This window comes from Nicotiana tabacum, chromosome 20 (assembly GCF_000715075.1).
Source record: "Nicotiana tabacum cultivar K326 chromosome 20, ASM71507v2, whole genome shotgun sequence".
Classification (NCBI taxonomy): Eukaryota; Viridiplantae; Streptophyta; class Magnoliopsida; order Solanales; family Solanaceae; genus Nicotiana; species Nicotiana tabacum.
In genome coordinates, this window is record NC_134099.1 from 165974876 (window position 1) to 166101609 (window position 126734).

Consider the following 126734-nt stretch of genomic DNA (forward strand, 5'->3'; position numbering starts at 1 on the left):
ATCTTGGTTCTTTTTCATCATTTGCTCGAACATGCTTTCAATTCTCCCCATATCACTTGCGGACGAACTCAGACCTTGAGAAGGAAAGGGGGGTGGGGTTTTTTGGTTGTTGGTACATGGGGGGCCTTTGAAAACCTTGCCCCCGGTTGCCTTGGTTCCCGCTATTGTTCCACCCTTCTTGATTGTTGTTGTTGCCCCAATTATTGTTACTACCATTCTAATTTCCTTGGTTACCTTGATTACCCTAATTGTTGTTTTGGTTGTTATTGTTCCAATTACCTCTGCCTTGTTGTTGATTGCCCCAATTTCCTTGAGGATGCCATTGTTGATTTGAAGAGTTACCTCTATTCTTTTGATAGTTGTTGACATATTGGACCTCTTCGCTTTGTTCATCATAGCACTCATTTGAATAACCACCACCATCATTGTTGTTGTCATATTGTTCACAATTACCTTGGGTTGTTGTCCTTTTTGCCTCCTTTTCAACATAGAAACACCTTCCATTGCATTGACTTGGCGCGGGTTTTGGACTTGTTGCAATTGCTCCTTTGCCAATTGATTCATAGTTGTTGTAAGCTCGGCGATAGCTTGGCCATGATCGTGCAATTTCTTGTGCAAATGGATGACCGTGGGGTCACCTTGGGGCACGTTTGCTCGGCTTTTCCATGCCGAAGATGTGTCGGCCATTTCATCAAGTACATCACATACCTCTTGGTAAGAAAGTTACATAATGTTCCCTCTGGCCAATTGGTTCACAATGCATTGATTTGTGGTGATGATGCCCCGATAAAAGGTTTATTGAATCATAGCCTCGGTCATCGTTATTAGGGCACTCTTTCACCATTGTTCTATATCTTTCCCATATCTCATGCAAAGGTTCCGCTGGCTCTTGCTTGAAAGCTAGAATTTCATCCCGAAGAGCTGCCATATGACTTGGAGAGAAGAATTTGGCAATAAATTTGTCCGCCGATTGGGGAGCCTTTCTAACCAATCCAATGCTTTACCCCGAAGAGAAAACGGTAAAAGCCCCAATCTCAACGCATCCTCGGACACGTTTGTCTGCTTGCTACCCCAACATGTATCCATGAACCCTTTCAAGTGCTTGTAGGCATTTTGATCGAAGGCACCCATTAAATACCCTCTTTGCTAGAGCAAGGTCAGCATAACATTTGTGATTTAAAAGTTCCCCGCCCGGATTCGGGGAGGAACAATAGCACTGGCGTATCCTTGATTTGGTAGAACTCTGGGAGCCACTCTCGGTGGTGCTGGAGAAGGGTCCAAAATATTGTTGTTCTCATTTACATTTACATTGACATGTCGGCCTCTCCGTGGAAGTTGAGGTAAGACCTCATCTTGTTCTAGATCCTCTACCTCCTCCCCCACTATCACATTGCCGAGAGGGTCATTTGCATTAAGAGCCATTGTACCTGATTGATCGACACAAATAAAATTAGTAAACACGAAGGAAAGAGAAGCAAAACACAAAACTAACTAAACTGATAGTCAACACTATAAGCTCCCCGACAACGACGCCAAAAAGTTAATTGCTGCCGACTCGACACTACACTATGGTAGGAAGAGTGGGTCGCAATAGCTTTTACCCGAATGGAGGCCTGGGATCGAATTTCCATAGGGAGCTAGTAGTGGAGTTGTATTTTCTGTCTAGCCTAGAGTTGCGTTTGTGATTCTAATGTCACTTCAAACATATTTTGAGTTGTTTTTGTATTTATAACAACTATTATAAAACTACAGATTAAAGCTAGATTATGGTAGGAGAATATTGCTAATTTGTAATTAATGCGAAGAAGAGCACTAGGGTTGTAGTGTCACCTAGGTGGCTAACGGACAGGTAGATGTTGCTAAGGATAGATTGACATATTTGGGAAATTATTCTATAACCATTGCACAATTGCACCCACTCTCACACCTCTCGGTAGAGAGTAGAGAGAGTGATTTTGCCCAATTGACTCTCTCGAGACCAAATGGGTAGGCCTATGAGACCAAGCAACTAGGGTTCAAGTAGGGTGATTACTCTTTCGAGGTTTAACCCGTTAATTGGGACTACCATTTCTCATGGGTCCATCTTAATTCCTTGTTGGGTCAATTTCTGGGGTCTTAGACTCTCTTTCTTAAGAAGAGTTAAACCCACTAAGCTTGAATAGTGTTTGCAACCACTAATTCTTGAATGAAAACATAAAATCAACCCAAATAGCAAATACCCAATATCAATCTAACCCTAGATGGCAACACTCATCAATTACCCACACTAGGGTTGAGCCACAACCCTAGCTAGTGAGTTTAGCTACACATAATTAAAGAAGAAACTAAAGAAATAGATGAAGAACTACACATATTAATTAATTACTAAGAAGAAACTACAATAATCTATTGTTAATGAAAAGCAATATATGCCAAAAATGGCTATAACACCAAGCGCAGCTGTTCTTTCGTTCTCAGATCTGACCCTCCTTCAAAGAATAGTAAAATGTTATATTTATACTAAGCTAGAAAAATTGGACAAAAATACCCCTGTGGGGTCAGTGTGGGCCGCACAAAATGGACCGCGGCCGCACTGGTAACTGGCGCGGTCCGCGCAGATATGACCGCGGACTGCGTGATCAAATGAGCCCTCCTCTGAATTTTGTGAACGTGGATCGCATAAAGAATGAGTGCGGCCGTGGAGCTTTACCGCAGACCGCGTTTGTGTGACCGCGGCCGCGTGACCTCAAGTGTGCCCTCCTCTGAATCTTATGAGCGCGGACCGCACAAAGCAGGAGCGCGGCCGCGGAGCTTTTACCGCGGACCGCATTTGTGTACCGCGGCTGTGCAAACTTAAGCCTGAAAATGTTGTGTCTCTGAACCTCCTAGTGCGGCCGCGGTCAATGTTACGTGGTCCACACTAGGCCCTTTTTTCTTCACTTCTCTTGGTCTTTGACACTTGAGCAGGTTTCACTCCTTTTTGAGCCGATCTTTGACATTTCGTCACTTTGTTGATCAAACCTGCAATCAAGTACAACTTCTGAGCATTTTAGGCTTATTTTGTATCAATTTATACTCAAAGCATAGGCAAGTAGGGGCATAAACACGTTAAAATCCTAACTTATTAGTTACTTAGGCAGTCAGGGTTAGTTTTAAGGTCAGCAGTCTCAGCAGCCGAGGTCTTGCTATACTTGTGGCGATCTGAGGCACATTGCTAGAATTTGCCCTCGAGCATCGAGCAGTTCTCAACATTAGTTTTCTCGTGCCATGGTTCCGGCACTGGGTGTTCCACCGCCCGCTCAGCCAGGTAGAGGTAGAGGTCGAGGTATTAGAGGTGGAGGTCAGGCCTCTAGAGGTAGAGGCCAGCCAGCAGGAGGTCATCCCCGAGATGTAGTTCAGAGTGGTGGGGCCTAGCCTCGATGTTATGCTTTCCTAGCTAGGCCTGAGGCTGAGTTATTCAATGCCGTTATCATAGGTACTGTTTCAGTTTGTAGTAGAGATGCTTCAGTTCAATTTGATCCAAGGTCTACATACTCCTATGTGTCATCTTACTTTTCTTCATATTTGGTTGTGCCTCGTGATTCTTTGAGTGCTAATGTATATGTGTCCACACCGGTGGGTGATTCTATTGTTGTAAATTGTGTTTATCGCTTGTGTATGGTTATTATCGAGGGTTTTGAGACTAGTATAGATCTCCTACTTCTTGATATGGTCGATTTCGATGTTATTTTGGGGATGGATTAGTTGTCACCTTATCATGCTATACTGGATGGTCACGCCAAGACCATGACCTTAGCCTTTTTGAGGTTGCCTTGATTGGAGTAGATAGGGACTCCTAGTCATTCTACAAGCAGGGTTATTTCTTATATGAAGGCTCGGCGTATGATCGAAAAGGGGTGTTTGGCTTATTTGGCTTATGTTTCTAATTCCAGTGCGGAGGTTCCTTCCATGGATTCCGTACCAGTTGTTCGTGAGTTTCCAAAGGTGTTTCCCAAAGACCTGCCGGGGATGCCACCCGACAGGGATATTGACTTTTGCATTGATTTGGCTCTGGGCAATCAAGCCCATTTCCATTCCTCCATACCGCATGGCCCCGCCAGAGTTGAAAGAATTGAAGGAACAGTTGCAAGATTTGCTTGATAAGAGCTTTACTAGGCCTAGTGTCTCGCCTTGGGGTGCACCGGTGTTATTTGTGAAGAAAAATGTTGGATCGATGAGGATGTGAATAGATTATTGGTAGTTCAACAAAGTCACCATCAAGAACAAATATCCATTACTGAGGATTGATGACTTATTTGATCAGCTGCATGGTGCCAATGTGTTTTCGAAGATTGATTTGAGGTCTGGCTACCATCGGTTTAGTATTAGGGCATCTGATGTCCCTAAGACAACTTTTCGCACTCAGTACGGGCATTACGAGTTTCTAGTAATGTCATTTGGGTTGAAAAATGTCATTTGGGTTGAGTGTTCAAGACCTATTTGGATTCCTTCGTGATTGTTTTTATTGATGATATCTTGATCTACTCCCGTAGCCGAGAGGAGCATGAGCAGCATCTTCGAGTCATTCTTCAAACTCTGATTGACAGCCAGTTATATGCTAAGTTTTCTAAATGTGAGTTTTGGTTGAGTTCAGTTGCATCCTTGGGTCACGTTGTATCAGTAGAAGGTATTCATGTGGATCCGAAGAAGATTGAGGCAATCAAGGACTGGCCTAGGCCCATTTCAGCTATAGAGATCCCCAGTTTCTTGGGTTTGGCAAGTTATTACCGTCAATTTGTGGAGGGGTTTTCATCCATAGCAACCCCCGATAACCAGGTTGACCCAGAAAGGTGCCTTGTTTAGGTGGTCGGACGAGTGTGAGGAGAGATTTTAGAAGCTTAAGACTGTTGTGACTACGTCACTAGTGTTGGTATTGCCAACGGGTTCAGGGCCCTATACAGTATATGGTGACGTATCTCATATTGGGCTTGGTGCAGTATTGATGCAGGATGGCAGGGTTATTGCATATGCTTCACAATAGTTGAAGATTCACGAGAAGAATTATCCAGTTTATAACTTGGAGCTAACAGCCATTGTTCACGCGCTGAAGATTTGGAGGCACTATCTATATGGTGTGTCTTGTGAGGTGTTTACGGATCACAAGAGTTTGCAGTATTTGTTCAAGCAAAAGGAGTTGAATTTAAGGCAAAGAAGGTGGTTGGAGTTGTTGAAAGACTATGATATCACCATCTTATACCATCCGGGAAAGGCCAATATGGTGGCCGATGCTTTGAGCAGGAAGTCAGCCAGTATGGGCAGTCTTCTTATATTCTGGTTGGTGAGAGACCGCTTGCTTTGGATGTTCAGGCTTTGGCCAATCAGTTCGTGAGGTTGGATATTTCTAAGCCCAGCCGTGTGTTAGCTTGCATAGTTGCTCGGTCTTCCTTGTTTGAGCGTATCAGGGAGCAGTAGTATGATGATCCTCATTTACTTGTCCTTAGGGACACGGTGCGGCACGAAGATGCCAAGAAGGTTACAGTTGGAGATGATGGAGTTTTTAGGATGCAAGGTCGTATTTGTGTGCCTAATATGGATGAAATTCATGAGTCGATTCTAGAGAAGGCCAACAGTTCCCGCTATTCTATTTATTCGGATGCCGCTAAGATGCATTAGGACTTGCGGCAACATTATTGGTGGAGGAGGATGCAGAAGAATATTGTTGCATATGTGGCTCGCTGTTTGAATTTTAGCAAGTAAAGTACGAGCATCAGAGACCATGTGGTTTGCTTTATAAGATTGAGATTCCTGAGTGGAAGTGAGAGCGTATCACTACGGGCTTCGTTGTTGGACTCCTACGGACTTAGAGGAAGTCCTACGCAGTATGGGTTATTGTGGATAGGCTGACTAAGTCAGGGCATTTCATTCCTACAGCAGTTTCCTATTCTTCGGAGCGATTGGCAGAGATCTATATCCGTGAGATTGTTCATCTTCATGGTATGCCCGTGTCTATCTTTTCTGATCGAGATACGCAGTTTACCTCACATTTCTGGAGGGAAGCACAGAGTGAGTTTGGTACGTGGGTCAAGTTGAGCCCAACATTTTATCCTCAGACGGACGGACAGTCCCAATATACTATTCGGATTTCTGTGGATATGCTTCGCGCTTGTGTTACTAAATTTGGAGGTTCTTGGGATCAGTTCTTGCCATTAGCAGAGTTTGCCTACAACAATAGTTATCAGTCGAGCATCCAGATGGCTTGCTATGAGGCATTATATTGTAGGCAGTGTCGGTCACCGGTTAGATTGTTTTAGCCGGTGGAGGCTCAGTTATTGGGTACGAATTTGGTAAAGGATGCCTTGGATAAGGTTAAGATCATTCAGGATAGACTTCGTACTGCTCAGTCCAGGCAAAAGCATTATGCCGACCATAAGGTTCGTGATGTGGCATTCATGGTCGAAGAGAGAGTGTTGCTCCAGGTGTCACTATGAAGGGTGTAATGAGATTTGGGAAGAAGGGCAAGTTAAGCCCTAGGTTCATCGGCCCTTTTGAGATTCTTGATCGAGTGAGAGAGGTGGCTTACAGACTTGCGTTGCCACCAGGCTTTACTGCAATACACCCAGTGTTTCATATGTCCATGCTTCAGAAGTATCGTGGCGATCCATCCCACGTGTTAGATTTCAGTACTGTCTAGATGGACAAGGATTTGACCTACGAGAAGAAGCCGGTAGCCATTTTAGACAGACAGGTTCGTAAGTTGAGATCGATGCGTTATCATTCGATTCCTATGTAGTGGAGATGTCACCCTGTTGAGGCAGCTACCCGTGAGTCCGAGTCCGATATGCGGAGCAGATATCCCTATCTTTTCACTAGCTCAGGTACTTTTCCATGCCCGTTCAAGGACGAACGGTGGTTTTAGAGGTGCAGAATATGATGACCTAAAATGTCATCTCGTGTTTTAAAACCCAATTCGGGGTTCTGATGCCTTCAATCCTCATTTTCTTTCTTCTCGATTTGCATGCGTAATTCGGGCGCATTTTCAAAAAACCATTATGTGAAAATTTGACAAACTATTTGCCTTTAAAAATTGATTTAAGCTGACTTCGGTCAACATTTTGAGTAAACGGACTCAGACTCATGTTTTGAAGGTCCCAGAGGGTCCGTAGGAAAATATGGGACTTGGGCGTATACCCAGAATTGAATTTCGAGGTCCCTAACTCGAGAAATTAATTTTTGCAGGAAATATTTAAACTGGAAATATAATGGTTTTAAGAATTTGTTTAATAATTAATTTTGTTGATATCGGGTCCGTATTGTGGTTCTGTATCCCGATACATGTCTGTTATGATATTTATACCTTATCTATGAAATTTGTTGAGAAACAAGACTAATTTGACGTGATTTGGACGTCCGGTTGTGAAAATAGGAATTTCAAGTGTTCTTAAGGATTTCATGTGTTTTGGTGTTAATTCCGTAGTAATAGATGTTATTTTAGCGATTTGATCACACGACCAAGTCCGTATGATATTTTTAGACTTGTGTGCATGTTTGGTTTAAATCCTCTAGGGCTCGGGTGAGTTTTGGATAGGCTACGGGTTGTTTTGGACTTAAGAAATTTTTTGTGTTACTGTTTCTGGTATGACTGATAATTTGTGCTTCGCGTTTGCAAAGCAACTCTCGCAAGCGCGAAGTGCAAGCTGGGCTGGGGAAGGGTTTCTTCTACGCGAAAGCGAGGCCTTGGTCGCGAACACGGAGCACTGGGGTATTGCTCTTCGCGAACGCGACAGACCATATGCGAACGCGTAGTGTAATGGAGGTGGCTAGGGAATCTCTGAATTGTTTTCGCGAACTCTATCCAAGGCCCACGAACGCGATGATAGATAAGTTGGTATTTTACCAACTTATCTTGTCTTTAAACCTATACTTTTCCTATGTTTGAGTGATAAAATCATGTATTTAATGTCATTTACTTCTATTTTACAGGGCGTATGTGATTTAGATGTAATGGTGAAGAAACGAAGTGAAAACAAGTCAAAAAGAAGCTAAAAGAGGAAAAATCTGGGCAATGCCCTTAGTGGTCGCATTTGCGACAGAAGCTAGGGAAATGTGAATCCATCAGTGATGATAATTGCGAGAATGTCATGGGAATTGTGAAGGAAGGCAAATTAGGCAGTTTTCACAAATGCGAAGAAGACTTCACAAATGCGAAGTCAACCAGGACAGTCAACTATCACGACCCGGATTTCCCACCATCGGGTGTCGTGATGGCGCCTACTATCGGAGCTAGGCAAGCCAAATATTTAAAATACTTTTCCTGCTTTTTTTCAAACAATATAATAAACGAGACAAAATTTAAGCGGAAGACTTTAAATCTAAAGCCACTGAAAACCAAAAGTGCGGAAGTTTAATACACATCACTACCCAGGGTCTGGTGTCACTAGCTCACGGACTACTACAGAATACTATAAACAATGTGTAAAACAAAATACATCATGTTTGTTTGATACAAGATAAACAAACGAAAAACATGGAAAGGGACTTCGGCCTGCGAACGCCAGCTAGGCTACCTCGAGAGTCCCTGGACTGAAGATAGCTCCCAGAAGTCCTACTGCTACGGTCCGTAAGTTGCTCCCTAATCTATGCACAAAAATGCACAGAGTGTAGCATCAGCACAACCGACCCCATGTTCTGGTAAGTGCCTGGCCTAACCCCGGCGAAGTAGTGACAAGGCTAGATAGGACCTACCACAATTAACCTGTACAGATATATATAACAAGTGCAAGAAAACAATAACAAGATAATACAAAGTAAAGCTGGGAGGGGACATGCTATCGGGGAGTAACAGATAAAAATGAAATATCGGAAATAAATAGAAGAAACTCCGATTTCCATGATATATATATATATAGTGGACGGCGTGCCACACGATCCCATAATATCATATATAAGTGGACGGCATGTCACACGATCCCATAATATCTTATATATAAGTGGACGGCGTGCCACACGATCCCATAATAACATATATAAGTGGACGGCGTGCCACACGATCCCATAGTATAGTATATAAGTGGACAGCGCGCCACACGATCCCAATTCATATCATATATAAGTGGACAACGTGCCACACGATCCCATAATATAATTCGAAACATCTGATTTTGTAAGGAAAGCCCCATTAGGGAAAATCAAAATATCCCGACAAGGGAGAGTATATATCAGTCTACACATCCCGGCAAAGGAGTAATCACAACACATTCTCTTTTTAAATCACTTCTTCCTCAACTAACACATTCATGTTCGAGCTAATGCTCCAAAAATACACCAATCACAATTCTACCTCAACCGTTCACATTATATGAAACTCATCAAATAAGCAAGGAGATTGTGTCACATTATTTGAATTAAAAGCAATTAAGACTCACAGTCATGCTAGACTCCGGTGCATGGATAACCGTCACCATGCCTATACACCGTACTCCACATTAGCAAGTAGCAAATAATATCCTAATCATATTCCCTCAAGCCAAAGTTAGAACAAACACTTACCTTGAATGCTCCAAACTCAACTCAAGCCTCTAGTATGGCTTTACCCCTTGAACTCGGCTCCAACTCAGTCAAATCTATACAATAATGACTTCATAATATTAATATATGCTAAACAAATCAAACCCAATGCCGAATTACAGATTTTCAAGCTTTCTTCACAAAATTTCAAAAATCGACCCCGGGCCCGCTTGGTCAAAATACGAGGTTCGAACCAATTCCATATTACCCTTTCCCCCACGAGCTCGGATATACAATCTATTTTCAAATTCGACCCCAAAATGAGGTCTAAATCAAAGAAAATCGAGAAGCCCTAACTCTACCCTTTCCCCCCAATTTCAACCCTAGATTACATGATTTAGGTTTTAGAAACTCATTAATTAATGAGGGAAGATGAAGGAAATGAGTGGGAATTTACTTACCCAAGAAGCTTTGGTGAAGAAGTGCTCAAAAATGCGCTCAAGATCTGTGGGGAAGAAGAACTCGTATGAAATATGGACTAAATTCCGTCACTGTTCTGTTTTGGGTATTTAAAATCGCTGGGCAAAAATGCCCTATGCGATCGCATAGGGTAAAGGGAAAGCTGGTCATTGCGATCGCAGAAGGGCTGTTGCGAACGCATAGAAGAAAAGGCTGCAAATCCCAAGTTAAGCTTAATGAACTGCGATCGCGTAGAGTGGATGTGATCGCATTGAAGGAAATGGGGCTAAGATACGCGATCGCGGACGAATTCTTGTGATCGCATAGAGCAAATTTTGGGGCACCTGAGAGTTACACTATGCGATCGCGGAAGCTCCTATGCGATCGCATAAAACAACATATTAGACACTAGCAACCAGCAAAACACCAGATTTTTCTAAGTCCAATAACACTCTGATGCCTATCCGAAACTCACCCGAGCCCTCGGGGCTCCAGACCAAACATACATACTAACTCAAAAATATCATACAAACTTATCCGTGCAATCAAATTGCCAAAATAACATCCTAAAACAACGAATTAAGCTTTAAAATCCATGATTTCTTCCAAATTTCATAAAACTTCAAATTTCCATTTTTAAGTCTGAAACACGTCAAACGACGTCCGATTTCGACCAAATTTCACAGAAAGCGCTTAACACATATTTAAGACCTGTACCGGGTATTGGAACCAAAATACGAGCCCGATACCTATATTTTCTAACTTATTTTCTTTTTAAGATTCCATATCTTTTTCAGAAAAATAATTTCTTTCAAAAATTCACAACTAGGGCTCGGGACCTCGGATTTCGATTTCGGGAATACGCCCGAGTCCCATATTTTTCTACGAACCCTCCGGGACCGTCACATCATAGGTTCGGGTCCGTTTACCCAAAATGTTGACCGAAGTCAACTTTAGCAATATTAATATCAAAATTCTCCAAAATTTTCACATAATTCACATATTTTAACCTAAAAACTTTCCAGCTTCACGCCCGGACTGCGCACGCAAATCGAGACAACTAAAAGCAAGGTTTTCAAGGCCTCGGAAGCACGGAACAAGGAAGAATTACGGTGATGACCCTTTGGGTCGTCACATCAACCTTCGCAAATGCGAAGCATTCATCGCATATGCGAATAAAAGCAGTATAGGCGAGGTTGAGAATTGCGAACCTTTGTTCGCAAATGCGAAAATCGTGCATCAAACCTGGGCAATTCTGGAGTTTCACATTTTCTGGCCCCAAACCATTTAATACCTGACTAGGCTCATCTTTGGCATATCATTGGCTTATTTTCAGTTCTTAGGGCTCGAGAGAACAAGTTTTGGAAGCTAGGGCTTTGCACATACACTTTGGTCTTGAAGATTTGAAGCTTTTGGTTAAGATTTTCTTACCCATTTATGTTTATTTCTTCATTTTTTTCTTTGTATTGTATATCTAAGTGTGTAGTATTTATTTCCTACACTTGAATCTTGTTTATGGAAATATTCATGTTTAAAGTGTGGATCAAATACCTCGTTGTGCTTATGTATTGAATGATTTTTATCCTTTTATGAAGTGAGTTATTATTACTTTAATTATTCTTGTTCTTTAATGTTTCCAAAGGGATTAGCTAACCCTAGGACTCACCCATTAACTCTGAATTAATTTTGAAAAAGATAATTTAGGGTTGGAAAAGATTAATTAACAAGAACTTGAGGTTTTAACCCTCATTTTAAAGATTCTACCTAGGAATAGGATTGTACTACTTGTAGCCATTCCAGGTGTGCTTATTCTCTTAATTAGGTTAGGAATAATTCAATTAGGAAGTGTTTTTAGTCTTCGGAAGAAGCTAATTAAGAATTATTATCCGTGGTTAATTAACATAAACTAGCTCATATTTGTAAAATCGTGAAATACATTGGATCGTTACTTGAGTGTAATTCCCGATGCATTCATACTTGTATCCATTGATCATTTTACTTGCTTTCTAGGTTAGTTTACATTCCGCAATTAGATATAAAACATTTTCCAAACCAAATTCTTAGTGTTTGGCATTGTGCGATAAGCGATAATTCTCTTACGTTCCTAATCTCCTACATATTGTTCTCTATGGGATTCGACCCCGACTCATAGTTGGGTATATTATATTGCATGCGACCGTGTCCATTTACTTTTAGTAGTGGATTTGGACGTCATCAAAATTGGCATCGTTGTCGGGGAACAATTTGGCTTAATTTAGGTTGTTTGAGAAATAAGCGTAAGTGCTTTGGTCCAAACTTGTGAATACTTGTGTAATTATTTTTCTTACCTTGGTCTATTTTTCTTGTTTGTTTCTTGTTTATTTTCTTATTTTTGAAAAATGGCATCATATAATGAAAATTGGTCGGATGGTAGTTGTTCATACTTTGATGACTCTTGTCCTTATTGTGGAGGACCACACTCGTGGAAAAATTGTTTAAATTCTCCCGGCGGTGGATTGTGTGCACAATCTCAAACCCATGAGTGGAGTATTTGTGATAAGTGTGGTTTTCAAAATGGTCATTGGGATGATTGTGCTCATTGGTCCTTCCCTTCCCCAAGCCCCCGCTATGATAATTCTATTGTTTTTGATGAAAATGATAGGGCTATGGAAATAGAAGAAGTTGAGCATGGTCGAAATGGAGAGTTCAAGCTCATGTTAGAGTGTCTACTTAAAGGAGGAAACAAAGAACAAAGCGCCTTGGAGGAGCTTTTGGAGAATAGTCTCCAAAATAACTTGGCACTTGAAAGGTTGCACTCACAAATGGGAGAAATGCTTGAAGCTTTTGAGGTCTAAAAAGCCTTGGAAGTTAATGAGAGTGTCATGCCCCGAACCTGAGCCTGGACGTAACACAGCACTCTGTGTCTGACTACATGTGACCGAGCAAACCAACTGGCTGGCTGAATCAACATGTGGTGTGACTATGAGCTAGAGGTAAATATAAAACATGATAATCTACTAAAGAGTCTGACTGAAATATCATAGATGCAGAAAATACTGAAAGTTCTGCAAGTATAAATAAGTAGCCGACTAGGCTAACACATGAAAGCCTGCTAATATCTGACTGGCTCAGTTATAGTCTGCGAAGCCTCTAAAGAATACTGCAAATGCTAACTGTCTACCGGGACAAGGTCCCCGTTATACCTTATTAACTGAAATACTATAATGACTAAAACAAAAGAGAGACAAGGCCCCAGAAGACTGGGGATCACCAATAATTGATACGAGATGTCCTAGAAAGCGGAATCGTCAACCTGAAAATCTTTACCTGCATCGCGAGATGCAAGCCCCGGGCAAAAGGGACGTCAGTACATTTGAATTGTACTGGTATGTAAAATAGCTGAACAAAAGAACTGTCAATACTAAAACTGAAACTGAACTGCTAGCTGATAAACTGATAACTGAACAAGGAAGTAAGGATGTGAATACTCTCTCTTCTGAATGATGAACGAACTGTTTAACTGAATATTAAACTGCATATATATATATATATATATATATATATATATATATATATATATATATATATATATATATATATATATATGTGTGTGTGTGTGTGTGTGTGTGTGTGTGTGTGTGTGTGTGTGTGTGTGTGTGTGTGTGTGTGTGTGTGTGTGTGTGTGTGTGTGTGTGTGTGTGTGTGGCCTCAGGCCCAAAGATGCATAAAGCATGAGCTACATCCTCAGGCTCAAATACAGGTGTTCAACATTCAAGAATATAAAATCAGGAACTGAGAATCATATTACAATACATGATACTGAAATAATGAGCCATACCAAGTTACATGATACTAGAATAGTGAATAGGATTAGACTGAGATGAGTATTCATAATAAGTTGATTTATCATAACTGAAACTCATAGAATATCGAATGATTATGAGACTATGCCATCTAGAGAATAGAAGTTCTACTACTATTCAAGGAACTGAGGCATAGTTACTTTCTGAGGAAACTAGTAATTGTCATAATGAACGGGATGTAGGGAGAATCATAGACATTCCCAAACGTAAAGAGTTAGCCTTACATACCTTAACATCCTACCCTTGAGTGTAATACAATGTTTGTTGACCCTTTCAACTTTAATCTATAGCAAGACAAGTCAAAGGGATTCCATATTAGCTATGATGCTCATGTTTTGGTCACTTAAGCATTTTGTCAAACACTTGGTCAAAATAAAGCTTCATAGTCCTTATTAATGGTGTCTTTATACCCAACAACCCATTATCTTGTTCCTAGATAAATTTTAAAGTCTCAAATGATTATACCAACATTATTCTTCATCACTCATAATGTAAACAACACCCTTAACCAGTAATCAACACTCAACACCCCAACCCTATAATCGTTCATGCTTTTCTTTTAAACCCATCAACTCATCTCTCATGAAGTAGGTTTATAATCATTAAACCAATGCTAGAATCAATTAGAGGGTGAAGACATTACCTTTTTGAAGTTCAAACCCTTTGAATTCGAGTTCTAGGCTTCCTTCTCTCAACAATAATGTCCCAATCGAATATCTAATGATATGAAGGGTTTACCCATGTTAATAAGATGTTGGAAAATTGAAATTAAGTTAGAATCACTATTAGAACTTACCTTGGGTGGTGGAGGGACCCTTAAGGAGTTAGGTTTTTGAGAGCTTTACTTTCTAGAGCAAGTTTTCATGTTTTGGGGCTGTGGGGGATGAAATAGGGATAAAAAAAATGACTTCCTAAGTCGTCCACCGCGTTTCAGTTGGCGCGACCGTGGTCCCGACTGCTGTAAATCGCTGAGACACTGCCTCGTCACCGCGGCCACGGTAAAACGCGGCAGGACCGCGGTGGTTGCACACCTCTCTGTAAAACGGGCATAACCTTTTGTACAAAGCTCCGTTTGGGCTCCAAAATATATCATTGGAAAGATATTTCAAAGTCCTACAACTTTCTTGCTTTGAGTTTGCCCAAATTCCTTACATATGTTCACTAAAACCTGCTAGAATATGAACCTTTTGCAAACTTAGTCGATTTTGTCAAATCTTATGCACCTCACTTTCCATCTTGATTTTGAAATAACTATTTTCACCCATAATCATCCCGATGGGACTTCACATGTTCAAAATATATCCTTACTATTCCTTTAACTCATTCATACCTAAGCCGAATTTTTTTTACGGGGTGTTACATTATCTCCCCCTTGGAATCATTCGTCCTCGAATGATGGTCCTGGATGCAACCATGGCTATCTATGGACATTAAACGGGTGTGATAGAGATATGAGAATACTGAAATATCATGAATACATGTCTATCAAACTGAACGAGCATGTGATCACTAAATACTAAGCTGAGTAAATACTGAAGGGCATGGGGATTATAATATAAGACCTGAATGGAAAGGTTAATTACCTTGCACATTTTCCTTTTGCTCTTCAAAGATATGGGGATATCTGGACTTCATGTCCTCCTCGGCTTCCCATGTAGCCTCTTTAACCTTTTGATTCCTCCAAAGCACTTTTACTGAAGCAATTTCCTTAGTTTTGAGCTTGCGAATTTGACGATCAAGAATAACCACTGGAATTTCTTCATAAGACAGGCTATTAACCCCTATAACCTCTGTAGGAACCACAAGTGACGGGTCTCCCATGAATTTTTTCAACATGGACACATGAAACACTAGGTGTACAGCAGCTAGTTCTTGTGGCAATTCTAACTCATAAGCCACATGTCCGATTCTTCGCATAATTCTATATGGACCAATATAGCAGGGACTAAGTTTCCCCTTCTTCCCAAATCTTATAACACCTTTCATGGGCGATACTTTCAGAAACACCCAATCATCAACTTGGAACTCTAAGTCTCTACGCCGTACGTCCGAATAGGACTTTTGGCGACTTTAGGCCGTCTTCAAATGCCTTTGTATCAAATTGACTTCTCCATGGCCTGATAGACCAAATCGGGTCCTAACAACTCCGCTTCTCCCACTTCGAACCAACCAATTGGTGATCTACACCTTCGCCCATACAGAGCTTCGTACGGTGCCATCTTGATACTAGAGTGATAGGTGTTATTATAAGTAAACTCAATGAGAGGTAGATGATTGTCCCAATTACCTTTAAAATCAATAACACATGCCCTCAACATATCCTCAACAGTCTGAATGGTGCGTTCCGCTTGGCCATCTATCTGAGGATGAAAAGCGGTGTTGAGGTTCACCCTTGTGTCCAATCCCTTCTGAAAGGATTTCCAAAAGTTTGCTGTGAACTAAGCACCATAATCTGAGATAATAGACAAAGGAGTCCCATGCAATCGGACAATTTCTTTGATATATAACTTGGCATAATCCTCGGTTGAATCTGTAGTCTTCACTGGCAAGAAGTTAGCTGACTTGGTAAGTCGGTCTACAATCACCCAAATCGAATCATGCTTCCGGAACGAGCGAGGTAGACCTGTTATGAAGTCCATGTTTATCATCTCCCATTTCCAAATGGGAATTTCTATATTTTGAGTTAAACCTCCAGGCCTCTGGTGTTCGACTTTCACCTGCTGGCAATTTGGACACTTAGCCACGAAATCTGCTATATTCTTTTTCATATCATTCCACCAATAAACCTCCTTAAAATCATGATACATCTTTGTGGAATCTGGGTGAATAGAATACCTGGAATTGTGGGCTTTTAACATAATCCGCTCTCTGAGCCCATTTACGTCTGGAACACATAGTCTGCCTCTATATTTCAAGGTGCCATCATCTCCCCCTTGTTCAAAAGCCATAGTTTTGTGTTTGTGAATTCCTTCCTTCAGTTGCAATAAGTAAGGATCACTGAACTATTTTTCTTTTACTTCGGCTACTAAGGAGGATTCAGCCTTGTTCTGGAGAACAACGCCACCATCTTCGGAGTCCAAAAGTCGAACTCCTAGATTTGCTAAGAAGTGGACTTCCTTCATCATAGTTCGCTTGTCTGCCTCAACATGAGCTAAGCTCCCCATAGAACGCCGACTAAGAGCATCGACTATAATATTTGCTTTCCCCGAATGATAGAGGATATCAACATCGTAATCCTTAAGTAATTCGAGCCACCTTCTCTGACGTATATTTAATTCTCTTTGCTTGAAGTTGTACTGGAGTCTCTTGTGATCTGTAAAAATGTCAACATGTACTCCATACAAATAATGGCGCCAAATCTTAAGCGCGAACACCACAGCTGCTAATTCAAGGTCATGAATCGGATAATTCTTCTCGTGAGCCTTGAGCTATCTCGACGCGTAGGCTATGACTTTACCGTGCTACATTAATACACACCCAAGACCAACTCCTGAAGCATCACAATAAACAACGAACCCTTCGGTTCCTTCTGGTAGTGTCAGAACTGGAGCTAAAGTCAATCTCTTCTTTAACTCCTCAAAACATTTCTCGCATGTGTCCGACCATTGAAACTTGACTTTCTTCTGAGTTAATCTAGTCAACGGGGACGAGATAGAAGAAAATCCCTCTACGAAATGCCAATAATAGCCTGCTAGACCCAAGAAACTTCTCATATCGGATACTGAGGTGGGTCTAGGCCAATTCTTCACTACCTCTATTTTCTTAGAGTCCACCTTCACGCCTTCCCCTGAGATGACATGGCCCAAAAATGCTACTGATTTCAACCAAAATTCACACTTAGAAAATTTTGCATATAGCTTGTGATCTTGCAGTGTCTGCAACACAATTCTGAGATGTTCGGCATGGTCAGTCTCGCTACGGGAATAAATCAAGATGTCATCAATAAACACGATAACAAACAAATCAAGATAAGGCTTGAAGACCCTATTCATAAGGTCCATGAAAGCTGCTGGTGCATTCATTAAACCGAATGACATTACCAAAAATTCAAAATGCCCATATCGAGTCCTAAAAGCTGTTTTGGAATATCGACTTCCTTAACCTTCAACTGATGGTATCCCGATCTGAGGTCAATCTTGGAATAACACTGGGCACCCTGAAGTTGATCAAATAAATCATCTATTCTGGGAAGAGGGTACTTGTTCTTGATGGTGACTTTATTCAACTGACGATAGTCAATGCACATACGCAAAGACCCATCCTTCTTTCGGACAAACAAGACCGGTGCGCCCCAAGGTGAGACACTTGGCCTTATAAATCCCTTATCTAGAAGGTCTTTCAACTGGACTTTTAACTCTTTCAACTCTACTGGAGCCATTCTGTAAGGCGGAATAGATATTGGCTTAGTGCCTGGAAGTAGATCAATTCCAAAGTCAATCTCTCTATCGGGAGGAATTCCAGGGAGATCTTCGGGAAACACTTCTGGAAACTCATTTACAATTGGTACCAACTGGAGAGTGGGGATCTGAGCATCTGCATCCTTAACTCAAACCAGGTGATAGATATATCCCTTGGAGATCATCTTTCTGGCTTTAAGATAGGAAATAGACCTACCCCTAGGCGCTACTGCATCACCCTTCCATTCTAAGACTAGTTCATCAGGAAATTCAAAACTTACTATTTTGGTTCTACAACCCACTTTGGCATAACATGACTCTAACCAATCCATGCCCATGATCACATCGAAGTCTAATATCTCCAATTCTACTAAGTCTGCTACAGTAAGACGATGATGCACTTTGACTGGACATCCCTGATAGATACACCTTGCTATAACTGATTCTCCAACTGGAGTGGACACTTCAAAGGGTTCACACAGCTTTTCTGGTTCTATCCCAAATTTCTTTGCAATAAATGGGGTTACATAAGATAGGGTGGATCCCGGATTTATAAGAGCATAGACATCAAAAGTGAATATTGTTAGCATACCTGTGACAACATCTCCACAAGCCTCTGTATCCTGACGGTCTTCTAGTGCATACAAGCGGTTTCGACAACCGCCTGCATTATAAGACTTTGTTTCATCGTGCCCTTGTTGGGCCTGAGAGTTATGATGGACTGCTGATTTAGTGGACTGAGCTGCATTGCCTCCATTATTTTGCTTTGCCGATGGACAATCCCTCAAGAAGTGGCCCTGTTGACCGTACCCAAAGCAACTATTTGTGCCCAAACGACACAACCCTGGGTGCCTCTTACCACACGTGTTGCAAATAGGGTAACCAGGGACTCTGTAGCCCACACTAGCTTGTGATTGCGAGTCTGCTGTTCTGAAATTCTGGTTTTTCTTATTAAACTTCGACCTCGAAACCGGTGCACTAGCTAGAGATGGAGCAAGTCCTAATTTTGATTTCTTGAAAAACTGGCGATTGCCTCCTGCTTAAGATCCCCCATGGTTGAAATTTCCTGCAGACTTAGCTCTCTTGCTGAATTCCCTCTCCTTCTCTCTTCGTAGCCGTTCTTCTTCCTTCAACCTGTCTTTGTTCCCTTGAACAAAGGCAACCATCTTAGTGATGCTCATGTTTTTATTCTGAGCAGCTATATTAGCATCAGCAAACAAATCATCTGAAAGCCCCAACACAAACCGCCTAACTCTGGCCCTCATATCACGTACCATTTCCGGAGCATACTTGGCCAGAGAGATAAACTTGAGGTAGTACTCATTCACACTCATATCATTCTATCCGAGTCTCTCAAAATCCAAAGCCTTAGCTTCCAAGACCTCAATGGGTAGAAAGTGCTCAAGGAACGCATCTGCAAACTCCTTCCAAGTCGCAAGATCCGCATCCTCCCCTCGGGACTCTTCCCATGTTTCATACCAAGTGTTGGCAGCATCCTTCAGCTGGTACGCAGCAAGCTCTACTGCCTCAGTGTCTGTAGCATGCATCACTCGAAATATCTTCTGAACCTCATCAATGAAGTTTTGCAAATCCTCATCCTTTTTGGACCCTGTGAAGACGGGAGGTTTCATGTTGAGGAATTTCCTAGACCTGGAACTACCCGTCTCATGAACATCACTTGTTCCCTGCCTTTGAGCCTGAGTAGCAACAATCTGGGTGAGCAACTGGATAGCTCCCCTGACATCCATGTCTGAAGCACTGGGCACTGAGCCTGGTGCAACCCTCTAGGCCGGAGTTCCCTCATCTTGAGCAGCATTAGTTGTGGCCCTCCTACTGTACTTTCTTTTTGCAGGCATTTTTTCTGAAATACGAGATTCACACGGGTTAGAAAGATTCCTGAAATCATAGCTCTAATTACACGATCTAGAGTATGAAAGAAACGGAACAATCCTAGATGTCTTGGTGGTCAACTATTTACATGTGTGGCACAGACACACACATAAAAGAGACCCCACTGGACACGACTTCATAGACTCCCTAGGACTCCTGAACCTGGGGCTATGATACCAAGCTTTGTCACGCCCCGAACCTAGGCCTGGATGTAACACGGCACTCGGTGCCTGACTACATGTGACCGAGCAAACTAACTGGCTAGATGAATCAACATGTGGTGTAACTATGAGCTAGAGGTAAATATAAAACATGATAATCTACTAAAGAGTCTGACTGAAATATCATAGATGTGGAAAATACTGAAAGGTCTGCAAGTATAAATAAGTATCTGACAAGGCTAACACATGAAAGCCTACTAATATCTGACTGACTCGGTTATAGTCTGCGAAGCCTCTAAAGAATACTGCAAATGCTAACTGTTTACCGGGACAAGATCCCCGGTATACCTTATTAACTAAAATACTATAATGACTAAAACAAAAGAGAGACAAGGCCCTAGAAGACTGGGGCTCACCAATAACTGATACGAGATGTCCTAGCAAGCAGAATCGTCAACCTGAAAATCTTTACCTGCATCGCGAGATGCAAGCCCCGGGCAAAAGGGACGTCAGTACATTTGAATTGTACTGACATGTAAAATAGCTGAACAAAAGAACTGTCAATACTGAAACTGAAACTGAACTGCTAGCTGATAAACTGATAACTAAACAATGAAGTAAGGATGTGAATACTCCCTCTTCTGAATGATGAACGAACTATTTAACTGAATATTAAACTGCGGCCTCAGGCCCAATATGTATGTATGTATGTATGTATATATATATATATATATATATATATATATATATATATATATATGTGTGTGTGTGTGTGTGTGTGTGTGTGTGTGTGTGCGCGCACGCGCACACACAACTGCGGCCTCGGGCCTAAGTATACGTATACATAACTGCGGTCTCAGGCCCAAAGATGCATAAAGCATGAGCTGCGGCCTCAGGCCCAAATACAGGTGTTCAACATTCAAGAATATAAAATCTGGAAATAAGAATCATATTACAATACATGATATTGAAATAATGAGCCATACCAAGTTACATGATACTGGAATAGTGAATAGGATTAAACTGATATGAGTATTCATAATAAGTTGATTTATCATAACTGAAACTCATAGAATATAGAATGATTATGAGACTATGCCATCTAGAGAATAGAAGTTCTACTACTATTCAGGGAACTGAGTCATAGTTACTTTCTGAGGAAACTGGTAATTGTCATAATGAACGGGACGTAGGGAGAATCATAGACATTCCCAAATGTAAAGAGTTAGCCTTACATACCTTAACTTCCTGCCCTTGAGCGTAATACAATGTTTGTCGACCCTTTCAACTTTAATCTATAGCAATACAAGTCAAAGGGATTCCATATTAGCTATGATGCTCATGTTTTGGTCACTTAAGCATTTTGTCAAACACTTGGTCGAAATAAATCTTCATAGTCCTTATTAATGGTGTCTCTACACCCAACAACACATTCTCTTGTTCCTAGATAAATTTTAAAGTCTCAAATGATTATACCAACATTATTCTTCATCACTTATAATGTAAACAACACCCTTAATCAATAATCAACCCTCAACACCCCAACCCTATAATCGTTCATGCTTTTCTGTCAAACCCATCAACTCATCTCTTATGAACTAAGTTTATAATCATTAAACCAATGCTAGAATCAATTAGAGGGTGAAGACATTACCTTTTTGAAGTTCAAACCCTTTGAATTCGAGTTCTAGGCTTCCTTCTCTCAACAATGATGTCTCAATCGAATATCTAATGATATGGAGGGTTTACCCATATTAATAAGATGTTGGAAAATTGAAATTAAGTTAGAATCACCATTATTACCTTGGGTGGTGGAGAGACCCTTAAGGAGTTAGGTTTTTGAGAGCTTTACTTTCTAGAGCAAGTTTTCATGTTTTGGGGCTGTGGGGGATGAAATAGGGCTAAAAATGACTTCCCAAGTCATCCACCACGTCCCGGTTGGCGCGACCGCAGTCCCGACCGTCGTAAATCGCTGAGACACTACCTCGCCACCGCGGCCGCGGTAAAATGCGGCAGGACCGCGGTGGTTGCATACCTTTCTGTAAAACGGACATAACATTTTCCACAGAGCTTCTTTTAGACTTCACAATATATCGTTAGAAAGATATTTCAAAGGTAGACAACTTTCATGCTTTGAGTTTTCCCAAATTCCCTACATATTTTCACTAAAACCTACTAGAATATGAACCTTTTGCAAACTTAGTCGATTTTGTCAAATCTTATGCACCTCACTTTCCATCTTGATTTTGAAATAACTATTTTCACTCATAATTATCCCGATGAGACTTCACATGTTCAAAATATATCCTTACTACTCCTTTAGCTCATTTATACCTAAGCCGAATTTTTTTTACGGGTTGTTACAGAGAGGCAAGAATTTTCCTTGGATGTGGAAGCCGAAAATTCTTTATTGGCGCTTGATCAAAACCAAGAAGAACTCTCAAATGCTCAAAATGAGAAGATAATGCTCATATTGGAGACCATTCTTGAAAATGCGGAGAAGAATAACTTTGCAATCGAGGACTTGATACAAGGCTTGGCTCACAATGATGAACATATCCACACTTTGGAAGAGCTAATGAAAATATTGGTTGAGGCTCACTATGCCCACCAACTTGAGAGTGTGGAAGGAAGCCAAGAAGAGTCCAATTCCGAGGAAGAAAGTGAGCTTTACTTCGAGGAATCAAGAATTGAACCTCCGCCAACCAATTCCATGTGTGTTAATGATGCGAAGAAAAATATGGAATTAGAGTCAACCGGTGTAAACGAAAATGTGGTTGAAATTGACTCTAGTTCGGGGGAAGAAGAGGATGTCAAAATCCGAGAAACATTGCGAGTTGGAGGTTTGAAGTCACATTCCAAGCATCTTTCAACATTGGAATTCTGTGGTGATATGGGAATTGAACTACACGAGTCAATGAGGGATTGCGAGAAGGAAAGGCAACAACCATACATCTTACAATTTGAGGGAACAAGAAGGCAAAATGACATTCCTCACATGAAAGCCAAGAAGTGCAAAATGAAGAAATTAAGTCTTGGCTTGATCATCGACTTACCACCCCTCATCGCTCGTGGTCACAAGATTGATTCCAAGCTAGGTGCCCAGTTCATATCATCCAAGTGGCGAGAAAAGTGGTAAAGTTGACTTGTGTCGTGCTACGATATTAAATGCGGCGCTTGGTGGGAGGCAACCCATCGGTTTTTCAAAAATTTTAATCATTTTTAAAATTTTCTTTTTTTTAGAATAGCTGAGAATATTATTTGTAACTAATCTGCCAAGTTTTATATTTTTTGGAGTTGATTTGAGCAGGTCAGAGTGACCCGGAGAGCCAAAACCAGTAGCTGATGAAAATTGCAGGGGCAATTTTTGCATTTGCGAAACTCATTTCGCATTTGCTAAATTTTCCAGTCGCAATTCCCAACTTTTTGTCGCAATTGCGGCAGAAGCAGATTTCATTGACCTTCACAATTGCGAAGGCTCTGTCGCAATTGCGACTTCTGAGAGGTAAAAATAGACTTTAGCTCATTTTGAACAAAAATGAAGAAAAACGCCTAAGGATCTCAAACTCTTGGCTCCCTCACTCTCATCAATGTAAACTCCATCAACTCTCACTCCTAATTGCAAGGATCCAGGTATGAAAGCTTAATCACTCTTTCTTCTTCTTCGTCTTCATCTTCTCCTTTATTCTTCTTGATTCTCTGCAACCCTAGAGTCCAAATGGGCATCATTCTTTGCCCGGAATTGTTCAAAAAAAATTCAAAACCTACATCGATTTTTGGGTGAGGTTGGTTGAGAGTGTGTGATTATGTTCATTGCTAAAAATTTGGAGAAGTCTGAGTACCCAAAGCTTGTCAAATAGAGGTGAAAGTTTTATGCTTTTTATGTGATTGATGAAAGGTCCGAATGAAATTCTTGGCCGAAACATCGAGATTGTTTTTGATTCATGGTTGTTTGTGAGGTCTAGTGCATGATTTGTTTTTGAATAATGATTGGGTTCATAAAAATTTCTTGGATTGCAAAATTTTAGGTCTTGGTACTGTTGTCTGGAGAAAAGCTTGACTTGGTATGAAGGCTCGCAGTTGCGATGGCCTCTTCGCATTTGCGACTTCGCATTTGCGAAGATTCCATTGCAATTGCGAAAAAAATGCTTTCCTAAGACCTTCACAATTCCCAAACCTGGACATCTCTGAGTCCTTCGCAATTGCAAAGATATCTTCACAATTCCATAACTGGGGTCTTCTGGTATCTTCGTAATTGTGAAGATTCTTTGGGAATTGCGATATCAGAGAGCTAACATTTGAAAATCTAAAAATCCTGAAATTTTTTCTAAGTCTAAGTTTCAACTGTCCGATCATTCCTTTGGCATATTTGAGTCATTTTGCACTATTCTTCATAGCCATACCATGTTTTCACTCTTATCATTTGTTGACAGGTACTATACTTGGAAAATGTGCTCGAACTCTGAAGAATCTGCAAGTTACAACTCCTTGAAAGCTGAACAGAACTTTGACCAAGACCGGTTCTTGTCATTGGAGTGTCAAGAATGGTACTTTGAAAACCTGATCTCGAAGAAGGTGCTCCCAGAAAGAGGTATACTGATGGACTATGTCTAGGAACGTCTTCCCGAGTTCTATCAAAGGCTAATGGCCATGGGTTGGAACTGCTTTGCCCCTCAACCTTGCTGAGGAAATGAGCAATGGGTGAGGGAGTTCTATGCCAACCTCCAAGCTATCTGGCTAAAAAAGTCCAAGATGAGAATTCGAGGCAAAATGGTGCACTTTGGGGCTGAAACTGTGAATCACTTCTATCATTTGCCAAACCACGACATGGCCCCATTCAGGGAAAAAGACTGTGCTTCAGGAGAGTGGTTGGTGTCCAAATTATGTCCGGGTGTAGATGTTCCATGGGTAGCTGAGAAGAGAGGGATCACATCAAAAGAGTTCACTACCGAAACAAAGATATGGCTGGCCATCATATGCAGTCATATCTCCCCCGTGTCAAACATATGGAACGTCCCGGTTATAAGAGCTCAGATGATAGCCTGCATCCTTGACGGTATTCAGCTGAATGTTGGTGAAATCTTCATCAATGAACTGAGGGAGTATCAGATGCAGAATAGTCCTTCATTGATATTCCTATCGCTTATCACTGAGTTGTGCCAATTTGCTGGGGTGGAAGAGGCTCCAGGGGACAATTGGATAGAATCGGGGAAGCCTCTGCATTCGTTGAAGAAGAGAGGAGAGGGCGGCGCAGTGAAGAGCAAAAAGAGAAATATGGGTTCTTCTTCTCAGGTTGATCTGAGTAGTCAGCCATCATCCTCTGCAGAAGGACCATTTGCTATACTTAGTGATGAGATGCGAGTGATTCGCTAGTTAGTAGTTGGCCTTCCATAGGGACCTGGGGAGACATCTGAGGGACCTGCTTACATTTCAAAGAAAGAGTTCCAAAAATACATTGAAGATCGGAGGAAGCAGGGGGATCACCTCAAGGCACTGAGAAGGCATACACTGAGCTGGCCAAGAAGCATGGTGAGTTGAGCAGTTCACATGGCAATCTAGAAAAGGCACACACCCAGATGGTGAAAAGGGAGAAGAAAAGAGACAAATTCTTTACTCGCATGTGGAAGGGTGTGAAGGGGCTATGGAAGGTTCTAAAGCCTCAAGACTGGATACCATTGACCAGGGCTGTAGATGATGATGATGTTCCTGTTGCTTGGCCCGAGGAAGAAGGAGAGGAGGATGATTCTGCCTCAGACAACGAGGAAAGCACTTGATGCAGTATTCAGGGAGCACTTTCCACCATTTTTACTCTATCGTGTTTTGTTTCATTGGGGACATTGAGACATCTTTAGTTGGGGGTGGCTTCTTGCATAATTGTTGTTCTAATATAACTGTGGATATGCCGCAGATTAGTACTGTGATTGTTTTCATTTTGTTGTTAGTATATTTTCATGTGATGTGTTATATTAGTATGTTTATTAGCTTCCTCATTCTTGCTTGTTAATTTTTTTCATTTATTATTATCTTCTTAATTTTTTTTATAATATGTTTTATATTAGTGGCGATATCCTTGGTTTTCTTTATACCACGGTTCTTTTTTCAAGGATGGCAATTTTCTTCTTGAACCGGGTAATTGTAGAAAATTTTTGTCGACTTTTCCCGATGATGGATAGATAGACAACTTTCTTAAGGGAATTAGTCTTGTAGTTTAGATATAGCTATGTTAATATTAGGAAGAATAAATGGTTTGGGTTGGAGTTTGTGCCCATTGACCAAGTTGTGGCTTGCTTGGTACAAATATTATTTGAACTTCAGCATATGAATTTTTGATTGTTGAAAAAGGAAAAATAATTGAAGTAAAGATGTCATAACTTTTAGACTCAAATTTTGGCACTTTGATTCACTAAGTAGCTTTATGTGCTATATGTGACCTCTTTGAGTCATTGGTTTCAATTGGATTTTGGATTTATATTCCACTTGAGTGTTCATGTGCCACATGTAGTGAGAGTATTTGTGAGTTCTTTTGCATTACTTGTAGTTTAGAACTTTCTCGGAATGTGCTTCAAGGCGAAATCATAGACTAACTTGGTTTGAAAATTGATACTAGGCCTTCCTTGGACCGCTATTGTGCCTTAAATTTCCTACCCTTGAATATTTTCCCTAGTCAACCCATTTTGAGCCTTTAACCTTGTTCTTTGGAAATCATGTTACAAGCTTAAATCCTTTGTTCTTAATTGATCTAACTTTTGGCACCTTACCTCCCTAAGTACTTTGAAAGTGTAAACATAGGCTAAAAGCCTAAGTTTGGTGGTGAAGGTTGGGAAAGTTGTGATATGGAAGTTGTTTGAAAAGGTGGAAGGTAGGAAAAAAAATGAAATATAAGTTGTTTGAAAAGGTGGAAGGTAAAAAAAATGAACCCTTCCTTGAGTTTGAAAAGGAAAGAAAACGAAAAAAGTATATATGTAGAATAAAGGGATGTTAAGAAGTTGTGAATAAAGGGAAGACTAGGTGTGGAATGAAAAGTGAAGAAAGGATGGAAAATGTCTTTGAAGGAAGTGGACTTTAATTGTAAATTTTGTAGTGCTTGGGGAGGTTTTGAGTCACTCTAACCAAAATTGTGCCCTACCTTAACCAAAAGCCTAAACTACAACCCTTTAAGTCCTAATTGATTTTGAACCAAGTTGTCTACATTAGTGGAGGAATACATGAAGGGCAAGCCTATGGTACTACTTGTATGCATTTGAACATCTTTTTGAGAGAGAGCTAATTCTTTCCATTTCATATCCCATTTGTGTTTTGAATTAAGATTTATGAGTGTGGGATCCTCTCTTAAATGTGAGGGCACATGAAACTTGAGTTGTGAATTTAACCCCATTTTCAATTGGAAGAAATGACCAAAGAATGAAAAATGTGATAGAGAGGCAAATCTTGAAGCTTTAGTATCATGACTTGATGCTCGACTTTGATTTGCATAGTGCTTGGGCACTTGAAATGTAATGAGGTGCATGAAAAGTGTTCAGCAATTCATATGCATTGGTTTAATTGTTGGTACCAATCGAAGTCATGTATTTGTGCTTAAGGTAGACCTTTTTGGCTTGGCATGATAAGGATATAATGTTGAGTTAAATACTTGGGAAGAGATTTTGTCGTTTTCATTGCTTGAGGACAAGCAATATTTTAAGTTTGGGGGTGTGATAAGTTGGTATTTTACCAACTTATCTTGTCTTTAAACCTATACTTTTGCTATGTTTGAGTGATTAAATCATGTATTTAATGTCATTTACTTCTATTTTACAGGGCGTATGTGATTTAGAAGTAATGGTGAAGAAACCAAGTGAAAACAAGTCAAAAAGAAGCTAAAAAGAGGAAAAATCTGGGCAATGCCCTCAGTGGTCGCATTTGCGACAGAAGCTTGGGAAATGCGAATCCAGCAGTGATGGTAATTGCGAGAATGTCATGGGAATTGCAAAGGAAGGCAAATCAGGCAGTTTTCGCAAATGCAAAGTCAACCAGGACAGTCAACCTTCGCAAATACGAAGCATTCATCGCAAATGCGAATAAAAGCAGTATAGGCGAGGTTGGGAATTGCGAACCTTTGTTCGCAAATGCAAAAATCGTGGATCAGACCTGGGTAATTCTGGAATTTCACATTTTCTGGCCCCAAACCATTTAATACCCGACTAGGCTCATCTTTGGCTTATTTTCAGTTCTTAGGGCTAGAGAGAACAGGTTTTGGAAGCTAGGGCTTTGCACATACACTTTGGTCTTAAAGATTTGAAGCTTTTGGTTAAGATTTTCTTACCCATTTATGTTATTTCTTCATTTCTTTGCTTTATATTGTATATCTAAGTGTGTAGTATTTATTTTCTACACTTGAATCTTGTTTATGGAAATATTCATGTTTAAAGTGTGGATCAAATACCTTGTTGTGCTTATGTATTGAATAATTTTTATCTTTTTATGAAGTGAGTTATTGTTACTTTAATTATACTTGTTCTTTAATGTTTCCAAAGGGATTAGCTAACCCTAGGACTTGCCCATTAACTCTGAATTAATTTTGGAAAAGATAATTTGGAGTTGGGAAAGATTAATTAACAAGAACTTGAGGTTTTAACCCTCATTTTATAGATTCTACCTAGGAATAGGATTGAACTACTTGTAGCCATTCCGGGTGTACTTATTCTCTTAATTGGGTTAGGAATAATTCAATTAGGAAGTCTTGTTAGTCTTCGGAAGAAGCTAATTAAGAATTATTCTTCGTGGCTAATTAACATAAACTCGCTCATATTTGTAAAATCGTGAAATACATTGGATCGTTACTTGAGTGTAATTCCCTATGCATTCATACTTGTAGCCATTGATCATTTTACTGGCTTTCTAGGCGAGTTTACATTTCCGCAATTAGATATAAAACATTTTTCAAACCAAATTCTTAGTGTTTGGCATTGCGCGATAAGCGATTCCTAATCGCCTACACACTGTTCTCTGTGGGATTCGACCCCGACTCATAGTTGGGTATATTATATTGCATGCGACCGTGTCCATTTACTGTTAGTAGCGGCTTTGGCCGTCATCAATGGTCAGGAGGGAAAGACCATCATGAACGTGAGCAGCTCTTCACGAATGCGAAGGCCTACTGGCCGCAATGCATCGCGACCACTACAGGCCCTTCGCGAACGCAAAAAAAGTCGTCCAATGTTTTAAAAACAGAATAAAAAACGGGAATCTTCCATAATTTCATATTTTCAAAAAACACAAGAAGTCTTAGAGGCGATTTTCAAGAGACGAGTTCTTCCCCAAAGTGTTGGTGAATGATTCTAAACCACTTTCTTTCAATTACCTATTGTTTTTCATCAATTTTCAACCTGAAAATCTAGGGTTTTCATGGTAGAAATTGGGATTTTTGTATAATTGAAATTAAGACCTCGATTTGCGGTCAGATCCAGAAACTAATTACATATTTGGGCTCGTGGGTGAATGGGTGAATGAGTTTTGGTCCGAACCTCGAGTTTTGACCAAGCAGGCCCGGGGTCGGTTTTCGACTTTTGGGAAAAAGTTTGGGAAAACTAAATTTATACATCGTAGTTGATTCTTTTAGCAATGATTGATGATATTGAGTTAACTGTGGCTAGATACGATTGGATTGGAGGTGGAAGCTAGAGGAAAAGCGGTATTTGAGGCTTGAGTTTGGTCGTGGAATCGAGGTAAGTGTTGTGGCTAACCTTAGCTTGAGGGATTAGGTATTGTTGCCTTATTTGCTACATGTTTAGTTGTTAAGTACGACGTATAGGTGAGGTGACGAGTATTTATACATTGTTGTCGGGTCATAGCATGCGAGTGAGTCTTATACTTGTGACTGTGATATTCTTTATTCGTATTGTTCCTGCTTAAATTGGTTATTCTTCATGTTAAATAAATTTTATCATGCTTTTCCAGATATTGGATATTGGTTGAGTATTGACTCAAGTTGTGATTTATAATGTAAAGTTAAATGTGGAAACGAGGTTGGTTGTTGATAATTCCCTTGTTGTGTTATTATTGTTATGTTTTGTTTGGGTGAGGAAGAGTATAAAGCACGAAGGGTTATGTCGTGCAAGATATTATCAGTGAGTGTTAATGCACGAAGGGTGATGTCGTACCACATTCTGTAAGTGTTAATGCGTGAACGGTGATATCGTGTCGTTTTTTGATATTGATAATGCACGAAGGGTGATGTCGTGCCATGATTATGAGAGAGTTAATGCACAAAGGGTGATGTCGTGTCATTTCTATTATTTCTTATGGTAAGGACGAGAGTAAAAGCACAAAGGTGATGTCGTGCACGTGTATGCTATGCTATTACTTTCATTGGTTCAAAGCATGATATTTACTATATTTCTGTACTTTACTATTTTCAGAATATTCATAGTTCCCTCAGCATGGTTTTTCGCTTCCTGTTATTATCTGTTAAATTTTTGTTATTGTTATTTTCTCGTATATAATTTAACTGCATATGTTTATGTTATTTGTCATGTCCTATCCTCGTCACTACTTCCCCGAGGTTAGGCTCGACACTTACCAGTACATGGGGTCGGTTATACTGATACTGCACTCTGCACTTTCTGTGCAGATCCCGGTACTCGACTGCACTTATCAGAGTTTGGGTTGCTGCCTTCAGTCCACAGGAGATCCAAGGTAGATCTGTCGGAGTTCACAGACCCTGAAGTCCCCTCCCTCTATCTTATTTCCTTGTTTTCTTTCAGTTCGATAATAGATATAATTTCTTTTGTAGAAACTCTTAGACGTGTGTGGATTGTGACACCGGTCTTTGGGTAGTCATATATTACTATTTTAAACTATTATAAAAAATTTCGCACTTCTTATTTGTTTAGTTTAAGATATTGTTAATTACTTTTTGGGTTAGTGATTAGCGTGTTATATCTGTATCTGTTGTCTTGCCTAGAATTCTAAGAGTTAGGCGTCATCACGATCCCGACAGTGAAAAATCAGGGTCGTGACAAAACTAGTTTCTAGGTTAGCATTCATGTTTAGGTTAAGGGAAAGCTGGTGAATTATGTGTTTAATGAAAGCTCTCTTAACATAAGTGTATGGTATGACAAGGTATACCGTATAAATGAAAAAATAATATTATGTATACATACTAGACTTTTGATCTTCCCATCCGTATAAATTGTATTTAAAAATAAAATACGTAATAGTATAGGTATACATATACGAAGGCCTTTTATCTTCCCACGCATGAGAGAATGATGATTTATGGTATCAATATTTTGGGATAATCAATGTTCATTAACTAATTTGGAGGGAAATATTTTGGAGGGAAAATGGTCATTAAGCCAAATGTGAAATGAAGGGCTTTACTAGTATTTCACCAGTGTGGTCATTGTTGGGCCACGCTGAGTTTGGCCGAATAGCAGCTCTCATTTTATTCCCTTCTATTAGCCTGACACGCTTCCCAACATCCTCAGCTTCCAAAAGATCAGCCCTTCTTTCAACCGTAGCTGAAGAAACTATTCTAGGAAACCTCTCAGAATTGATCCAAGACAGGATTCTGAGAAGATAAGTTGTTGTCAAAGACATCTAGCTCCAAGAAAGAAGTAGTAGAAGATAAGTTACTCTTCCATTTGACAAGGTATAGTGTTTTGTTTTTGTTGGGATAAAAAATAATCTCGCTCAGGAATAATATTCACGACAAATAATAATAACACAAGAGAGTAACAATGACACTAAATATTTTAGCGGGATAAAATACAATACCCGAGTGGAGCAATATTACCACTATAATATTACAACTCAGTAGTGTCAAGAACCTACTACAACTTTGAAAGAAATAATACTCTTTATTTAAAATACCTCACTACAATATTACTACCACTCACTAGTTATCTCACAGACCACAATCTGTGGATTACTCTCACTGCTTTATGCTTCTCTCGTTATTTTGGTGTACTTAAACTGAACGAATGAAGCTCATATTTATAGGCACATTTTCGCCAACCTTTTAGCCAAACAAATTTGACTTTTGCATTGCTTAGTCGCTCATATGCAATTTTCCTAGCAGCCTGTCTTCTCCAACTTTTTCATCTTCTTCTTTATTTCCTTTGGTAGGTGAAGTATGAGCCCCACAAATCTCTCCCTTAATTTTGATTTTTCTTCTTCATTCCAAGTCTTGTTCTCAATCTTTGAAAATCTTCAAACTTGAGAGCCTTTGTGAAGATATCTGCAACTTGATCATGAGACTTCACATATTTGAGCTCGACTTCCTTCTTGGAAATGCATTCTCTGATGAAGTGATATCTTGTATCTATATGCTTGCTTCGATCATGATACACTGGAGTCTTGTGCTGATTTGTTATCAATACAAATCTCTGTAGCTTCCATTTGTGGTAAATTGATCTCCTTTAATAATCTTCTTAGCCAAATAACATGACAGGTACATGATGTTGCTGCTATATATTCGGCTTCACAAGTCGAGAGAGTAACTATGGATTGTTTCTTTGAACTCCAAGAAATAACAGATTTACCCAAGAAAAATATAAAACCAGTTGTACTTTTTCTATTATCAATATCTCCCGCATAATCACTATCACAAAATCCCACAAGGTTGAAATCATTAGAAGAAGAATAAAATAACCCAAAATCGATCATACCTTTTAGGTAACGAAGAATTCTTCTAGTAACCTTCAAGTGAGTAGAGGTAGGAGCCTCCATGAATCGACTTACTACTCCAACTGCAAAAAGTATATCTGGCCTGGTACAAGTCAAGTACCTCAAACTTCCCACAAGTCTTTTGAAGAATGTGGGATCCACTTTTTTTCCTTCATCAAACTTGGACAATTTTGTCCCACTTTCCATCGGTGTATTCACGGGGTTGCAATAGAGCATGTTGAACTTCTTCAATATCTCTTTTGTATAGCTTTCTTGAGAGATAAAATTTCCATCCTCCATCTGCTTCACTTCTAGGCCCAGGTAATATGACATGGGCCCTACGTTTGTCATCTCGAATTCACGGGACATATCTTTCTTGAAAGCTTCAAACAAACTTGGGTTATTACCTGTAAAAATAAGATCATCAACATAAAGACAAACAAGTAAGATATCTCCATTAGTATGAACTTTAAGGTAAATAGCATATTCATAGAGACAACGAGTTAACCCATTGTCTTGAAAATACTTGTCAATGCAACTATTCCATGCTCGTGGGGCTTGCTTTAATCCATATAAAGCTTTCTTCAACCGCAACACTTTATCTTCATGATTTTTAACCACGAAGCCCAATGGATGTTCAACATAGACTTCTTCAAGATAGCCATTCAAGAAGGCTAACTTGACATCTAGTTGATGAATCTTCCATTTCATTTGCGCCGCCAAAGAGATCAGCAAATGAATCGTCTCCATGCGGGCAACAGGTGCATAGACTTCTTCATAGTCGATGCCTTGCCTTTGCTTGTAGCCTTTAGCCACAAATCGTGCCTTATATCTCTCCACATCTCCATTAACATTCTTCTTTGTCTTGTATACCCATTTCACTCCAATTGCTTGATGACCCTTGGGAAGAGTTGTTAACTCCCAAGTGTTGTTCTTCTCTATTGACTCGATCTCCTCCTCCATGGCTTGTCTCCACTTGTTATCTGTAACAGCTTCATGAAAGTTCATTGGTTCACTGTCAGCAAAGAGACAATATAAAGAATCAAAATTAGTAACTTCTTCTGTGTCCTCATAGAGCTCTTGAATACTCCTTGTCCTTTGCGGCTGTTCATTTGAATTTCTTGAGAAGAGGGAGATGCAACATTGGTTGGAGAAAGAGGTGGAGTTGTATCTTGCACAGGTTCCACGATTTCTGGTTCTTCTTCATCACCAAAGTATGGAAGAAAATCATATGAAGTTTCTTCATGAGCTTCCCAGTTCCATGCCAATTCTTCATTAAATTCAACATCGCGACTTACCACCACCTTGCCGCTATTTGGGTTGTATAGTTTGTAGCCTTTTGAACTCGTGTCATAGCCAATAAATACATGCTTGACACTTCGATCGTCAAGCTTCTCTCTCCCTTGATGTGTCACATGAGCATAGGCTATGCTCCTAAAGATTCTCAAGTGCTTGACACTTGGCTTTATTCCACTCCATGCTTCTTGAGGGGTTTGATCTCTAACATTTCTTGTTGGAGACCTGTTATTCAAATAAACTGCACAAGAAACAGCTTCGACCCAAAATTCCTTGGGCATACTTTTAGCTTTCAACATACATCTAGCCATATTAAGAGTAGTTCGATTCTTTCTCTCTGCAACACCATTTTGTTGAGGTGAATAAGGTACCGTTATAGGTCGACAAATTCCATGAAGTTGACAGAAGTCATTAAATTCGTTTGAGGTAAATTCGCCTCCTCTATCGGACCTTAGAGCTTTAATTTCATACCCACTTTCTTTCTCCACAAGTACTTTGAAATTTTTAAAAGCAGCAAAAGCTTCAGATTTTTTGTTCAAGAAATAAACCCAAGTCTTTTTACTAAAGTCATCAATGAAAAGCAGAAAGTATTTTCTTTTACCAAAAGAAGGTGGATTGATTGGTCCACACACATTAGTGTGGACAAGGTGGAGCGGCTTGGTTGATCTTGACATGGCCTCCTTTGGAAAACTCCTTCTTGCATGCTTTCCAAGAAGACAAGCTTCACACAATTGATTGGGATGGTTGATTGATGGTATCCCATGCACCATGTTCTTTTCTCCCATTGATTTGAGCGCTTCAAAATTTAAGTGCCCAAATCGCATGTGCCAACACCATGATTCATCTTGCACATTAGCCTTCAAATACTTTGCATCAATTGTTTTAAGATTCAGAGAAAATAATCTATTCTTTGCCATATGCACTTTAGCAATTAGAATTCCACCTGAATCTCTAAGCCAAAGATGCATATTTTTCATATGGATATCATACCTCTTTTCAAGAAGTTGTCCCAAACTCAAAATATTTATATTTAAATTTTGGCACATAATAAACATCTTGAATTAACTTGTGACTACCATCTTTACAGGAGATCAGAATCGTACTTATCCCTTCGATTTGAACCTTTGAGGTATCTCCAAAGGACACATTACCTCTCACCGTTTTATTGATCTCCACAAACTTCTCTTTGCATCCACACATATGATTGCTTGCTCCATTGTCCAAATACCATGAGTTGCAATCATCTCTGTCTTCTTCCTTGAGTGCCATCAACAAAGTTGACTCATTTTCTTCTTTCTTATTGTCAATAAGGTTAGCTTTTTCTTCAATATTGCTACGACATTCCCAAGAGTAATGACCAAATTTATGACAATTATAACACTCAATTTTTGATTTGTCATACCTTTGTCCATTATTTCCTTGGTAGTAGCCATGTCCTCTTCCTCCTCTATGTCCACGACCACGACCTCTGAATGTTTGGTGGATTTTAACTTCATTGTTGAAGTTGTTACCGTTACTTCTTCCTCTTCCATGACCGCCACAGCCTCGTCCTCGTCCATTTCCTCGATAGCTTGTTTCACCTCCACAATCTTTGAAGGATGCCTGAGTTTTAAGAAGTTGCTCCAATGGCACTTCTTTTCTCCTTTTGATCTTTTCTTCGTGGGCTTGTAAAGAACCTTCTCATTGCTCCACCATCATAGAGTCTAAATCTTTAGACTCCTCAATAGCACATACCACAAAATCAAATTTAGGTGTTAAAGTGTGAAGGATCTTTTCTACCAGACGGACATCTTCTATGTCCTCCCCGTATCTTCTTAGTTGATTTACAACAGCCTTCACTTTTGAAAAATAATCCGAGATGCATTCGGATTCTTTCATTTTTAAAGCTTCAAAATCAACCCTTAGAGTTTGAAGTTTTACCTTTTTCACCTTGTCAACTTCTGGAAGAGAATTTTGTAAAATCTCCCAAGCATCCTTTGAGGTGGTAGCATCTGCCACCTTCTCAAACATGGCATCATCCAAATATTGGTGGATGAGCGTGAGGGCTTGTTGATCCTTCTTCCTTGTCTTTGCCAAGACCTCTTTTTCATTTTGAGGCAGAACTTCCTCATTATCAGGTTTTGCATACCCTCTGTCTACGATTTTCCATACATCCTGAGAGCCAAGGATGGCTTTCATACGTAGACACCATTTCTCATAATTATCTTTTGTCAGACGGGGGTACTGAAAAGATAATGGACCATTATTTGCCATGGCTCTGATACCACGTTGTTGGGATAAAAAATAATCTCGCTCAAGAATAATATCCACAGCAAATAATAATAACACAAGAGAGTAACAATGACACAAAATATTTTAGCGAAATAAAATACAATACCCGAGTGGAGCAATATTACCACTATAATATTACAACTCAGTAGTGTCAAGAGACTACTACAACTTTGAAAGAAATAACACTCTTTATTTAAAAATACCTCACTATAATATTACTACCACTCACTGGTTATCGCACAGACCACAATTTGTGAATTACTCTCACTGCTTTATACTTTTCTCGTTATTTTGGTGTACTTAAACTAAATGAATGAAGCTCATATTTATAGGCACATTTTCACCAACCCAACCAATCTGATTGGTTCATCAATTTGTAAAGTCCAGATTTCAGCCGCCCTTATTGAAAAAATTTCAGCCACCCTAATCTGACTTCACCAACTTTTTTAATTTCTTCTTTATTTCCTTTGGTAGGTGAAGTATGGGCCCCACAGTTTTTGCCTTTTTTATTTTTATTTTTTCTTGTCCAAACACATTTAAACTATTATTTTTTGAACAAAACAAAACAATAAACACAAAATAGATTACCTCAAGCCACTGTATCCAAGCCATTAGTTCACTTGTAATTAATACTCCTCACTCCTCAAAGGCTCAAACTAGCTATGCTTTCAAACCTCAAATTGTCCATGTAAAATAAATACTTATTTAGTGAGATGGGTTTAAATAAAGCAATATAATTATTATTATTATTATATACTCTCTAATAAAGCAACTATATTACAAACTTTGATAACACAAATGTAAACGCAGACACAAAATAAAGCTTAAAAGTGAACATAGGAATAGCCAAATCCATTACGCCAACGTCTTCTTATCCTTGACATCTGAAATTTGGATAAAATAAGATAGTGAGTCAAACACTTTTCAATTACTAGCCAGTAAGTAAGTTGTTATAACAAAAAGTATGAAAACTAAGATATTAGTAGTTACAATAACACTAAAGCTTGACTTGAGTACCTGAAGTTCTGAAATCAAATCATCCTTGGTGCTTCTTTCGCCTTTGCATAATAATTCTGTGCTCAAGTTCTTCAATAATTCTTGCAAGCCATTTCAGATTTCCAGATGAAATCATGAAATATATTATGGACAATCCGATACACAGTACACTACCATATCCCATAAGAAAAGCGTTCCAAAAATCATTGAGAAATTCAGAAGTGCTTTCTTGATCATCTAAGGAAGATACAGTATTATTTGTCTCTGATACCCGATCTTTGCCACAACCTTTCGAAAGTGGGAATCCACGTAATCCATTATTACCTTCATATGAGTTATTCTCAAAGGTTTGAAATTGAGGTCCTTGAGGTATGCATCCTTGGAGATGATTGTTGGATAGATTTAAGAATGCAAGAGACGTAAGAAAAGCAAGTTGTTGTGGTATCGCTCCTGAAAGCTGATTAAATGAAAGGTCCAGTGACTCGACTACAGATAAATTTCCGAGTGAATTCGGTATATGACCTTGCAACCGATTGTGAGATAAGTTCAAAAACCGAAGTGCAATGAGATCTCCCATAATACTTGGAATATGTCCTTCAAATCTGTTACTTGAAAGATCAATAGCGGTGTAAACTGTCAAAATTTGAACAAGTTCAAGATTTCGTCCCTTGGTTGCAAGTGTTACAGAATCTTGGTAATACCTATCTCCAATATATGTTGGTTCCTTCAATGTTTGATCAATTGTCCTCATGGATTTCAATTGTTGAAACAAGCTCGTTGGTAAGTTTTCCGTGAAGGCATTGTAAGAGAGATCTATGATTCGAAGCTCAGGAAAATTTTTGATCCTTGAAGTTCTAATGGCCCCATGCAATTGATTTGATCTCAAGCTTAAAACTTTCAGGTTTGGAAGAGTTCCCAACCACATCGGGAATGTGTCATTGAGGTAATTATCTCCTAAATCAAGAACTTGCAACTGTTTGCAATTAGCCAAAGATCGGGAAATTCTCCCCTCCAGTTCATTGCCACGCAAGTTGAAACTTTTGAGTACACTGCCAGCGCTAAAGGTTGTTGGAAGAGTCCCGAAAAGACTGTTGTGGTGCATATCCAAAATGCGGAGGCTGTTGATATTACCCAAACATTGTGGAATTGCTCCCCTCAAATTGTTTCTTGCTAAAACTAGAGTTTGCAGTGATGTCACATTGCAAATAGACAAAGGGATGACACCGGTAATTTTGTTTCCATCCATTCTTAGTACTGTGAGATTTTCACTTTTCCACCAGTCAGGTGAAAGTTCACCTGAAAAGTGGTTGTCACTAAGAGAAAGGACAACAAGATTCGGGTGCACTCCAAATGCCTCTACAAGATTACCCCATAATTTGTTGTCGTCAAGCCTTATTCCTTTTAGCTTTGTGCAATTTTTCAAGCAATCTGGTAATTTCCCATTGAATTTGTTCCTATTTATTATCAACTCCTCAAGAGCAAAATGTCTGCATAATCCAGGAGGTACTTCACCAGTGAAGCTGTTATTTGACAAGCTGACAGTGGACAATTGAGAACTGTTCTTTCCAAAGTCCTTTGGGACATTGCCTGAGATATTATTGCTATATACAGAAAAAAACATCAGACAACTGAGGTCAGAAATGCTGTCCGGCAGCTCACCACTAAGCCGATTGCTGTTGATGTCGAGGGTTTGCAGTGATGTCAAGTTGCCAATCTCAGGAGGAATGGTTCCACTAAGATTGTTCGGGAAAAGATGCAGCGTTGTTAGATTGGTCAGGTTTCCAATGGTTGGAGGTATTGTGCCTGAAAGATGGTTTTCAGAGACATCTAGCTCTAACAAGTTTTGCAAGTTTCCAATCAGATAGGGAATAGAACCAGTGAAATTGTTAAGATAGAGGTAAAGATATTTGAGGCTTTTCAACTGACTGATTTCAGGTGGAATTTTTCCAGTAAAGGAATTGTTATGAAGCATCAAAGCTATCAACTCAGTCCAATTGCTGATGAGATACGATGAGATTTCACCAGAAAGATTATTACCGTTCAAACCCAATTGAGATAACTTGGTCAGAGAAGACAAGGATATAGGCAATGGTCCTTCCAACACATTCTCTGACAAAAACAAGACGGTGAGGTTAGTACACATGAGGCCAAGCTCAGAAGGAATGGTTGAATTCAAACGATTCTTTCGAAGATCTAGGTGATGAAGACTTCTGAGTCTGCCTATAAAAGATGGAATCTTTCCTTGAAATGAATTGTTGAAAAGTACAAAAACTTCAAGACTGGTGATCGAACCAATTTCATCAGGAATTAAGCCAGAAAACATGTTGCTGCCAAGCTGAAGTTCTTTTAATTTGGACTGTTGCGGAAGCCAAATGTATATAGTGTGAATAAGTCACAATTACTATACCAAAAATTATGAGAGCCACCAAATAATAAATAAGATAATAAAGCAACAATAAAGGGAACACCAGAATTTATGAGGTTCGGCTAATTTTGCCTACTCCTTAGACACAACCAATATTTTATTTCACTCCAAAAATACAAGTGAAATAATACTAAAGAGAGAAGATACAAATGTCTTAAACAGATGAGAAGGCAAATGAGAGGTATGTTTAAATCCCAAACATTAAGTCTTCTTTTATAGGGGAAAACCCCTCAACCCTTCTTTTCCCACAGATGTGGGACAAAAGGTTTTGCCAAATTCAACAAATCTCCACCTTGGCAAAATTCCACATCTTCAATTTTCTCTCGATAACAAATTTTGATTGTGTCTTCATCTTCAATCTTCAGTTTTCAACAATGATGATCAAATCCAAACAATGTTGAAACTTGACTGCAGTCACCACCTTTGTCAGCATATCAGCAGGATTCTCCGTAGTATGAATTTTCTTCACTGTGACTCCACCTTCTTCTATGATTTTTCGTACGAAATGATACCGAACATCAATGTGCTTCGTCCTTGCATGATAAACTTGGGTCTTCGCTAATTGAATAGCACTTTGACTATCACAAAAAATTGTGATACCCTTTTGTTCAACACCAAGCTCATTTAGCAATCCTTGAAGCCAAATTGCCTCTTTCACAGCCTCTGTAATAGGCATGTACTCTGCCTCTGTTGTAGACAAAGCAACTGTTGACTGCAAAGTAGACTTCCAACTAACTGGTGCCTTTGCAAAAGTAAACACATAACCAGTAGTTGATCTTCGTTTGTCCAGATCACCCGTAAAATCTGAGTCACAATATCCAACTACAGATTGATTGTCTTTCTGCTCAAAAACTAACCCGACATCTACAGTATTATGAATATACCGTAGAATCCACTTCACAGCTTGCCAATGCTCCTTCCCTGGATTGTGCATATATCTGCTAATAACTCCAACAGCTTGTGAAATGTCAGGCCTTGTGCAAACCATTGCATACATCAAGCTACCAACAGCATTTGCGTATGGTACCTTTAACATATACTCTCGTTCAGCTTAATCCATTGGCGACATAATAGTACTTAGCTTAAAATGGGAAGCAAGTGGAGTACTAACTGGCTTAGTCTTGTCATCTATGCCAAAACGTTGAAGTACTCTCTTCAAATATTCCTTTTGAGATAAACAGAGTTTCTTTGAACGTCTATCTCTAATTATCTACATGCCAAGAATTTTCTTTGCCTCACCCAAATCCTTCATCTCGAACTCCTTCTTCAGTTGAATCTTCAACTTATCAATTTCTTCCGAATTCTTGGAAGCTATCAACATATCATCAACATATAGGAGAAGATATACAAAGGAACCATCTTTAAGCTTGCGCAAATACACACAACGATCGTATTTGCTTCTCTTGTACCCTTGCCGCAACATAAACTCGTCAAATCGCTTGTACCATTGTCTAGAAGATTGTTTCAATCCGTACAACGATTTTTCAAGTTTGCATACCATATTTTCTTTTCCAGCAACTTTGAATCCTTCTGGCTGAGTCATGTAGATTTCCTCCTCCAAGTTTCTATGTAAAAACGCAGTTTTTACATCCATCTGAACTAGTTCCAAATCTAATTGTGCTACCAAAGCCAACATAATTCTAATGGAGGAATGTTTTACAACTGGAGAAAACACTTCATTGTAATCAATTCCCTCCTTTTGAGCATATCTTTTGGCCACCAATCTTGCTTTGTAGCGAACATCTAATTGGTTAGGAAATCCTTCTTTCTTTGCAAATACCCATTTGCACCCAATTGCTTTCTTTCCCTTCGGGAGATTGGCCAATCTCCACATATAATTCTGATGAAGGGACTGTATTTCATCATTCATGGCAATCCTCCACTTATCTTCTTCTGAACTTTGGACAGCGTCTTTATAAGTGGTAGGAACATCATCAGCTACAATTGAGGTTGCACAAGCAACCGTCTCTTTGAGACGAACAGGTTTCGTTATTGTTCTTTTTGGCCTGCTGGTTGCTATTGATTCAAGTTGTTGTTGAGGTTCCTGAGTTGGAATCTCCTCTAGTGGCTCTCCTTCCAGAGGGTAATCTTCATTTGTTTCCTCCTCTGCTTCTTGTGTAGGAAAAATAAATTTTCCCTCAAACTCCACCTGCTTAGAAGCACCTTTATTTTGTTTGGTATCTTCTGTTACCTTATTTACCATAGCAGATTCATCAAAGGTAACATCCCTGCTGAATATTACTTTATTTGTCATAGGACACCATAAGCGATATCCTTTGACTCCAGAAGTAATTCCCATAAAAATAGCCTTCTTTGCCCTTGGATCCAATTTTGACTTTGTCACATGATAATATGCAGTTGAGCCAAACACGTGCAAAGAGTCATAATCTACAGCAGACTTTCCATACCATTTTTCAAATGGTGTCTTGCCATCAATAGCAGCAGATGGTAAGCAATTAATGAGGTGGCATGCATATGTAACTGCCTCAGCCCAAAATTCTTTGCCCAAGCCAGCATTGGACAACATACACCGTACCTTCTCCAGCAAGGTCCGGTTCATACGTTCTGCCACTCCATTCTGTTGTGGTGTATGTCTAACAGTGAAGTGTCGGACGATGCCATCATTTTCACAGACCTTATTGAAATGATCATTTTTGTATTCACCTCCATTGTCTATGCGAATACACTTGATCCTCTTTCCTGTTTGATTCTCCACCATCGTCTTCCATTTGGGAAATATTCCCAACACTTCATCTTTGCTCTTCATTGTATACACCCATACTCTTCGGGAAAAATCATCAACAAAGGTTACAAAATAGTGCTTCCCACCCAATGAAGGTGTTTTGGAAGGACCCCAAACATCAGAGTGTACATAATCCAAAATGCCTTTAGTATTATGGATCGTTGTACCAAATTTAACCCTTGTCTGTTTCCCTTTAACACAATGCTCACAAAACTCCAAGTTGCAAGCCTTGACTCCTTTTAACAATCCTTGATCTGATAGAGTTTTCAAGGATTTTCCTCCAGCATGTCCCAAGCGCATGTGTCATAGCTTGGTTGTTTCTGCCTCTTTGTCGTCACTGGATGTCACTGTCGCTGTCCCAATAACTGTACTGCCACGATAGCGGTACATATTATTATTCTTCCGATTAGCCTTCATTACCACTAGTGCACCGGAGCATACTCTCATCACTCCATTTTCTGCAATGATTTTGAACCCTTTTGATTCTAGGGCTCCTACAGAGATGAGATTCTTCTTCAAATCTGGTACATATCGAACATCTGTTAATGTTCTGATCATTCCATCATGGTTCCTTAATCGTATTGAACCAATGTCATATGAGGTAAGAGGGTTGTTATCCGCTGTGTGGATGACTCCATATTCTCCTTCTTGAAATTCCACAAACCAGTCCCTGTTGGGACACATATGATGGCTACAAGCCGAGTCCATCAACCATATGTCTGATGATGTTAATGACTCTGTTGTAACTAATGAGAAGTTTGAATCATCACAATCAGCTACATTTGAATCAATAATGGACTTTCCATTGTTATGTTTGGCCTTATTCTTCAGCTTCGGACAGTCTTTCTTCCAGTGCTCTTTTTCTCGACAAAAGGCACATTCATCTTTGCTGGGTCTGGATCTTGACTTGGATCTTCCCTTCTTTTTCCTCGTTTGATTTTGAGTACGACCCCTCACAAATAGTGCTTCTCCTTCTCCGCCCTTCTGTTTTTCTCGCTTTCTTTGTTCATAGCTGTACAAAGCCGAACAAACTTCTCTAAGAGAAACTTCGTCATTTCCATGGAGTAGTAGTTTCAAGGTGCTCGTACTCATCAGGAAGTGACGCCAACAACATCAAGGCCAAGTCACCATCATCATAAGTTGTATCTATATTTTGCAAATCTGTGACCAACTTATTGAAACTGGTAATATGTTCATTCATCGTGGTACCAGGAACATACGTGAAGTGAAACAGTCTCTTCTTCATGTACAATTTATTTTGACTGTTTTTCTTCAAAAATTTATCCTCCAGTGCTTTCCATAATTTACTTGCAGAAGTTTCCTTTTGTGTATGGATATTTCTGCTCTCTAGCAAGGTAGGATCGAATGGTACCGCAAGCAACACGGTTGAGAATCTTCCAATCTTCTTCTCCAATAACATCTGGTTTCTTTTCTTCAATGGCTAGATCTAGCCCTTGTTGAAAAAGGACATCTAGAACCTCGCCTTTCCACATTCCAAAATGTCCGGACCCATCAAAAATTTCTACCGCAAATTTCGCATTTGACACAATTCTTGTCATAAGTGAAGATGCCAATGATGACGTATTGTTGACACTTGATGTAGATTCTTCTTGTTTATTGTCTCTCATATTTGACACAAATATTATTTAATAGCTGACGACACAAATCAAGATTATTTCCTTTCTGGTGTGGAAGATCAGACTAAGCTGCAACCACAGAGCATACTCAGACAGAACCTTGACTCAGTTACCAAGATAAATCTTTTCTGATGTGGAAGATCAGACTATGCTGCAACCACAGAGCATACTTAGACAGTACCTTGGTTCTGATACCAATTGTTGCGGAAGCCAAATGTATATAGTGTGAATAAGTCACAACTACTATACCAAAAAATTATGAGCGCCACCAAATAATAAATAAGACAATAAAGCAACAATAAAGGTAACACCAGAATTTACGAGGTTCGGCTAATTTTGCCTACTCCTCGGACACAACCAATATTTTATTTCACTCCAAAAATACAAGTGAAATAATACTAAAGAGAGAAGATACAAATGTCTTAAACATATGAGAAGGCAAATGAGAGGTGTGTTTAAATCCTAAACATTAATCCTTCTTTTATAGGGAGAAAATCCCCCCAACCCTTCTTTTCCCACCATGTGGGACAAAAGGTTTTGCCAAATTCAACATGGACAACTTGGAAAAATCTGGTGATGGTGAACCTTGAAAGGAATTAGACGAGAGATTGAGGTACTCAAGCTTGTCCAAGTTGGTGAATATTGTTTCTGGGATTGAACCGTTCAAATGGTTTAGTGATAAATCGAGGTAAGTCAGATTATGGCAACGGAGTACAAATTCAGGGAATTCTAATCTTAGTTCATTGTAACCAAAGCTCAAATATGTTAACAGAGGCATATGCTCCATTTTAGACCAATCAGGAGTTTCTAAGTAATTTGATCCAAGATCCAAGTGCCATACCTTCTGAAGATGGCTAATTTGATACGGAATAACACCAACGATATTGTTGTTATAAAAACTGAGATATTCAAGTTGTGTTAACTTCCCAATCTCTTCTGGTATGACACCCTCCAAGAAATTGTTGCTCAGGTCCAAGAAAGTGAGCATAGTAGCATTGCCAATAGTCGATGGTATCGATCCACTGAAGTTGTTGCTATTGAGATTAAAACTCGTGAGACTGGGAAATGAAGTGAAGTCAAGCTGATAAAGAGAGCCTGAGAGACCCGCACTAGAAAGATTGATCTCCGAAATGGTTCCACCGGCGTTGCAGACAATAGATGTCCAATTGCAGAAGTTTCCGAGATTGGAAATGGACCATGAATGATGATGTCCATCTCATTGAAGAAGTATTAGGCATGTGCCTAATAAGAGTTTTCTTTGGTTTGGTAGCCAACTTTGTTGACTTGGTTTGGTTGGTAGCCAACCTTGTTGAATTTCTTTGGTTTGGTTGCCAACTTTGTTGAATTGTGAAAAGTGTGTGTAAATTGTCAAATATTGTAGGCTTTAGAGGGTGAAACTTTGGCTATAAAAGGAGAGCTTCAACTCTCATTTCTTCACACCAACAAAGAGAGAAAGAAAGAGTGAGGTTTCACAGACAAGGTATAAGAAAATAGTCTGTGAGGAAAATAGAGAGAGAGCGATATTGTAGTGAGGTGGGAATATCAAAAGAGGGTTATTTCTTTTGAGTGTTGTAGTGGTCTTTGGAGTATTTACCTCCGACCTACAAAGTTGTAAAATTCCTTACTATAGTGATATCAGTTGCTCCTCTCGGGGTCGTGGTTTTTTCCCTTATTCAGAAGGGTTTTCCACGTAAAAATTTTGGTGTCATTGTTACTCTTTTATTCTTGTTAATTACCGTATCTCGGTGCTACATTATTATTCCGCTTTATTACCGTGAATATTATTTTGGTAAGGGGTTTATTCCCAACAACTGGTATCAGAGCACGGGTTCTGCTCGTTCACTGAAATACTATTCACTGTCGGTAGTACTATACTTGGTGAAAAAATAAAAATGTCCGGAGTAAAGTACGAGGTAGCAAAATTCAACGGAGATAACGGTTTCTCAACATGGCAAAGAAGGATGAGAGATCTGCTCATCCAACAAGGATTACACAAGGTTCTAGATGTTGATTCCAAAAAGCCTGATACCATGAAAGCTGAGGATTGGGCTGACTTGGATGAAAGAGCTGCTAGTGCAATTAGGTTGCACTTATCAGATGATGTGGTAAATAACATCATTGATGAAGACACTGCACGAGGAATTTGGACAAGGTTGGAAAGCCTATACATGTCCAAAACGCTGACAAATAAATTGTACCTGAAGAAGCAGTTATACGCCCTACACATGAGTGAAGGTACGAATTTTTTGTCACATTTAAATGTGTTTAACGGACTAATCACACAGCTTGCCAACCTCGGAGTGAAAATCGAGGAAGAAGATAAAGCCATCTTGCTATTGAACTCGTTGCCATCTTCGTACGATAACTTGGCAACAACCATCCTGCACGGTAAGACTACTATTGAGTTGAAAGATGTCACATCGGCTCTTCTACTCAATGAGAAGATGAGAAAGAAGCCTGAAAATCAAGGACAGGCTCTCATCACAGAAGGTAGAGGCAGGAGTTATCAAAGGAGTTCGAACAACTATGGTAGATCCGGAGCTCGTGGGAAGTCAAAGAACCGATCCAAATCAAGAGTCAGAAATTGCTACAACTGTAATCAACCAGGTCACTTCAAAAGAGATTGCCCAAATCCAAGGAAGGGCAAAGGTGAAACCAGTGGCCAGAAGAATGACGACAACACAGCCGCCATGGTGCAAAATAATGATAATGTTGTCCTCTTTATAAATGAGGAAGAGGAATGCATGCACCTGTCAGGTTCAGAGTCGGAATGGGTGGTTGACACAGCGGCATCTCACCATGCCACACCGGTAAGAGATCTTTTTTGCAGATATGTAGCAGGTGATTTCGGCACAGTGAAAATGGGTAACACAAGTTACTCAAAGATTGCGGGGATTGGTGACATTTGTATCAAGACAAATGTCGGATGCACATTGGTTCTAAAGGATGTGCGGCATGTACCTGATTTATGGATGAACTTGATCTCGGGAATTGCTTTAGACCGAGATGGATACGAGAGCTATTTTGCAAATCAAAAGTGGAGACTCACTAAGGGATCATTGGTGATTGCAAAGGGAGTTGCTCGTGGCACGTTGTACAGGACAAATGCAGAAATATGCCAAGGTGAATTGAACGCGGCACAAGATGAGATTTCTGTAGATTTGTGGCACAAAAGAATGGGTCATATGAGCGAGAAGGGATTGCAGATTCTTGCCAAGAAATCACTCATTTCTTATGCCAAAGGTACAACGGTAAAACCTTGTGACTACTGTTTATTTGGTAAGCAGCATAGAGTCTCATTTCAGACATCGTCTGAAAGAAAATTGAATATACTTGATTTAGTATATTCTGATGTTTGCGGCCCAATGGAAATTGAATCAATGGGCGGTAACAAATATTTTGTTACTTTTATTGATGATGCTTCACGAAAATTATGGGTTTATATTTTGAAAACCAAAGATCAGGTGTTTCAAGTTTTCCAGAAGTTTCATGCTCTAGTAGAAAGGGAGACGGGTCGAAAGCTAAAGCGTCTCCGAAGTGACAATGGAGGTGAGTACACTTCAAGGGAATTTGAAGAGTATTGTTCAAGTCATGGGATCAGACATGAAAAGACAGTTCCTGGAACCCCACAGCACAATGGCGTAGCCGAGAGGATGAACCGCACCATTGTGGAGAAGGTGAGAAGCATGCTCAGAATGGCTAAACTGCCTAAGTCATTCTGGGGTGAAGCAGTTCAGACAGCCTGTTACCTGATCAATAGGAGTCCATCAGTTCCGTTGGCGTTTGAAATCCCAGAGAGAGTCTGGACCAACAAGGAGGTGTCCTACTCGCATCTGAAGGTGTTCGGTTGCAGAGCTTTTGCACATGTACCAAAAGAGCAGAGAACAAAGCTGGATGATAAATCTGTTCCCTGCATATTTATCGGATATGGAGATGAAGAGTTCGGGTACAGACTGTGGGATCCTGTAAAGAAGAAGGTCATCAGAAGCAGAGATGTAGTCTTCCGAGAAAGTGAAGTTGGAACTGCTGCTGATATGTCAGAAAAGGCGAAGAATGGTATAATTCCTAACTTTGTTACTATTCCTTCTACTTCTAACAATCCCACAAGTGCAGAAAGTACGACCGACGAGGTTGCCGAGCAGGGGGAGCAACCTGGTGAGGTTATTGAGCAGGGGGAGCAACTTGATGAAGGTGTCGAGGAAGTGGAGCACCCCACTCAGGGAGAAGAACAACCTCAACCTGTGAGGAGATCAGAGAGGCCAAGGGTAGAGTCACGCAGGTACCCTTCCACAGAGTATGTCCTCATCAGTGATGAGGGGGAGCCAGAAAGTCTTAAGGAGGTGTTGTCCCATCCAGAAAAGAACCAGTGGATGAAAGCTATGCAAGAAGAGATGGAATCTCTACAGAAAAATGGCACATACAAGCTGGTTGAACTTCCAAAGGGTAAAAGACCACTCAAATGCAAATGGGTCTTTAAACTCAAGAAAGATGGAGATGGCAAGCTGGTCAGATACAAAGCTCGATTGGTGGTTAAAGGCTTCGAACAGAAGAAAGGTATTGATTTTGACGAAATTTTCTCCCCCGTTGTTAAAATGACTTCTATTCGAACAATTTTGAGCTTAGCAGCTAGCCTAGATCTTGAAGTGGAGCAGTTGGATGTGAAAACTGCATTTCTTCATGGAGATTTGGAAGAGGAGATTTATATGGAGCAACCAGAAGGATTTGAAGTAGCTGGAAAGAAACACATGGTGTGCAAATTGAATAAGAGTCTTTATGGATTGAAGCAGGCACCAAGGCAGTGGTACATGAAGTTTGATTCATTCATGAAAAGTCAAACATACCTAAAGACCTATTCTGATCCATGTGTATACTTCAAAAGATTTTCTGAGAATAACTTTATTATATTGTTGTTGTATGTGGATGACATGTTAATTGTAGGAAAAGACAAGGGGTTGATAGCAAAGTTGAAAGGAGATCTGTCCAAGTCATTTGATATGAAGGACTTGGGCCCAGCACAACAAATTCTAGGGATGAAGATAGTTCGAGAGAGAACAAGTAGAAAGTTGTGGCTATCTCAGGAGAAGTACATTGAACGTGTACTAGAACGCTTCAACATGAAGAATGCTAAGCCAGTCAGCACACCTCTTGCTGGTCATCTAAAGTTGAGTAAGAAGATGTGTCCTACAACAGTGGAGGAGAAAGGGAACATGGCTAAAGTTCCTTATGCTTCAGCAGTCGGAAGCTTGATGTATGCAATGGTATGTACTAGACCTGATATTGCTCACGCAGTTGGTGTTGTCAGTAGGTTTCTTGAAAATCCTGGAAAGGAACATTGGGAAGCAGTCAAGTGGATACTCAGGTACCTGAGAGGTACCACGGGAGATTGTTTGTGCTTTGGAGGATCTGATCCAATCTTGAAGGGCTATACAGATGCTGATATGGCGGGTGACATTGACAACAGAAAATCCACTACTGGATATTTGTTTACATTTTCAGGGGGAGCTATATCATGGCAGTCTAAGTTGCAGAAGTGCGTTGCACTTTCAACAACTGAAGCAGAGTACATTGCCGCTACAGAAACTGGCAAGGAGATGGTATGGCTCAAGCGATTCCTTCAAGAGCTTGGATTGCATCAGAAGGAGTATGTCGTCTATTGTGACAGTCAAAGTGCAATAGACCTTAGCAAGAACTCTATGTACCATGCAAGGACCAAACACATTGATGTGAGATATCATTGGATTCGAGAAATGGTAGATGATGAATCTCTAAAAGTCTTGAAGATTTCTACAAGTGAGAATCCCGCAGATATGCTGACCAAGGTGGTACCAAGGAACAAGTTCGAGCTATGCAAAGAACTTGTCGGCATGCACTCAAACTAGAAGACAGTGCTACCTCCTCTAGATGAATGAGACTGGAGGGGGAGATTGATGATGTCCATCTCATTGAAGAAGTATTAGGCATGTGCCTAATAAGAGTTTTCTTTGGTTTGGTAGCCAACTTTGTTGACTTGGTTTGGTTGGTAGCCAACCTTGTTGAATTTCTTTGGTTTGGTTGCCAACTTTGTTGAATTGTGAAAAGTGTGTGTAAATTGTCAAATATTGTAGGCTTTAGAGGGTGAAACTTTGGCTATAAAAGGAGAGCTTCAACTCTCATTTCTTCACACCAACAAAGAGAGAAAGAAAGAGTGAGGTTTCACAGACAAGGTATAAGAAAATAGTCTGTGAGGAAAATAGAGAGAGAGCGATATTGTAGTGAGGTGGGAATATCAAAAGAGGGTTATTTCTTTTGAGTGTTGTAGTGGTCTTTGGAGTATTTACCTCCGACCTACAAAGTTGTAAAATTCCTTACTATAGTGATATCAGTTGCTCCTCTCGGGGTCGTGGTTTTTTCCCTTATTCAGAAGGGTTTTCCACGTAAAAATTTTGGTGTCATTGTTACTCTTTTATTCTTGTTAATTACCGTATCTCGGTGCTACATTATTATTCCGCTTTATTACCGTGAATATTATTTTGGTAAGGGGTTTATTCCCAACAATGAATTCAAGAAAGAAGTAGTAGAAGATAAGTTAATCTTCCATTTGACAAGAGCTTCAGCTTCAGTTCTCGCTGATGATGTGATTCTTAATGGAAGTGAAAAAAGAAGTATAAAAAAAAGGAAGGTACTTTGAAAAGTTGTTATGTTTAATACTCTCTCTGTTCCAGTTTATGTGAACCTATTTTCTTTTTGGTCCGTTCCAAAAAGAATGACATCTTTCTAAATTTAGAAATAATTTAGTGTGAACTTACAATTCTATCCTTATGAGAAGCTTTTATAACCACACAAATACTCTGAGCCCCTTTTTAACTTGTTTAGGACCACAAAAATCAAACAGATTCACATAAATTGGAACGGAGGGAGTACTTGGTTTCAAGAACAATACATCATTTTTGAGCTATTACATGAAAGAGGGATAATAAATTTAGTGGAAAATAAATCATATTGAAGATGAATATAAAGAACACAAAAAAGAAGCCAAACATAGTGGAAAGGTGCAAGGCATGGTAGTCCAACAACAAAATTAAAAGTTTTATGTGGAATTGGAAATCAACACCATTCATTGTAATGGAAATAGTGCATATGAGATTATCAAGAATGACACATTCAATTGGCAGTATTCTTGATAGTTGGTAAAAGGATTCAAACTTTTACTTTTGTTGGATAGAGAATTCTACACCACTCAGAGCAATTTTTCATTTTTTTCATCTCCACTCAACCCAATAACGACACACATAAAAGGGAGCACTCATTCTTCATTTTTCATATGACAGAAAACAACGTCATGTACACACATTGAGCACTCTAATAAATGCAAAAAAGACCCTTTTTTGTGTTGCTCCACCAAAGAAAGAAAAAGTACTAATAAAGTAAAGTTTTTACTCTGCGCTCAGTTTTAATTTATGAATGATGCTTAGCTGATCTTCTCGGATGATCAGCCGTACTGGGACTGAGACACAGCCCGGACTCCCACGGGGGCAACAGTGGGGAATCTTGGACAATAGGCGAAAGCCCGATTCAGCAATATCGCGTAAGTGAAGAAGGGCAATGCTCTTTAGAAAGAAGATTTTTTGTCTCATGGTAGCCTGCTTCAGTCCCCTTAGGAAACTTTTGTTATTGGGTTAGCCATACACTTCACATATTTCTAGCGATTCACATGGCATCATAAAATGGTAATGCTCTAACGCCCACACCGGATATGGACCGAACTGTCTTACGATGTTCTGAACCGAGCTCACGTACCGCTTTAATGGGCGAACAGTCCAACCCTTGGAACATACTACAACCCTAGATGGCGAAGAGCCAACATCGAGGTGCCAACCCTTCCCGATTTTGTTGATTTCTAACCTTTCGAATGGATTCGGTTAGGAATATTCGGTGATTCAAGAAGTGACTTTTCCGCTCCTCCACCCTATCTATGCAAATAGAATAGCCCATTTATACAGAATAGTAAAGGGGCTTCTATGATCATCGACCATAGAAATAGAAATGAAGCGTTAATCCACACAATTATTGTTAGTTTGTTCCACAAAGATTGATACTTTATTATATTTATATCGTAGTAAATCATCACAACGACTTCGAGGTGAATGAGTCTTTGTCTCTCTTTCTACTTTTGGTAGTATGATTTCCTTTTGTATAGAAAGATAAGATAAGAGTGCTTTATTCTTTGTCTCCACCTTGTCAACAGCGCAATATTGAGGTGCAGCCTTTTGGCGTTGTCTGTGTTCAAATTACACAACTTTGATGTGTTCAATCTAAGGCAAATCAGGACATAACGAGACATTCCAAGTTGAAAATATGAATCTTGAAAAAACCTAGGAAAAATGCATAATTATCCTCTGACCTATACGCGAATTCCCAACTACATATTTTTTTTTTGCGGAAAACCTATTACCCTTAAACTTATTTTAAATGGAATTATTTGCACTCTTAACGCTGACGTGACATAGTGTGTATTTCGAGAAGCAAGAAAAAAACGATTTTCAAATTATATCTGATGCAATATTTGTCCAGTAGTATTTTGTCGTAATTATCTAGTTTGGTATTAAACTCTTCAGAGATCCTGTTACCGAAACTATCCCAAGAATGAACACCGAACTAATTTTCTTTAGCTTTCTCCCACTAAGACGAAGTACCACTAATATTACCTTCGTTACCTCACGACATTGAAATATTAGTGACTTCTTACTATAGTGTTCAATGTTCAAACATCACTCCCACTCGATAAAGGCATATTATGTCTATTAACGTTCTCCCACTACTTAAATGCAATGGAACGTCAATTCTGATGTGTGGGTTTTGATGTTCTTGAACATCTAGTTATTTCTTTGCCTAGTTCCTGTAAAAATAGTTTGCTTCTAGGAACATGTTTTATTAAACAGTCCTTATCTAGAAAAATGCATTTGTTTTAACAATTGCCTTATTTTCTTTAGGACAATAAAATAAAGCTTCATTCGTTTTCTTGGATATTCGATAAACATGCACCTATCCATCCTTAGTTCCAACTTACATATCTGCTTTCCCTTTCAGCACATATGCGGGATAATCCTATATCTGAACATGCCACAGACCAAGCTTACATTCAGTCCACAGTTCTATAGATGTCCCAGGTACTAGCTTAGAAGGAACTAAATTCAGAATGTAATTTGAAGTTTCCAGGAAATATTCCAAAAATAAATAAGGCAAATCTGAATAACACGTCATTAGTCTATCCATATCCAAAAGAGACTTATTTCTTCTTTCTACTACACGACTATATTATGGAGTTTATGGTGTAGTCAATTGAGATGTAATCCCTATTCTGATATGTAACTAAAAAACTCTTTAGAGAGATGCTCGCCACTACAATCAAATTGTAGTAACTTAATATATTTCTTTGGTGCTTCTCTATTTCAAATCTTAAAACCTTGAATTACTTAATTCATTAAGACTTACAGTGCATCAAATAAATATATTAATATTTTGAGTAATCATTTATGAACGTCATAAAATACTTAAAATCTATCTCTTACGAGTATGTTCATTTAACCATACAAATCAGAAAGGATTCATTCTAGCTTATCACTAGTTTTATTTCCTTTTAAAGGGAAACATCTTTTAGTCAAATTTCCTTCCAAACAGGATCCACAAGTTGGTAGTGCCTCTACTTTCAATGAACCTTAAGGTCCATACTTGACCAACTTGAAATCCTATCCAGATTAATATGACTTAGATAAAAGTGCACAGATAAGTTTTACTCAATTTTGAAGAACATATTCTCTTATGAGGTAGACTAATATTGTTCTGTTCAGGAGAGACATCAATATATAATAACAAGGTCACTCATTCATGTACCACAAGAGATAAAGTGTTTATTAATCTTAATAACTCAAGAGTTATTCGAAAAATAAAACAAATATTCATCTCTTATTTTGCCCAGAAACCGGAATTAAATTCCTTCTAACAAAAGTACATATATTGCATCCTTAAAATTAATGCCTTATCACTAAAAGAAAATTTTAAACAAGTAATACGACAAATTGCATAAAGTCATTGTGGAGTTGAGATAAAAATATTAAATAGACCATAATAAGTCAAAACACTAAATAGTAAAATTCAGATTGCATTCAATATTTATATACATACATGCATCTGGAATAATAAATTTCAATGGGAAAAGAATTACTCATGCAAAGTATATTATATAATGCAAGAATTATACAATCCAAAAATAAATAGAACCAACTCAGATGGAGAGCATACTATTATTTTCAGTCAATTGTATATAACTTTTTAATACAAAAATTTTAAAACACACTACACATACATGTCATGCATCTTGAATAGCAATTTCGATGGGAAAGAACTACTCATGCAACATACATATGCAATGCCAGATTATTCACTCCAATAATTAAAACAGACCCAACTCAGATGGAGAGTATACTGTTAATTTAAGTCAAGTGAACATCATTTTTAATAGCTCTAGTTTCATTAATCCAACATGTATACTCAGATGTAGAGTAAGTACACGATATCAATTACTAGTATTTCACCTAGTGAGCTTACAATAAATTTATCCGAGGAAGACCTAAAGTCAACGCGTAAATTTATTACTCACTTGAAATTAATAGTGAAAGACCATAGAAATATAATTCTATCACCATTTAATCATGATTGTATTTTAGTTACAAAATTGATTCAACCCTTAAACTCAGATAGAGAGATAATACAGGTTATCAATAACTAGTAACTATATCCAGTGAGTTCATAATAAATTTATCCGATATGGAGGAAGACCTAATGTCAACACGTAAATTTACTATCTCACTATAAATAAAAAAATGGAGATCATAGGGGTTAATTCCTATCACCATTTTATCACAACCACGAACATTTCTCTGAGGATTAAGTTTCATAATTTAAAAAAAAATACTCAATACCCCATTTAAACAGTCTTAAAATACTAAAATTATTATTTTACACTGCATAGCAGTGATTATTGTTCACTGGACTATTTCTGATAAATCTACCAAACTTCATATCAATCGGAGATAGTTAAAATCAGAATCTCCAAAAATTGCGACCAAATTTGGAAAATTATCATTTTAAGCATTTTTTTAAGAATTTAAAATATGACCTACATTTTTATCATATACCAATTCATGTCAAATCAACATGTGTTATCATGTTCCAGATTGGACATAAATAAAATGATAGAAAGAATGACTTTTCGTATGTAAATCGCATTTTAATCCGTCAAACCTCCAAAAAACTCATATAAACGATCCCGAATCGTCAAAATACGATGTGATTCACTGCTTATCAGTGAGTTCTTCTTTAATGATCGTTTCCGATGATCCTATCGAATTTCAGGTCATTCGGAGATCGTGGAATTCATGATCGCCAAAACTAGACCAAATTCGAATAAATTATTTTTTTTGGCATAGTTAGGATTAAATCCATGTGATTTGCATTCTTCATATATATCATATCAAGTTAAATCACATGCTTCAGATTTAACACAAATATAGCCGATATATAAAGAATAATTTTTCATATTTATAACAAATTCAATTTAATAAACTGCTTGAAAACCCATCTAAACGACCTCAAAATGCCAAAAACCAATATGATTCACTGCATAGCAGTGAGTATTTCTCACTAGATCGTTTTTGATGAATCCACCAAGTTTCAGGTCAATCGGAGTCCATCAAATTCATGACCACCAGCTTGTAACCAAACTCAGAGAATAACCGTTTTAAGTAGTTTCATGAATTAAAATAAATATGATATTGATTTCCATTCTCCTTATAATTACACTATGAGCTCAAGGCATATATTATGTTCTTCCTATTTCTAGGATATATAATATCTCCTTTTGCAATAAATTATCCTTTTATTAAATACATAAGAACCTGAGATATTATATTTTCTCCCGTTCAGTGAAAACCCCAATATCTCTTCTCATGGGTGGAGTTAGTTTCACTAGTACCCAAAGATAAATACTCTTTTTCTAGTTATGAACCTCCACCATTAATGTAGATTTCTCAAGGATAATTTTCACATGGTATATTAAACATATTTCAATGACTCAAATAAATAGACCATTTTGTGGATCCTACTTATTAATCATAATGCTCAATCCATGAACAGATATAATTTCACATGTACAAATTTACTAAGAATTTTTCATGAGTTTAAATAAACAAACCACTTCAGTGGTAACTATTTATTACTCATAAAATTCTCAATTTACAAGTGAATATATATTTAGCTCATAAAATTATTTTATGATAGACCATAGCTTAAAAGTCATACCAACATTATAAAACTCATACAACATACCGTCATATTTCACTTAATTAGAACCTCCAATCAGAGAACAAAATTCTTTATCGAAATCCAAACTAGTAATCACGTAGGGCATGAAAATATAAACTAAAATTTGAGAAATTTTTTATGCACAAACATGACAAACGCTCCAATCATTAGTCATCCAGGATATCAAATAGAGAATTTTACTTTCTTACAAAATAATTATATCATTACACAATATGAATTATACCTTGTAAGACCTAGTCAATAAAATCTTACACCTCTATTATTGAATTTAATACAACAACACGTTTATTTGCTAATAGTCAATGTGTAAACCTATTATATGACTAGTATTTAATCATGGGGACCATGGGGAGTCATCCCCAACACCATTGAATTAAAAAAGAATTAAAATTATTAAGAAATAATTTCCAGAAAATAGAAAAACGTCCAAAATACAGTCCAAACGACCTCAAAACGCCGAAAAATACCATGATACACTGCTAAAGCAGTGAGTTTTTCTCACCACGGCGTTTCCGATGGACCCACCAAATTTCAGCTTAATCGGAGTCTATCAAGTTCGCTGACCTCCGAAAATTCCGGCTATTCGGTCAAAAACAGGTTTTGCGTTTTTCTAGGGTTTACCCCAAAAAATTCAGATAATCTCAATCAAATATCAATAAGAAAACATATATCTCATGATTATAAGAATAATCCATAAATTATGCACAGTTAATTCACAAAACAGCAGTGCAGTTTTTCAGAAAATCACATATATATGTAATTCAAAAAATGCACATAAACACCATATTCTTGTTTCATGAAAAACTTAGTTATCTAATTAGATGTGAGTGAGCTCTGATACCAATTGATGGATTATTATATGCAGCGGAAGCAATCCCAGTATCAAAATCACATGTAATTTAGACAACTATCATAAACGGGATTTCACGGGTTACCTCTTGAAGCGTGAACATATCTCTTCTACCACGTGAGCTTTCAGTTCCATAACTTCTCAATGGAATCTCCATCACCAGCACAATCGTAATCCTCGAACGTTCCACAGTCTTCTACTGTGTTACCCAAATAATACCCGAAAATAGCAATTTCGTGTGGGCGAAATTTCTAGGAAAACTTGGCTGAAAATTTCAGCCATCATCTACTCATCCCTCTAGGTGGAAAACCTTATGTATTTATAGCACAAGTTTTAAGGGTTAAGACCCTTTTCCAAAACCTGTTGGGTTTTCTTTTCCACCAGAAAAATGATTCCTTTATTTCCTATTATTTAGGCACAGTAGGGACCACAGAATTTAATTAACAAGGCTTCAATTATGGAATTAATTTTTAATTTTCGAAATTAATATCTACCATAATTAATTACGAATTATTCCACTAAAAATCCGTAATTGCACTCCTTATCCAATTTCGAAATTCATCCATTAAATCTTATTTAACTCCCCATATTAAGATTCAGATACTAATCAAGTAAATTAAATTACTGACGATTTAATTTATTGATTATTTCCTTTAGACTTTCGCTTAACTTATTTCATGTGTCGGATACAAAATCCACCGGCCGGGTTTACACATGCAAACTTATAAGCTTTCATAAAGGTATATCATCAATCTCTAAACCGAGACATGGATTCCATCAACTAACTATTACTTCGCCAATGTATATTATTATTATCCAATTTACCAGGCATATTGACTCACGAAAAAATCTCGTCTTTTAATAAATCAAAACAATAATAATATACACAGCTAATAATAATTATATCAAGATTAAGAGTATAAGTACATTTAATGGCTAGAGAGTTTATTTTATTAAGTCAGTATAAAATACTTATCTCTACCTGGTCCGTTCAATACATACAAAATGTACTAGCACAAGAAGTTGGAATTAAACCATTCCCATAATCAAGATTAATTATATTTAATCTTGTGCTACAATCATTCCTGATGGTTTGTCCAATTCCATCATTAGATTGTGAACTCAAACTTTATACTTATAAGAACCGATGATTTAATCTTCCGTGTATAAGCTAAACTCTATACACTAAATCATCTACTATATAAGCAAAGGACACAGACTATTATATGATCTATTTAAAACTTTATTAAAACTGAATAAACAATTATTTCATAATAAATACTATATCTAAACCAAACTCATGGTTAATAGTATATATCCCAACAGCTTCCTCGGTGGAAGCAAAAGTAACTGTGAAGAGGTAGAAAAGAGCGAAAATATTAAGTAAAGAAAATAATTTGGGAACCATCATTTTGAGTTGGATTATTTTTGTTTTTGATGGATGAAATTAGTTGGTGCAGGGTATAGTTTTATATTATAGTAAATCATGAGTACAAGACTTGCGTGTAAAATGGGGCGTAGAATCAGAAAGATTTCCAAGTCAATGAGTCTTTGTCTCATTACAGACCAAGGAATTATTAAAATGTGTTTGGTCAAAGCTTATATAAAGTTGTGAGAATTTATCTCACTTTTAATTTGGTCTGTTTACTTTATTTTATATTGAAGTAAACCAAAATAACCAAAACGGGAAACCGTAGTCATTACATAATACTCCCTCGGGTCCATAATAATGATTTTTTTCATGATTTTTTAGTCTTTTTAAGTTATTAGGTTCAAAATTAATAATTTGTACATATTTAATAAATTTCTTTAGACAAATATATTATTTGAACAAAAGCTACTGGGTTCGGCCAAACCCGTTATTCAAATGCTAGCTTCGCCCCTGTCAGTGATGATATTGAAACACAAATTATTCTTAGACTACGGAGACTTATGGGTGCCAAGAAATGAGTGTGGTAAGTACTAGGAGTGTACAAAGAAAATCGATAACTCGCACCAGACCGATAATTCGAGTTAAATCGGGGAAAAAAACCGATTGTATAGTTTGATATTAGAAAAACAAATCCGACCATAATTGGTTTGATTTGGTTATAACTAAAAAAAAGTCGAACCGAAGCCAAACAACCTGGTAGTACATTTATACAATTTTTAAAAATATTTTATACATAGAAATATTTATTGTAATATAATTTATAAATATTTCTTAAACTTTTTCACAGTTTTATCTCTTAACATATTATTTCAAATTTGGACTGAACATTCTTGAATGGTAAATAAATTTTATAGCCCATAATTGTAGAAACTCAAACAAAGTTCAAATCAATACTAATGCTAACAAAAGAAATTCAATTCAACACTAGGAATGACAATAGTGTTGAATATCTATTTTTAGTTTAGTATTAATTTATAATGAATACGCATAACTTAGTTTATCTTTTTTTGTTAAGTGCTTAGTTATGTAACAAATAGTACTTATTAGCTTTAGCATGCATGACCTATATCGTATTTTTATATTATGTTAATTTTTATTATGGCTTATTAAATAGAAATATTTATTCTAAGCAATTTCATTATATTTTTTATGGAATATTTTAGTTATTAATGCTATGACTTATCTCATATTATTGTGTTATTTTCTTGAAAAATACATTATATAGTTGTATCTTACTAGGACTAAAGAAATATTTTGGAGCACAAGTTACATATATTGTGCTATAGAGACTTTACTGGAAAAAAGCCGAAAATCCAAAAAAAAAACGAGAAAAAAGAAGACAGAAAAACCCAACTTTGTTGGTTTGGTTTACAGATTTAAAAACCCGATACCATTGGTTTGGTTTAGTAATTGAAAAATCCGAACCAATGCGCCCTATGTGTACCCCTAGATTTAACAATCAATTAAATGGACAAATCGTAAATGAAGTAGGTAAAAACTACAAGAAACTAGGGTATAAATTACATTTTAGATAAAAAAAATATTAGGTGATTTTTTTCTTTTTTTTTTGTTCTACTTAAAGAATGATGCGAGAGTTACTTGATATATGGATTAATAAGAGGTAGTAGGTAGCTGACTAAATATATAGTGATCATATCCAAAACCAAATCCAAGCACCAAAAGAAAGAAAGAAAAATGAGAAATACAAACACAAGATGATGACAAAGCAAAACAAATCATTTAAGTCTAAAACCATAACATAGTATAACATATTTCCTATTCATGTGTATTCTATGAAAACGATCGATACTGGTATTTTGTTAACAAAAACACAAAATACTATGTCAACAACGAATACAATACTATAGTAAAGACTTCTATTTTAATGAGACCATTCAAGAGGCAATCACATTAAGCTTGAATAATGTCCACTAGCATCATCATACAAATCAGTATCAATCCAACAATGGGTTTGCGAGTTTTCTACCCCGCTATAGAGTGGAGGTGCAACGACCCCGGTCGGTCGTTTTTAGAATTTACGCCATGATTCTCTGTTAATTGTTTCACCTAAGTTCATTTCTGTTATTTTGGTTTGCCGGGACGTTCGGTGTTATGATTCGGAGTGTTTTGGGACACTTAGTCCCTAAATGAGAGCTTAAGAATTGAAAGATGGTCCGTAATCGGAACAGTGTCAAGACGGACTCAGAATAGAAATTCGATGGTTCCGTTAGCTCCGTTAGGTGATTACGGGGTTGGGAGCGTGTCCGGAATATATTTTGGAGGTCTGTAGCTCATTTGGGCTAGAAATGCCGAAAGTTGGAATTTTGAAGTTTCCGGTCCGATAGTGAGTTTTCGATCTGAGAGTCGGAATGGAATTCCGGAAGTTGTTGTAGCACCGTCATGTCATTTGGGACGTGTGTGCAAAATTTCAGGTCATTCGGACGTGTTTTGGTTAGGTTTTTGATCGAAAGCGTATTGTTGATGAAATTGAAGTTCTTAGGCTTGAATAATTGATTAAATCGGGTTTCCGGTGTTGTTTTAGATGTTTTAAGTATTGGTACGAGTTTGAATGAGGCAGTAGGTGGTATTGGTTCTTTTGGTTGAGGTCCCGGGGGCCTCGGGATGATTTTGGGTGGTTGGCGGAAGAATTTGGAGTTGAATGAATTGTTGAAGGCTTCTGTCTTCTGTCATAACCGCACCTGCGGTTTGGGTTCCGCAGGTGTGGAGCCGCATAAGAGGCTGGGCCATCGCATAAGCGAGTAGGGGCATCTCCCTCAGGAACCACAGAAGCAGTAGGATTGTCCGTAGAAGCGAGTCCGCTTCTGCGAGATGGGAACCGCAGAAGCGGAATGTTGGATTTTTAAAGGACTCTGCAGAAGCGGCTTGGTTTCCGCATAAGCGGGATCGCAGAAGCGGTCCCTTGGCTGCAGAAGCGGAAACTACTGTTCAGAAAAGGGAATTTCGAGGTTTAGTTTTCAAAAGTTAGAGAAAATCAAATTGAGCTCGAGGAAAGGCGATTTTGAGAGGGTTTTGAAGAAGAGATTATTAGGTAACATTTCTTTGATCCCTTCTAGCTATATTTCATCATTATGTAGTTGAATCCATCATTAAAATTTGAATTAAGAATAAAAAATTGGATAAATGGGGTAAAACTTCATTGGCTAAACTATTGAGTTTTGAGGGGGCATTCGACCTCCGATTTGGGAGATTTTTATATGGTTAGACTCGTGAGAATACCAAGGTTCTGAAAATGTAAAAATTATTCGATTCTGAGACGTTGGCCTGAGGGGCGTTTTGGTTATTTTACCTACTTTCGCGCCTTAGCTTTAAATTTAATGGTGGAACCAGTTGCTTGCAATGTTATTTACGTTATGTAATTGAATTGAATAGATTTGGGCCATTCGTAGTCGGATACTCGTGGAAAAAGCGTGGTTCCTAGTTGACTTTGTACCGATTCGAGGTAAGTGGCTTGTCTAACCTTGTGTGGGCAACCTTTCCCCTTAGGATATGTTATTTGATGTTTGAATGCCTTGTACGTGAGGTGACGAGCGCGTACTTGAGCTAATTGTTGAAAATTCGCTTTTACTTGAAATATTAAAATTGTGTTTTCTTGCTTACTTGATTATTCTAAATGCATGTTTAACCTGTATTAGTTAGAAAAGCATGCTTAGTTGAATTTAACTGCCTATTTGCTCAAGTTGCCTAAATTGTACTATGTGAAGCATGTTAGTCTAGTACTACCCGTTTGCTCGTGTTTTGTACTTGAATTCTGAATATCCTTTAGTTGTGGTTGCGCATTTACATTGGGATTACGCATGTGGGATTCTTGTAGCTCCCCCTTGTTTGTTTACTTTGGGACTACGGGTTAGATTCTCGGTAGATCCCTCTGTACATTGATAGTTGGACTACGGAACGGTATCCCGGGAGATCCTTCGGATATATATATGTGATGGACTACGGGACGATATTCCCGGGAGATCCACAAGACAGTTGAGAAAGGACTACAGGATGGTATCGTGGGAGATCCTCATTTGGTAACTTAGTATTGAGCTGTACTTCTCTGTATTTACCTTGTTCATTGTTTTTCTGTTGTTGTTTTGTAAATTCTATCTTATTTCACTGTTGTCATATTAATTCCATCTGTTTTCATACTGTTCATACTTATTATATTGTTTGACCTCAGTAGGGCCCTGACCTTCCTCGTCACTACCCGACCGAGGTTAGGCTTGGCACTTACTGAGTACCGCCATGGTGTACTCACGCCTCTTCTGCGCATGTTTTTTATGTGCAGATCCAGGTACCTCCACTCAAGCACATTATCAGTGATCCAGGAGAGCTTCGGAGACTTGAGGTATATCTGTCGCGTTCGCAGACCGAAGAGTCTCCTTCTTATTCCATCCTATAGTTGTTTAGCTTTTCCTGTCTTTCTTTGATGTTGACGCTTCTGGAGTTAGAGCCTTTTTATATTCATTTCTATAGCCAGTGTTGCCGTGAGTTTTCGGGTTTTGGGATTGTTGTTTCAGAATTGTGATGTTGAATTGTATATGCCAAGCGGCATTTATATGCATTTTCCTTAAGTTATTCAGTTTTTGATTAATTATTTCCGTAAATGTTGTTATTTCCGCACTGTCAGGCTTACCAAGTCATTGTGACTAGGTGCCGTCATAACATGTTCACGGACGGTGAACTAGGGCCGTGACAGAAGGAGCATTCAAATTGGCCCGGACACTATCAGACAACTACAAAAACAACTAACATGAATAGGTGAAAGAATAACCAACTCATCACAAATATATTAAAGAAAAACAGTTCTTTGACAGGGAGTACTATTATTCTTCAAATTATAACGATTAAGTCATATGACAAAGAGCCTATTTGAATTGGCTTATTTTAAGAGCTTTTAAACCAGAAATAGTTTTTAAGTTATTTTGTAATGTTTAGATAAAGAAAAAAAGTACTTTTAATAATTTGTTTTAAGCTAAAATGACCCCCCCCCCCCCAACACACACACAAAAAAAAAAATCAACAGCCAAAAACTAAAACTGCTGACTACTTATATTTGAAAGTCACTTAAAATAGGAAATTGACAAGATTCAAAGGAATTTCCTATGGAAATCTACACCTGAAAAAAAAATTACATCTCCTGAGTTGGGACATTATTACCAAGGATAAGCAAATATGGGAGGTTAGAAATTAGGAAAGCTAGAAGTAAGAATCTATCCTTGCTCACTAGCCTAGCCTGGAGGCTTATTAATACTAACTCTTTTTGGACTCTAATTTTGACTACTAAATATGTCACGGTTAGGAATAAAAATAACTACTCTTTCATTTGGAAAAGTCTTTTAAAAGGATGGTACTACTGTAATAAGGGAACTAGGTGGGATTTAAGCAATAAAAATCTCAATATTTGGGATACAAGCTGGATCCCTAAGCTCATCACAGTACTTATAAACCTAATTCTCATCACAATATATGGAGTCTAAGCTCAAATGAGCTTTTTTCCATCTCTTCATGCTACAAGCATATTGAGCAACACAATCCTTGTGATAAGGATTACACATGGTTGTGGAAGCTGCAATGCCCTAATAAAATAAAAATATTCATTTGAAAATGCTACCATAATAGAATCCCCACAAAATCCTATCTAGCACATATAGGGATAAACATAAACCCTAAATGTCCTACTTGCAAAACACACGATGAAACAATACACCATATCTTCTGGGACTGCTCAACTATTGCACACATTTGGTCAGACTTAGGTATTAAGCTTAATTCCATAACTAAAGACCACTGGATTGACCAAATAAGAAATACAACAAACTCGTTTAACCATGCTCACCTTAAATGGGGGGATATTTACCCTTTTGCTATCTGGCTTATTTGAAAAAAAAGGGAATAATAATAATCATAATAATTTAAATAACAGACTAAACTTGAACATTGTCATTAAAAATGTTGTTGAATACATCCTTCTCACAAAGAAAGGTATCAATTGCACTGTGTAGAAACAACTACAAATTCAGTGGCATAAACCTCCTAAAGGTTGGTATAAATTTAATATTGATGGTGCTTTCAGTGAAGTTGTTTGCCAAGGTGGTATAGGTGGAATAGCTAGAAGCAACACAGGAAGCTGGATTCTAGGATTTCATATGAAAACTCAAACACTATCTACTACACAAATGGAGCTCCAAGCCTTGAGAGAGTGTTTACAACTCACAATGCAGCATAACCTATTGCCGGTGGAGATTGAGACGGATGCATCCGAAATTATCAACATATTAGCTAATGATCACCCTACTTTCACAAAATTAATCTATGAATGCAGGCGGTTGATGAAACAAACAAGGAGGAAGGGCAAGGTGGTCCCCAAATGTGACGACCCAAAGGGTCATCACCTGTTTTCTCTCTTTTTCCGCGCTTTCGAAGCCTTGAAAATCTCATTTTTACTTGCCTCGATTTGCGTGTGAAGTCCAGGCGCGTAGCCGGAAAGCTTATATGTTAAATTCTGTGAAAATTACTAAAATGTAGTATTAAAATGATTAAAGTTGACTTTGGTCAATATTTTGGGTAAACGGACCCGGACCCGTGATTCGACGGTCCCGGAGGGTCCGTAAGAAAATATGGGACTCGATCGTATGCCCTAAATTGAAATACGAGGTCCCGAGACCGAGAAATAAATTTTTAAAAGAAATTATTTTTCTGAAATTAATATGGAATTTTGACATGAAAATGGATTAGAAAGTATTGGTATCGGGCTCGTATTTTGGTTCCGATGCCCGGTATAGGTCTTATATGTGATTTAAGACATTTTCTGTGAAATTTGATTGAAATCGGACATCATTTGACGTGTTTCGGACCTAAATATCTAAAAAAGGAAGTTGATGAAGTTTGATGAAAAAGTGTTAATTTTGAGGGTTAATCCATTGATTGTGATGTTATTTTTGCGATTTGATCACACGGTTAAGTTTGTAGGATGTTGTTGAGTTAGTGTGTGTGTGTTTTGTTAGGAGCCCCGAGGGCTCGGGAGTGTTTTCGGAGGTGTTCGGGGTAGTTTGAACTTAGTGAAAAGTTGCAGAAAAATCTGGTATTTTTGCACAGGGACCTTCTTCATTGAGTTCGCGGTCCTTCCATTGCGTTCGCAGAGCTCCAATGTTTTTCTACTTCGCGTTCGCGTTCGCGGACTTAAGCTCGCTTTCGCGTACCCTTAGTCTTCCCCTTCTTCGCGTTCGCGGAACAGCCCCCGCATTTGTGTAGCTTCAGCCCCTCCTCCATCGTGATTGTGTCTCCTCTTACGCGTTCGCGTAGGCCAAACCAGGACACCAGCCCTTTTTCCTTCTACGCGTTCGCGACTTACCGTCTGCATTCGCGATGCCCTTTCTGATTACCCTTCGTGAACGCGATCCCTTTCACGCGAACGCGAAGGGCAATTTCGCCCAGTGATTTTTAAGTTTTAAAACAGAACCAGTGACGAGAAATATTCACCAAAACACACGAGTTCATCTTCTCCACAGCCCATAGGCGATTTCTAGAGCTCCCCTTCACCAAAGCTTCTTGGGTAAGTATTGTTTAACTTGTTTCTTTCAATTCCCTTCATCATTTATCAAATTCCTAACTCAAATCATGTAATCTAGGGTTGAAATTGGTGGAAATGGGTAGAGTTAGGGCTTTTCGATTTTCTTTGATTTAGACTTTGTTTTGGGGTTGAATTTGAAAATAAATTATATATTCGGGCTCGTGGGGGAATGGGTGATATGAAATTGGTTCGAACCTCGTGTATTGACCAAGCGGGCTCGGGGTCGATTTTTTGGAATTGTTGGAAGAAATATTGGGAATCTATATTTAGGCATTGGGTTTGATTTGTTTAGATATTATTGATATTATAAAGTCGTTATTTCATAAATTTGATTGAGTTGGAGCCAAATTCGAGAGGGAAAGCGGTCGTTGTGGATTGATTTAGCCGTGGAAGTTGAGGTAAGTGTTTGGTCTAACTTTGGCTTGAGGGAATAGGAGTAGAGTCTTATTTGCTAATTTCTAATTGTCGAGTGCGGTGTATAGGTATGGTGATAAGTATCTATATACTGGCGTCTAGCATGACCGTGGGTCTTTATATTGTGTTTGCTCGAATTTGTTGTGATTCTTCCATGCTTAATTGATTCTTTGGAGCGATGACTCACATGATAAAGTGAATTATAAAGTGGAAAGTGAAAGAAAAAGAAATAGATATTGGTTATTCCCTTGTCGGGGCGTTTCTATTGGTTTGTTGATTTTATCCCTTGCTGGGACATTGAGTTCATTGATATTGATCCCTTGTCGGGACTTAGTTGTGTTGTTGTATTCCCTTGCCGGGATTTCTCGCATTAATTGTTACTCCCCTTGCCCATTATTTGTGGTTGATGTCTTGGTGAGTATTAGAAATATTTATATAAGGATCGGGTTCCGCGCCGCAACAATATTGAATGATATGGATCGGGTTGCACGCCGCATCACCACTATATATAATTGGATCGGGTTGCACGCCGCATCACCACTATATATAATTGGATCGGGTTGCACACCGCATCACCACTAAATATAATTGGATCGGGTTGCACACCGCAACAGTACTGTTATGTGATTGGATCGGGTTGCGCGCCGCAACAAACTATAGATTAAGTGTGCTTGTTCCGAATATAGGTTTCTGTTGGTTGTTCTGTCTTTGAATTTAGACTTCATGTTATGTCTGTTACCTCCCCACAGCATGTTCCCCCTCCTTTTATAAACTACTTATATCCTGTTTATTTTTCGCAATATATATTATAACTGCACAGGTTTATCTGGTAGTCTGGTCTAGCCTCGTCACTACTTCGCTGAGGTTAGGCTAGGCACTTACCAGCACATGGGGTCGGTTGTGCTGATGCTACACTCTATGCATCTTTTTTCATAGATCACGATACCGGAGTATCTTTTGGACAGCAGTAGGAGATTCGGGAGCTGACCTTCAGTCCAGGGACATTCGAGGTAGCCTTGCTAACGTCCGCAGGCCCGGAGTCCCTTTCTATTTTTATTCAGTTTGTTATCACTTGTACCATAATAGACAGTTATATGTTTCTTTCAAACCTTGTATTTAGTATTCTCTAGCCGTACGTGAGTATTGTGACACCGGTTCTTGGGTAGAGTTGTATTTGAATTTCCGTTTTGATTTTAGTAAATTACATTTAAGTCTTCCGTTTTATTATTATATGTTTCGTTGTTTTAATATTGTCGATGTTTGCTAAAAGAAGTAATAAGTAATTGGCTTGCATAGCTCCTATCAGTAGGCGCCATCACGACTCCCGAGGATGGGAAATCCGGATCGTGAAAAGTTGGTATCAGTGCACTAGGTTACATAGGTCTCACAACTCATGGACAAACTTGGTAGAGTCTGAGGGATCGGTACGGAGACGTCTGTATTTATCCCCCCAAAGGCTACGGAGTTAGGAAAACTTCACATTTGTTCTTTCTTGTCGTGTCGATTCTATTTCTCAAATTGTCTTTCTACTCTGTTCTTTCGCAGATGGCAAGAAAACGTGCTTCCTCTTCTACCGTGCATCAGCCCGAGCCCCCAGCAGCATCTCCTATTAGGGGCAGAGGGCGAGGCCGAGGCCGTGCTAGAGGCCGAGGCAGGGGCAAAGCTCAGCCCCGAGCAGCATTCCCAGAGATAGAGCCTCATATTGATTATGACGAGGAGGTTCCAGCTCCAGCAACTCCGGTGAGCCCCGCTCAGGTCCCAGAGGGGTTCATAGCCACCCCGGTTCTTCAGGACGCTTTGGTCAGATTGGTAGGCTTTGTGGAGAGTGTCACTCGAGCGGGTTTGATTCTAGTAGCACTAGCTACTTCTCAGGCTAGAGGAGGAGTTCAGACTCCCGCTACACATACTCCGGAGCAGGTAGCTCCTCAAGCTCAGGTTCCAGTGGTACAGCCAGCTGTGGCAGTTTAGACAGGTATAGCGGCTGAGACCGGCGATGGTGCGGCTATGTCCACCGATGCTCTGTGGAGACTGGATCGATTCACCAAGCTCTTCACTACCACATATAGCGGTACTTCTTCAGAGGATCCACAAGATTTCTTATTTAGATTCCATGAGGTTCTTCGGACTTTGGGTATTGTGGAGACCAATGGGGTCGACTTCTCCACCTTTCGTCTTGCGGGATCCGCTAAGACTTGGTGGAGGGACTATTGTTTAGCCAGACCAGCAAGGTCGCCATTCTTGACTTGGGATCAGTTTGCAGAGTTGTTTTTGGAGAAGTTTCTCCCAGTTACTCAGCGAGAGGCCCTTCGCAGGCAGTTCGAGCGCCTCCAGCAGGGCTCTATGATAGTCACACAGTACGAGACTCGGTTCATTGATCTAGCTCGCCATGCTATTGTTATACTCCCCACCGAGAGAGAGAGAGGGGGTGCGGAGGTTTATTGATGGGTTGATTCAGCCGATTCGTCTTCAGATGGCTATGAGAGCCGGGAGTGAGATCTCGTTTTAGGAGGCGACCAATGTGGCCCACAGGATTGAGATGGCTTTGTCACAGGGAGGCGGTCATGGGTTTGATAAGAGGCCCCGTCATGCAGGTAGATTCAGTGGTACCTTACCTTGAGGTAGAGATTCTTATGGTAGAGGCCATCCCCCGAGGCCCTTTCAGTCAGCTCTCCATGTCTCTCATGGTAATTCGGGTGGTAGTGGTTCTCAACCGCATTATTCTGATCAGCAGCCTTTCAGTGCACCACCAGCTCCCATTAGTGTACTACCACTTTAGAGTTTTCGAGGTGGTCATTCAGGTCAGCAGGGTCAGTCTCAGTCTTCTCGGCTGCCGCATTCAAGCAGGTGCTATGAGTGTGGTGAGTATGGTCATATCAGGAGGGCCTGCCCGAGGTTGAGGGGTTCTCAGTCGCAGCAGCAGAGTCCTCGTCCTATGATACAAGCGTCAGGTGCTCCACAGGTCGCCCAGCCAGCTAGAGGCGGGGGCAGAGGTCATAGAGGTAGAGATCGAGGTCATAGAGGTGGAGCTCAAACCGCCAAGGGTAGAGGCCAGCCAGCAGCCGATCGTCCCAAACATATGGTTTAGGGAGGTGGGGCCCAGGCCCGGTGTTATGCTCTTCCAGTCAGGCCAGAGGCTGAGTCATCAGATATTTTCATTACAGGTACTATTCTGGTATGTGATAGAGATGCTTCAATGCTATTTGACCCTGGGTCTACGTATTTGTATGTGTCGTCCTATTTTGCACCATACTTGGTTATGCCTAGTGATGTTTTGAGTATTCCTATTTATGTATTTACACCGGTGGTTGATTCTATAGTGGTCGACCGAGTTCATCGTTCCTGTGTTGTGGTGTTTAGATGTCTTGAGACCCATGTTGATTTGTTGCTCTTAGATATGGTGGATTTCGACGTTATATTAGGGATGGATTGGTTGTCCCCATATCATGCCATCTTGGATTGCCATGCCAAGACCGTGATCTTGGCTTTACCAGATTTTCCCCGACTAGAGTGGAGAGGGACCCCAGGTCATACCACTCGTGGTATTATTTCATATGTGAAGGCTCGATGCATGGTCGAGAAGGGGTGTTTAGCTTATCTGGCGTATTTTCGCGATTCCAGCGAAGAGGTCCCTTCTATTGATTTTGTTCCTATTGTTCGGGAGTTCTCTGAGGTTTTCCCTACTAGACACGGCTCATAGACAACCCCTAGGACAGACTTGCTCTGATACCAAGTTTGTCACGACCCAAACTGAAGGGCCATGACTAGCACCCGACCACACTTGCCGAGCACCAACGTACATTTCATCTAACCTTCATTATTATCTTTTAAGGTTGACGAGATCAATATAAATGGTAGACCTAGATCATGGACAACCAGCAATAAAATATGATGGCATGCATATACATAGCAGGGGATGACCAGACAATCAAGAAACTACATATAAGGTATGAGCTACCACGCTACTATGAAAGACTATACAACAAAAACTAGCCGACAAGGCATACCAAACTATACATGAGCCGACACCTGTCTATGAGCCTCTAAAAGAACATAAGTGTTGCAACATAGCCGGAACAGGGCCCCGACATACCCATAATGTCTATAACAAAAATTGCATACCAAGACCAAGGCAAGTCCGGAGAAGGGATCTCGCCAATCACCGCTGATCTACTGTGGTGGGGGAGCTGTACCTGCCTGTCTATCAGGACCTGCAGCACGACATGCAGCGTCCACAAATAAAAGGACGTCAGTACGAATAAAGTACTGAGTATGTAAGGCAAGGAACCATAAATACGATCAGTAATGTAAGCAAGGATAGAGAATATACAACCTGTAATATCTTAGTACCTCTGAAGGGCTACTTACATGAAATGCATGATACATATGTATAAATACATAAACCTTTAAAGCATTCGCCTCTGTGGGCATCATCATCATCATATCGTACCCGGCCATAATAGGCTCGGTAGAATCGTACTCGGCCACGTGGAGCTCGGTAAAACCCAACTGATCAGTGGTTGCACAATAGGTGCCGTACCCGGCCAACTATAGCGTGGCTCGGTAGAGTAAAATAGATACATATATATAATGCATGCTCTACTCATGGAATCACATTCTAAACCTTTCGGAGTGACGTAAGGTCGGTATCCTCTGTACACGTTATTAGGACTAAGTCTTCACTATGAATCTTATAAGATTCAGGAAGTATGAACAACATTGATAACATAAGAATAAGAGAAGCAACATTAACATCAATCGTTCCATAAGAGGGAAAACAATGTAAGTACTGCTAGCTTCTAAGAGTAGAGTATCTTTGGAAGCTCGTTCATTACATTATGTACAATCGGAGTCGTGCAAAAGAAGGAAAGGGATAGCCTCACATACCTTGTATATACTGCCCCAATCTCAAGCTATGCAATTGTCAAAACTCCTTAGTCTACAATAAGAGAAACGATACTATCGTTATCATTTAAGCGTCATAACTATTATGTATCGACCACAACCTATTTTACGATGAAACGGACAGCACCTCCCCTATATATATGACCTAACACCATTCAAAACAATCACCAAACAGCCCAAACATCATCAATAATAAACATATTGAGCCTCCCGAAATAGTCCACACACAGCCTAATCACTCCATACATACGACGACCACCGTAGTCGTGTCAAACAACCTGGAAATGTTACGAATAACTATCAGCCCATAAACCTACATATATATGGTGTTTCTCCACACCCTTCCTCCTCCAAAACTCCACAAGATAGTAGTAAAATACGCAGCCCAACAACAACGCAAAACAGTCCACAAAACAATAACACTACTACCAAACCTTTCGATATATATCTCACAAGTTCTAGCTTCAATGGCTTAGCCGTAACTTGGATAATCTTAAATACATATAGAGTAAGATGTTCCTTACCTTTATACAGAAATAACAACTCCAATTTGACCTTAAATTTCCAAGAAATATCCCTCCAATGCTGCCACAACAACAAAAAAATGAAACTAGCGATCAATTAGTGTTTTTCGGCACTAGAATCACTTTAGAAGGCTTGAAATCACCTAGGATTAATATTAAGAACATTAGGGAGTATTTACAGAACATATACCCTTTAAAACAACCTCCCACACGAGTTGGAACGACACAAAAATGAGCAACAACAAGAAGAACAAGAGACTTACTAGCGCCACGGAATTCCCGACACTTGATTTGTGTTGTTTGCCCTTTTTTGGGTCTTGAATCTTGAGAGAACCTTGAGAGGATGTTCCTAGGGTTCTAAGTTCTGAAAATAGTGAAACGAAATGACTAAAAACGGGTTGTGGTCATCCTATATAAGTCCAAATATCTTAAACCGACTTAGTGGGCCCCATAGAGAGGTGCTTGGCGCAGTCGCGCGAAAACGCGAATATCTCTCTACTCCGAGATCGTATCGATGAACGGTTTAATGTGTTGGAAACTAGACTCATAGATCTTTAATTTGGTGGGTAGATTACCCCGTAATTCCTTGTAAATTATTAGAAAAGATTAGAAACATTTGACCTAATGTTTAAGTAAAATTATGAACCTAAGTTGCGACAACTTTTGTCGACTTTTATTTCATAACTCGTTTGACTTCAAGACTTATGATACGGATATTATATGATTAAAATACCTTAATAAATGACCTCTTGAGTGTATTAAGCACCGCTAGATTACCTGAAAATACGAGTTACAACATCCTTGATTCGTTTAACTTCTAATATTGGTTAATCACCCTTATACACTCTTGTATCACTTAAGACCAATAGGATTGACTTCTTATCATCTCAAAGATAATTCCTTCTTGGATTTATGTTAACTAATATATGGCATGAACTAACACATGTGGATATGTGTTGTAACACCCTCCCCCCCTTAGGAACATTCGTCCTCGAATGTAAGGGTTTAGGGGAAGTTTAAATCACCGTGGATTCCAATGGAAATTTCCGATCAATTTTCCCCTATAAAATGGTCACTAGCAAAACTTGCATGTAATTAAGCCCAACATATGGCTTCACAAGGCTACACAAAGCATTATGCGTATTTACATTATCTACATATCACCATTTTGTATTAAGGAGGAGTATTCTCAAATTATTGCTTACCTCATAAAGCCGTTTCTTCTTCCAATGTATCCTGTCTTCCACCAGCATCCTTGTTATCTTCATTCTGGAATAAGTAAGGGTATTTAGACTTCATCTCCTCTTCTGCTTCCCATGTCATTTCTTCCATATTTTTGTTCCTCCACAATACTTTGACGGAAGCTACATCTTTTGTTCTCAGCTTGCGGACTTGCCGATCTAATATCGCCACTGGCACTTCTTCATATGATAGGTCCTCTGTAACTTGTACATCTTTGATAGGGACGACTCGAGAAGGGTCTCCAATACATTTTCTCAACATAGATACATGGAATACCGGGTGGACAAATTCCAATTCGGATGGCAATTCTAACTCATAAGCAACCTGTCCAATCCGTCGAAGAATTTTATACGGCCCGATATACCTTGGACTCAGCTTACCTTTCTTCCCAAAACGCATAATACCCTTCATTGGTGAGATCCTCAGGAAAACCCAATCACCAACCTCAAACTCTAGATCACGACGTCGGACATCAGAATAAGATTTTTGCCTGCTTTGTGCCGTCCTCAATCGCTCCTGTATCACTTTCACCTTCTCAATAGCTTGGTGAATCAAATCTGGCCCATATAATTCTGTTTCACCGACTTCGAACCATCCAACTGGTGATCTACATCTCCTCCCGTATAGTGCCTCGTATGGGGCCATTTTAATACTGGAATGGTAGCTATTGTTATAGGCGAATTCTATGAGTGGAAGATGATCATCCCAATTCCCCTTAAAATCTAGAACACATGCTCGTAGCATATCTTCCAGTGTCTGAATGGTACGTTCAGCCTGTCCGTCAGTCTGCGGATGAAATGCAGTGCTGAGATTTACTTGTGTGCCTAAACCCTTCTGGAAAGACCTCCAAAAGTTAGCCGTAAATTGAGCTCCTCGGTCTGATATAATAGATATGGGCACACCATGAAGCCTAACAATCTCCTTGATATACAACTTCGCATAATCTTCAGCCGTGTAAGTTGTCTTTACTGGCAGAAAATGGGCACATTTTGTAAGTCGATCAATTATCACCCAGATGGAGTCAAACTTATGATAAGAGCGAGGTAATCCAATAATGAAGTCCATATTAATCACCTCCCACTTCCAGGTCGGAATCTCTATATTTTGAAGCAATCCACCGGGTTTCTGATGTTCTATCTTTACTTGTTGACAATTGGGACACTGGGCCACAAATTCTGCAATAGACTTCTTCATATTATCCCACCAATACTGCTCCTTGACATCATGATACATCTTTGTCGAGCCGGGATGGATGGAATATCAGGATTGATGAATCTCATTCATAATCTTCTCTCGCAACCCTGCCACATTAGGCACACACAATCGGCTCTGGTATCTCAGTGCCCCATCTTTTCCGATCCCAAAAGCCATACTTTTACACTGTTGAATGCTTTCTCTTAATCGTACTAAGATAGGATCTTCATATTGTCGTGCTTTTACCTCGGCTACCAAAGATAATTCTGATGTATTCTGTACAGTAACACCTCCATCATCAGAGTCTAACAATCTGATTCTCATATTGGCTAGCTGATGAAGCTCTTTAATCAACCCCCATCTACCCGCCTCAATATGTACTAAGCTTCCCATTGATTTACGGCTGAGAGCATCTGCCACAACATTGGCTTTACCGGGATGATACAATATCTCGACGTCGTAGTCTTTCAATAATTCAAGCCACCTACGCTGCCTCAAATTCAACTCTTTCTGCTTGAAGATGTATTGTAAACTCTTGTGATCTGTGTAGATGTCAACATGGACACCGTATAAGTAGTGCCGCCATATCTTCAAAGCATATATTACTGCAGCCAATTCCAAATCATGGGTTGGATAATTCTTTTCATGCTTCTTCAATTGTCTTGATGCATAAGCAATCACATTCCCACGCTGCATCAATACGCACCCCAAACCTATACCTGAGGCATCACAATATACCACATAATCTTCTGTTCCTTCAGGAAGAGTGAGCACTGGTGCAGATGTCAATCGATTCTTCAGCTCCTGAAAACTACGTTCACAAGTGTCAGACCACTGGAATTTGGTAGCTTTTTGTGTTAACTTAGTCAATGGTGATGATATAGAGGAAAATCCTTCTACAAACCGCCTATAATATCCTGCTAGTCCTAGGAAGCTGCGGACTTCTGATGGTGTTGTAGGTCTCGGCCAATTCTTTACTGCATCGATCTTCTGAGTGTCGACACTAATACCCTCATCAGATATCACATGGACAAGGAATGCTACTGAGTTCAGCCAGAATTCACATTTGGAGAGCTTAGCATATAACTTACGATCCTGAAGCGTCTGTAATACTATCCGCAAGTGGCCCGCGTGTTCCGCCTCCGAACGAGAATACACTAGAATGTCATCAATGAATACAATCACGAACACATCAAGATAGGGCCTGAATATAGTATTCATGAGATCCATAAAAGCTGCTGGAGCATTTGTTAGCCCGAACGACATCACCAAGAACTCAAAGTGCCCATATCTTGTCCGGAAGGCCGTCTTTGGAATATCTTTCTCCCTAACCCTTACCTGATGATACCCTGAACGTAAATCAATCTTGGAGAAATACTTGGCACCCTAGAGTTGGTCAAACAGGTCATCAATTCTTGGAAGTGGATACTTGTTCTTTATAGTAGACTTATTCAACTGTCGATAGTCGATACACATCCGTAACGACCCGTCTTTCTTCCGCACGAATAGGACTGGTGCACCCCAAGGTGAAGTGCTAGGCCTAATAAAGCCCTTATCCAGCAAGTCCTTCAACTGCACCTTCAACTCTCGCAACTCTGTCGGGGCCATTCTATATGGAGGAATAGAGATCGGTTGAGTGTCAGGTAACACATCAATGCTAAACTCAATCTCCCTTTCAGGAGGAAGGCCTGGGAGTTCATCTGGGAAAACATCTGGGAATTCGTTGACCACAGGGATTGATTGTAAAGTAGGCGGTTTCGCCTCCACATCCCTAACGTGAACGAGATGATAAATGTAACCTTTTGAGATCATTTTCCTTGCCTTAAGATAGGAAATAAACCTACCTTTCGGTGTAGCAATGTTCCCTTTCCATTCAATGACGGGTTCACCCGGAAATTGGAACCTAACCATCTTCGTACGACAGTCAACATTTGCATAGCATGAGGCCAACCAGTCCATTCCCATTATCACATCAAAATCAACCATTTCTAACTCAAATAAATTTGCCGAGGTTTGACGACTACAAATCATCACAGTGCAACCTCTATATACCCTTCTAGCAATCACAGAATCTCCTATCGGAGTAGATACCGCGAGGGGTTTACTTATCAATTCAGGTTCAATGCCAAACTTATTAGCCACAAAGGGTGTAACATATGATAATGTAGATCCCGGATCAATCAACGCATATACATCATAAGAAAACACAGATATAATACCTGTAACAACATCTGGAGACGACTCGAGATCCTGTCGACCTACTAGAGCATAGGTTCGATTTTGAGCACCACTCGAACTCGGCACTGCACCTCTACCCCTACCACGACCTGTCGACTGCTGAAAACCCCGTGCTGGAGGTCGAACTGATGAGGAAGAACCAGACACAGATCCAGTCGGCTGAGCCATACCATCACCTCCTCTATTAGGACAATCCCGCATCATATGGCCAGGCTGCCCGCACGAATAGCATGCATCAGAACCTCGACGACACAGTCCAAAGTGGGCCTTGCCGCATTGATCACAATGTGGTGTTGGGGGTCTCATCTGACTAGTATCCCTGTGATGTTGCGAGCCAGATGCCCGCGAACTCTGACCTGGACCAGAATAGGATCGATCATATCGAGGCCTCTGAAACTGTGGAGGAGCACTAGCTACAGGTGGCGCCGAACTCCTCGAAAACTGTGGCCTGATGCGGCCTCTGAAGTCATCAGAATACCCTGCAAATCTCGCCCTCTTATGCTGGCCTCTATCCTGCTCCCTAACTGCCCTCTGCTGGCGCTTACGATCCTCTAGGGTCTGGGCATAAGCTTGAATACGGGAAATATCCATGCCCTCCACCAAAGAGGCTGTCGTACACTCATTTATCAGATGTGGTCCCAACCCATTCACGAACATATGCACCCTATCACTCATCTCGGCCACCATATGGGGAGCATACCTTGCCAAAGAATCAAACTGCATACTGTACTCTCGTACACTCATATTACCTTGTCTAAGGTTCAAGAACTTATCAGCTCTAGCTCGTCGTATCTCAACTGGCAAGTAGTGACGAAGAAAGGCCTCAGAAAATTCCTTCCACACAGCTGGAGGAGGGTTCGGACCCCTGGATCTCTCCCAACTATCATACCAGAGAACCGCTAAATCCCGTAGCCGATAAGAAGCCAACTCTACTGTCTCTGTATCACTAACATGCATAACACGAAGTGTACGATGAACCTGGTCAATAAACGTCTGTGGGTCCTCCTTGGGGTCTGATCCGGTAAACACTGGAGGGTCTAAATTAATAAAATCACGAACTCTTGTACTAACTGGTTTCTCAGCAGCACCTGTATTCTGCCTCTGAGCCTGAGCAGCTACCAAGCTAGTCAATAACTGCAAAGCACTCCGCATATCCTGGTCTGGAGTGTCAGACGAAGGAACTGGAGGCGCTGGGTGCCTTCTAATATCCTCTGGAGGAGATGGAGTAGATGAGGTATGAGAGGGCATCTCACTTTGAGCCTCACTTTGTCCTGCTTTGACTTGGGGCACCTGACTGGTACCCTCTCCCGCTGCTGTATCAAGCCGCCTACTAATCGTTTGCTTCCTAGTCGAAGGCATCACTGAAAAAAACAAGGTGAATATTAGAGACAAACACTTACGACTCAACTCTACGCACGATCTAGATTCAGGAAGAAGGTAACAACCCTAGATGTCATGTAGCCTCCTGATTATAAATGTGGCGCGCTACACATCCATAATCAAGACTCTACTAGACACGGCTCATAGACAACCCCTAGGACAGACTTGCTCTGATACCAAGTTTGTCACGACCCAAACTGAAGGGCCATGACTAGCACCCGACCACACTTGCCGAGCACCAACGTACATTTCATCTAACCTTCATTATTATCTTTTAAGGCTGACGAGATCAATATAAATGGTAGACCTAGATCATGGACAACCAGCAATAAAATATGATGGCATGCATATACATAGCAGGGGATGACCAGACAATCAAGAAACTACATATAAGGTATGAGCTACCACGCTACTATGAAAGACTATACAACAAAAACTAGCCGACAAGGCATACCAAACTATACATGAGCCGACACCTGTCTATGAGCCTCTAAAAGAACATAAGTGTTGCAACATAGCCGGAACAGGGCCCCGACATACCCATAATGTCTATAACAAAAATTGCATACCAAGACCAAGGCAAGTCCGGAGAAGGGATCTCGCCAATCACCGCTGATCTACTGTGGTGGGGGAGTTGTACCTGCCTGTCTATCAGGACCTGCAGCATGACATACAGCGTCCACAAATAAAAGGACGTCAGTACGAATAAAGTACTGAGTATGTAAGGCAAGGAACCATAAATACGATCAGTAATGTAAGCAAGGATAGAGAATATACAACCTGTAACATCTTAGTACCTCTGAGGGCTACTTACATGAAATGCATGATACATATGTATAAATACATAAACCTTTAAAGCATTCGCCTCTGTGGGCATTATCATCATCATATCGTACCCGGCAATAATAGGCTCGGTAGAATCGTACCCGGCCACGTGGAGCTCGGTAAAACCCAACTGATCAGTGGTTGCACAATAGGTGCCGTACCCGGCCAACTATAGCGTGGCTCGGTAGAGTAAAATAGATACATATATATAATGCATGCTCGACTCATGGAATCACATTCTAAACCTTTCGGAGTGACGTAAGGTCGGTATCCTCTGTACACGTTATTAGGACTAAGTCTTCACTATGAACCTTATAAGATTCAGGAAGTATGAACAACATTGATAACATAAGAATAAGAGAAGCAACATTAACATCAATCGTTCCATAAGAGGGAAAACAATGTAAGTACTGCTAGCTTCTAAGAGTAGAGTATCTTTGGAAGCTCGTTCATTACATTATGTACAATCAGAGTCGTGCAAAAGAAGGAAAGGGATAGCCTCACATACCTTGTATATACTGCCCCAATCTCAAGCTATGCAATTGTCAAAACTCCTTAGTCTACAATAAGAGAAACGATACTATCGTTATCATTTAAGCGTCATAACTATTATGTATCGACCACAACCTATTTTACGATGAAACGGACAGCACCTCCCCTATATATATGACCTAACACCATTCAAAACAATCACCAAACAGCCCAAACATCATCAATAATAAACATATTGAGCCTCCCGAAATAGTCCACACACAGCCTAATCACTCCATACATACGACGACCACCGTAGTCGTGTCAAACAACCTGGAAATGTTACGAATAACTATCAGCCCATAAACCTACATATATATGGTGTTTCTCCACACCCTTCCTCCTCCAAAACTCCACAAGATATTAGTAAAATACGCAGCCCAACAACAACGCAAAACAGTCCACAAAACAATAACACTACTACCAAACCTTTCGATATATATCTCACAAGTTCTAGCTTCAATGGCTTAGCCGCAACTTGGATAATCTTAAATACATATAGAGTAAGAGGTTCCTTACCTTTATACAGAAAGAACAACTCCAATTTGACCTTAAATTTCCAAGAAATATCCCTCCAATGCTGCCACAACAACAAAAAAATGAAACTAGCGATCAATTAGTGTTTTTCGGCACTAGAATCACTTTAGAAGGCTTGAAATCACCTAGGATTAATATTAAGAACATTAGGGAGTATTTACAGAACATATACCCTTTAAAACAACCTCCCACACGAGTTGGAACGACACAAAAATGAGCAACAACAAGAAGAACAAGAGACTTACTAGCGCCACGGAATTCCCGACACTTGATTTGTGTTGTTTGCCCTTTTTTGGGTCTTGAATCTTGAGAGAACCTTGAGAGGATGTTCCTAGGGTTCTAAGTTCTGAAAATAGTGAAAAGAAATGACTAAAAACGGGTTGTGGTCATCCTATATAAGTCCAAATATCTTAAACCGACTTAGTGGGCCCCATAGAGAGGTGCTTGGCGCAGTCTCGCAAAAACGCGAATATCTCTCTACTCCGAGATCGTATCGATGAACGGTTTAATGCGTTGGAAACTAGACTCATAGATCTTTAATTTTGTGGGTAGATCACCCCATAATTCCTTGTAAATTATGAGAAAAGATTAGAAACATTTGACCTAATGTTTAAGTAAAATTATGAACCTAAGTTGCGACAACTTTTGTCGACTTTTGTTTCATAACTCGTTTGACTTCAAGACTTATGATACGGATATTATATGATTAAAATACCTTAATAAATGACCTCTTGAGTGTATTAAGCACCGCTAGATTACCTGAAAATACGAGTTACAACATCCTTGATTCGTTTAACTTCTAATATTGGTTAATCACCCTTATACACTCTTGTATCACTTAAGACCAATAGGATTGACTTCTTATCATCTCAAAGATAATTCCTTTTTGGATTTATGTTAACTAATATATGGCATGAACTAACACATGTGGATATGGGTTGTAACACTCTGGGCACTCAGCCCATTTCTATTCTGCCATATCGCATGGCTCCGCCAGAGTTGAAAGAGTTAAAGGATCAATTGCAGGATTTGCTTGAGAAGGATTTCATTAGACCCAGCGTTTTGCCTTGGGGTGCGCCGGTATTATTTATGAGGAAAAAGGATGGTTCGATGAGGATGTGCATTGATTACCGGCAATTGAACAAAGTGACGATTAAGAACAAGTATCCACTGCCGAGGATTGACGATTTGTTCGACCAGCTTCAGGGTGCAAAGGTGTTTTCAAAGATAGACTTGAGATCTGGCTACCATCAGCTGAGGATTAGGGCGTCTGATGTCCCTAAGATAGCATTCCGCACTCGGTATGGGCATTATGAGTTTCTGGTTATGTCATTTGGGTTGACCAATGCCCCATCAGCGTTATGGAGTTTATGAACCGAGTGTTCAGGCCTTATTTGGACTTGTTCGTGATAGTCTTTATTGATGATATTCTGATATACTCCCGCAGTCAGGAGGAGCACGAGCAGCACCTCAGAGTGGTTCTTCACACTCTGAGTATTTTATGTGAAATCTTCAAAATTTATACATTAAAGTTGGTAAAAAAATTATACATGTATCGATCTATACTAGATAGTTACACAAAGGCATATCAAATATTGTATCTCCGTGTGACATGCAGGTTATGAGTTCACATCGTGAAAGTAGCTACTAATGTTTGTATTAAAGTAGATTATCTGCATTACATCCCTTGGAGTACGATCGTTTCTCGAATCCTGCGTGAACGTGGAATACCATATGCAATGGATTGCCTTTGCCGTATCAAATATGTATGTATCTGCCTAAGAAATGTCCATTATTTGATCATGTAAGAATCATGAGTTAAAGTTGGCAGGTTGGGTCCATTATATTATATGTACTTGATGCTGCAGATCCTTAAGCACGACTTATAATTCATCACATCATGGGGCCATGATTTTCATCTTAAAGAAATAAGAATGAATATACCACCGAGTGATATGGTAGGATGGTCTGATGAGATCCTCGACAGAGATTTTAGATTTGAGCCTTAAAAATTTAAAAGTTCCTCACATAATATATTTCCTCTTTTTCTGCGACATACGCGATGCGGATCTAGCTTAATTAATCAGACCAGTGAGTAACAAGAAAATAATACGGGTACTTTGATAGAAAAGCATATAATGCTAGAACTTTGTCTGCTTGACTAAGCTGCTTTTTGTGGCGAGGCAAGTAAAAAACGTAGTGAGACATGACTTAGCTAATATATAATAACTTAATGGATAATTTTCTTATGGATTATCATTTTTAAGGTTTTTAGTACTAAACTTATTATTAGTGTAATTTCATTTTATTATTAAAATAAATTCCTATGACTCCCACTACTCCATGATGTAGAAAATGGCCATAACTCTTATAACTCCCACTATTTCATGAAATAAAAATGGTCATAACTTTTTTGTAACTCTTCTCCCATGTTCTACCACTAATTATCCAATGTTCTTCGTGATATCATTACTTATTACCCCACTTTCTTCCAATTTAAATCAAGGAAGAATTCTTATACCTATAAATAGGAGTCTTTCTTCCATATTGTGGTATGAAAAAATAATTGTAGAGTGTTTCTATAAAGTGAGGTTAAAGTTGTGAAAAAAGAAGAAGAGAGTTTTTTTTTTCTTTTTTTATTTTTGTTAAAGGAAGGTGTTCATCTTGGTGGAGCTTTGGACTCAACAACTTGTCCAGAGTTTGTTCGAGTCATACGACGTGATCGGGCTGTTGTATCCTGGAGGAGACAGATCAAGAGAATTACTGCTGGATCAGTGAAAAACTTTGCTGCAGCGGGCTTGAATCTCCTTAAAGTGAGCGAGATATTCGCGCTTCAGCCTGAAGATAGTTTATTCATTTTATTTTATTTTTAACTGTAATCGTATTTTTACCAACACTTATTTTACTAATATTATTATGATTTCTTATTTAATATTTATTAAAAAATTTATAAGATTTCACAAACAAAAAAAAAATCAGACACCCCGCATCGAAAATACTAGGTTGGAATGAATCCGATAACGAACAAATCTGCCCCTAGATACAATATCACCATTACATTTTGTTATGAGATAAAAGATTATTGATAATGTTGCAAATATAAGTTACATGAGTATAATTATGTTAGTCTCCTCGTAGGATTAATTATTTTTAGTCATAGTACGTACCAAGTGAGCAACCATTGGTTTCCTTGCCATAACTAAATGCAGTCTATTAATAAGCTTGCTTAAATATTGTGAATAGAGCTCAAAATCTGAAGTAATGCAAGTGAATTACAACAAAGAAGAGATGACTTCTTTTTTTTTTTGATTTCTCACCCGGTGTTCGGTAGTCGCATTGGAGTGCGACTATAATCGGATTCGCGCCGGGTAGGGGCTGATTCGGGGGTAGTGCTCCCTACCAAGGATTTTTCCATATCCAGGGCTCAAACTCGAGACCTCTGGTTAAGGGAGGAGCAGTCTCATCCACTGCACCACATCCTTTTGTGGTAGAAGAGATGACTTAACCAGAAGGAGAGCCTTGGCGTAATTGGTAAAGTTGCTGCTGTATAACCAGGAGGTCACGGGTTCGAGCCGTGAAAACAGCCTCTTGCAGAAATGCAGGGTAAGGCTGCATATAATAGACCTTTATGGTTCGGCCCTTCCGAACCCCTCGCATAACGAGAGCTTAGTGCACCAGTCTACCCTGAAGAGATGACTTAACCATTTTGTGCCAACTCGTGCAGTTTTATTTTTTGGGCGATGAGTGGGGATTGTAATTTCGTTTTAATTGCAAATTTTGTGTTAATTTGTATGTATTATTGCATATGATATATTTCATTCACCTTAAGGGGGATAGTAGAAGCACATGCGATATTGATATTTAAAGGTAAAATAATATTTGTATTGGGAAAAAATTGAATTTATATTAAAGATGACGTGGCATGACACGTGGTTTGGTCAAATGGTCATAATATAACAATTGACTAAGAGGAACAAGTGGAGACAGCCACGGGAAGAGGAGGTTAAATAGGCAAGAGATGAAGTGCAGATACGAGTCTCGTACCTATTCAAATCATTTAAAGCCAACAGATTAGAAGGCATTGAAAGACAGAGATCTGATGACAGAAAGGAGTCCAAATTCATTATTAAATACCTGATACGTTAGAGAATTGGTATTTAATAGGAATGATTGTGTAACGGCTTATTTAATGTCATTTGTTACTCATAATTATATCATTAAAGCTGAGGTTTCATTCCTTTACCTAGAATCACCTATAAAAGGAAGAAGTTTCATCATTTGTAGGGACACGAAAAACTTATTGATATCATACTGAAATACAAATTCTTTACTGCTTTATTCTTATTCTCAAAGAGCTTATTATTCTACTTTGGTCTCTTGATTATCAGTAACCCGATTTTTCTTCTTAAATTCTAGCTTTGACCAAAATATTATTTTTTGGGTTAAACAAATTGGTTCTGTTACCGGGAATCTGATAATCTATTCTTTTAAGCTACGTTCTATCCAGTGTTATCATCATGTCCAACAACAACAACAACGGTGAAAACATCTCGGGAAGTCACGAAAATCAAACCCATCAAAATCAAGAAAATTTACAGAACATTGACATGGTTCCCTCCCCTCAAAATTCACCACGCCAATCTCGTGAAGGCACTCCTGAATCTCGTGCTGAACAATCCGAACATTTTGAAGGGGTAGATGAAGCTTTACAAAAAGTAATTGATGCGCGGGTTAGCAAAGCTCTTCAGGCTCTAGTTAGTCGGTTACCTGTTGTCCCATCCACGCCTACGCCTAACAATAATACCTTGGAAAATCCTCGTTCTGGCCTTGTTAATTCTGGAAATGGAGGAACCACCAGTGAACCACAGGAAGGAGATCCAGGTAATTTAAATAATTCTCATTTGCAAAATTTAGTACTAACTTTGCAGAAACAGCTTAAGGAGCAGAATGAGCGCATCGAGCAAATCCCCGGAGTTCCACCTGTGATTAAAGGAGTGGATATAGACAAATATTCACAACAACTTTGGAAGCCGAGTGCTGATCCCCTTCCAATTCCCAAAAAGTTCAAAATGCCTAACATCCCAAAATACGATGGTACAACAGATCCACGTGACCATGTAACTGCATTTACAACAGGCGTAAAAGGCAATGACTTGACTAAACAAGAAATCGAATTAGTACTGGTCAAGAAATTTGGAGAAACGCTCACCAAGGGCGCATTAACCTGGTATTCTCTCTTACCTGAAAATTCTATAAATTCTTTTGCTGAGCTTGCAGATTCTTTTATTAAAGCACACTCGGAAGCTCAAAAGGTTGAAAAAAGAATGGAAGACATTTTCAAAATCAAACAAGGGGATTCAGAGTTGCTCAGAGACTTTGTTGATAGATTCCAGTGTGAAAGAATGACTCTACCTCGTGTACCTGACAACTGGGCTGCAATAGCTTTTGCAAGTAATTTAAATGACAAAAATTCTGAAGTCACGAGAAGACTCAAAGAAAGCCTTCGAGAATTCCCTGTAACCACGTGGAATGATGTTTACAATAGGTACAGCACGAAGCTGCGAATCGAAGAAGATACCGTACCTAAATTTCATTATGAAGAAAGGGGCGGTTCCAGAATAGCAGAAACCAAAAAAAGATCAGGTAAAAATAGGTCTGATCCATATATGGGACCTGCAGGAAAAGACTCACGGTCAAAACAAGATAACCAGCAATATGATCAAAAATCGAGGAACAAGGAATCTGGTTCTTCATCAAGATTCAGAAATGATCAGAGCAGACAAGAATCACGAGATAATAACAGAAGTTTAAAGGCAAGGTTCGATGGATATAACTTTAATGTCACTACCTCCGAGCTCGTGGCTATTTTAAGAAGCATGGGAGATAAGGTTCGTTGGCCAAAAGAGATGAGGTCAAATCTAAATAGATGCAATCCAGATCATTGGTGCGAATTCCACAATGATCACGGGCACAAAACTTCAGAATGTAGATTCTTGCAGAGTGAAGTGGATCATCTACTGAAGCAAGGGTACCTCACTGAATTATTTAGTGAAAAAGGTAAACAAGCCTATATGAAAATAGGCAAGAGCCACCAAAGCCCCCTTCACCCAAGAGAACCGTGAATGTTATCAATGGAGGAGAAGATATTCACGATGTAACATATACGGCTTCCAACAAGGCTACTAAAGTAACGATAACACACGGGAAACGGGTACGGCAAGTTTTGGAAGACGAAAGTATTTCTTTCGATGATGCAGATACTGAAGGAATAATAACCCCACATAACGACGCACTGGTAATATCTTTACTTGTATATGATGCTAATATAAAACGAGTTTTGATTGATCTAGGAAGCTCCATAAATATTATATTATTGAGGGTATTATGCGAAATGCAAGCTGAATACAGAATGATACCTAAGGCACACACCTTGTCCGGGTTCGATAATTCAAGTGTGGTAACAAAAGGAGAGGTAATTCTAACAACCTTTGCTGCAAGTGTTGTTAAGGAAACTAAATTTCAGGTAGTAAATATGGAAATGGCTTACAATATGATCATGGGGAGACCATGGATACATGATATGGATGATGTCCCATCAACTCTACATCAAGTTATTAAATTTCCATCACCATGGGGAATTTGTCAAATTCGTGGGGATCAGCAGACAACTAGAAGTATCAACGCTGTAACAGGTACGAGCACCGTAAATAAAGAAAAATAGCAATTACAGGAAACAGTTGAAGGTGTCAAAGATCAAACTTCAGCTGAACAAGAAAAGACAGATTTAGACTCGAGGCCTGATACAATTCAGGAACCTGAAGAGAATGAAAACATCAAAACAACAATTGAAGAGCTCGAGGCTGTGATATTGTTCGATCAATGGCCTGAATGGAAGGTCTATGTTGGAGCCAATTTAAACTCAGACATGTGAGGTATGTTAATCGAATTTCTAAAATCTAACGTGGACTGTTTTGCTTGGTCCCATGCTGATATGACAGGATATCACCGGATGTGGTGACTCACAAATTAAACGAAGACCCATTCTTTACACCAATAAAACAAAAGAAAAGAAAGCAAGGGGCTTTCAAAAACCAGGTGATTCAAGATGAGGTCCAAAAGCTATTAAAAATTGGGTCAATCCGCGAGGTAAAGTACCCTAATTGGTTAGTCAACACAGTTGTTGTACCTAAGAAAAATGGTAAGTGGCGAGTCTGTGTAGATTATACAGATCTTAATAAAGCTTGTCCAAAAGATTCTTTTCCTTTACCGCATATAGATCAATTAATTGATGCAACTGCAGGACATGAGCTTTTAAGTTTTTTAGATGCATATTCAGGGTACAACCAAATTAAAATGGACCCTAGTGATGAAGAAAAAATTTCGTTCATCATAGACAAGGGGACTTACTGTTATAAAGTAATGCCCTTTGGTCTTAAAAATGCTGGGGCAACCTATCAAAGGTTGGTCACCAAAATGTTCCAAGAACATTTAGGAAAGACAATGGAGGTATATATAGATGATATGCTCGTCAAAACCCAGCAGTCTCATGATCATATTTCTCATTTATCTGTTACATTTGAAATTTTGCAAAAATTTAATATGAAACTCAACCCAGAAAAATGTGCATTTGGAATTGTATCAGGTAAGTTTTTGGGTTTTCTTGTTTCTAACCGTGGTATTGAGGTAAATCCTTCTCAGATCACAGCAATAGAAGAAATCCCTGATATCCTTACCAGTAAAAAGGAAGTTCAAAGATTAACGGGAAGAATTGCAGCTTTGGGGAGATTTATTTCCAAATCTTCAGAAAAGTGTTTTAAGTTCTTCTCTGCACTCAAAAAGCAAGATCATTTTGAATGGAATGAAGATTGTCAACAAGCCCTTAGAAATTTGAAAGCTTATTTGTCAAAACCACCGTTATTGGCAAAACCAAAGGTGGGAGAAAAGCTTCTCATCTATTTGGCTGTGTCAGAAGTTGCGGTAAGTGTTGTTTTAGTCCGTGAGGACCAAGGTAAGCAATCTCCTATCTATTATGTAAGCAAATCTTTACTAGATGTCGAAACACGATATCCACAACTAGAAAAATTAGCATTAACTTTGATAATGGCATCTAGAAAATTAAGACCTTATTTTCAATGTCATCCCATTGTTGCAGTTACTGCTTTTCCATTACGAAACATTTTGCATAAGCATTAATTGTCAGGAAGGTTAGCAAAATGGGCCATAGAATTAAGTGAATACAAAATCATTTATCAACCTAGAACTGCTATAAAATCTCAAGTATTACCCGACTTCGTAGCTGATTTTAGCCTGGGGATGCATTTAGAAGCAGAAAAAGAATTACAAGTTTTTAATGGCACAAACCCAGGGACTTGGATTTTATTCACTGATGGTTCATCTAATATAAAAGGAGCAGTCCTAGGGATAGTCCTCGTACCACCTACGGGTGAGACTATTAGACAGGCTATAAAATGTCATTCTATAACTAACAATGAAGCAGAGTATGAGGCTGTAATTGCAGGTCTAGAATTGGCACGAGAACTCGGCATAACACAGATTATAATCAAGAGTGATTCTCAACTCATGGTCAATCAAATGTTGGGGACTTATACAGCCAGGGAACGCGAATGCAAGAATATCTCGCAAAGGTACGGGAATTAATAAAGCAATTCCAAACTTGGAAAGTAATGCAGATCCCAAGAGATGAGAATGCGGAGGCAGATGCTTTAGCTAATCTCGCATCTGCAGCAAACGTAGCAAACGATGCAAATGCTTCAGTCATACATTTATTTCATTCCGTTCTCGAACCTGATAAAAACGAGGTAAATTTTAATCATTTAACATGGGATTGGAGAAACGAAATTATTGCTTTTTTACAGCACGGAACCGTGCCTAATGACAAAGGAAAGGCTCACACGCTTCGCAAAAATGCTGCTCGATATTATTTTTATCAAGGAAATCTTTATTGAAAGATGTTCGGTGGACCACTAGCAAGGTGTCTCGGACCCTCTCAAGCAGAATATGTGATGAGGGAAGTGCACGAAAGACATTGTGGAAATCACGCAGGGGGAAGGTCACTGGTAAGAACATTAATTTGAGCAGGATATTATTAGCCTAAGATGGAAGAAGAAGCAAATAGTTTCGTGTCCAAATGTGATAAATGTCAAAGGTACGGCAATAATATACACAGACCAGCTGAGTTACTACATCCTGTTATAGCCCTGTGGCCTTTCATAAAATGGGGAATGGACATCGTAGGTCCATTGCCACAAGCAAAAGGTCAGGTAAAGTTTCTACTCGTACTTACTGATTATTTCACTAAATGGGTAGAAGCAGGAGCATTTAAACAGGTACGAGAGAAAGAAGTTAAAGACTTCATTTGGAGAAATATAATATGCCACTTTGGAGTACCAAAGGAAATCGTATGTGATAATGGTCCGCAATTCATAGGAGCTCAAATCACAGAATTTTTTCAAAGTTAGCAAATTAAAAGGATAACATCTACACCATACCATCCAGTGGGTAATGGACAAGCGGAATCCACAAACAAGATCATTATCAACAACTTGAAGAAAAGATTACAAGATTCAAAAGGTAATTGGCTTGAGATATTGCCTGGAGTATTATGGGTTTATCGTACAACGACAAAAACAAGCACGGGTGAAACACCATTTTCAATGGTTTATGGTACGGAGGCCTTAATACCAGCTGAATAGGGGAACCAAGCACTCGGTATGTTCAAGCAACGGAAGATTCGAACAGTGAAGAGTTACGGGTGAACCTTGATTTGCTCGAAGGAAGAAGAGAAGCTGCATTAATAAGGATGGCAGCTCAAAAGCAAGTAATTGAACGATACTATAACAGGAAAGCACGTCTCAGGTTCTTCAAAATTGGGGACTTTGTGCTCAAAAAGGTGTTCCAATCTACAAAGGCTGCTAACTCTAGGAAGCTAAGTCCAACGTGGGAAGGACCCTATCGAATCCATGACATTGCAGGGAAAGGAGCATACGAGTTGGAGACAATGGATGACAAAGTTTTACCTTCACATTGGAATGTTGTCCATCTAAAGAGATATTACTTCTAAAGAAGTACTCACGGTCAGGTATCACCATGTTAAAATTTTTCTTTGAATTGTTAAAATTTTACTAACGATTTAAGATGCTAGGCAAAAACCCTAACTCGTGCCAAATGATGAGTCACGACTTGCACGGCAAAATGGAATACTCTTAAATTCTGAGCCTAGGGTTACATTAATCTGATGGAAATACACACGAGTTAGGCAGTCTTCATCTATAATCGTACCTCCGAAGTCTCGCATATTTTTCTGTTTCAAGAAAAGGACCGAATTCAAATAAACAAACAAGTGCTCGAGGCTTCATACTTTACCGCTCAAACACTTGGGGGACTACATATTATACACAAATGCGTGCAGGAAAACAGATACGAATATCCCAAATGCGAATATCGAACAAAAGTTGGTCAAAGTTTTGGCAAGATTCAGCTACAAAAAGACAAGTGTTGAGAGTAAGTTACGAAGTCTTCAGCATTCAGCATAAAACATTCACTATAATGTTACAAACGAAGTCACTTCTCAAACCCTTCCTAAATATGTAAAGATAAGGGTTATGACTATGTATTGAAACAGGTTATGAAGAAAAACCTTGTCTATTTGTTATCATGTAAAAATCTGTTACAAGAAAAACAGTTGTGAGGAAGTTATAGATGTATTTTAACACATGTAATAGTCAAAAAACTTGTCAAAGTTCATGAATGAAAACTTGTCAAAGTTGTTTCATACAAAACATGTGTATTCCTATTTCTTTCATCGTATTATAACACCATTATGAAGTTGAGACGTCTTCTTCATTAAGTGTCTATAAAATAAAAGGGCCCTCTTTTATAAACCTCATGTTGATAATCCATGAGAAGAATCATAAAGCATTTTCAAAGGATAAAAATGCTAAGCTATTCTATAAGTCCTAAATAAGTAAATAGGCAAGAATAGAATATAAAGAAGTACCCATAAAACTTCTTAACATAAAATACTAAGGAAAAACTTAGTCAGCAAAAGTATTTGTTTTACAAATGCCCCATTATGGTAACTGGGGACTTTATCAAAAGATCCTTTAAAAATTGCTAAGGGATGACATCAACAATACTAAAAAAATAATAAAAACTTTAACATATTTAATTGGTCACTGAAGGAGTTGGAGCTTCGGAAGTTGTAACCTCACTTTCAGAGGCAAGAATAGGCATGGTAACAACTTCTGAAGGAGCAGCAATAGGAGCGGTTTCAACTGATCTTGAAGTGATAACATCAACGAGAGAAGCAATAGTCACGGGAACTTCAATTCCCATAGACTGTGTCATAGAAGCTTCACCCTCGGAAGACGGAATCACAGCTTCAATAACTGCTTCGAAATTCAATAACTCTTCCATTCCAGGAGCTTCGAGTGCTGGAGAAGGGGTATCAATAGTTCCAAGTGCAGGAGAAGGAGTATCAGCGGTTTGTTGGCTTTTCTCGATAGTGTCGATAACTTTGGCTAATTCAGATTTCAAGTCGAAATTTTCTTGTGTAGCCTCCATCAAAGCATCACGACGAGAATTTAGAAAAGCTCAGCTCACATCTATATTGAAATTTTCTTCAAGAGCATTATATTCCTTCTCCAGAGCCGCATATTCCCTTTCCCACATAGCAAGATCATTTTTCGTTACTTGATGTTCAGCTAAGTGAGAATCTAGGGAAGCTTCAAGAGAGGCATGGGAACTTTCCAAGGCACGAATTTTGTCGGAAGAAATCCTTAACTCATTTTGAGTTTGAGTCAAGCTTTGCACTAACTCCCCTACATACTCTTCTTTCTTGGCCAAAAGTGCCTTAAGTTCCCTGACTTCTTCACTAGCCTTTGATAATTGTTCTGAAAATGAGCATTCCAAAAGCTCCTTATCTCTTTTAAATTGGCTCGAAGAAGCCTTGGCAGTTACTAGCTCAGAAGTCAAACCACACTTCTGCTGTTCCAGGAGATTTCTACTTTCTTGCAACTCCTCTATGGTCCCCTCAGCATTCTCAAACTGCTCTTTCCAATTAGCTGCTTCTAGTTGGGCTCCCCTGGCTATTTCCTCGGCCTCGTGGATAGATTTTTTCAGCTCACAGGCTTTTCTTTCCAGAAGGGAAATTCTTCCCATCAATTCTGTACCAATGAGGTTAGCCTACAAAGACAACTCATAGAAATGAGGATTTGAAGATTAAAAACAAAAAAGCTTGTTGGTAAGTAAAGGAAAAATACCTTCAAAGTAGAATGAACTATGTCATTCATCAAAGTGTAACAACTATGGCTCTGCATCTTGTTCTTTTCAATCTCTCCAATAAGAGGTTCGAGCCAAGTATCAGCACCACCAGATTTTCTGAAGAGGCTTTGATTGGCAGGGACTTCGAGTGTGACACTCCTCATAGTCATGCCTCTATTCTTGGAACTTACCTCTATAGGTTGAACAGATGAAGACGGAACAACAGAAGGGGGAGCAGTAGAAAATGTAAACACAACAGGAGTCATAGGAGTCAAAGCACGGATGGAAGGAGAAGATGTAGAAACCAACACAGGAATGGAAGTAGGTGCAGTTGAAACTGGCAAAGGAACGGAAGCCGTCAGAGCTGGTAAAGAAATACTTTCGGTTGACAAAGGAATGGAGGAAATAGGAACGAATGAGGAAAGAGGAGCTTCATCAAAAACAGGGCCGAGCTCGCCACTATCAAAAAGACGCTAAGTTGATTCATTAGTATCTCTTGGCACGGTGTCTTCGTCAGAATGAATCAAAATAGGCTCGGTGATCGAGGTTTGAACAGGAGTATCTTCAATTTCATCATCATTAATGACTCGCCTCCTGACTCTTGGCCTGGTTATTAAAGAGGTATCTTCCTCTTCCTCATTCTCAGAACCTTCTTCTATAGCTTTCCTCTTTGAAAGCGACGCTCGAGCCTTGTCCAAATCAAGTGCAGCATTAGCAGACATGCGAATGGCCATAGCTACCTCAGCTGCCATTCCTCTAATGCCAAATCCTGATTAAAAGAAGGATATACAATCAACATTGAGGAAAAGGTGTTTAACATAAAAAAAAACGTGTAAAAAGGGCATACTGTGTGTTTTCACTTTCCAACCATGTAAAGAAGAAATTAATTTCCAAGTTCTTTGATCCTTAGGAGCAATCTTTAAAATTGAATCTACCCAATCACGGAAGTTGGGAATAAGTTCCACATCTCCCATGGTTACTACAAAAAACCAAAAATATACGAAGTTAGAAAAAGAATCGGAATTCTCAAAAATAGGTACGGTAAATAAAAGGAAACTTACGTGCAAAATTCCACTTCTCAGGGAAGGGAATATTTGTTTCACCAAGCAAGTCCACTGTACGTACGGCAACGTAACGGGTATACCATCCACGATCTTTGTCATCTTCAGGGTTAACCAAAACCTTCTTGCTTCTTGCAATTAAGGTAAAAAACCCATGGCGCATTAAATTGGGATGGTATAAATGAATAAGGTGAGAGAAGGTAAAGTTGACATTGGCTTTGGAAGATAAGTATCTCAAACAAGCCACTGCTCTCCACACTAGGGGACCGATTTGGGCTAAACAGATTTTAAAGAAACGACAAAAATCAAGAATAACTGGGTCAATCAGAGGATTAAACCCCAAAGTGAAGGGGTAAGTATAAACAAAAGAACACCCATTCTAAAGGAAGAAATTCTTTGATTTGCGGAAGGAATTGACATTCAAAGACTATTTTTTCAGTTACAATCTCTTCTAATGGTAGGGATTGTAAGCTCGGTCACTACTGAAGGATAAGTGTCAGCTTTTTCTAAATTTACAATTTGCTTTTGAAGAGATGTTCTATCATTTCCAAAAGACAAATCGCTGGGAACGATTTCATCGACTAAAGGTTCTTGAGAAGAATCAAGAATTTCTTTATCTTTAGAAGAAGGAGCTTTTGGGATAGAACTCCTAGAAGAAGAACCATAAGAGCCGCCTCGAGTAGATTCTAACCCTGTTCGAAGCCTACCTCCTCCACCTCTTCTATGTCTAACAGGAGCGTTGGGGAATCGATCTAGAATTGGAACTTTTTTACGGTTAGGGTTTGGAGATGACATTGTTGAGAAAGGTTGAATCGAAAGAAAGCAAAAGTAAGGAAGAAAAAGTTAAGTATGTAGAAAAGGTTAAGTATGTATATAATGGCAACCGTCAAACTTAGAAGTGTAATGATGGAAAGCTTATAATAAAGGCAACTATCACTTCGTGAATAGTGGGAGTGAAGAAGCCTTGAAAAAGGGGGAAAAATAGTATAATCAATCAAAAAGTGACACATGGACAAAACATTAAATGGAAGGGACAACTGAGACGTCAATATTACCATAGGCATTGATTATGGTAAAAATTCCCTTTTTTATGAAGATCCACTTCCCAATTATTTAATTGATAAATAAATGGAAAGTGGGGGGACTATCTGTATTGGGAAAAACTGAATTTATATTAAAGATGACGTGGCATGACACGTGGTTTGGTCAAATGGTCAGAACATAACAATTGACTAAGAGGCACGAGTGGAGACAGCCACGGGAAGAGGAGGTTAAATAGGCACGAGATGAAGTGCAGATACGAGTCTCGTACCTATTCAAATCATTTAAAGCCAACAGATTAGAAGGCATTGAAAGACAGAGATCTGATGACAGAAAGGAGTCCAAATTCATTATTAAATACCTGATGCGTTAGAGAATTGGTATTTAATAGGAATGATTGTGTAGCGGCTTATTTAATGTCATTTATTACTCATAATTATATCATTAAAGCTGAGGTTTCATTCCTTTACCTAGAATCACCTATAAAAGGAAGAAGTTTCATCATTTGTAGGGACACGAAAAACTTATTGATATCATACTGAAATACAAATTCTTTACTGCTTTATTCTTATTCTCAAAGAGCTTATTATTCTACTTTGGTCTCTTGATTATCAGTAACCCGATTTTTCATCTTAAATTCTAGCTTTGACCAAAATATTATTTTTTGGGTTAAACAGTATTAAATGCATACACTTTGAAGTTTCTCAATATATAGTTATGTTCTCACGTTTCAGAGAAAATTTTATGAAGGAATTGGCAAATGTCAGACTGATAAGTAGTATATAAATTATATTCTCAACAAAAGAATTCGCGTTAAATTAATATTCTCAGAATTCGATAATGAGACATATAATAAAATGGAAAAAATAGCTGCAAATACCAACACTGGAAAATAGAAATAAAATAAAAATAATGAAGAAATACAAATTTTTATATCATGCCTTCAACTCAAGACCCTTGAGATTATGTTGTGTTGGAAAAATGGCCTTCTCGAGACATGCCGAACATGAAAGGTGGAAATTTAATAATATAGAGGAGGTGGTGATGGAGAAGGAGTTGAAGATGATTGATAAGAGTAAGGAAGTGGTGGTGATGGTGAAGGGGGAGAGGGCGAATTATAGTAGTATGGTGGTGGATGAGAAGCTGAAGGTTTCTTGTAATACTTATTCTTTGGCAAAGATGGCACTTTGTATTCTTGTTTAGGCATTAAGGGTACCTTGTAATAGTCAGTTTTTGGAACTGATGGCTTTTTGTAGTAGTCATTCTTTGGTACAGATGACACCTGATATTCTGGTTTAGGCACTACGAGTACCTTATAGTAGTTACCCTTTGGAACAGATGGCACCTTGTAGTTATTCTTCGGAACTGATGGCTTTTTGTAGAAGTTATTCTCTGGTACAGAAGGCACCTGATATTCTGGTTTAGGCACTACGGGTACCTTATAGTAGTTATCCTTTGGAACAGATGGCACCTTGTAGTTATTCTTTGGAATTGGTGACTTTTTGAAGTAATCATTCTTTGGTACAGATGGCAGCCTGTACTCATGTTTAGGCATTGAGGGTGTCTTGTAATAGTTATCTTTTGGAACTGATGGTGTCTGGTAGTAGTCATTCTTTAGCAAAGATGGCGCCTTGTATTCTTGTTTAGGCACAGAAGGTACCTTGTAGTATTTATCTTTTGGAAGAGATGACACCTTCTTGTAGTTATATTCTGGAACAAATGGTTTCTTGTAGTAGTCATTCTTTGGCAAAGATGGTATCTTGTTTTCCGGCTTAGGCACTGTGGGTGTCTTGTAGTAGTTATTTTTTGGAACGTATGGCACCTTCTTGTAATTATCTTTTGGAAAAGATGGATTCGTGTAGTAGTTATTCTTTGGCAAAGATGATGCCTTGTATTCTTGTTTAGGCGCGGAAGATACCTTGTAATCATTCTTGGCCACTTGTAGCACTTCGTAATTGTCTTTTGACACTGGCACTTGATTATATGATGGAACTGGTGATTTATAAGAATCGGGTGAATATGCCATGGTGCAAGTTGCAATCAACAAAAATGCTAAAGCACAAGCAAAATGAAGCCATTGCTTCTTCATTTGGCTCCCCATTGAGAAGATTTGGGTTCTTAGGCTTATTGGATTGTTTTTTTCTTTTTTGTGTATTTTGAGAATTGTGTAACTAGGAGTTTATATAGCCTAAACTAAGAAAGTGACTTGATGTTTTGGTTAATGCTGTTCCACTAAGTTCTTGAGATGATGGAAAGCCATGAACAAACCATAGCTTTGCTTGACTAATTACATCGTGAAAAGAAAGTACTTTTCTTGTTAAAAAAAAAAAACTTATTTTATATCATGAAAAGAAAAATACTCATTTGTTGTAATGAAAAAAAAATACTCTATCTATAACATAAAAAGAAAGTACCATTAATAATATTTCTATTTAGGGTGGGGATTGGAGGCGAGGGGTGGGGTTGTGGTGGGTGAGGTGGGTTGGTGGGGGGGTGGGGGTGGGGTGGGCTGGTGGGGATGAGAAATAGGGTGGGGAAGGTTTAAAAAGAGTTTTGGAAAATATTCTCCCTTCTCTTGATAGGGAAAACATTTTCTCCAATTGGAGGAACATATTTTTCAAAACATTTAAGCTAACCAAATTTTAAAAAAAAAATTAAAAAATATTTTTCTTCATACCAAACACACCCTTAGTGTTTAATTCTTTTATCAAAAAAAAAGGGATAACAAAAAGCGTTTCAAAAAGCGCAACTCTTTAGTTATCAGTTTTGTGAAAGAGTCCACTACTGCATTACCTAATTAATTCACGTAGTACTCGTGTCTTTAAGGTCTTTACCTGAGTATTTTATGTGAATTCTTCAAAATTTATACATTAAAGTTGGTAAAAAATTATACATGTATCGATCTATACTAGATAGTTACACAAAGGCATATCAAATATTGTATTTTCGTGTGACCTGCAGGTTATGAGTTCACATCGTGAAAGTAGCTACTAATGCTTGTATTAGGGTAGGTTATTTACATTACATCCTTGGAATACGACCGTTTCTCGAATCCTGCATGAACGTGGAATGTCATATGCAATGGATTGCCTTTGCCGTATCAAATATGTATGTATCTGCCTAAGAAATGTCCATTATTTGATCATGTAAGAATCATGAGTTAAAGTTGGCAGGTTGGGTCCATTATATTATATGTACTTGATGCTGCAGATCCTTAAGCACGACTTATAATTCATCACATCATGGGGCAATGATTTTCATCTTAAAGAAATAAGAATGAATATATCGCCAAGTGATATGGTGGGATGGTCGGATGAGATCCTCGAACTTTAACCAGAGGTTTTATATTTGAGCTTTGAAAATTAAAAAGCTCCTCATAGAATATATTTCCTCTTTTTCTGCGACTTACGCGATGCAGATCTAGCTTAATTAATCAGACTAGTGAGTAACAAGAAAATAATACGGGTACTTTGATAGAAAAGCATATAATGCTAGAACTTTGTCTGCTTGACTAAGCTGGTTTTTGTGGCGAGGCTGTTGAATTTGGTAAAGTCCCACATCGGTGGGTTAGCCATTTGGTTGGGAAATTTTCCCTATAAAAGAAGGCCTAATGTTTAGGATTTAAAGAGACCTCTCATTTGCCTTCTCATCTGTTTAAGGCATTTGTATCTTCTCTCTTTAGTATTATTTCACTTGTATTTTTGGAGTGAAATAAAATATTGGTTGTGTCCGAGGAGTAGGCAAAATTAGCCGAACCTCGTAAATTCTGGTGTTCCCTTTATTGTTGCTTTATTGTCTTATTTATTATTTGGTGGCTGTCATAATTTTTGGTATAGTAGTTGTGACTTATTCACACTATATACATTTGGCTTCCGCAACAATTGATATCAGAGCCAAGGTACTATCTAAGTATGCTCTGTGGTTGCAGCATAGTCTGATCTTCTACATCAGAAAAGATTTATCTTGGTAACTGAGTCAAGGTTCTGTCTGAGTATGCTCTGTGGTTGCAGCTTAGTCTGATCTTCTACATCAGAAAGGAAATAATCTTGATTTGTGTCGTCAGCTATTAAATAATATTTGTGTCAAATATAGGAGACAATAAACAAGAAGAATCTACATCAAGTGTCAACAATACGTCATCATTGGCATATTCGCTTATGACAAGAATTGTGTCAAATGCGAAATTTGCGGTAGAAATTTTTTACGGGTCCGGACATTTTGGGATGTGGCAAGGCGAGGTTCTAGATGTCCTTTTTCAACAAGGGCTAGATCTGGCCATTGAAGAAAAGAAACCAGATGTTATTGGAGAAGAAGATTGGAAGATTCTCAATCGTGTTGCTTGTGGTACCATTCGATCCTACCTTGCTAGAGAGCAGAAATATCCATACACAAAGGAAACTTCTGCAAGTAAATTATGGAAAGCACTGGAGGATAAATTTTTGAAGAAAACAGTCAAAATAAATTGTACATGAAGAAGAGACTGTTTCACTTCACCTATGTTCCTGGTACCACGATGAATGAACATATCACCAGTTTCAATAAGTTGGTCACAGATTTGCAAAATATGGATATAACTTATGATGATGGTGACTTGGCCTTGATGTTGTTGGCGTCACTTCCTGATGAGTACGAGCACCTTGAAACTACTCTACTCCATGGAAATGACGAAGTTTCTCTTAGAGAAGTTTGTTCGGCTTTGTACAGCTATGAACAAAGAAAGCGAGAAAAAAAGAAGGGCGGAGAAGGAGAAGCACTATTTGTGAGGGGTCGTCCTCAAAATCAAACGAGGACAAAGAAGGGAAGATCCAAGTCAAGATCCAGACCCAGCAAAGATGAATGTGCCTTTTGTCGAGAAAAAGGGCACTGGAAGAAAGACTGTCCGAAGCTGAAGAATAAGGCCAAACATAGCAATGGAAAGGCCATTATGGATTCAAATGTAGCTGATTGTGATGATTCAGACTTCTCATTAGTTACAACAGAGTCATTAACATCATCAGACATATGGTTGATGGACTCGGCTTGTAGCCATCATATGTGTCCCAATAGGGACTAGTTTGTGGAATTTCAAGAAGGAGAATATGGAGTCATCCACACAGCGGATAACAGCCCTCTTACCTCATATGGCATTGGTTCAATACGATTAAGGAACCATGATGGAATGATCAGAACATTAACAGATGTTCGATTTGTACCGGATTTGAAGAAGAATCTCATCTCTGTAGGAGCCCTAGAATCAAAAGGGTTCAAAATCATTGTAGAAAATGGAGTGATAAGAGTATGCTCTGGTGCACTAGTGGTAATGAAGGCTAATCGGGAAGAATAATAATATGTATCGCTATCGTGGCAGTACAGTTATTGGGACAGCGACAGTGACATCCAGTGACGACAAAGAGGCAGAAGCAACCAAGCTATGACACATGCGCTTGGGACATGCTGGAGGAAAATCCTTGAAAACTCTATCAGATCAAGGATTGTTAAAAGGAGTAAAGGCTTGCAACTTGGAGTTTTGTGAGCATTGTGTCAAAGGGAAACAGACAAGGGTTAAATTTGGTACAGCGATCCATAATACTAAAGGCATTTTGGATTATGTACATTCTGATGTTTGGGGTCCTTCCAAAACACCTTCATTGGGTGGGAAGCACTATTTTGTAACCTTTGTTGATGATTTTTCTCGAAGAGTGTGGGTGTATACAATGAAAAACAAAGATGAAGTGCTGGGAATTTTTCTCAAATGGAAGACGATGGTGGAGAATCAAACAGGCAGGAGGATCAAGTGTATTCACACAGACAATGGAGGTGAATAGAAAAATGATCATTTCAATAAGGTCTGTGAAAATGATGGCATCGTCCGACACTTCACTGTTAGACATACACCACAACAGAATGGAGTGGCAGAACGTATGAACCGGACCTTGTTGGAGAAGGTACGGTGTATGTTGTCCAATGCTGGCTTGGGCAAAGAATTTTGGGCTGAGGCAATTACATATGCATGACACCTCATTAATCGTCTACCATCTGCTGCTATTGATGGCAAGACACCATTTGAAAAATGGTATGGAAAACCTGCTGTAGATTATAACTCTTTGCACGTGTTTGGCTCAACTGCATATTATCATGTGACGGAGTCAAAATTGGATCCAAGGGCAAAGAAGGCTATTTTTATGGGAATTACTTCTGGAGTCAAAGGATATCGCTTATGGTGTCCTATGACAAAGAAAGTAATATTCAGCAGGGATGTTACCTTTGATGAATCTGCTATGGTAAATAAGGTAAGAGAAGATACCAAACAAAATAAAGGTGCTTCTAAGCAGGTGGAGTTTGAGGGAAAATTTATTTTTCCTACACAAGAAGCAGAGGAGGAAACAAATGAAGATTACCCTCTGGAAGGAGAGCTAGTAGAGGAGATTCCAACTTAGGAACCTCAACAACAACTTGAATCAATAGCAACCAGCAGGCCAAAAAGAACAATAACGAAACATATTCGTCTCATAGAGACGGTTGCTTGTGCAACCTCAATTGTAGCTGATGATGTTCCTACCACTTATAAAGACGTTGTCCAAAGTTCAGAAGAAGATAAGTGAAGGATTGCCATGAATTATGAAATACAGTCCCTTCATCAGAATCATACATGGAGATTGGCCAATCTCCCGAAGGGAAAGAAAGCAATTGGGTGCAAATGGGTATTTGCAAAGAAAGAAGGATTTCCTAACCAAGTAGATATTCGCTACAAAGCAAGATTGGTGGCCAAAGGATATGCTCAAAAGGAGGGAATTGATTACAATGAAGTGTTTTCTCCAGTTGTAAAACATTCCTCCATTAGAATTATGTTGGTTTTGGTAGCACAATTGGATTTGGAACTAGTTCAGATGGATGTAAAAACTGCGTTTTTACATGGAAACTTGGAGGAGGAAATCTAAATGACTCAGCCAGAAGGATTCAAAGTTGCTGGAAAAGAAAATATGGTGTGCAAACTTGAAAAATCGTTGTACGGATTGAAACAATCTTCTAGACAATGGTACAAGCGATTTGACGAGTTTATGTTGCGGCAAGGGTACAAAAGAAGAAAATACGATCATTGTGTGTATTTGCACAAGCTTAAAGATGGTTCCTTTGTATATCTTCTCCTATATGTTGATGATATGTTGATAGCTTCCAAGAATTCGGAAGAAATTGATAAGTTGAAGATTCAACTGAAGAAGGAGTTCGAGATGAAGGATTTGGGTGAGGCAAAGAAAATTCTTGGCATGGAGATAATTAGAGATAGACGTTCAAAGAAACTCTGTTTATCTCAAAAGGAATATTTGAAGAGAGTACTTCAACATTTTGGCATAGATGACAAGACTAAGCCAGTTAGTACTCCACTTGCTTCCCATTTTAAGCTAAGTACTATTATGTCGCCAATGGATGAAGCTGAACGAGAGTATATGTCAAAGGTACCATACGCAAATGCTGTTGCTAGCTTGATGTATGCAATGGTCTGTACGAGACCTGACATTTCACAAGCTGTTGGAGTTATTAGCAGATATATGCATAATCCAGGAAAGGAGCATTGGCAAGCTGTGAAGTGGATTCTACGGTATATTCATAATACTATAGATGTCGAGTTAGTTTTTGAGCAGGAAGATAATCAGTCTGTAATTGGATATTGTGACTCAGATTTTGCGGGTGATCTGGACAAACGAAGATCAACTACTGGTTATGTGTTTACTTTTGCAAAGGCACCAGTTAGTTGGAAGTCTACTTTGCAGTCAACAGTTGCTTTGTCTACAACAGAGGCAGAGTATATGGCTATTACAGAGGCTGTGAAGGAGGCAATTTGGCTTCAAGGATTGCTAAAGGAGCTTGGTGTTGAACAAAAAGGTATCACAATTTTTTGTGATAGTCAAAGTGCTATTCAATTAGCGAAGAACCAAGTTTATCATGCAAGGACGAAGCACATTGATGTTCGGTATCATTTTGTACGAGAAATCATAGAAGAAGGTGGAGTCACGATGAAGAAAATTCATACTACAGAGAATCCTGCTGATATGCTGACAAAAGTGGTGACTGCGGTCAAGTTTCAACATTGTTTGGATTTGATCAACATTGTTGAACACTGAAGATTGAAGATGAAGACACAACCAAAATTTGTTATTGAGAGAAAGATTGAAGATGTGGAAATTTGCCAAGGTGGAGATTTGTTGAATTTGGCAAAGTCCCACATCGGTGGGTTAGCCATTTGGTTGGGAAATTTTCCCTATAAAAGAAGGCCTAATGTTTAGGATTTAAAGAGACCTCTCATTTGCCTTCTAATCTGTTTAAGACATTTGTATCTTCTCTCTTTAGTATTATTTCACTTGTATTTTTGAAGTGAAATAAAATATTGGTTGTGTCCGAGGAGTAGGCAAAATTAGCCGAACCTCGTAAATTCTGGTGTTCCCTTTATTGTTGCTTTATTGTCTTATTTATTATTTGGTGGTTGTCATAATTTTTGGTATAGTAGTTGTGACTTATTCACACTATATACATTTGGCTTCCGCAACAGAGGCAAGGAAGAAACGTAGTGAGACATGACTTAGCTAATATATTAATAACTTAATGGATAATTTTCTTATGGATTATTATTTTTAAGGTTTTTAGTACTAAACTTATTTTACTAATATTATTATGATTTCTTATTTAATAATTATTGAATTTTTTTATAAGATTTCACAAAAAAATCGACACCCCGCATCGAAAATACTAGGTTGGAGTGAATCCGATAACGAACATTGAATCTGCCCCTAGATACAATATCACCATTACATTTTGTTATGAGATAAAAGATTATTGATATTGTTGCAAATATAAGTTACATGAGTATAATTATGTTAGTCTCCTCGTAGGATTAATTATTTTTAGTCGTAGTACGTACCAAGTGAGCAACCATTGGTCTCCTTGCCAAATCTAGAGATATACTTCAAGCTAATGTTTCCATAACTAAATGCAGTCTATTAATAAGCTTGCTTAAATATTGTGAATAGAGCTCAAAATCTGAAGTAATGCTAGTGAATTACGACAAAGAAGAGATGACTTTTTTTTTTTTGGTTTCCCACCTGTTCGGTACTCGTATTGGAGCCCGACTATATTCGGATTCGCGTCGTGTAGGGCCCCATTCGGAGGGTAGCGCTCCCTACCAAGGTTTTTTCCATACATAGGGCTCTAACTCGAGACCTCTGGTTAAGGGAGGAGGAGTCTCATCCACTGCACCATGTCCTTTGGTAGTAGAAGAGATGACTTAACCAGAAGGGGAGCCTTGGCATAACTGTTAAAGTTGTTACCATGTGACCAGGAGGTCACGGGTTCGAGCCGTGAAAACAGCCCCTTGCAGAAATACAGGATAAGACTGCGTATAATAGACCCTTGTGGTCCGGCCCTTCCCTGGACCAGAGGCGGATCTAGAATTTGAAGGTGGCGGGTGTCATAATTTCTTTTAATGTATATCTTATAATGACTAATATGAAATTTATTAGGAATATTTATTCGATTTTTTAAATAAGGAATCATACCTTAATTATAACAACACAAGTAAAATCAATATTTTCACTAGGAAATTACATCTATGTTTATATATTAAAAATAAATTTACACAAGATAACATCTTGAATGAGGGAATTACATCAAGCAAAATAAGAAAATTTTAAAAATATCTTCAATAGATAAATTATACCCCACAAGTATAGAATTAAATAAAATAGAAGTTCTCAAAAATCAAAATGATAAATCTCATATTTTTCAAGCGCTTAGAAAATTTTTGTTATAATTTAATAGTAAAAAGATTTAAACTATATTTAATAACCATAGAATAACACAAATGTTTATGATATAATTTTAAAAAAGTTTTTATCTCAATCGAAAATTCCCATTAAGACTCAAATTTTTCGGATATGAAAGAAGCAATTTGAGATTAAGATGAATGCTTATTTTATAAGATTTTATAATATTGGACTCTCTTTTTTTAGTGTTCTTGTTAGAGACCACATATAAATAATAAAATAAAAAAAAATACAAAAAATAATGAAACGATAAATAGAAAATTGGGAGGGAGCCAAGAGGACAATGATTGGGAAATAAAGAAATAAAAAGCACACGAAAAAGGAAAGTGGCAAGGTTCAGGATAATTTTCAACTTGAATTTTTCACGTTAGAAAAGCTTTTAAAAAGATCTACTAGTCATAGCACCTTTGTCTAATTTACAGCCGTTGGGTGGTAGGATTAGATATTTAACCTAATTTAAGAAAATTTCAACATTGATATATAAATTTTTTCACATCTTAGCGGCTGCCGTGCCACCTCGCGCACAGGGCAGCCCTGAAGAGATGACTTAACCATTTTGTGCCAACTCGCGCAATTTTTTATTTTTTTTGGCCGAAGAGTGGGGATTGTAATTTCGTTTTAATTGCATATTTTGTGTTAATTTGTATGTATTATTGCATATGATATATTTCATCCACCTTAAGGGGGATAGTAGAAGCACATGCGATATTGATATTTAAAGGTAAAACAGTATTAAATGCATATACTTTGAAGTTTCTCAATACGTTGTTATGTTCTCATGTTTCAGAGAAAATTTTATGAAGGAATTGGCAAATGTCAGACTGATAAGTAGTATATAAATTCTCAACCAAAGGATTCGCATTAAATTTGAACAAAAATTCTCAGAATTCGATAATGAGACATAAAATAAAATGGAAAAATAGCTGCAAATACCAACCCCAGAAAAGTATAAATAAAACATAAATAATGAAGAAATACAAATTTTTATATCATGCCTTCAACTCGAGACCCTTGAGATTATGTTGTGTTGGAAAAATAGCCTTCTCGAACCATGTCGAACATGAAAGATGGAAATTTAATAATATGGAGGCGGTGGTGATGGAGAAGGAACTGAAGATGATTGATAAGAGTAAGGAGGTGGTGGTGATGGTGAAGAAGGAGAGGGTGAATTATAGTAGTATGGCGGTGGAGGAGAAGCCGAAAGTTTCTTGTAATACTCATTCTTTGGCAAAGATGGTACTTTATATTCTTGTTTAGGCATTGAGGGTACCTTGTAATAGTCAGTTTTTGGAACTGATGGCTTTTTGTAGTAATCATTCTTTGGTATAGATGGCACCTGATAATCTGGTTTAGACACTACGGGTACCTTATAGTAGTTCTCCTTTGGAACTGATGGCACCTTGTAGTTATTCTTTGGAACTGGTGACTTTTTGTAGTAGTCATTCTTTGGTATAGATGGCACCTGATAATCTGGTTTAGGCACTACGGGTACCTTATAGTAGTTATCCCTTGGAACTGATGGCACCTTGTAGTTATTCTTTGGAACTAGTGACTTTTTGTAGTAGTCATTCTTTGGTACAGATGGCACCTGGTATTCTGGTTTAGGCACTACGGGTACCTTATAATTGTTATCCTTTGGAACAGATGGCACCTTATAGTTATTCTTTGGAATTGATGGATTTTTGTAGTTGTCATTCTTTGGTACAGATGGCACCTTGTATTCCTGTTTAGGCGTTGATGGTGCCTTGTAATAGTTATCTTTTGGAACTGATAGTTTCTTGTAGTAGCCATTCTTTGGCAAAGATGGAGCCTTGTATTCCTGTTTAGGCACTGAAGGTACCTTATAGTAGTTATCTTTTGAAAGAGATGGCACCTTCTTGTAGTTATATTCTGGAACAAATGGTTTCTTGTAGTAGTCATTCTTTGACACATATGGCACCTTCTTGTAGTTATCTTTTGGAACTGATGACTTCGTGTAATAGTTATTCTTTGACAAAGATGGTGTCTTGTATTCTTGTTTAGGTACTGAAGGTACTTTGTAACCATTCTTGGACACTTGTGGCACTTCGTAATTGTCTTTTGACACTGGTACTTGGCTTGGTACTTTATTATATGATAGAACTGGTGATTTATAAGAGTCAGAAGAATATGCCATAGTGCAAGTTGCAATCAAGTAAAATGCTAAAGCACAAGCAAATTGATGCCATTGCTTCTTCATTTGGCTCCCCATTGAGAAGATTTGGGTTCTAGGGCTGATTGGATTGTTGTTTTTCTTTTTTTTTGTGTGTGTATTTTGAGAATGGTGTAACTAAGAGTTTATATAGCCTAAACTAAGAAGGTGACTTGATAATTTGAATGCATATAATAATCCAAATTCATCTAATTTTCCCATTTTTATGGTTAATGCTGTTCCACTAACATTTTGAGATAATGGGAGACCATAAACATATCATACCCCTTAGGTTGGCTCACTTATTTTAAAAAGTTAAATCCAGATTTTTATTAACTTCGAAAAATATGATTTTGTTTACAATTATACATGTATAAGCTAATAACAAAAGAGGAAAATAGAGAAATTAAATTGCTTGTGGATGTCCTGGAAAACTCACATACATTTGGGAACATATAAAATTATTGGAGAGGGACCATCAAGTGATGTGGTGCAGTGGATGTGGTTGTTCCTTCTTTAACCAGAGGTCTCGACTTCGAACCCTGGGTATGAAAAAATCTTTGGTAGGGAGCGCTATCCCCCGAATGGGACCTTACCCGGTGCGAATCCGAATATCGTCGGGCTCCAATGCGGGTACCTGACACTGGGTGGGAAACCAAAAAAAAATATTGGAGAGGGAAGAAAAGAAGAAAATAATATTTGAGTTGTCTTACTTTAGTCTAAATGTTGGTACATTTTTTTTCCTATTTTTCTTATCATACTATTTTTTAAAAAATTTATACAATATTTCTTTCAAAAGAAAAAAGGATTCGGAGTACGTGAGATAAATTATTTACTTTCCGACTCAATTCAGGAATCAATCCCTTATATGTTTTTAAACAAAACTTGAATACTCAAAAACTAATATAGTAAGTTATTATATTACATTACTAAATTATTTTTAAAACGTACTAATTGTAAGATATTTCATTTGGTAAATGATAAAATTAAATAAGGGCCTCATCTTTTTGCTCTTTTGTTTTTTTATGGTCCCATAAAAACGTATCCAAACTTTAGGGGGTTAAGTGTCCCCTTTGCAAAAACGTAGGATGCCCATATGATAATTACCCATTTTCAGCCTCTTCCACTTCTTCCTTCGCCGTTCTCTTTTTCAGCCAGAGGACCACAAAATTTTTCACAAATCTGTTTTTTTACTGTAATTTCAATAGATATATTTTTGCTAGTAGATTTCAGGTAATCTTTTACCGCTAAAACCTAAATACTGAAAAGCTCTAATTTTTGAGGTCTCGTATCTTGACAGTAGGCTGAACCAATTACTCATTGCAGGTACCAAAATTTTATGTTCTTTGTTACAATATTTAAATTTTTATTCAAATTGAAGCACACCCATTTATCAATATTGAATCAGTTACTAATTTTTTATTAGTACCGGTCCGGTTTTCATAGTACAGGGCAGTATCTAATTGCCAGTGTTATTGCTTTTCATCTATTTTGGTCCTTATGTTGCTGTTATTATTTGTGTGATTTCTGTTGATGATATTAATTTATTGTCACTGTTCCTCTTCTTGAGCCAAAGCTCTTTCTACTCCCTTGGGATAGGGGGCAAGGTTTGCGTAATCACCGGTGGCGGAGGCAGTATTTCTGCTAAGGGGGTCCAAAAAAGAAAAATTAAAATTTTTTTTAGCTAGTGGGAATTGAACCAATGACCTTACAAATGAACCGCCTTGACCACTAAGCTATGCTTTTGGGCTGTGTAAGGGGATTCAAAACATAATATACGGGGGTAAAAAACATATTTTGCCTTATATATACAGTGTAATTTTTCGGCGAAGGGGGTTCGGGTGAACCCTCTTCCGCCACCCTAAATCCGCCCTCGCTACCCTCCCCGGATCTCACTTGTGCGATTGCACTGGGTTGTTGTTGTTGTTGTTGTTGTTGTTGTTGTTGTTGTTGTCGAATCAATTACTAACTCTTGGTATCAAATGTATGTTCATAGGATACCAAGTTTCCCATTTTATTCAACTTGAACTCACACCCTTATATCAAAACTGAATTGCAGGTATCAAGTTTGCCTTTTTATTCAACTTGTATTGAACCATAAATCAAAACTGAATCAAATACTAGTTGTAGATGTCAAATTGCATGTTCAATGGATACCAAGTTCACTTTTTTCATTCAAATAGTAGTTGCAGGTATCAAATTTTATGTTTTTGGATTACCAATTTACCTTCTTTTTTTTATATCAAGACTTGATCAAATAGTAGTTGTGGGTATCATATTGAATTTTCATTGGGTACCAAGTTTACTCTTTCATTCAACTTGTATTGACCTATAAATCAAGACTGATTCAAAAGCTAATTGTTGGAACCAAATTGTATGTTGATTGGGTACCAAGTTAACTTTTTTATGCAGCTTGAACTTGAATTCACACCCATGAATTTTGTGATTTTGATGTTGCGTTTAGACTGTCTAAACTGCAATTGGTTGATTTTTTTTGGCTGATTAGTTGGCTTATGTGAATGCGAACACTATGGGTTGATTTGGTTTTTGATAGGGCTTGAAGTTTCTTTGCTTTTTCTAAGTTGGGCTGAGCTCTCACCTTGTCGATGAAATTTGTGTGTACTTGTAGAGGCAGATGTAGAATTCTTAGCAAGTGTGTGTAGAATAGTTCACATCCACTACTAATATGTGTGTGTTTGTGTATGTCTAATTATTCAAGTTTAGTCTATATACGTCAATTTGAAGGGCAAAGAGTCTAGCCGTACCCAAGGGGTGAGCCAGGGGCAGAAGGGGGTCCGTTAAATTACACTATATATACTAGGTCAAAATTATATTTTATGTATATATAGTAAAAGTTGGATCCCCTTGACTTCTTTGTATGATTAAATTTTTATATTTTGAACCCCCTTACTGAAATTTCTGGCTCCGCCACTATTGCCCATACACCCCGTGAACTATTGCATCCCACGCTGTGCCAGGGTTTGTCTAATTTGCAGCCCGCCCTGCTGTATAAGTTATGTTAGTGAGAGGGGATTTGTTGTATATGGTAGAAAGGTGTTTCAAGAACCTCCATTGCTCAGGCCTTATGTACTTGTTTTAACTTGGCAGGAGTTATCTAAGATGCTTTCAAGAATTGCTAAAATCCAGCTTGTGAGTTCGCATCCTGAGGTTTACGAACCATGCGATGATTCATTTGCATTGGTTGATGCATTATTAGCTGATCGGACTAACTTGTTACAGCACTGTCCCTCAATTTGTATGGAAATTGGTTGTGGTAGTGGGTATGTTATTACTTCACTTGCAGTTATGCTTGGACTTGAAGGATTCGTTCCATACTATCTTGCAACAGACATAAATCCTCATGCAATAAGGGTGACTCGTGAGACGATGGATGCTCATGGTGTTTATGCCGAATTGGTAAACACAGATATTGCATCTGGACTTGAGAAGCGATTGGCAGGATCCGTTGATGTGATGGTTGTGAACCCTCCATATGTTCCTACGCCCGAAGATGAAGTTGGTTGTGAAGGTATCGCTTCTGCATGGGCCGGAGGGGAGAATGGTCGAAGTGTTATTGATAAAATACTGCCTGTTGCCGATAATCTTTTGTCGGAGAGGGGTTGGTTATATATGGTCACGCTTACTGCTAATAACCCCTCACAAATATGTCTTGAGATGAGAAAGAAGGGTTATGCATCTCGAATCATCCTGCAGAGATCAACTGAAGAAGAAAGCCTCCATATTATCAAATTTTGGCGAGATTCCGATAGCCAGTTGGAACTGAAGAATTTAAGTTATTGGACAAAACTGGTCAGGAATTAGTGAAGGGGTTTCATTTGGTGATTTCATCGACTGTACGTTAGGTAACATATTACTGACCATTAATTTTAGCATTGCGGATAGAGGGGAAGTTCATTAGCTGGATGTGGTAAGGTAATCTTATAATTTTCCGTTTTTTTATATCCACTCTCTCCCTTTGTCAATATGAAGTAATAGACAGAAATGAAAAACGATTACATTCTTTTTTGTTTTGTGATACTGTTGTTCAGGTGATTTTTTCTGGATTGGGGTTTGTCATCTTTATTCAAAGGATCCTCATACGAGCTGGCTCACACTCCTAACTTTATCAAGTACCTGATTTTATGCTTAAAGCTATAGCTTCTCGTTCTATACACAATTTTAAATAATTTGCTTCTATTATCTGCACTATTCGCAACAAGCCATCGGATGGATATCATCTGTATGATTGACTGGTCTTGTGTCTTATAATTTTTTTCTTTTTTTGAAAAAGGCAACAATCTTGTGTCTTATAAATTTATTTATTTGATTACTGCATGTTGATCATGTCATTGCTGAATCAGAGTATCAGACTATCCATGTAAGTGAAAGTTTTTAGCCCTTTGAATAACCTATCTCTCTAGCCAAACAAGTATTTCTGGCCGAACAATGAGGAGTAGATCCAGCTAGAGAAAATAGTGGAATTGTCTAAAATGCATTAAAACCGTATTTTTGTTAGAGAAAGGGGAAAATGGTTCTTTCTGGTTTGGATGGTGTTGCTCCTTTAGAAGGAGAGCCTTGGTGTAGCTGGTAAAATTGTCTCCATGTGACCAGGAGGTCACGGGTTCAAGCCGTAGAAACAGCCTCTTGCAGAAATGTAGGGTAAGACTGTGTACAATAGATCCTTGTGATCTGGCCGCATAGTAGGAGCTTAGTGTACCGGGCTTCCCTCTGCTTTGGATGGTATAGTAAGGTTTTTTCTGCAGATCAGGACTTTTAGCATCGCATGAAGCCATCGGGGATGTGTAGCATCCAAGTTCTCACTCTTCAAGTAAAAGCCAGACTTGCTTTACAGAATTTAAAAGAAAAATCATTAATATCCGAGAGAGCAAAGATATATGTGCTGTTCTTCTTTTGAATTACCAGATGATAAGACCCCTAATATTAAATTCTGAAATGATTCTTGTGTGTAGAGTTAATAGAGAATATCATGATGAGAAGTGATTACTAACCAGAGTGATTACTTAAGTATTTCTGCAAATCAGATGCTTGCTTGTTTAATGTATTTACCTATGTTGTGTGTTGACTGTTTGCAGTCAATAAACAAAGAGCTTTCAAATGAGATGCAATATCACACCATGATCTTTTTGTTTTGAACCTTGCTACCTTGTGGCACTAGCCTACATTTATATAAAGATATACCTGTTTAACGGGCTGGGTTGATCCGTTTCTGGATCGGCCCAGACTGGTAGTAACTCGGACCGGTAGTTAGGGGGCCAGGTGGGCTGGGTTAGGGGAGTTGGTCCGTATAAAGAAAAAATATGGTTAACCGGACCGATCAAACCCGGTCAATGAAAACACTGTTGAACCGGTTAACCGGACCAGCTCGGACCGGTTCAATGGCTATGAAATCTGATTTTTTTTTTAAAAAAAAAAAAACAAATCCATTTGACCGTTGGCAACGGTCAGCTTCCAATTTGACTTTTGCCTGACGGATATTTTGCAAGAATAGCCCTTTTTGGGCAATTTTTTTAAAAAATAACATTTCAAGTAATTACTAATTTAACCCTTTGAAAAACTATAAATACACTCCCCCCCATCCCTCCCTTCATTTCTTCACTCATCTCTCATTTCTCAAACTCAAATTCTCAATTCAAGTTAAATCATGTATCGTACTTCTAGAGTGCGCTCATATTTTTGGGAACATTTTTGAGGTGGTAGAAGAAAATGAAAATGTTCACAAAGTAAAGTGCAAGAAGTGTGATTGAGTCTTAAATCTTCATCTAAAGTTGGTGGGCACAGGCTGTTTAAGAAGGCATATGAAGAATTGTCTTAAGCGTCCTCCAGAAATTCGTATTTAAGTTGTTTTGACACAATTTGTGTTATTTTTAAATTATTAGACATATTTATGCTTAATGTTTTAGTTTGTTAGATTAATTTGAAGTATTATTATGCAATAAAATTTTGAAATGAAACTATGAAAGCCTTTGAAGCTTGATCCTTATATATCAAGTTATTATAACATTTTAGTGTCCAGTATAAGATTTATACTACAAGTGTATTATCTTAAATTCGTAATGAATTTTTCAAATATAAGGATTTTAAAATATAAAATCTTTGCATCCTTTATTCAAACACTCTTTTTATAAGATTGTTTTTTTTTTGTTTTAGATTTTTACTTTATACTAATATAAAATTACGATAGTTATACAAAATAAAATAAAAAAATTACATAAACCCGGCTCGGCCCCTTAGACCTGTAACCGTTCGGGAGAAATTCAAAAATAGCCAAATTTACAACTGGTCGTTCAAAAATAGCTGTCACACCTCCTTTTTCACCTACACCTTTGCAAAGGGGCGTAAAAGGGAGTTTTTCCAATTAAGGGACAATCGAAACGGGATTTTATTTAAAGATTCAGAGTCGCCACATGGGAGATTTGTGGTGTCCCAAGTCACCGGTTGAATCCCGAATCAAGGAAAAGAATGACTCTGTATTACAGTCTGCGCACCAGAAATCCGGATAAGGAATTCTGTTAACCCGGGAGAAGGTGTTAGGCATTCCCGAGTTCCGTGGTTCTAGCACGGTCGCTCAACTGTCATATTCGGCTTGATTATCTGATTTTATACAATTATGAACCTACGTGCAAATTTTAACTATTTACCGCTTTTGTTATTATTTATTCAAAGAATTGCAACGTCGTGAGAATGCATCTCGAATTGCGCCACATAAATGTACCCGCAATTTTCGATACGTTCCAACTTCGTTGAGATTTAGATTTGGGTCACATAAAATTGCACCCGAGTTTAGGAAGATAACATTATTAAATACGCGCCTAAAGATACTAACGCGTTATTATTTTGAGAAAAGCCGTAAAGTTCGCTATGCGGCCTGTCTCGAAATCTAAGCATTTGAAATAACTTTCCGTTGAGGGCCCCGCAGTTTATGTATTCTTGTTTGTCGAGACTCGTCTCATTCATTATTTTTTAAAGGAATTTGCAACGTCGTGGAAATGCATCTCGAACCACGTCACAATCAATGTACTCGTGATTAACGACATATTTCGACTTTGTTGAGATTTGGATTTGGATCACATAAATGTGCACCCGAGTTTAAGAAAGTAAATTATTAAAAGTACGCGCCTAACAGTGACTAACGCGTTATTACTTTTGGGAAAAAGGCCGTGAAATTCGCTAAGCGGTCGATCCCGAGTTCTAAGTCATTAATATATATACAATCGTGAGGGCCCCGCAATCGGTGAGTTTTACTAGGCGAGGCTCATCTCGTTTATTTTGAAAAGACAATCCTAAAGTGACTACATTTTCTATTAAGTTCGTCTCTAAAATAAAAGAGAAGAGGTCCTAATTAGGTACATGTTTATAAGCTCGTGCCTCTTATTGTTTATTAGATTAAGACAAATGCAAACGGAAAATTGCAACAGAGCTTACTCAAGGGAGATTGTATCGTTCCTTATTCTATTAGTTAATAACACTAAAGTTGAGATTATGAATAGAACACGAGATTGACACCCAGTAATATCAAAACTAACTAACTATTCTTTAATTAATTTAAATTAACATTATTAGATGAATTGAACTATTGGAATTAACTATGTGCAATACAAAGCCATTTTTTTTAACTCTTTTTACGACTTGTTGAGAAATGCATCAATGCTTAAAAACTGACATCAAGCTAACATTAATCACTAACATTAGTTACTAACATTATTTACATTGCTATTTAAAATGATGTTATTTACTCAAGTGAACTCGCGATTTCAGAATTAGACCTATTAAACCAACGTGCTGATTTCCATAAACTATTTGAAGCTGTTTCACGACTACTGAACAAAAGAATTAAATACAGTATATTCCATAACTAGTAATCACCAACTAAGATTAATTACAATTTATATTCCATGTTTGTAGAAATAGATTCAATCAGTCCGGTTTATGCATTTCAAAATCATTCCAATACATGCTATGAAATATCAAATGAAATACTGCTTATACATCAAATTAAACACAAAGAAACAGTTATTTTCAGAAATCCATTCCAACAACTCTTTACTTCCTTTCCTTTAAATTTGAGAGTTGTAGAACATGTACCTGGATAATGGAAATACAAGAAGATGAAGGAGCAGTCAGCAACAGTAGTAACACAGCAAAACAACAGTAACCCAACAGCAGCAATTCGAACCAAATTCGAGGCTCAGAAAAATTTGAAGAAAACCAAACAAGCTCGATAGAACAGCCCCAAAAGTTTATAAAAGACTAAACAGCAACAATACTAGTTCTGGTATTCAGCAGTAAAAGAAGAGACCCACTTTTCAGTTTCTTAGCTCTCCAAACACTGAACCTTTTGGATTAAAAACCAGTCTGTTTTCTACTCTCAAATTACTGAACTTTTAAATATTTGTGAGCACGTGATTTTTGTTTACGCGACAATTACTCCAAAAGAAAATCGAAAAAATAAAACAAATGGTTTTGTTGTACAAATTTTTGTGAATTTGCTTGGCATTTTTGTAGTTTTTATCTGTGATTGTTTAGTTTTATCAATTGAAAATACAAAAATGTATGTCGCGCATAAAGTTGGGATTTTGTGCTACTATTAGGAATTAATTAAAGTCATATTTGGTTTTGAATGAATAAAAAATCACAAAAATATTTGTCTTGTTAATTTTTTTCGTTTTATCGTTTAAAGGTTGATTTTCGTTTAATTAATATATGATATTGTGTGTTAATTATTACTAAAAATCAATCGGTGTCTTGTGATATAATTTTGATTTTTTATATTTCTTATAATATTTTTAGAATTTTGTAAATTCGGATTTTTGTGGGAAAGGAAAAGAAATAAGTTGAATAGGATAAAATTAGGGTTGGGCCATTTCAAATTGGGCCCAAAGCATTTGTTTTGCCCGGTCCAGATCAGTTGGCCTCAGGGACGTCCAAACGACGTCGTCTTGATTATGTTGATCTGGGCCGTTGATCTCAGAATGATCAACGGCCAAGATCACAAACCCTAACCCATCTTAGCCAACCCGACCCAGCACCATCCTCGACCCAATCCACACAGAGACCAAAACGACGTCGTCCCCTATAAGTGGAAAGATCAAGGCCGTTGATCATCGATGATCCAACGGCCAAGATCAAACCACTCACCCCGTATATAAGTCTGCCCCCTTCACCCCGCGCCCTAAGCCAGACCCCTCCTCCTCTCTTCGTCTCCCTCACCAAACCCAAACCCTTTAGAACCCTAGCGCCGCCCCCCTTTCCCCTCACCGTAAACCCGGCGGCAACAACGCCGGTGACCCCCGACTAACACTCCTAGTGCACCTCGACCCCCTGAACATGGATCTGCAAACCGTTGGTCTCAAACCTTCCCCCATCGTCTCGAATCTTCATTTGAAGATTCGAGCTAAAACCTCAACCTATGCCAAACCACCCCAAATCCGCACCAGTTACTCCCTTGACCTCCCTCGTGACCAAACCAAGCTTGGTTTGGTCCGAATCTAACCAGAAAACCCCGAGTCCCAAATCGGCCTGTATGAACCCTAGAACTCAAGATCCTGGGGGTTTGTCCAATTAAAAGAGGAGTTGGGGTCTAATAGACCTCAATCGAGTTGTTCTCAGTTGAGAACATTTCGATTGAAGTCCGTTCGACCTCAAAGAAGTCAAGTCCAGTTCGAGTCCGGGTCTTCTTTGTTCTTAAGCTTCCAAGGTAATTTTTCCTTTCCTTCTATTCTGTTAGTGATTCTGTTTGTATCTCTTTACGTGTTTAGTTTAGATTTGTTAATTGTACCTGTTGTGAGTTATGTGTTTAACCTGTTCAGATTCGTCGAATAGTTAGTTCATATAGTTTCCCTGTTATGTCTAAAGTCACTAAAGCCTCATGGTAGCCTAGTTTGTCTAGCTTGTTTATCGATTGTTTGCTATCTATTATAGCTCGTATAGTCGATTATATAAATGTCGTTAACTAAAATCATCTGAAAAACTAGAGAAACATGAGTTTGCTCATGTCAGTGTAATTACTTGCATGTTTCTCTTGTCTGTGCTAAGACCTGATTGATACTGCCTCGTTCCTTAGTTTGCATTATCATCTCTTTGTTGATCAAGTTTGGTTTTGAGTTGGTCAGGATTGGTTCCCAATATGACCAACTCATGCCATTTGATTAACACCCCTTCTGTGTTATGATGTGTTTGAACCTAAGTGGAGAATTGGATATGGCTGTAGTAATCTGATAGTTCAACCTGAAATCAGTATTTAGTGTAAGTTTATATAGACTATAACCTCAAACCTCTAAGCTTAAGGGTAATACAATAAATCACAGGAGATTCAAGGGTATTCTGGGGTTTTAAAGGTTCTGAATTGTTTAAAGGCAAGTGAGCTGACAGTAAGGTACTAAAATATTAATTAAACTAATGAAGTTAATTGACCAATAGTGGGATTGATGATATGTTAAGCACCTTTAGCAGCTGGAAATCAGTAACAACATGGGCTTGATGATAAAAGTTGAAAATACACATGAGAATAGTAGTGGAACCTGCTGTACAGTAGGATATCCACTGCATTTTTAAAAGTTCAGCAGTTTAAAGTAGAAGAAACCCCATGCCTAGACAACCCTTAGTGGAGATGACAGCCTTTAAGGCTTATTTTAAGCCCTGGGCAGCCTGTCTTAAAGGGGATTTTCTTCCTTTCCATAAGGATAAAAGGAGAAGGGGTCAGAATGGAAAAAAAAAGGAGTTGGAGTGAGAATAGAGGGGAGGCTTTAAATTCAGTTTTGCTTGGGTTTTAAAGTCAGGGGTCAGTCTTCAAATTCAGGTTCTAAACTAAATTTCAACTCCAGCACCTAATAAAAGAATAGAAGCATAGTTTGAAATAGGCAATCCTGTCCAGTGTTTGAAGTTTTGAAGCTGTTTGGACTCATCCGAATATTAATAGTTTTCTCCTCTGCAATCTGTGTGTTTCTGGGCCATATTTTGATTTCCTGGGCTTTGGTCGTTTGCGGTTGGTTGGTTGTTGTTATTTGCTGTTTGATTTATTCTGAAATTGCAACTGGATTCTTGGCTATTTGCTACTGTTCGTTACTACTGCTGTTGCTGCTGCCATTTCTTTTGCTGCTGCTGATTTTTCCACTTTCTCTTTCTTCTCGTTGTGCTTCAACATCCAGGTACACACTCGAATTTCACACTTGTGTAGCAGTAACAATGAGTATGAAATGAAAGACGCGAAGAATTTTCAATCATTTGGTGTTGTACCTATAGTCTTATAAAATGCTAGTAGATTTGTGTAATTCTTTAGGTTGTAACTCAATAGAAAAATACAGTAGGTAGTTTTGTACTTAATTGAAACTTAGTCTGTTTAAGTATTGTGATTTACAGTTGTTTGGTTGTACGTATGATATAATCATGCAATTTGTGGAATGCACGAGTAGTTAGTATATCGATAACTAGACTTCATTTCTAGTTATATTTTGTATGTATAGGGTAGACTGCTACTAACCTCGCTAAACACAATATAGCTTTTAATCATTTGAGTTAACTCTGTCAAAATCGGATTCCATTAGGCAGTTTATAGGACAAGGGTCGAATCCCATTAGTAGCATCCTCTAGTAGTTAATTCCATTAATCTAGTTTAAATAAGTTTGTTTAAATTCAAACTTGAAGAATGTTTAGCGTGAGTTTAGCATTTTATTAATCTTATATGCAATTTTCTTTATTAAATTAAAAGCATGTTCGCTCATGGAATAAGGCATGAAACAATTCCCCGCCTCATAAATAATTAATCCGATAATTAATAAGAGTCCGGAGTTGGCCGAGCATGTAATTTAATTAGCATGTATTTTCTTTCTTCCATTTTTAGAGACAAACATAATAGAAAAATGTAGTCGATGTAGGTTTATCCTTTCAAAATGAGACGAGCCTCGCCAAATAAAAATGCAAATTGCGGGGCCCTCAATAATTGGTCAAAAATAAAATATTTAGAATTCGGGATGGACTGTTTAGTGAATTTCACTGCCTGCCCCGAAGATAATTACGTGTTAGACTCTTTAGGCGCGATTTTAATTAAAATACCTTCTTAAATTCGGGTGCGCATTTATGTGACCCAAATTCAAATCTCAACGGAGTCGGAATGTATTAACAACCACGGGCGCATTGATTGTGACGTGGTTCGAAATGCATTTTCACGATGTTGCAATTCCATAAAAAATAAATAATAATAATAAAAGCGGTTTAAATCTAATAAAAGCACACAAGTTATAACATGCATTTAAAATCAGATATTTAAGCCAATATAGCAATTTAAGCGACCGTGCTAGAACCAGGATTCGGGGGTGCCTAACACCTTCCCTCGGGTCAACAGAATTCCTTACTTAGAATTTCTGGTTCGCAGACTTCATTTGGAAAGTCGAATGTTTTCCTCGATTTGGGATTCAAGATAAACCGGTGACTTGGGACACCAAAAGCCAAACCTTTCCCAAGTGGCGACTCTGAATTAAATAAATAATCTCATTTCGAATATTGTCACTTAAATTGGAAAAACTCCCTCGCGCATTTTACCCTTCGGGGGCGGGCGCGCAAAAAGGAGGTGTGACAGCTCTGGCGACTCCGCTGGGGATTTAACCCAGAACCTTTGGTTCAGGGTTCAAGAATTCGAGCTTAGAATAATTGTTATATTTGGCTTTATTAGCTGATCTTTATTACATGTTTTGGCATAACGTGCTAAATGCTGTCTTTTACCGCTTTGATATTATCTGAACTGTATATAAACTATGCCGAAACCCTTCTCTTCTTACCTCCGGGGAGAAGCTCGCTGGTCGAGACTCCCTATTCTGTTAGTGTCAATACCTGAAATAAGAAAGAGGCTGGACAAATTACAAAGTCGGACGATCTCGCGGGTCCCCGGTACGTAGCCCCCTCCTCGACTCGAGTTGTCCGCTCGGGTACACAGTCTAGAACATATACCCAGGTTATAAACCTAGTATAACAAAACCTCATGCCGGATCCCTAGTAGGAACGCTTATTTGCATCATGTTGCATTTGACATAGGGGACTCAACACAGGGGTTGGGTCCGTCTAGGACAGGTAACCTGAAATGAAAAGACCATCCTGCTGCATCCCGTTTGTTTTGCACATTTATTTGCTTCCCTTTCGTTTCAACCCTGAGTATGTTGGAAGGAAAAGGTGGCAGGGCCGGTTTCACGGAGCTCCGTTTAGTAAGAAGTAAAGAAAATACCCTGTTTCAGTGGTACGTCTGACCAATCCCGATTGATCATGATGCTGATTGCTTTCAAAGTAAAGCCACACACACACCAAAAAAAAAGAAAAAAAAACGGCAAATCCCCACAGAGTATCCCTTTGTAAAAATCCCCAGCAGAGTCGCCAGAGCTGTCACACCTCCTTTTTGCGCGCCCGCCCCGAAGGGTAAAATGCGCGAAGGAGTTTTTCCAATTTAAGTGACAATATTCGAAATGGGATTATTTATTTAATTCAGAGTCGCCACTTGGGAAAGGTTTGGCTTTTGGTGTCCCAAGTCACCGGTTTATCTTGAATCCCAAATCGAGGAAAACATTCGACTTTCCAAATGAAGTCTGCGAACCAGAAATTCTAAGTAAGGAATTCTGTTGACCCGAGGGAAGGTGTTAGGCACCCCCGAATCCCGTGGTTCTAGCACGGTCGCTTAAATTGCTATAATGGCTTAAATATCTGATTTTAATACATGTTATAACGTATGTGCTTTTTTTTATTAAGTTTAAACCGCTTTTATTATTATTATTTTTATAGAATTGCAATGTCGTAAACATGCATCTCGAACCACGTCACAATCAATGCATCCGTGGTTGTTAACACATTCCGACTCCGTTGAGATTTGAATTTGGGTCACATAAATGCGCACCCGAATTTAAGAATGTAATTTAATTAAGTCGCGCCTAAAGAGTCTAACGCGTTATTATCTTTGGGGAAGGCAGTGAAATTCACTAAACAGTCCATCCCAAATTCTAAGTATTTATTATGATCAATTATTGAGGGCCCCGCAATTTGCATTTTTATTTGGCGAGGCTCGTCTCATTATTTTTAAAAGGATAATCTTAGCATGACTACATTTTCTATTTTTTTGTTTTCTAAAATAAATGAAGATAAGGTCCTACTTTATTTACATACTTTCGAGTTATTATAGTTAAGTTTCGAAAGTGAGTTGTTTAAGGAGTTTACATGGCAACGCATAGAACATTCTATGTACAGACAGTAAAAGAAAGAAAAGACTACATTAAATTACAACTTCAAATCTTTCTCATTTTTTTGCATTCATACCTCGAGTGGCTTACAAGACGAACCAGTGTATCAGTTTGTGTACCTGGTATTTGGGAAAGCAAGGAAAGAAGATGAAGATCAGTAGAAGCAGCAGTAGTGTAAATACACAGCAACAACAGCAACCCAACAGCAACAAATTCGAATCCGATTCAAGGCCCAGAAAACTTTGAGGAAAAACCGAACAACTCAATAGAATAAACCCCAAAGTTTGTAAGCAAACTAAACAGCAACAAACCACGCGTGTATTAAACCCGAAACTAAACTCGCTTCTCCCTTTGTTTTTTTTTTTAACTCTCTAACACTCTTGAGATTTTCGGAATGTCTTCCTCTCTCAAAATAATCCTCAAAAATCTTTCAAGTTCAATCTAGGTTTTTTCTCTCTAAGTCTTAGTCTTTTTCTTTAAAATGTGTCCAACGACTCTATTTATAACAAGACTCTTGTCTTGAATCCCCAAACCCGAATATTCCCCCAATTGCATGTTTTGTCCCCACTACTTAATGTTTTCTTTTTTTTTTAAACTTTTGTCCCTCATGCTTAACATAAATAATTACATTATTCTCACTCCACTATATTATGTCTTGTCCCCCACTATATTAAATAATTATATCAAACCCCAACCCATTACATCTTGTCTCCCATGCTTAAACTAAATAATTACATTATTCTCACCCCACTACATTATGTCTTGTCCCCCATTATATTAAACAATTATATCAACCTCATCCCATTACATCTTGTCCCCAATGCTTAACTTAAATAATTGTTCAAATGTTCAATTCCAAAAATACCCCTCCGACCTTACTGCAATTACCATTTTACCCCTGAACGTACTGAAATTTACCAAACGACCCCCATCAGCTATAACCAATCACCTAATCAATTTCAACCAAAATACAGCAAATATGACCAATTTCTAAACAATTTCAACAACGAATCCCATGAACACAGATTGAACAACAATCATCGAATTAATGGGAATAAATTAACCATATTTGGGAACCAATTCTGGTTAACTTAAACCAAAAATGGATGAGTAAGGAAACAACAATATTAACAACAAAATAAACTGGAACAACATGAATCACAATTAACGGAAACGAAATGCAAACTGAAATCATATGATGAACAACAAAAACAAGAATTATTTTGACTGAACAATTATTTAACAACACTCCTACTTTTATATTTAGCAAAAATAACAACTGATCATAACAAGCAAATAGATTCAAATTACTAAATTCAAAGCATCAATTGAACTTTAAATTAGATCTAACAACATTATAATTTGACGACATCAAATCACTTGACGAAAATCTAACAAACTTCAAACAAAATGAACACAAATTATCTCTACTACAAACAAAGACCCGGGTTCGAATTCGAACCACACTACCGGAACACAAACACAAGAAGAAAAGGAACGGAAGATGAATTCATTGAATGAAAACTAAGAGACAAGAAAAAAGGAAACCTACTAGTTTGAAGCCCGGATTCGAACGGAACCTCGGCGTACTCGACACTGATTCTCGACTTCTTGTACGTGTTCTGCGAGTTCCTTTCCTTCCCGAGAAAACCAATCCATATAAGTCCTCATTTCAGACTTGAGAGACGATTATTAGCAGCCTCCGATTCGTTAAGCTTATGATAGCCTCTAGCTTGGATTCCCTTCCATCAATAAAAGCTTCACAACGAGCAACCTGCTCCTCCTTTTCACGTTTAACCCCTTCCGTTTGCCCAACTGTTTGAGTCAACCGGCGTACTTCATCCTCAAGTGACTTTCGTAATTTTTCTCTGGATCACAACTACTACGGTTACCATTTCGTACAGCAGAAACGGGAAGAAGGAGGTGCTGGAAAATGGCCGCTTAGTAATGAAGGAGGCGAAGCTGAAAAAATGGAACAACAACAGCGGCAGCTGGACGGGGCTAAGGCAGCGGCAACTCAGCAGAAGGTTTGTTGGCGGAGCTGGTCGTTTGGATGGCGAACAAATAAAGCAAAACCCCCTCGTCCATGGCTGGAGCTCGGAGATGGCAGTTGAGGGCAGTCCATGGACGAGCCTGAGCTCGCCATGGAGAAGACGAAGACACAGCGACCAGCAGCCATGAGAGCTTAGGCTCAAGCTCGACGAGGCAGCTGGGGAGGTGAAGGAGGTAGTCATGGGGGCTGTTTGGACGTAACAGAAGTAGGAATGAGAGATGGAGGAGGTGATCCAGCAACGCAGCAGCCATGACGAGCTTGACGAGCTCGTCGATGAAGACGAAGCTTGGGGCAGTAGCTGGTCGAAGAAGAAGATGCCAGTAATGGGGGTCGTTTGGCCTTCAATGGCGGACGAGGGAGGGGCTGTTTGGAGTGAGCTTGAGGGTGAGCAACCATGGTTGGCTAGGGTTTGGGGTGAAGGTTTTTTGGAGAAGAAGAGAGGGGGTGGCGGATGGGTTTAGTTTAGGTTTTGGGGTTTTTTTGTTTTGTTTTGTGAAATGCAAGATAGGGGGTGTTGGGTCTTTGGGTTATGGACCGGGTCGACCCGGTTTGAAATGGACCGGGTCATGGGGAAGGTTGGGTATTCTTTGGGCTTGTGGCTTGAATTTGAAGAAGAGCACAATTCCGATTTTCTTTATATTTTTGCTATCTTTTCTTCTTTTATTTTTCTAAAACTAAATTCTAAAAATCCTTAAATTATTATTAAGTTATAAAAGCGCAAATTAACTCCCAATAACAATTAACGCACAATTAAGTAATAATTAAGCATAAAATTATACATTTGGACATTAAATGCTAAAAATGCAAAAAATACCTATTTTTGTAATTTTCAATTTTTGTAAAACAAACTTAATTATTAACAATTGTAGAATTAAATACTACATGCAAAATGCGACATATTTTTGTATTTTTATTAATTTAACAAATAAACATGCACAGACAAATACAAATAATTATCCAAAAAATGTCACAAAAATTCTCAAAATTGCACACCAAGGAAAATCATTTTATTTTGAATTTTTTGGGAGTAATTATTTCATAGGGCAAAAATCACGTGCTTACAGCTGTCCCTCCAGCCTAGACTCTAAGAAAAACTGGAAGAGAAACGATTTTTCTTCCTCCAAAAACCAGCCCCGAAAAACTGAAAGAGAACCGATCTTTTTTCTCTCCAAAAACCAGTCCCCCTTTCTGTCTTGAAATGACCCTATTTATAACCCAAAACAGGTATGTGCAACATATTTTAATCAATCCTTTTTTAATCTTTTCATACCATTATGTTTTGTTCCCCACTCTTGCATGCCTTGTTCCCCACTATATTAAACAAATGTATTAGTTCTCACTACCACATGTCTTATCCCCCACTATATTAAACAATGTATTAATTCCCACTACCACATGTCTTGTCCCCCACTATGTATTAAACAATGTATTAATTTAATATTATTAGTACTTAGTGGACAGAGCACTCAAATTAATCATTTTTTAAAACTTAAAATCCCGAAAATGCCCCTGAAACTACTGAAATTACCATTCTACCCCATCAGCTATATTCAATCCTCCTAAATCAATTAACCAAACTATAGCAACTATAACCAATCTTAATCGAGAAATCCTAACAATTGACTAATTTAAACACATGAAACTAACTCCCAATCAATGACATTAAGATTCATCAAACTCAAATCACAATTTAAGCTTGAAACTCAATTCGGACCAAATATCATCAAAATAAAGATTCAGTGATTAAACTAACACACTTCTAGATTAACCCTAAACAAGAAACAAATGAACATTGTCAACATACTGGATGAAAACAAACTGATTTCATATGCAAGAAATGATGAATAACGACAAGAAAAGAACAACATAACATAACCAAGAAAAAGACAGAAACTAGAACGAGGCAAGGTAATTAAAACAAGCAAGAAGAACGACAGATTCATGAACTTGTACTGCTGCTCACTACATTCGATCATGAAAACACGCAGCTTGTTACCTTCAACTGCTTCAGAACTTGCAGCATCCTCCTGGCATACAGTCGTAGCTCAAACAACACGCCATCCCCATAGTCCTCGTCAGCATCGTTACTGTTAAATCACTTTGCTGCAGCGCCTTCATGTCAAACATGCTACTATCATCGTCAGTCGCTGGGTGTATCGACAACGTGGTTGACGAACTGATGGAGTCGACGGTGGTCGTTTGCTTGATGAGAGGAGGAGGGCAGCCATGTCCATGGGAGCTGGAATTGGAGGGGTGAAGCAGCAGCAGCAGTAGAGAGAGGCTGTTCACGGACAAGTGAAGCAGCAGCGTGAGAGAGGCTATTTTAGGACGTCGGGTTATGGTGGTCGTGCGAGTTGGTTTAGGTGCGTTTTGGGGACGGACTGGGGGAGACGACGAAGTCGTGGTGGACGTGAGGAGGCTGTTGGTGGTTTGGAGAACTAATGGAGTCGACGGAGAAGGAGGTGGGGGCAGCTGCTCGACTGAAGAGTGGTCGACGGGCAGCTGGCGACGCTGACGAAGAAGAAGAAGCAGCAGCCATGGAGGACTGGCTGGAGTTCGACGAAGATGAAGGAGAAGGCAGCCATGGGAGGTGGGTTCGAAGAAGAAGGAGAAAGAAGAGGGGGGCGGTTGTTTTAGTTTTTTTTGTAGGTTAGGGGTTTTTAGAAAAATAAAAAAATAAAAAATGGAAGAAGGGGGGTGTGTTTTGGTTAGGGGCAGACCGGGTCGGTGGGTTTTTTGGGTTGGATAAGGGGCTATTTGGTTTGGGCCTGGTTAATTTAATTTAAAAGGTGGCCCAGTTCGATTTTCTTCTTATTTCCATTGCTTCTTTTTCTTCTTTTATTTTTCTTTAAATAAAACTCAAATTCTAAAAATCCTAAATTAGCCTATAGAACTAAATTAATTTATAAAAGTGCTAATTAACTCTTAATAACAATTAAGACACAATTACATAGCAATTAACGATAAAATCACACAATTTGGACATTAAATGCGAAAATTACAACGTACATTATTTTTATGATTTTTGTTCTTGTAAAACAAATTTAATTGCTCCTAATTGTAGAATTAAATCCTAAATGCAAATGCGACATATTTTGTATTTTTTTATTAGTCTAATAAATAAATATGCATAGACAAATACAAATAATTATCCAAAAATGTCACGAAAATTCTCAAAATTGCACACAAAGGAAAATTGTTTTATTTTGAATTTTTGGGAGTAATTCTCACATATGGCAAAAATCACGTGCTTACAATAGCCCAGTTTCAAAAGTAATTGAAATTTAGCCACTTTTCATGTAAAGATAATCTGAGCGAAAACCCTGTTCAAAACCCGGAAAATACGCCAGTATATTATACTGGAGTTCCATTATAAGTATGCTTGAACTCCAGCATATTATACTGGAGTTCCAAGATAAGTATGCTGGAACTCCAACATAATACGATGGAGTTCCAGCATAAGTACACTAGAACTCCAGTATAATATATTGGAGTTCCAGCAAGTATAATTGTACAGTATAATATACTGGAGTTTGGAGCACCGATGCTCTAGTCTCCAGTATATTATACTGGAGTCAGCAAAGTAAACTGGTGCAACATAATATGCTGGAGTTCATACACAGGTGCACCGAACTCCAGTATATTATGTTGGGTCGATCTTTGTTGCATTAAAATAGTGGCTATTTTTCATTGACTTCGTAAACACTGGCTAGTTTTGAATGACCATTCCGAAAACTTGTTATACCGTGCTATTTTTACTAACCGTTCCAGTTCAATTTTTACCCGGATAGGCTCGGACCCGTTAAGCCAGGTATGGAAAACTCGGTAATCGGCCCGATTTTATGACCGCCCGATCACTTTTATTCTCGA

General features: G+C 38.6%; 3 protein-coding genes and 2 pseudogenes across 3 annotated transcripts; 1 reads left to right on the forward strand and 4 right to left on the reverse strand.

The window, feature by feature from the left end:
- Window positions 1-16765: 16765 nt before the first annotated feature.
- On the reverse strand, window positions 16766-19494 carry LOC142174647 (uncharacterized). Its single transcript, XM_075240483.1, has 4 exons — window positions 19248-19494; window positions 18378-19196; window positions 18069-18296; window positions 16766-17076 (listed from the first exon to the last, which is right to left on the reverse strand). Exons 1-4 carry the CDS (start codon window positions 19492-19494, stop codon window positions 16766-16768), a joined length of 1605 nt encoding a protein of 534 aa, XP_075096584.1.
- Window positions 19495-37281: 17787 nt separating this feature from the next.
- LOC107832080 (uncharacterized) lies at window positions 37282-84841 on the reverse strand (annotated as a pseudogene).
- A 10660-nt stretch (window positions 84842-95501) lies between these two features.
- LOC107832544 (uncharacterized) lies at window positions 95502-96764 on the reverse strand. The gene has a single exon (XM_016660408.2). The coding sequence runs from the start codon at window positions 96715-96717 to the stop codon at window positions 95638-95640; it is 1080 nt and encodes a 359-aa protein (XP_016515894.1). The 5' UTR covers window positions 96718-96764; the 3' UTR covers window positions 95502-95637.
- Window positions 96765-105317: 8553 nt separating this feature from the next.
- Window positions 105318-106674, reverse strand: LOC107759013 (uncharacterized). The gene has a single exon (XM_016576870.2). It carries the CDS (start codon window positions 106638-106640, stop codon window positions 105486-105488), a length of 1155 nt encoding a protein of 384 aa, XP_016432356.2. The 5' UTR covers window positions 106641-106674; the 3' UTR covers window positions 105318-105485.
- Window positions 106675-107667: 993 nt separating this feature from the next.
- On the forward strand, window positions 107668-110915 carry LOC107759012 (uncharacterized; annotated as a pseudogene).
- The last annotated feature ends 15819 nt before the right edge of the window (window positions 110916-126734 follow it).

What these genes read in the sequence shown, in the direction of transcription:
- LOC142174647 (XM_075240483.1), bottom strand. Translation starts at nt 19,494, where the DNA reads ATGAGTGTGAATGAGTACTACCTCAAGTTTATCTCTCTGGCCAAGTAT. An exon ending in AGAGAAGGAGAGGGAATTCA is followed by an intron (nt 19,197 to 19,247) that starts GCAAGAGAGCTA and finishes GATCTTAAGCAG; the next exon opens with GAGGCAATCGCCAGTTTTTC. An exon ending in TGATGCAGTAGCGCCTAGGG is followed by an intron (nt 18,297 to 18,377) that starts GTAGGTCTATTT and finishes TTAAGGATGCAG; the next exon opens with ATGCTCAGATCCCCACTCTC.
- LOC107832544 (XM_016660408.2), bottom strand. Translation starts at nt 96,717, where the DNA reads ATGGGGAGCCAAATGAAGAAGCAATGGCTTCATTTTGCTTGTGCTTTA.
- LOC107759013 (XM_016576870.2), bottom strand. Translation starts at nt 106,640, where the DNA reads ATGGGGAGCCAAATGAAGAAGCAATGGCATCAATTTGCTTGTGCTTTA.